The sequence below is a fragment of the Lucilia sericata genome, unplaced genomic scaffold, assembly GCF_015586225.1.
Source record: "Lucilia sericata isolate MDLA Ls3-8-SP2 unplaced genomic scaffold, ASM1558622v1 Contig000232F_arrow, whole genome shotgun sequence".
Taxonomy (NCBI): Eukaryota; Metazoa; Arthropoda; class Insecta; order Diptera; family Calliphoridae; genus Lucilia; species Lucilia sericata.
The window spans coordinates 1-110,000 of record NW_023994259.1 but is presented as its reverse complement, the minus strand read 5'-3'; the positions used below and the strand labels follow the sequence as shown (position 1 = coordinate 110,000).

General features: G+C 28.8%; 5 protein-coding genes across 11 annotated transcripts in view; 3 read left to right on the top strand and 2 right to left on the bottom strand.

Annotated features, from left to right (window-relative positions):
- LOC119602434 overlaps positions 1 to 11,929 on the top strand; it is a 174,208-nt gene extending 162,279 nt beyond the window's left edge. For 3 of the 4 annotated variants that reach the window (XM_037953949.1, XM_037953951.1, XM_037953950.1), the window contains exons 8-15: positions 3,153 to 3,243; positions 3,322 to 4,310; positions 6,715 to 6,891; positions 6,956 to 7,148; positions 7,219 to 7,483; positions 7,541 to 7,718; positions 7,822 to 7,833; positions 7,953 to 11,929. In XM_037953949.1, the coding sequence (XP_037809877.1) occupies positions 3,153 to 3,243; positions 3,322 to 4,310; positions 6,715 to 6,891; positions 6,956 to 7,148; positions 7,219 to 7,483; positions 7,541 to 7,718; positions 7,822 to 7,833; positions 7,953 to 9,132 (3,085 nt within the window). In that variant the 3' untranslated portion in view covers positions 9,133 to 11,929. The remainder of the gene's footprint in view (positions 1 to 3,152; positions 3,244 to 3,321; positions 4,311 to 6,714; positions 6,892 to 6,955; positions 7,149 to 7,218; positions 7,484 to 7,540; positions 7,719 to 7,821; positions 7,834 to 7,952) is intronic. The other variant, XM_037953952.1, reaches the window with a different exon arrangement.
- A 1,437-nt stretch (positions 11,930 to 13,366) lies between these two features.
- Positions 13,367 to 17,510, bottom strand: LOC119602435 (nuclear receptor subfamily 2 group E member 1). The gene is made up of 3 exons (XM_037953953.1): positions 17,213 to 17,510; positions 16,742 to 17,077; positions 13,367 to 13,578 (listed from the first exon to the last, which is right to left on the bottom strand). The coding sequence occupies exons 1-3, from the start codon at positions 17,508 to 17,510 to the stop codon at positions 13,367 to 13,369; spliced, it is 846 nt and encodes a 281-aa protein (XP_037809881.1).
- A 4,464-nt stretch (positions 17,511 to 21,974) lies between these two features.
- Positions 21,975 to 22,989, top strand: LOC119602436 (arrestin domain-containing protein 3-like). Its single transcript, XM_037953954.1, has 3 exons — positions 21,975 to 22,130; positions 22,195 to 22,544; positions 22,642 to 22,989. The coding sequence occupies exons 1-3, from the start codon at positions 22,019 to 22,021 to the stop codon at positions 22,987 to 22,989; spliced, it is 810 nt and encodes a 269-aa protein (XP_037809882.1). The 5' UTR covers positions 21,975 to 22,018.
- A 6,755-nt stretch (positions 22,990 to 29,744) lies between these two features.
- Positions 29,745 to 94,118, top strand: LOC119602438 (protein SHQ1 homolog). 2 transcript variants are annotated; one of them, XM_037953959.1, is made up of 6 exons: positions 29,745 to 30,051; positions 30,112 to 30,427; positions 30,487 to 30,670; positions 33,607 to 33,751; positions 33,809 to 34,486; positions 93,983 to 94,118. In XM_037953959.1, the coding sequence occupies exons 1-6, from the start codon at positions 29,858 to 29,860 to the stop codon at positions 94,101 to 94,103; spliced, it is 1,638 nt and encodes a 545-aa protein (XP_037809887.1). In that variant the 5' UTR covers positions 29,745 to 29,857; the 3' UTR covers positions 94,104 to 94,118. The 2 variants fall into 2 exon arrangements, with proteins under 2 accessions (XP_037809887.1, XP_037809888.1); XM_037953960.1 differs by lacking the exon at positions 93,983 to 94,118 and adding an exon at positions 55,429 to 55,478.
- On the bottom strand, positions 35,295 to 93,874 carry LOC119602437 (putative epidermal cell surface receptor). Of its 3 annotated transcripts, none has more exons than XM_037953955.1 (10): positions 93,774 to 93,874; positions 88,328 to 89,373; positions 57,651 to 59,248; positions 43,628 to 43,871; positions 42,618 to 43,247; positions 42,218 to 42,481; positions 39,521 to 40,498; positions 37,371 to 38,396; positions 35,662 to 35,886; positions 35,295 to 35,568 (listed from the first exon to the last, which is right to left on the bottom strand). In XM_037953955.1, exons 2-10 carry the CDS (start codon positions 89,043 to 89,045, stop codon positions 35,561 to 35,563), a joined length of 5,691 nt encoding a protein of 1,896 aa, XP_037809883.1. In that variant the 5' UTR covers positions 89,046 to 89,373; positions 93,774 to 93,874; the 3' UTR covers positions 35,295 to 35,560. The 3 variants fall into 3 exon arrangements, with proteins under 3 accessions (XP_037809883.1, XP_037809884.1, XP_037809885.1); XM_037953956.1 differs by having other exon boundaries at positions 93,803 to 93,865; XM_037953957.1 differs by lacking the exon at positions 39,521 to 40,498.
- Positions 94,119 to 110,000: the final 15,882 nt, after the last annotated feature.

Below are 110,000 nucleotides of genomic sequence, written 5' to 3'. Positions count from 1 at the left end.
ATATGTCGTACTAAAAGATTTACTATTTAAGGAATCGACTCAAAGTTCATCAACTGGTAGATGTTTAGTACTAGAATTACTCTTAATTAGATATTTAGTACTAAAAGATCCACGATTCAATGCTTAGTGGTAAATTATCAACGACAATCATAAATTTAGTATTAAATGTACCGTCAATAAAAAATAGATTAAAAGAGATGCACGAATAAATGTTTAGTACTAAAAGATCACCATTACGAAGTTTACTATTAAAAGTACACACGATCAAAAATTGATAGCCAATATTTAGTACACAAAATAGAATATTTCTATGCCTAATTAAATTTAGTACTAAAAGTATTAAAAAATTGGTACTCAAAGTACTCGCGATGTGATATTTTTGAAAAATATGTGCAAAATTAAAGTCGCAGTACTAAAAAATTCAATGCTATATTCTAAATGTTGTCGATCAAATAAAAAACTAAAGATTTTTGCCAAAAAAATACTACAAAGAACTCACGGTTTTAGTACTAATATTAGATTTAAGTACTTAAATACTCACATCTCTAAATTTTGTACTAAAAGTAATCATAGGCTAAGATTCTAGGTCTGACGTTCGTACTACTTTGTTATATAAATAATACTTAAAGATCAATAACTAGGTTGGTTGGTTAACGTTGTAGTCCACTGCGCGCGAACCTTCAAGTAGAATCGAAGAGACTCCGTTTTGACTCCACTCGGCAGATGAAGTATTTATAGTATTAGATCCAGCCTGAAGTTGTGAGAAATTTGAGGATATCATTAAGCCTAGACTCAGATATCTCACCAAGGTTAGATATGAAGTAATTGCCAAGGAAGCGGTTTCTCTTTACAGCCAGAGCAGGGCATTCACAGAGGAGATGGAAGACCGTTTCTTCCTTTTCCCTATGTTTGCAACTGCGACAGTGATCATTGAAAGGGAGCCCAAGTCGACTTGCATGTCTGAGGATATTGCTTGATAAAACTTAACGGAGTTGCTACTGAAACGGCATTGGAAATGTCAGATCCCTTTCTGGCAAGCTCATTCATTACCATAGTAGTCCCTATGCGCAGGGACCCAAACAAGAGTAATGTCAGACAGGCGACCCAAATGACAAATCCTTCTTGCATTTTCTAACTAATAGGGAACGGTAGTATAAGAGTTTAGTGAGAGAAGTGCCGCTTGACTATCGACAAAGATTCCTATGTTGCCGCGAATATTGAGGTCATGTAATACCCTACAGCCTGACATTATCGCAAATATTTCAGCCTGAAAGATACTAGAGTTGTTGGGAAGACGGTGGAATATACTTACCTAAACTTCTTCACAGAAGACACCAGAACCAACACCGCAATTCATTTTAGAAAGATTCTCTCGGTAGGTTACCTCTACACCACTCGCTCCTGGAAAGAACTCTGACTTTGAAGACTCTATCAAAGTCCGTATGTGGGGTAATATAGTCGGATGGTTGGTTCATGATTGGAGGTAATAATCTTAAAATCTTAGCGTGTCCATGTGTTCTTGATATCCAACTTCCGGATGAGTTAAGCCCTACTGCGCTGCAAGTAGATATGGCCATTATTTGCAGATCTATAGGTAGGATGTGCAATATAGTGTTCAGAATCAATAACTAGACACTTTCAAAAGTTTAGTACTAACAAGTAAGAAAGTATAGTCAGGCGTGGCCAACCATATGATACCCTACACCAGTTATGAATATTAAATGTGATTTTTTTTCATAATAAAGTATTTAACTTCAATATAATCTTGTTTCCGATACATTTAAGCAATTTATGAACGAAAAACTAATTTTCTGAAAGAGGGTTTATATGGGGGCTAGGTGCAAATATGGACCGATACCGAGAAAATTTTGTGATTAGATTTATAATTATATAATATTTACTTGTGCTGAAATTCATTACGATATTAGTGTTTATATGTGAATTTTGAACATTCAAGTCATATTCTGAAGGAGCTTTGTATGGGAGCTAGGGTCAAATGAGGCCCGATCTTTATGAAATTTGGCAAGGTCATCAAGGCTTGTATAAAACTTATTTGCGCCGATTATTTATCAAGATACAGGTATATATTGTTAAGATAATTATGAACTCAAAGGTCCTTTTCGGGGGGTTCTGTTGTATGGGGGCTAGGTAAAATAATGGACCGATTTTAACTATTTTTAATAGGCTTCGTCCTTGTAATAAATTTCATTGAAAATTACCACCTGTACCTTGAGCACAAGGTTTACATGGATATCCAGCCAGATGGACGGACGGACGGAAGAACAGACGGACATTGCTTAATCTACTCAGAAAATGATTCTAAGCCAATTGGTATACTTTAAGGTGGATATAGGTCGAATATTTTTGTGTGTTATAAACATCAGTACAAACCAAACAGTTGTAGGGTATAAAAACGATAAATTAGTACTTTGTACTAAAAAACTGAGATTTACAGTTTAAGTACTAAAAGTAAAATTTAATAATATAATTCAATTTTTATGGGAATTTTCTAAAATACAGTTTAAAATTTTGCCAATGGTGTGTGAAAAGTAATTTAATCGTGATTTTTTAAAACTAGAACCGTAATATTACAGTTTAAAGATCAATCATTGGTTAGTTCAACTGTACTTTTAATAGAAATTAAAACACAATCTTTGGGGTTCAAATATATAATTTAAAGCCCAAAAATAATCCCATTTAAAAATATCACAATATTACTTAATATAATTTATGAAAGACTTACGAAATTAATGTATTTTTTTAATTTTTATTAAAACACAATTCTGTCTTAGTTGTACGAACCATTTTCTAATTTTTTTTGTCAATTCATATTCCCTTTCTTTAATATTTATATTCCTTTATAACCCTAAATAATTTTTTATCCCACAATTTATTCAACAAATATTCCTTTTTAAATAAGACTACGTGTAATAAATATAAAAATATGTTTAGTCACCTCGACGTATGATAAATATGACAAAACAAATTAAATATTACTCATACGTCATAGTCATATCCTTTTCATTCTATACGTTTATAATAAAAACAACTTCTTTTATTGCACATTTATCCTTAAAACAAGAACAAAATAACAGAAAAGAAAAATCATGTTCGTATAATATTTATGTTGTTTCTATATTTATGTCTTACAGAAATTATTTATTACGCAAACGTTTATCTAAAGGACCTAATAAAATTGTATTATCTGCAAATGATTTTGTATTCCCGGTGGATTCACGTAGAGTAAGTGGATTATTTAACACATACTTAAACAACTCTAGCAAAAACATGATATTCATAATTCTTTTAATTCCCTTACAGGTGGATGAGGGCATTGAAGCCATGCTGTGCTGTTGGCTGCAACAATTACAAGAGTTTGGTGGTCCGGAGGTGGACAAGCCGGATTTGTTAAAGGGTTCTATAGGTTCTTTAAAAAATCTGGGCTTTATAATACCAGGTGCTGCCAATAATTCCACAACAGCCACAGTTAATGGTAAAACTAGTTCTGGTTCGGCCAGTTTGGCTAGACATAATCCCGCCTTGCTGGACATGAGAGCCAGATATAATGGTGATCTAGTGCAACTTAAGGAGGTGCCTTTAAATGGTTCCAATGAATTGAAAGCCAAAGCCATGGACTTACTGGTAATGGCTCATGGTCTGAGACATGAAAACATTAATCCCCTAATAGGCTGGCTGGCCGATCCCAGTCGCACGGCCATGGTTTTCGACTATTGCTCACGTGGTTCACTGCAAGATGTCCTCATCATGGATGAAATCAAATTAGACTGGTCATTTCGTTTAAGTCTCCTAACAGACTTAGTACGTGGCATGCGTTACTTGCATGCCTCACCACTGCGTGTTCATGGTACATTAACGTCACGTAATTGTGTTGTTGATGCACGTTGGGTACTTAAAATAACTGATTACGGCTTACCTCTATTCTATGAGGCTCAAGGTTTAACACTACCACCACGCAACTACAAAGAACTACTCTGGACAGCTCCAGAGTTGTTGCGTTCACTGAAACCTCAAAATCATCAGCACCACCATCACCATCATCATGGTGCTAGAATATTGGGTACTCAGGCCGGTGATGTCTATTCGTTTGGCATAATAATGCAAGAAGTGGTGGTGCGCGGTGAACCGTACTGTATGTTGTCGCTGTCGGCTGAGGAAATAATAGCGAAAATAAAAAAACCACCACCTTTAATAAGACCTTCGGTATCAAAGGGTGCTGCACCACCGGAGGCGATTAATATAATGCGTCAATGTTGGGCGGAACAACCAGAAATGCGACCAGATTTCAATTCGTAAGTGTTTGTAATGGTGTTGATGTTGGTGTTACATGCATGTAGAGTATGTGATTAAAATATAGTGTTTTAAAGGCAGGGTTTGGGAAAAGATTTTAAAGTTTAACATTTTTTAGAGATTTAGCTGGAAAATTGTAATTGGTAATCTTTAATTATAATAAGAAACAAGTCGTTTTAAGTCATTTTTGATTCGTTATGAATTCTCGAATTATTCATAAAAGAATTGAATGAAATTTTAATAAATTGAAATGAATTATGCAGAAATGATTTTCAATTAATTTTCAATTCAAATGGATTTGCAAAAATTTTTCTTAAAAATGAAAAATTAACTGGAATTAGAAACGAATTTGAATTCGTTCGATAAATTTATTTAGATTAGAAATGAATTGCAATTAACTTTTGCCAATTTCATCTGAGTTGACTCAAATTTCATTCAAGTAATTTTTTGTTCAAAATTAGTAGTTAGTTAGTTAGTTAGTTAGTAGTTAGTTAGTTAGTTAGTTAGTTAGTTAGTTAGTTAGTAGTTAGTTAGTTAGTTAGTTAGTTAGTTAGTTAGTTAGTTAGTTAGTTAGTTAGTTAGTTAGTTAGTTAGTTAGTTAGTTAGTTAGTTAGTTAGTTAGTTAGTTAGTTAGTAGTTAGTTAGTTAGTTAGTTAGTTAGTTAGTTAGTTAGTTAGTTAGTTAGTAGTTAGTTAGTAGTTAGTTAGTTAGTTAGTTAGTTAGTTAGTTAGTTAGTAGTTAGTTAGTTAGTTAGTTAGTTAGTAGTTAGTTAGTTAGTTAGTTAGTTAGTTAGTTAGTTAGTTAGTTAGTTAGTTAGTTAGTTAGTTAGTTAGTTAGTTAGTTAGTTAGTTAGTTAGTTAGTTAGTTAGGTAGTTAGTTAGTTAGTAGTTAGTTAGTTAGTTAGTTAGTAGTTAGTTAGTTAGTTAGTTAGTTAGTTAGTTAGTTAGTAGTTAGTTAGTTAGTTAGTTAGTTAGTTAGTTAGTTAGTTAGTTAGTTAGTTAGTTAGTAGTTAGTAGTTAGTTAGTTAGTTAGTTAGTTAGTTAGTTAGTTAGTTAGTTAGTTAGTTAGTTAGTTAGTTAGTTAGTTAGTTAGTAGTTAGTTAGTTAGTTAGTTAGTTAGTTAGTTAGTTAGTTAGTTAGTTAGTTAGTTAGTTAGTTAGTTAGTTAGTTAGTAGTTAGTTAGTTAGTTAGTTAGTTAGTTAGTTAGTTAGTTAGTTAGTTAGTTAGTTAGTAGTTAGTTAGTTAGTTAGTTAGTTAGTTAGTTAGTTAGTTAGTTAGTTAGTTAGTTAGTTAGTTAGTTAGTTAGTTAGTTAGTTAGTTAGTTAGTTAGTAGTTAGTTAGTTAGTTAGTTAGTTAGTTAGTTAGTTAGTTAGTAGTTAGTTAGTTAGTAGTTAGTTAGTTAGTTAGTAGTTAGTTAGTTAGTTAGTTAGTAGTTAGTTAGTTAGTTAGTTAGTTAGTTAGTTAGTTAGTAGTTAGTTAGTTAGTTAGTTAGTTAGTTAGTTAGTTAGTTAGTTAGTTAGTTAGTTAGTAGTTAGTTAGTTAGTTAGTTAGTTAGTTAGTTAGTAGTTAGTTAGTTAGTTAGTTAGTTAGTTAGTTAGTTAGTTAGTTAGTTAGTTAGTTAGTTAGTTAGTTAGTTAGTTAGTTAGTAGTTAGTTAGTTAGTAGTAGTTAGTTAGTTAGTTAGTTAGTTAGTTAGTTAGTTAGTTAGTTAGTAGTTAGTTAGTTAGTTAGTAGTTAGTTAGTAGTTAGTTCAATTGTAGTTATTTTTAGTTTTAAGTTATTATTTCCAAACCCTGAAATTTCAATCACTTTATATTGTATTAAAAGGCTTTTATTTTTTCCTATATAACTTTACTCGTACTTAAATTCACATACATACACATATTAAATACTTTTTTAACGTTTTTTGTTCTATCGATTTTCATATTTATTACTGTTGTTCTGTTTTCCTTTTTTGTATTTTTAAACCTCGTCGCTTACATGGATGGGTAAATGGGTAACTCTATATTTGTATTCCTGTCTGTATGTAACGGTATTTGTGTATTAAATATAACTCTGTGTTCGTGTGTATGTTTGCCCTGTTTGGAACAATGTGACTTGTCTTCACACTCAACAATAAATGATTGACGACGATGTCAATGTCGCTGCTGTTTGTTTGCTATAAATACAAATACAATGATGCGATGATGTTGTCAATAATAATGATGATGATGATGACACTGGTGATGTTGACTAAATAACTCACACTTTTTCTCCCATCATTTAAATCTGATGATGACACATTTTTTATATTAAAATAATAATAAAAAATTCTTCTATATAACGGAAAAAACAAAATATAAAAACAATACAAAAATAACAATAATTTTCTTTTACCACAACAATCATGTTGTAAAAACCTATTATAGAGTTTATGAACGTTTTAAATTGTTAAATCATGGACGTAAAGTGAATTTTGTCGATACGATGTTTCAAATGTTAGAGAAATATTCAAATAATTTGGAAGAATTGATACGTGAGAGAACCGAACAATTGGATATTGAAAGAAAAAAGACTGAGCAGCTGTTAAACAGAATGTTGCCGAGGTGAGAAGGAGTTTGAATTTAAAGTTTATTTTTTTAAATTAAAATTTGTATATTTCCACCTTAGTTCGGTAGCTGAAAAACTAAAAATGGGCTTAGCCGTTGAGCCCGAAGAATTTTCGGATGTTACAATATATTTCAGTGATATTGTTGGTTTTACAACAATAGCTGCTCATTGTACACCGGTACAGGTTGTTGATCTTTTAAATGATCTCTATACGATATTTGATGCTACCATCAATGCTTATAATGTTTACAAGGTAAGGCTGTCGTCTAGTTTCCACATTTACATATCTTTCTATGGGTGCCTCGCTCACCCTTTCTTTACAGGTTGAAACCATTGGTGATGCTTATATGGTTGTTAGTGGCATACCCGTACGTACACCCGATCATGCTGAGCAAATTGCCACCATGGCTTTAGATTTACTGCATCAAAGTGGCCGTTTTAATGTTAAACATTTACCAGGAGTGCCGCTACAATTAAGAATAGGTCTACATACCGGTCCCTGCTGTGCGGGGGTGGTTGGTTTAACTATGCCTCGGTATTGTTTATTTGGTGATACAGTAAATACCGCCTCGAGAATGGAATCGACTGGTAGAATTTGTAAACTTTATTTAGTAAATAGTTAATTTAATTTTGTCCTAAATTTAGGTTCCTCTTGGCGCATTCACATGTCTCAGGAGACACGTAATCGTTTAGAAGCTCGTGGTGGCTATATGATAGAACCCAGGGGTCTTATAGATATTAAGGGTAAAGGCATGATGAATACATTTTGGTTGTTAGGCAAGAAAGGTTTCGACAAACCTTTGCCAAATCCCCCACCGATAGGGTAAGTTTTTTATTAATGTCTTTCAGTTTTTTTTATAAAGAAATGTTTATTTTTTCCTCAAACTAATTTTTTATTAAAACATGCTTTCCTTTAATGTATACAGAGAGTCACATGGGTAGGTTTTGCTAAAAAGTAAATTTTTTTTTTTTTTAATTCTAAAAATTAACAAAAAATTCTATAAACCACCTATTAAAATGCAATTTCCTCTAAATTTCGTTGTCGTTCTCATTTCAGTTTAGATGAATCATTGATACGCAACTCGATCACACTCAAGGCTCAGGCCAACAAATCACGTAATAGTACAAATCCATCTTCCAGCCAATCCTCCTCTCTGGCCGGTGAGTCGGTTGAGGTTAAAGTTGAAATTACACCACCCACAAATGTTGATGTTTGTTCATCCTCAAATCTACCCAATTCCTATTCACTGGATTCCAATTCAACCAATACCATTAGTCCCAATATGACACTGTGTCCAGAGTTTCCCACTAAAACGCCCAGTAACTCACCACAACCTAGAAAGATAACTGATATTGCAACCGATAATCTATTAAATCCTTCAAATTTCAATCGTTTACCCACATCAGCGGCGGGATCATCATCGAGACTTTATAAGAAAATTGAGGAAATGATGGATCTTAGTTCACCCTATAATCATTATAAATGCTTGAGTCCAAGTGAAAGTAATCTGACACAATTCTATGATGGCAAATATTTGTATAGTAGTGGTGTGGGTGGTGTTGGTACAACGGCGGCTAATAGTTTTCATTCGGTAACGGGTAGATTTGAAAAACCCGGTTCTTCACGTTTACTACGACGTCAATTTAGTTTGGATCGTGACGATACACAATCGAAATCTGAACACCAACATCATCAGCATCATCAGTCTTCCTTACAATCTTCCCTACCGCTATCGTTATCGAATAAATCTTCAACACTGGAAATACCTATACTGCATGATACGGCCAGAAGTCCCAAGGGTACTCTCACCAGGGTACACAAACAAAATTCCACTTCTATAGCACAAGATCTGGAGAAAATTGAAGAGATACCCTTATCGCCAGCTTCATCACAACAACACAGTAGTTTAGATAGTAACATTAATCGTAGTCCTCCCTCCACCATAGAAGCTCAATCACCACCGGTACAAAATGTAACAAAACGTAAAAGTGGTCTCTTGACCTCAATGTCACCACCACCCACACTACTATCGGCACCTACCTCACCTGCTCCTTCCAGATCTCTGAATGGTGTGGCCTATAATTGCACCATTATGGAAAGTCCAACTACAGATGCGTCTACAGCCACCACAACAGCTTCGGTTAATTCGAATACTACGACACCAATAGAGGAGCCTAGTGGTAATTTAAAGAAACCAGAAATAATGCTTAATGTTGAGGCATTGATCAGCAGGTAGGATACGGTTTAAATTTAATTTTTATTTAAAAGAATTTTAATTTAGAAAATTTAGCAAGGTGTTTTTGTTATTTTTTGTTTGATCCTACTTTAGCAATTTTATGAAATGATACGACTTATTACTAGAAATTTGAATGGCTTTATAATTAAGAAGAAATGGTACCTTATAAGTAATGGGCTTTTTAGCATAAAAGTACAATTTATTTTTTTGTATTTTTATTTAACCATGAGATGTTATTATATTAAAATGCATATAGAAAGTTTATGTAATGAAAGTGTTTAATTAAGTAAGAAATTGTTAAAATTTAAGAAAAATTTACGTATAAAAAACAAATATGAAAGTCGGACAATGCCGATTAGAAAATACCCTACACCTTTTTAGAAATTACACCTGCAACAACTATGGACTGTAATATGAAAAAATTCTTTTATGATACCTTTTCTTCTTCGAACATTTTTAAGAAACTTATTTATTTCAAAGCGGCTTTGTTTAAGGTTGTTTCTCAAAATATTTTGGATCTCTTGATGATGAAAAAAGAATTTTAATAATACTTAGTATTAAAGGTCTATTGGCTGGAAGTACCAAGGCAAGAATCGATAATTACTTACCTGTCTACCGATCTGTGAGAGTGGTGGTTCAGAGATTTATGCCATAGTCTTACCTCCGAAGGTTATTCACAGTCCGGAATCTGATAGTACCAAGAACAAAAAAATATTGCAATCGACCTAATGGCTGATGAAATCGTACCATCAAGAGAGACTTGATCGATAATTCAGAAGATCGCTTTTAAGATATAAAAAAGTTGAAAATCAGAACCTCGTAGTATCAAACCAAAATGGACAACAGCCTCACCTTCCCCAAGCAACTAAGAAATTTCTAATTCCAAACGAATGTGAAGTCCCTTCAGATTCCTCCATTAGTCTATAAAAAGTTTCCAACGAACAAACGATGGGTGGAATCCACCCTTGATTAATTGCCATAGATCGGTACTGATCTTTTCATACAAAGAATATAATTTCTCTATAATAATCTATAATTTCTTCATCTTTTTTGTCCATCTGAAGAGCTTTCATCTTTAGATGTAATTCACTTAATGGTATTCTCTTAGTAATTTTTTAATAAATCAGAGAATCGTGGCTCTTTGACATTTAGGACCGATTTCCTTGAGAACTGTTTCCTTAATTAATAATTTTAAGGAAGTCAGCTCGAAGTTCCTCTGTCATCTTTTTTCACCTGGTGCTATAAGTTCTATATGGTTTAAATGGCTGGTTAATGCCCTTCTGTTTTCCGGAATTGGGGGCATTAGCCTAGTGGATAAGTCCACTAACTTTCTACAGGCATGAGTATTAGCACAGTTGGCTGCAGATTTCGCCTGTTGTTCTTCCAGAAAGAACTCTCTCAAAACAAATTTTGACAGGATCAAAAATTCTTTCGATTTTAACGATATTCTATCTGTTTATCCTGACAATATATGTCCTTTTCTTTGCTTTCTCTTACTCCTTCAGTATATCTTCGAGAAGAACATTCGCTCAACTTGTCACCATTGAGAGGAAAATTTCCTTTACAATCTGCTGTTATGCTTCTTGTCAGAAAGCAGAGCCAACTTCCATAACTTCCGAGTAACACTGGTTTTACAATAAAGTACCTGTTCTTCATGATACACTATCACGTAATCAACTTCAAGTTTTTTCCAAATACTTGTGAATCGACTATTGAAAGGTTAGACAAAAGACTAGTATATTAGACTAGTCCATAAACCAGTCAACAGACTATTCCACAAACTAGTCAACTAACTGGTCTACAAACTTACCAATAGACTAGTTTACAAACTTGACAATAGAGTAATTCAAAGAGCTGTCAATAGAATCGATTATGGAATAGTCACTATCACGTCGTGAACGCTAAATAAAGACTGTCAATAGAATTGTCGAAATACTTGTCAATCGACTAGTGTAAAGATTAGATAAATACTAGACTATAGTCTAGCCAAAATACTAGTCCATAAACCAGTCAACGGACTGTTCCACAAGGTAGTCAACAAACTTGTTAATAGAATAATCCAAAAACCTGACTAAGACTAATCAATATTCTAGAAAAAAGACTAGACCAAATTCTTTTGACAACCCAATAAGACCATCCCCATTATCTGCTATGTTCTTCATGATCCACTATCACATTATGAAAGTCAAGACTGTCAATAGAATTGTGCGAATTCTGGTCAAACGACTAATCCAAAGAATAGACAAAAGACTAGAGTCTAGCCTAATGACTAGTCTACAAACTAGTCAACTAACTGGTCTACAATATTGCCAATACACTAGTTCACTAACTTCTCAATAGAATAATCCGAGAATCTGTAAATAGACTACATTATAAACTAGTCAAAGTTGTCAATTTGCTAGACAAAAGTTTAGTCAAATGAATAGATCATAGTCCAATAGTTTATCAATAGACTAGTTCACCGACATGTCAATAGAAAAGTCCAATAACTGGTCAATAGACTACTACATAAATGTTCAAAGGACTGATCCACAGATTTCTCATTCGACTAGTTAATAGGCCACACCATAGACTAGTCAATAGGCAAGACCATAGACTCGATTGATTAGTCAATAAATGTTTTTAGGTTACGGGTCATAACCAAAGTTATAGGTCCATTATTGCTCTGCTCCAATAAGATCAGTCAAATGATTCTCTATTTAGGTGTAGGGTAAAACCCCATAAATAGTTAAAAAATATATATAATCTACTTCCATGTAAGTTGTTTAATTTTTATAAAAAATCTTTAACTATTGAAATAATAAATATTTATTTACATACCATATTAACTAACAGAAAACAATTATATTTTCTTTTTAATTTCTTCACAAGACAATCGTTATTTATGTAAAAATTCCTTAAAAAAAATCTTTAAAAAAAACTAATAGAAAAACAATATTTCTAATGTAGTAAATGTTAATTGTTAAGTACCATGTAACTAACTAAATAACTATCTACTAGTAACTAACTCAATAACTAACTAAATTGTTTTCCAATAATATAAATATATATACTAATATAGTTTTAACAACTTTTCAATTAAATTAAACTTTAGTTAACAAATTTTTGTGTATTAAACTACCAGATAAACTCTAACTTAAAGTTAATATTAAAAAAAAAATATGAAATTTAAATGAAAAAAATGAAGATATTTAAAATTTTTTATAAATCTAAACCTAAAAAAATAACAAAACCTTTTTTATATGTGAAAACCAAAAATCTACAAAAAAAAGAAAAAAACTGTTAATGAATTTTTCTAGTCCTAGTAAGAAACCAAAAATAAAAACTATAAAATGTGTTAAACGAAACTTTAAAATATTTAAAACAAAGAAGAATCCAAACTTTTTCCAATACCAAAGAATGATTTAGCGTTACCAAAAAAATCGTATTTAAAAAGAATATTTCAAATAATGTTAAAATTTAACTTTAAATTTTAAGTGTAAAATGTATTACCAAAACTAATATTAATAATGAAAAACTAAAAATAAAAGATATAGTAGAAAAATTAAAAAAAAATTAATTGGATGACTTTTACTTGTTCAAATTTTTAAAAGATATTCGTAAGTATATAGTGAATCCAAGCAGAAAGACAGACAGAACAAGATCTTCATACGTATATACATATATACCTGAAACCGAATTATTTAGCTACCCCTCCTTATAAGCTAGTTGGTAGTGTTATAATTCTATCATTCAGAAAATCATGACTATATAGTCTTTTCCAATAAAACTGGCCTATATTCCATATCATCCTGTTCGGCAAATTAAATATTATTTTTAATCAAAGCAAACAAATTATACTTAAATTACCACAGTAGCTGGATTAATTGTTTAAATCAATTTAAATTTAAATGTGATTTATTTTAAATCTAAAAACAATTTATTTTATATTGTATATTTAATTATTTTTATTATTTTTTGCCATTATTTATATACACTTAATATACGACAAAATCTAATAATTACTAATATTCCGCAAAAAAAAGTCAACAACAAAATATAATCCATATTAACTAAATGTTAAAAAAATCGCCTTAATTTATGAGATAACAAATTATATTAATTATTTAAAAAAACACACACACACACATACGCATCACTTTTGTTTATATAGTATTTATAAAATGCTGTTTATAAAATATTTGTTTTCGTGGAGAAAAAAATTGACATGTTGTAATAACATTAATTGAATTAATTAAAGAGTTTTTAATATGTCCTTGACTATATTACGAAATAAGCCAGTTAATGTGCATTCATAACGTCTCAAGGATAATTGTCGCAAAGCCAAAAGTAATGAACCGAAACGCAGCCAATGGGATTGTTGGGCTGTATAGCGAGCCAGTGCCAATAGAGCATTATTTGTATATGACTCCAATAATGAGGCATATTCGGAATTTATTGCATATTCTGGAAATAAATAAAATTGCAATAATGTATTATTTCTTAAAAAAAAGAAACTAGACCATAGGCTATACCATAGACTAGACTATAGACTTGACTAGACTATAGACTAGACCATAGACTAGACTATAAACTAGACTATAGACTAGACTATAGACTAGAATATAGACTAGACTATAGACTAGACTATAGACTAGACTGTAGACTAGACTATAGACTAGACTATAGACTAGACTATAGACTAGACTATAGACTAGACTATATATTAGACTATAGACTAGACTATAGACTAGACTATAGACTAGACTATAGACTAGACTATAGAAAAGACTATAGACTAGACTATAGACTAGACTATAGACTAGACTAGAGACAAGACTATAGACTAGACTATAGACTAGACTATAGACTAGACTATAGACTAGACTATAAACTAGACTATAGACTAGATTATAGACTAGACTATAGACTAGACTATAGACCAGACTATAGACTAGACTATAGACTAGACTATAGACCAGACTATAGACTAGACTATAGACTAGACTATAGACTAGACTATAGACTAGACTATAGACTAGACTATAGACTAGACTATAGACTAGTCTATAGACTAGACTATAGACTAGACTATAGACTAGACTATAGACTAGACTAGACTATAGACTAGACTATAGACTAGACTATAGACTAGACTAGACTATAGACTAGACTCTAGACTAGACTATAGACTAGACTATAGACTAGACTATACTCTAGACTATAGACTAGACTATAGACAAGACTATAGACTAGACTATAGACTAGACTATAGACTAGACCATAGACTAGACTATAGACTAGACTATAGACTAGACTATAGACTAGACTATAGACTAGACTAGACTAGACTAGACTAGACTATAGACTAGACTATAGACTAGACTATAGACTAGACTATAGACTAGACTATAGACTAGACTATAGACTAGACTATAGACTAGACTATAGACTAGACTATAGACTAGACTATAGACTAGACTATAGACTAGACTAGACTAGACTATAGACTAGACTATAGACTAGACTATAGACTAGACTATAGACTAGACTATAGACTAGACTATAGACTAGACTATAGACTAGACTATAGACTAGACTATAGACTAGACTATAGACTAGACTATAGACTAGACTATAAGACTAGACTATAAACTAGACTAATAGACTAGACTAAAGACTAGACTAAAGACTAGACTAAAGACTAGACTAAAGACTAGACTAAAGACTAGACTAAAGACTAGACTAAGACTAGACTAAAGACTAGACTAAAGACTAGACTAAAGACTAGACTAAAGACTAGACTAAAGACTAGACTAAAGACTAGACTAAAGACTAGACTAAAGACTAGACTAGACTAGACTATAGACTAGACTAGACTAGACTATAGACTAGACTATAGACTAGACTATAGACTAGACTATAGACTAGACTATAGACTAGACTATAGACTAGACTATAGACTAGACTAGACTAGACTATAGACTAGACTATAGACTAGACTAGACTATAGACTAGACTATAGACTAGACTATAGACTAGACTATAGACTAGACTATAGACTAGACTATAGACTAGACTATAGACTAGACTATAGACTAGACTATAGACTAGACTATAGACTAGACTATAGACTAGACTATAGACTAGACTATAGACTAGACTATAGACTAGACTATAGACTAGACTATAGACTAGACTATAGACTAGACTATAGACTAGACTATAGACTAGACTATAGACTAGACTATAGACTAGACTATAGACTAGACTATAGACTAGACTATAGACTAGACTATAGACTACTAGACTAGACTATAGACTACTATAGACTAGACTATAGACTAGACTATAGACTAGACTATAGACTAGACTATACTAGACTATAGACTAGACTATAGACTAGACTATAGACTAGACTATAGACCTAGACTATAGACTAGACTATAGACTAGACTATAGACTAGACTATAGACTAGACTATAGACTAGACTATAGACTAGACTATAGACTAGACTATAGACTAGACTATAGGACTAGACTATAGACTAGGACTAAGACTAGACTATAGACTAGACTATAGACTAGACTATAGACTAGACTATAGACTAGACTATAGACTAGACTATAGACTAGACTATAGACTAGACTATAGACTAGACTATAGACTAGACTATAGACTAGACTATAGACTAGACTATAGACTAGACTAGACTAGACTATAGACTAGACTACTAGACTATAACTAGACTATAGACTAGACTATAGACTAGACTATAGACTAGACTATAGACTAGACTATAGACTAGACTATAGACTAGACTATAGACTAGACTATAGACTAGACTATAGACTAGACTATAGACTAGACTAGACTAGACTATAGACTAGACTATAGACTAGACTATAGACTAGACTATAGACTAGACTATAGACTAGACTATAGACTAGACTATAGACTAGACTATAGACTAGACTATAGACTAGACTATAGACTAGACTATAGACTAGATATAGACTAGACTATAGTAGACTATAAACTAGACTATAGACTAGACTATAGACTAGACTATAGACTAGACTATAGACTAGACTATAGACTAGACTATAGACTAGACTATAGACTAGACTATAGACTATAGACTATAGACTAGACTATAGACTAGACTATAGACTAGACTATAGACTAGACTATAGACTAGACTATAGACTAGACTATAGACTAGACTATAGACTAGACTATAGACTAGACTATAGACTAGACTATAGACTAGACTATGGACTTGACTATAGACTAGACTATGGACTTGACTATAGACTAGACTCTAGACTAGACTATAGACAAGACTATATACTAGACTATAGACTAGACTATAGACAAGACCATAGACAAGACTATTGACTAGACTATAGACTAGACTATAGACTAGACTATAGACTAGACTATAGACAAGAAAATAGACAAGACTATAGGAACATCACTACATTATTACTTCTCTATACAATCTGGTTACCCTAATGTACATATGTATATGATGACCAACATGGTCGATCATTACATATTACAATTAACTAAATATTAAATTGCACTTTAAAAAATAATATTTAAATTTAATAAAATCACACATACCCTTTCGACACAATATTAAAGTCTCTAAGAAATTTAATTCCATAACATCGGCCTTTAATTGTTTTGCCTCGTCAATGATGCGCTGCAAAACCACATCTCCACAGGCTTCAAATACCGCTGTTATATCGAGTGTCCAATGTGAAGCCCGCAATACAAAACATTCACTCCACACAGAATGTAAAATCGTTTCCTGTTGACAACGTGACAATGTACGGAATTGTTCGTTGCTCTTGGCCTGACGCAAACATGTTACTAAAATTTGCGCCAACATTTGAAAATTTAAAGCACTTCCGGTATGCGGTAGACCTGAGGGTAAAGATGATGACAGTGATGATGGTGATGATGATGATGTTGGCAATGTCGGCAAAAATGTCTTATTTGTTGTATTATATGTTAAATTTTGTATAGTATGTAAACGTTTTGTAGTTGATGATGTTGAAGTCGTAGATTTCAAAACAAATTTTGTTTCATTTACTCGAGATGCTGCAGCAGAAGTTGCTTGTTGCTGTCTCGGGCCTCTTTCCTCTTGCACCGCCTGCACATTCATGCCACATTTAAGACATTGTTGAAAACGACAATACGGACACCAATTACGACGGGCCTTATCTATAACACAATTACCCTTGCCCGCTATACAATTGTAAATGTTGCCCTTGCGTACACTGCGCTTAAAGAAACAGGAACAACCATCACAACAGATAACACCATAATGTTTGCCCGAACTTTGATCACCACACACTTGACAAGGACTAAATTTTATATTCCCCATTGAATTTTCCGTTAAACCATAAAATGCACTTGAAATTTTATGTGCCATCGCTAAAAGTGCTAACGTCGACTAAAGGAAATATCCTTAAGGACATTTACTTTTATAGATTTGTTGGACATAAAATATATTTGTTGCATATTATTGTTGTTGGTTCGGGTTTGTTATTTATTTCTTGTTAAAGCGTTAAATATTCGACACGTGACAGCACATGTCATGCGATGAGTTGGCACAAATGATATGCAAATCAAATCAAATCAAAATTATTTACAGTTTACGCCCTTTATTGACCAATTATCCAATGACCACAGAAAAATCACATAATATTAGATGTTTTTAAGTGTTAAACAAATAAATGGACAACAATTTGTGTAAGGAAATTATAAGGACGTATTAATATGTTAGTAATAAAGTGTTTTGTCTCTTTTTTTTTAAAGTATTTGTAAGGCACGGTTTAACACAACATTTGGTAAAGAAAATGTAACAGTGACAATTTTAGTGAAATCGGAAGCGTTTATAACTAACTAACTAACTAACTAACTAACTAACTAACTAACTAACTAACTAACTAACTAACTAACTAACTAACTAACTAACTACTAACTACTAACTAACTAACTAACTAACTAACTAACTAACTAACTAACTAACTAACTACTAACTAACTAACTAACTAACTAACTAACTAACTAACTAACTAACTAACTAACTAACTAACTAACTAACTAACTAACTAACTACTAACTAACTAACTAACTAACTAACTAACTAACTAACTAACTAACTAACTAACTAACTAACTAACTAACTAACTAACTAACTAACTACTAACTAACTACTAACTAACTAACTAACTACTAACTAACGAACTAACTAACTAACTACTAACTAACTAACTAACTAACTAACTAACTAACTAACTAACTAACTAACTAACTAACTAACTACTAACTAACTAACTAACTAACTAACTAACTAACTAACTAACTAACTAACTACTAACTAACCTAACTAACTAACTAACTAACTAACTAACTAACTAACTAACTAACTAACTAACTAACTAACTAACTAACTAACTACTAACTAACTAACTAACTAACTACTACTAACTAACTAACTAACTAACTAACTAACTAACTACTAACTAACTAACTAACTAACTAACTAACTAACTAACTAACTAACTAACTAACTAACTAACTAACTACTAACTAACTAACTACTAACTAACATAACTAACTAACTAACTAACTACTACCTAACTAACTAACTACTACTAACTAACTACTACTAACTACTAACTAACTAACTAACTAACTAACTAACTAACTAACGAACTAATACTAACTAACTAACTAACTAACTAACTAACTAACTAACTAACTAACAACTAACTAACTAACTAACTAACTAACTAACTACTAACTAACTAACTAACTACTAACTAACCTAACTAACTAACTAACTAACTAACTAACTAACTAACTAACTACTAACTAACTAACTAACTACTAACTAACTAACTAACTAACTAACTAACTAACTAACTAACTAACTAACTACTAACTAACTAACTAACTAACTACTAACTAACTACTAACTAACTAACTAACTAACTAACTAACTAACTAACTAACTAACTAACTAACTAACTAACTAACTAACTAACTAACTAACTAACTAACTAACTAACTAACTAACTAACTAACTAACCTACTAACTACTAACTAACTAACTAACTAACTAACTAACTAACTAACTAACTAACTAACTAACTAACTAACTAACTACTAACTAACTAACTAACTAACTAACTAACTAACTACTAACTAACTAACTAACTAACTAACTAACTAACTAACTAACTAACTAACTAACTAACTAACTAACTAACTAACTAACTAACTAACTAACTAACTAACTAACTAACTAACTAAACTAACTAACTAACTAACTAACTAACTAACTAACTAACTAACTAACTACTACTAACTAACTAACTAACTAACTACTAACTAACTAACTAACTAACTAACTAACTAACTAACTAACTAACTAACTAACTAACTAACGAACTAACTAACTACTAACTAACTAACTAACTAACTAACTAAACTAACTAACTAACTAACTAACTAACTAACTAACTAACTAACTACTAACTAAACTAACTAACTAACTAACTACTAACTAACTAACTAACTAACTAACTAACTAACTAACTAACTAACTACTAACTAACTACTAACTAACTAACTAACTAACTAACTAACTAACTAACTAACTAACTAACTACTAACTAACTACTAACTAACTAACTAACTAACTAACTAACTAACTAACTAACTAACTAACTAACTAACTAACTAACTACTAACTACTAACTAACTAACTAACTAACCTAACTAACTAACTACTACCTAACTAACTAACTAACTACTAACTAAACTAACTAAACTAACTAACTAACTAACTAACTACTAACTAACTAACTAACTTAACTAACTAACTAACTAACTAACTAACTAACTACTAACTAACTAACTAACTAACTAACTAACTAACTAACTAACTAACTAACTAACTACTAACTAACTAACTAACTACTAACTAACTACAACTAACTAACTAACTACTAACTAACTAACTAACAACTAACTAACTACTAACTAACTAACTAACTACTAACTAACTAACGAACTATACTAACTACTAAACTAACTAACTAACTAACTAACTAACTAACTAACTAACGACTAACTAACTAACTACTAACTAACTAACTAACTAACTAACTAACTAATAACTAACTAACTACTAACTAACTAACTAACTAACCTAACGAACTAACTAACTAACTACTACTAACTAACTAACTAACTAACTAACTACTAACTACTAACTAACTAACTAACTAACTAACTACTAACTAACTACTAACTAACTAACTACTAACTAACTAACTAACTAACTAACTAACTAACTAACTACTAACTAACTACTAACTACTAACTAACTACTAACTAACTAACTAACTAACTAACTAACTAACTAACTAACTACTAACTAACTAACTAACTAACTAACTAACTAACTAACTAACTAACTAACTAACTAACTAACTAACTAACTAACTACTAACTAACTAACTAACTAACTAACTAACTAACTAACTAACTAACTACTAACTACTAACTAACTAACTACCTAACTAACTAACTAACTACTACTAACTAACTAACGAACTAACTAACTAACTAACTAACTAACTAACTAACTACTAACTAACTAACTAACTAACTAACTAACTAACTAACTAACTAACTAACTAACTAACTAACTAACTAACTAACTACTACTAACTAACTACTAACTAACTAACTAACTAACTAACTACTAACTAACTAACTAACTAACTAACTAACTAACTAACTACTAACTAACTACTAACTAACTAACTACTAACTAACGAACTAACTAACTAACTAACTACTAACTAACTAACTACTAACTACTAACTAACTAACTAACTACTAACTAACTAACTAACTAACTACTAACTAACTAACTACTAACTAACTAACTAACTAACTAACTAACTAACTACTAACTAACTAACTAACTAACTAACTAACTAACTACTACTAACTACTAACTAACGAACTAACTAACTAACTAACTAACTAACTACTAACTAACTAACTAACTAACTAACTAACTACTAACTAACTAACTAACTAACTAACTAACTAACTAACTACTAACTAACTAACTAACTACTAACTAACTAACTAACTAACTAACTACTAACTAACTACTAACTAACTAACTACTAACTAACTACTAACACTAACTAACTAACTACTAACTAACTAACTAACTACTAACTAACTACACTACCACCTACTAACTAACTACTAACTAACTAACTAACTAACTACTAACTAACTAACTAACGAACTACTAACTAACTAACTAACTAACTACTAACTAACTAACTAACTAACTACCTAACTAACTACTAACTAACTAACTAACTAACTAACTAACTACTAACTAACTAACTACTAACTAACTACTAACTAACTAACGACTAACTATACTAACTAACTAACTAACTACTAACTACCTAACTAACTAACTACTAACTAACTAACTAACTAACTCTAACTGACTAACGACTAACTAACTCTAACTACTAACTAACAACTAACTAACTAACTACTAACTAACTAACTAACTAACTACTAAACTAACTAAATAACTAACTGACTAACTAACTAACTAACTGCACTTTATTGATGAGCTGCTCACTGAGAAATATTCAAGCCAAAATAAGTATAAAATGGGATTAATTCCTAGTATTTATTTCCTCTATGAATTTTTATAACGAATAGGATTATCCTTCTATTATTATAGTATTTGTGTCACCCAGTTTTCCTTTTCAATCAAATTTCATAAAATATTTGTTCAATTACAACTCTTTTCAACCAATTAAATAAAGCAAAATGGTTTTAACTGGAAAAATCGTATTAGACAACAATATCAAGCACATTTTCTCAGGTGATGATATAAATCTTACAATAGAGATAGAAAGTCAAGAAGATATCTTTATAGATGGTATAATTTTATTAAAAAAAAATATAAATTTTATTAAATTAACAAAAACTTACTTTCTATTAAGAAATACTTCTCAATTTTCGTGGCGAAATTAATGTCAAATGGGAGGATTTAATAAATAAACCTAAAGATGGTAAAATCATCTATATCATGCAACAGTTTCAAGGTCAACAAATCTGTGCAGATAAACATATTACTATCAAAATTTTCAACATACTTAGCAGAGGGAAATATCGGTATAATATCATGTTAAGTATACCTCCTCAAATACCGCAGAGTGTTGAGAGGAAATATGGTTGCATCAAATATTATTTAGAGTTGCGTGTTTATCACAAATTGGGAATGGATTTTGTATATAGAATGCCTCTTGTTATAAAACAAGTTTTAAATATTTGCTCTAAATCGGAGTATAAGGTATATGTGAACTTTTCTTTAATGAATTTTTAGATTACTAAAGATTGAAATAATCAGATGAACTTTCATATTAAACTTTTCTTTTATTCTTTTGTAGCAACCTTTTCGAACTGTATTCCAAAAATCCTACTGCTGGGGCTTCTGTAATTCTCAACCTCTTCAGGTCATTTTAAATCTACCCACCTGTTCCTTTGTAGCCGGCGATTCTATTAAATATTTTGTTTCAATACAAAATTGTACAAAATTCATGGACTTACAGCGCCTTTCAGTTATACTAACACAAACTCAACACTATAAGGCATTAAAGCCCAAAGAACGTATTAAACAGGTCCATACTACCCTTAATCTTATGATGCATCATTTCAATAGACAACACCATAATAGAAAGTTTGAAGGTTCTTTAAAATTGCCTCATACCCTTATACCGACATCTCAAGAATCATAACTACTCGAGACCAGTTATCGTTTACAATTTATTTTGGTATTCAAAGGTTTCTACACAGATGGTTATATCTCGTTGCCCATGATAGTGGGAAACAATAGAGAGACTTTAGAAAATATTAGCGATTTTGCAAGATTACAAATGAATCAAGCTCTGGAGTTCGACGAACTTTTTTATACGGTTTAACATATTCGTTTTAAACTTACGTTTTCTCTTAACCTTTTGTTAACTTATCTAATGTTGTATTTACAAATTAGCGGTTTACCCGGTTTATTGTTGATTGTATTTCCGTTTGTGTGCCTTTAAATGTTTATTTTGATTCCGACATAGACAAATACACACGCACACATTTTACCACAAATGCACACACTCCATTTGTTATATTCTATTTCCGTTTTGTCTATATACATATATGTATGTACGTATGTGTGTTTGTGTTAATAAACAAATATTGTTGAAGTATTTTATTGTATAAATTTATTCCAAATCGAAGGTACGAATTCTATTGTGTGTATACTTATGACCATTAATTGAGTATGTTTGTGATTTGGGGTGTCACTACCACCACCTCCCAATTGTTATGAGGTTAAAGACATTTATGGCTTGAAATGATTTTATTATTTAACTGGTGACCATTAATGGGAACTGACATTCAAAAATGATAAGTCAGAAATTTTAGTTAAACATTTATAGAAAAAAGGAAATCAATTTAAAGGCGGATTCAAAGCTACAAGTACATACATACTCCTACATAGATACATACATACATATGTAATATATGATTAATCATCATACGCTGTTTTGTAATTGATTATTATTTATAGAATTATTTCTAGAAAATTTTCATAATTTTCTTTTTTATAGAAAATTTTATCAAAAATTTATTTTTGTAGAAATTTTCCATAAATATCCTTTTTATTAAAAATTGTCCATAAATTTTCTTTTGGTAGAAAATTTTCGGATAAATATTCCGAAATTTTGCTATAAAAAATAACGAAAATTTTCTACAACAAAATATATCGAAATTTTTCTAAAAAAAAAAATATATATATATAAAATGAAAATTTATCCGAAAATTTTCTATAAAATGAAAATTTATCCGAAAATTTTCTATAAAATGAAAATTTATCCGAAAATTTTCTATAAAATGAAAATTTTCTATAAAATTAAAATTTATCCGAAAATATTCTATAATATGAAAATGTATCCGAAAATATTCTATAAAATTAAAATTTATCCGAAAATTTTCTATAAAATTAAAATTTATCCGAAAATTTTCTATAAAATGAAAATTTATCCGAAAATTTGAAAATTAATTCGAAAATTTTCTATAAAAAGAAAATTTATGGAAAATTTTTTATAAAAAGAAAATTTATGGAAAACTTTGTATAAACAAGTAAGAGTGCTATATTCGGCTGAGCCGAATCTTAAATACCCTCCACCAGCTACTTTTATGTTAATACTTTTCTAATTGATCAAATATTTGTAGAAATAAGTTTTCTCATGTCTTAAATAGAAAAATCCCATGATTTAAACAACTTAAAACTATTACAATTCCAAGATTTATTGAACATTACAAACGCCATTTTCTTTTCTGAAGGGGACCTAGTATGAGAGCTATGACCAAACATGGACCGATAGTAAAATGAGTTATGTGCCTTTAAGTGTTTTTCTGAAAGGGACCTTGTATAGCAGCTATGATAAATTATGGACCAATAGGAAAACAATTTCACAGTAATATTTATCTGTATATGAGCAATACTTCTGCCAAACTTTATATGGATATCTTAATTTAGTAATGAGTTATATGCGTTTAAGTGATTTTCGGGAGGGGACCTTGCATGGGAGCTATGACCAGTTATGGACCGATCGGAAAAAAATTGCTCAGTAATATTTCTGTGCATATAAGCAATACTTGTACCAAATTTTATATGGATATCTTAATTTAGTAATGAGTTATGCGCGTTTAAGTGATTTTCGGGAGGGGACCTTGTATGGGAGCTATGACCAATTATGGACCGATCCAAAAAAAACTTTCATAGTAATATTTCTGTATATGTGAGCAATACTTGTACAAAATTTTATATGGATATCTTAATTTAGTAATGAGTTATGCGCGTTTAAGTGATTTTCGGGAGGGGACCTTATATGGGAGCTATGACCAATTATGGACCGATCGGAAAAAACTTTCACAGTAATATTTCTGTGCATATGGGTAATACTTGTACCAAATTTTATATGGATATATTAATTTAGTAATGAGTTATGCGCGTTTAAGTGATTTTCGGGAGGGGACCTTGTATGGGAGCTATGACCAATTATGGACCGATCGGAAAAAACTTTCACAGTAATATTTCTGTACATATGAGTAATACTGGTATCAAATTTGATATGGATATCTTATTTAAGTAATGAGTTATGCGCGTTTAAGTGATTTTCGGGAGGGGACCTTGTATGGGAGCTATGACCAATTATGGACCGATCGGAAAAAAATTTCACAGTAATATTTCTATGCATATGGGCAATACTTGTACCAAATTTTATATGGATATCTTAATTCCTTATCCTTGTATGGGAGCTATGTCCAATTATGGACCGACCCAGAAAATTTTTCCTCTATATGAATTCTATTCACATAAGATTTTAATTTGTAAAATTTTGTGAAGATATCGACATTGTGACGGAAGTTATTAACAAAAAAACATTTTCCGGGAATATGTACTTTTGTATGGGAGGTATATGAAATTGTCTACCGATTCAGAAAATTTTCAGCAGGGATCAAGCTCTTGTGTAGGAACGAATGTATGGTGATTTTCATGGAATTATCTTGCATAGTTTTCGAGAAAATTACATCAGAATGTGTAAAAAATGCTTATTTTTTTCGAGGTTGTTTAAAATTTTGATTCATAACTTTGCCCGGTGTGAACCGATTTTGGCCATTTTCAATACCAAACAACTCAGGAAAATGAAGAATATTTTGGGTGAATTTGGTTAAACTCTATTGCTTCGTTTTATCGTGAGCGTGTTTTACACAGACAGACGGACAGACGGACATAGCTAAATCGACTCAGAATTTGATAAGGACCCAGAATATATATACTTTGTTGGGTCTCAGATGAATATTTCTTGGTGTTACACACGGAATAACAAAGTTATATATACCCTCTATCACCACTGATGGTGGTGGAGGGTATAAAAAAATTTATGGAAAATTTTTTATAAAAAGAAAATTTGTGAAAATTTTGTATAAAAAGAAAATTTAATGAAAATTTTTTATAAAAAGAAAATTTATTGAAAATTTTATATAAAGAAAAACAAAATTTATGGAAAATGTTTTTATAAAAAGGAAATTTATGGAAATATTTTTATAAAAATAAAATTTATGGAAAGTTTTATATAAAAAAAACAATTTTTTAAGAAAATTTTTTATAAAGGGAATATTCATAAAAATTAATTTAATGGAAAATTTTCTATAAAAAGAAAATTTTCTATAAAAAATTGATAAAATGTAAATTTATCCGAAAATTTTCTAAAAAAAAAAATTATCTAAAATAATTATAAGAAATTTGTCGAAAATTTTCTATAAAAAGAAAATTTATCCGAAATTTTTTATAAGTATAAAATTTATTCAAAAATTGTCTATCAAAAGAATATTTGTGGAAAATTTACCACAAAATTAAATTTATAAAAAATTTTCCATAAATTCCCTTTTTATAGAATATTTTCCATAAATTTTCTTTTTATAGAAAATTTTTCATAAAATTCCTTTTTGTAAACAATTTCCCATAATATTCTTTTTATAGAAAATTTTCGATACATGTTCTTTTATAGAAAATTTTCGATAAATGTTCTTTTATAGAAAATTTTCGATAAATGTTCTTTTATAGAAAATTTTCGATAAATGTTCTTTTATAGAAAATTTTCGATAAATATTCCAATCATAAATTTTCTTTTTATAAAAAATTTCGATAAATTTTCTTTTTTAGAACAATTGCCATAAATTTTTATAGAAAAGTTTTAATAGATTTACTTTTTTATAGGAAAATTTTCATAAGTTTTCTTTTATAGAAAATATTTGGTAAATTTGCTTTATATAGAAATATTTCTTTTTATTTAACATTTTTTTAATATTTGTTATAGAAAATTTTGTAATCAAATCAGTTTTCTATTTTTAGACAACTTTTGATAAAAACTATCCAGAAGTTAATTTTTTAACGTATTTAAATGTAACGTAACAACTTTGTAAACTGGATAAATTGTTCTACTACTAGTAACTAGGTGGCGCTTCAAGTTGATATATATGGAAGCTACATGGTATGACAACTTACAGGTGTTACAGCATGTTTACATTTGCGCCGTTTCGGCTTAAGCCGACTAAGACTAGCCGCCGAACAAAATATCAAAGCCGCCGCCGCCGAAAATTTTTCAGCTTAATACGGCTTGAAAATTTCGCCATATTTTGTACAATTTACAAAACACTTACGCTAAATTTATGGAATTTTACAATATAAAATTAATTTGTTTTCATTTAAGCAAGTTTTCTTTTATCTAATAATAAGCCGCTCATTGAAATTTGGCCGGTGTAGAACTTTGCTCAACGTTCGATGTATATTCTTCGCCTCAGATATTTTCGTGTTTTACGCGCCTAATTCGAGTCGCTGCTTTTACTTCAAACCAGCTTCGTTGACGTCAACGGAGCTACACCTTTTTACATTGCTGGTATGTCATACCGTAAAGGGCTAGGATATCGAACATGTGTATTTTAAATGGGAAGTGCAGTTGATGTCAATTCTGCCGACTGCGAAAAGAAATTCTGCTAGAATTTTTCGCGCCAAACTGTTTTCCGCATTTTTTATTTGCAAAAAAATCTGCAGTTGTGTGCGTGCAAAAATCTAAAATGACAGAAATGATATTCTTTAAATAAAAAAATAATTTTTACTAACAATTGAAATTGATAAGATTACTATACTACTATACCGATGGTCATTGTGCAAAGAAACACCGGTACCAAGTGATATTTTTTGGTACTTTTTCATTCTCCAATTGGTACTTTTTGAGTTTTCTATGATATTGAAATCGAAACATGAAATTAATAATTAAGGGACTTTTCGGAACTTTTTGGTTCTACAAAGGTACTTTTTGAGTTTTCTATAAAATTTAACCTAGAAACATGAAATTAAGCAAGTAGAGTCCGGAGTAAATGAGAATCTATAAAATGGGACTTATTGGTACTTTATCGTACTTCGACTGGTACTTTTTTGACTTAAAACTTACAAACATGTAATTAAGCACTTGAGAATCTATAAAAGTGGACTTTTTGGTAATTTTTCGTTCTTCAAAAGGAACTTTTTGAATTTTCTATAATATTAATCCTAGAAACATGAAAGCGTGTAGAGCCCCGATTAAGTGAGAACCTGTAAAAGGGGACTTTTTGGTTCTTCAAAAGGTACATTTTAAGTTTTTGTATAATAATGAACCTAGAAATGTGAAATTAAGCATGTAGAGCCCGGATTAAGTGAGGTCCTATAAAAGGGGAATTTTTGGTACTTTTTCGTTTTTCAAAAGGTACTTTTTGAGTTTTCTATTAAATTGAACATAGAAACATGAAATTATGCACGTAGAGCCCGGAGTAAATGAGAATCTATAAAATGGCACTTTTTGGTACTTTTCGTTCATGGAGTAAGTTAGAACATATAAAACGGGACTTTTCTTATTAATCTAATGATCAAAGTCCATTCATATATATATGTATATGACCATTTCCGAAATTTGTTTTTTTACGACAAATGATTTGCCGAATATAACTCTTACTCCTTACTTATTTTTATCATAAAGAAATTACCGCTAAAATAGGAATAGTCTGCCTTTAGAGTTGCGAGTTTTCATACACTCTAATAATGTTTTCAAAGTGAAACTTTTGGAATATTTTTCAATCTCTTTGTGATCCCTTTAAATGATGTTGTTTTGGAAGAACTTTAACATCCATGTAAACATTTGGGGTAATGAATTGGGGGACTACCAATGAGGGGAGCGGAACCTCCCATACGAATTAAATACAAAAATTCCTTTATTTGGGAAACTAATAGAACTAAATTCTTAAAATTTTGCACGAAGAACTTTAATATTCATCTGAACATTTTGGAGAAAAAAGGGCGGACTTTCATCTGTCGGGCTTGGAGCTCCCATATGAATTAAATAGAAAAACTCGTATATATGAGAAAATATTAGAGCTAGAATCTTCAAATTTTACATGAAGAACATCTAGAGAAATTGCAATAATTTGCGTGGAATCTCCCATATGTAACAAATTGCATATCTGGAAAACCATTGTAGTTAGAATAATCAAAATCGTTAACTGGGTTTCTTATTTATATTGCTTTTAGGGTAGCACAGCACACTGGGTATAGCTAGTAAATAAACAAATAAAATATATTTGTTTTTACGTTTTATATGGAGGATAGGGTTAAATATCGGCAGATCCTCGTAAAACTTGGAGAAAGGATTTGTTTTTAATATTTAAGAATTTTTTATTCATCCCTGCATAATTTCTCACACAACTTTTGAGCTTGCTCTGTTTTGTTGTTATAAACAATATATTTGCTTCCAAAATCCCACTTTCTGATCTCTCGGATTCCGTTTTTATTTAAATTCGTTGAAAATTTAAAAACTAAACGTAGTTGAGAACTTAGCCAGCTTACAATTACGATTAATCGTTTTTAAGCCACCGCCGACATATTTAGTGTCAGTCGCCGCCGCCGTTAATATTTGTCGGCGCAGGGCTCTGTCCCTCGGTCTTTGAAAAACTTTAATTATCGTGTTTTTATAAAATTTTAATAAATTAATTAAACAAAAAAATAGATCTGCCAACAAAATGTCAAATATACAACAAATTGAACATACATTTAAAGAAAACTGCTGTGAATTAACACTAAATCTTAAGAAATCTCCAGAAAGTCATGCCGGTTTTCATTGTGGTCCTGGCAGACATGTGCAAAATATCAGAAATTGTGATTTATTTATAGAAGACTATAATTTATTAATCTATTTAGATGTACAATTATACAAGTAAGTTATCCATTAATTATATTTAAATAAAATATACTAATATTCATATCTATTACACAGATTCAGAAGTACACGGCGTTTTGATATGAAAGATATAAAAAATGTTGAAATTAACTACAATACCAAAGAACAATGCATGTTTCTATCCTTACCCTGTCTGCCAGTCAATGAAGGAGATCTTCAGGATTCAACTGAAAAGTCTACAGAAGAGAAAAAATCTAAAGAAAATAAAAAATCTTTGGATTTATGGAAACTAAAAAGAATTACTGATCAGTGCTACATACGGGTGGATAATGCCAAAGAGTTGCTTAAGCCGGAAAGTAATTTTGATTATGGGTTTGCTAGTAAATTCCGCGGCACCATAAGACGGTTTGATGTAAGCTAGAGAGAATTATTTATATTTATTTGCTTATAATAGCAATGTTTTTCTTTCAGTGTGATTTGGAGGTAATTACACGCATGCCGGAACCCGATAGCGTCAGTCCATTACAACGAACAATTGATAGAGAAATTGATGAAATGAAGAATTTTTCTAGAGATCAGTACAAATTGAATTTTGTGGAATTACAAGTACCAGATGGTCTCGATAATCCCATGCAATTTAGTATCAATTTTAAAGGTCAGATTGTGTTCTTTTTTATAAAAACTTTGTACATAAATTGATCTTAAAGAAACAATTTTCTATAGAAAACTAGATCTAAAAGAGACAAAATTATCTATAGAAAATTAGTTCTAAAAGAGACAAAATTTTCTATAGAAAATTAGCTCTAAGAGAGACAAAATTTTCTATAGAAAATTAGCTCTAAAAGAGACAAAATTTTCTATGGGAAATTAGCTCTAAAGAGACAAAATTTTCTATAGAAAATTTGCTTTAGAAGATCCAAACATTCTATAGAAAATTAGCTCTAAAAGAGACACAATTTTCTATAGAAAATTAGCTCTAAAAGAGACACAATTTTCTATAGAAAATTAGCTCTAAAAGAGACACAATTTTCTATAGAAAATTAGCTCTAAAAGAGACACAATTTTCTATAGAAAATTAGCTCTAAAAGAGACAAAATTTTCAATAGAAATTTAGCTCTAAAAGAGAAAAATTTTCTTTAGAAAAAATGCTCTTTTTAAGACAAGATTTTCTAGAGAAAAGTTGTTAAGACAAGGTTTTCTAAAGAAAATTTCTCTTGTTAAGAAAAGTTTTTCTATAGAAAAATTGTTCTTGTTAAGAAAAGTTTTTCTATAGAAAAATTGTTCTTGTTAAGACAAGTTTTTCTATAGAAAAATTGCTCTTGTTAAGAAAAATTTTTCTATAGAAAAATTGATCTTGTTAAGAAAAGTTTTTCTATAAAAAAAATAGTTCTTGTTAAGTCAAGTTTTTCTATAGAAAAACTGCTATCGTTAAAAAAAGTTTTTCTATAGAAAAATTGCTCTTGTTAAGACAAGTTTTTCTATAGAAAAACTGGTCTTGTTAAGACAAGTTTTTCTATAGAAAAATTGCTCTTGTTTTTCTATAGAAAAATTGCTCTTGTTTTTCTATAGAAAAATTGCTCTTGTTAAGACAAGTTTTTCTATAGAAAAATTGCTCTTGTTAAGACAAGTTTTTCTATAGAAAAATTGCTCTTGTTAAGACAAGGTTTTCTATAGAAAAATTGCTCTTGTTAAGACAAATTTTTCTATAGAAAAATTGCTCTTGTTAAGAAAAGTTTTTCTATAGAAAAATTGTTCTTGTTAAGACAAGTTTTTCTATAGAAAAATTGCTCTTGTTAAGAAAAATTTTTCTATAGAAAAATTGATCTTGTTAAGAAAAGTTTTTCTATAAAAAAAATAGTTCTTGTTAAGTCAAGTTTTTCTATAGAAAAACTGCTATCGTTAAAAAAAGTTTTTCTATAGAAAAATTGCTCTTGTTAAGACAAGTTTTTCTATAGAAAAACTGGTCTTGTTAAGACAAGTTTTTCTATAGAAAAATTGCACTTGTTTTTCTATAGAAAAATTGCTCTTGTTTTTCTATAGAAAAATTGCTCTTGTTTTTCTATAGAAAAATTGCTCTTGTTAAGACAAGTTTTTCTATAGAAAAATTGCTCTTGTTAAGACAAGTTTTTCTATAGAAAAATTGCTCTTGTTAAGACAAGGTTTTCTATAGAAAAATTGCTCTTGTTAAGACAAGTTTTTTCTATAGAAAAATTGCTCTTGTTAAGAAAAGTTTTTCTATAAAAAAATTTTTCTTGTTAAGACAAGTTTTTCTATAGAAAAATTGCACTTGATAAGACAAGTTTTTCTATAGAAAAATTGCTCTTGTTAAGACAAGTTTTTCTATAGAAAAATTGCTCTTGTTAAGACAAGTTTTTCTATAGAAAAATTTCTCTTGTTAAGACAAGTTTTTCTATAGAAAAATTTCTCTTGTTAAGACAAGTTTTTCTATAGAAAAATTGCTCTTGTTAAGACAAGTTTTTCTATAGAAAAACTGCTCTTGTTAAGACAAGTTTTTCTATAGAAAAAACTGCTCTTGTTAAGACAAGTTTTTCTATAGAAAAACTGCTCTTGTTAAGAAAAAGTTTTTCTATAGAAAAATTTCTCTTGTTAAGAAAAATTTTTCTATAGAAAAATTGGTCTTGTTAAGAAAAGTTTTCTATAGAAAAATTGGTCTTGTTAAGACAAGTTTTTTTATAGAAAAATTGGTCTTGTTAAGACAAGTTTTTCTATAGAAAAACTGCTCTTGTTAAGACAAGTTTTTCTATAGAAAAACTGCTCTTGTTAAGACAAGTTTTTCTATAGAAAAACTGCTCTTGTTAAGACAAGTTTTTCTATAGAAAAACTGCTCTTGTTAAGACAAGTTTTTCTATAGAAAAACTGCTCTTGTTAAGACAAGTTTTTCTATAGAAAAACTGCCCTTGTTAAGACAAGTTTTTCTATAGAAAAACTGCTCTTGTTAAGACAAGTTTTTCTATAGAAAAACTGCTCTTGTTAAGACTAGTTTTTCTATAGAAAAACTGCTCTTGTTAAGACTAGTTTTTCTATAGAAAAACTGCTCTTGTTAAGACTAGTTTTTCTATAGAAAAACTGCTCTTGTTAAGACTAGTTTTTCTATAGAAAAACTGCTCTTGTTAAGACTAGTTTTTCTATAGAAAAACTGCTCTTGTTAAGACTAGTTTTTCTATAGAAAAACTGCTCTTGTTAAGACTAGTTTTTCTATAGAAAAACTGCTCTTGTTAAGACAAGTTTTTCTATAGAAAAACTGCTCTTGTTAAGACAAGTTTTTCTATAGAAAATCTGCTCTTGTTAAGACAAGTTTTTCTATAGAAAAATTGCTCTTGTTAAGACAAGTTTTTCGATAGAAAAATTGCTCTTGTCGTGACAATTTTTTCTATAGAAAACTTGCTCTTATCAAGATAAGTTAAGACAAGGTAGTTAAGACAAGTTTTTCTATAGAAAAAATGCTTTTATTCATACAAGGTTTTCTATAGAAAAATTGTTCTTATTAGATCAAGTTTTTCTATAGATTTCATACAGCTCTTCTTGATGAGTGAAGTTTTCCAATAAAAAGTTCTTACTCTTTCTTTTTAGATTCTACTTTATCACAAGATGAACAATGTTTATTGCACAATTTAACTTGTAAACCAGAACTTATGGAAATGCCAGATGAGTATGATATAATGGAAATAGATTGCGGTCTTATTAGCATTTTGTTGGGCATTTGTTATGATGTAAGGTAAGTATTAAAAAGGAAAATGACTATTTAAAGAATTTAAATTCATGTTCCTTATAGATTTACTTCCAATGAAACTAACTGTGAATCAGCATGGACTCGTAGTGTACTCTCAGCTACTCTAACATATTTCGAACCTTTTACCTCTTTAAAAGATGTAGTCATTAGTTTTATGAGACGTTCCTTGATTTATCCCTTATATCGTAACTACGAATTAAGTAAACAATGTGTTGAGGATTGTATAACAGCCTTACAAGCGAACTCTGCCTGGATTTTAAAACAATTACTTATGAACCGCGAAATATTCGAAACAAATGAACGTTCAGTTTTCAATTATTATTATATAGATGATTATATACGTTATTTAAGTAACCCAACCTTGTGCAGTGTCAATCATTTACAAATGTTGGCTCATAATTTGAAAAATGTGCTCTACGATATATTCAAAAAACATTTAGGTTTGGGTTTACAAGAACTAGAAACAGAGTTGCTGAAGGAATTAATAACTGATATACATATTGCTGCCTCCAATAGTGAGGATGATTCTGAAGATCCTGATTGTGATGATGAGGATGAAGATGATAGTGATGATGAAGATGAGACCACGGATGATGTGGGTACTGAAAGTTGTGAATCTGAATTTTGTAATTTGCCTAACAAGCAGAGTGATAGTAGCAGTAGCAGCAGTGATACTGAAGAGGATAGTGTGATAGAACAAAAAATGGATAATTTAAAGTTGTAAGTAAAATTTTAATTTTATAAATATAAATTTTACATAAATATGGATGTGAATTTGAAACATTTTCTAAAGTTATAACAATGAATTTTATTTTTTTTATAATTACAAATATGCTTATAATAGCATTTTAACAAAAATTACTGAAATATAAATGGATATAATATGCGAAATAATTAAAATTATACAATATATTGTATGGAAAATTAATTAAATTTCTTTTTAATTTATGAACAGAGGCTATTGACTTTTCAAAAAGTCATTTTCTTTTTCTTAAACTCTTACCTTTTGCTGTTTTCTATTTAAAATTTTCTTATTTTAAGTAAAACTCTTGCTTGTTTTTGAGATTTTTATTATTTTTTTTTTATTTGTAACTTAAAATAGTTTTTTTTTATTTATATAAAACTAAGCAAAAGTAAAGCTAAAAAATTATACAATGCCTTTCATGAATAATAAAAAAATAAAATAAAAAAATTAAAAAGAAATAAACAGAAAAAAAGAAAAATACTTATAAAAACATTTATAATTTAAATATTCAACTTTACAACTTAACAAGAATATTTAAATTAGAAATGTTTTCTTAATGGACAACTAAAACGAACAGTTTTTTTTATATACAAAATTATAAACAAAATAATAAAATAAAGAAAAAAATAAAAATTAAAAAAATCATACTTAAATACTACAACATCTCATTTCAACTTTAAATAATGGCTTTTCATATAATTTATAAATTTTTCCAAAAAAAAAATAATCATGCATTAAGGCCAATTTTCAAATTTTTTCTTTTAAATTAAATCTGGCACTTTAAATTGTTTTAAATATTTTTCGTTATTTGCTTTTGTTTCATGTTATTCTTTTTTTTTTTAATGGTTAAACCAATTTCTATTATCGTTTTAGTTAAGGAATTTATATTTATATATAAGTTTTGTTTTTTAAATATTTACACAAAAAAAAAAAAAATCTGTTTTGAAACCTAATTACTAATACACAACTAGGATTTGTTTTCGTTATTTGTTTAATCATTTGAGTAGAAAAAATAAGTTCACTTGGTTATTTATACACAATTAAAACCGCTACAGATCTATAAGCGGAAAAATAATAATAATAATAATTAAATAACATTTGGAAATAATAATCTCAAATATTTACTGTATATCAATTTTTGAAAACTTACTCATGGTTTCTTGTTGTATATCAACTTTATATGAGGGATTGTCATAGGCAGCATCACTTTTACGTGGTGGTGTTATGGAAGCTGTTTGATGAACACGCCTTCTTGTCAATATGAGTAATAGGACTAAGGTCGACATAATGGCTAAAGCAGCTACCACCGATACTACTACTAGGGGACCATAATAATCTCCAACAGGTTGATCAACGCCAGCGGTTAAAAGTTTTCCTATTTAGATAATAAAATTTAATTAAATTAAATTAGAAAGAATTTTTACAAAAAGTGTTAATATCTCCGAAGAAGAAGTCTAACAAAATTCTCAATTTCTTTTAGATAAACTTTTCTTAACAAGAGCAATTTTTCTTAAGAAAAGCTTATCTTAACGAAAGCAAGTTTTTTAAAGAAAAAATTTGTATTAACATAAGCAAGTTTTCTATAGAAAAACTTTTTTTAAGAAAGTTTTCAATAGAAAAATTTGAGTTAATAAGAACAAATTTTCTATAGGAAAAACATGTCTTAACAAAAGCATATTTTCTATAGAAATACTTAACAAGAGCAAATTTTCTATATAAAAACTTGTCTTAAAAAGATCAAATTTCATATAGAAATGCTTGTCTTAAGACAAGCAACAAGAGCAAGTTTTCTAGAGAAAAACTTGTCTCGACAAGATCAAGTTTTCTATAGAAAAACTTGTCTCGACAAGAGCAAGTTTTCTATAGAAAAACTTGTCTCGACTAGAACAAGTTTTCTATAGATAAACTTGTCTCGACAAGAGCAAGTTTTCTATAGAAAAACTTGTCTCGACAAGAGCAAGTTTTCTATAGAAAAACTTGTATCGACAAGAGCAAGTTTTCTATAGATAAACTCGTCTCGACAAGAGCAAGTTTTCTATGGAAAAACTTGTCTCGACAAGATCTAGTTTTCTATAGAAAAACATGTCTCGACAAGAGCAAGTTTTCTAGAGAAAAACTTGTCTTAACGAAAACAAATTTTCTGTAGAGAAACGTGACATAATAACGATTTTTGTATTTAACATTTTGTCTCTTTAAGAGCGTATTTTCTATACAAGATTGACTCTCTTTAAGAGCAAATTTTCTATAGAAAATCTTGTCTCTTCTAGAGCTAATTTTCTATAAAAAATTTTGTCTCTTTTAGAGCTAGTTTTCTATAGAAAATTTTTTCCATTTTAGATATAATTTTCTATAGAAAAGTTTGTCTCTGTTAGAGATAATTTTCTATAGAAAACTTTGTTTGTTTTTTTTAGAGCTAGTTTTCTATAGAAAATTTTTTCACTTTTAGAGCTAGTTTTCTATAGAAAGTTTTTGCCTCTTTGAGAGCTAATTGTCTGTTTGTCTTTTTTAGAGATAATTTTCTATAGAAAATTTTGTCTCTTTTAGAGCTCATTTTCTGTAGACAATTTTGTCTCTTTTAAAGCCAATTTATTAATAGAAAATTTTGTCTTTTCAAGATATAATTTTCTATACAAAAACTTGTCTCTCCTAGAGCAAAAGCTGAAGAAAATATTTTCTATACAAACTGGTCTCATAAATCAGTAAGTTTTCTGAAGAAAACCTTGTTATTGCATTTTGTACAATTTCAATTTACCAATATTTCCAAAAAAGTCTTGTATCCTTTCGTAAGCATTTAAAACTTGTAGAAATATTTTAAAATTAGTTTTTAATTTAAAAATTGTTTGTAATTCTACAACTTACCAGTTTTACCAGGTACAGCATTACCGCCAGGTTTAGTAATAAAGTTAACAACATTACTCTTCTTAATCTTGCCGTTAGTCATGTACATCTCCAACCACAAACGATATTTGGTACCCGGTTTCAAGTCCATTATCAAAGTACCAGTTGTACTATCTCTCTTTGCCACCTTGAATACACTAGAATCTTCCTTGCCCGAATCACTTTGATAAATAGCTCTATAGATATTGACATATTTATCCTCGGGATATGGTACACCATTCCAAGATACTTCAACACTTTGGGCCTTAATCTTAGTAACATTGACCATAACATCAAAGGCATAAACATCGACCTTGGGTCCTGTGCGCACTTTAATCATATGACCAGCTCTTAACTCAGCACCATGACCAGGGAAGGGTATATAGTATAAACCGATTTCATAGCCAGTATCAGGTTGCAAGTTTTCAATGGTGTAAGAGGTGAGGGAACGATGTACCAAAGGTGTGGATGAATAAATCATACCAGTCAATTCCTTATATCTCAATTGTATACCATCAACATAATCCATTTGTTCATCAGACAATTTCTTCCAAGTCAAATGTAACCAGGTAGAGTTAGTTTCACTAACATTCAATTCAGGATCTTCAACATTCTTGAAAACATCTTGGAAGTCGGGTCTATAATCGGAAATTGGTGGTGGTGGAGTAATAGTTCTTTCGGCAGGTGTCTTAACAGTATAAATAGAGCTGGTAGGTTGAGAATTCAAATCTCTTAGGATTAAAGTAATTTTGATCTTATACAATGAATTGGGTTCTAAACCAGGTAAATCAAATTCCATTTGTGAAGTTGCTATCAGATCTTCTGGTGGAGCAAATATTTGTTGATCCCATTTAGAAGTATCATTACCGGGTCCATTGCTATAACGTAATTCAACACGACCATGTAAGTTGACATAAACCTGAGGTACAGTAAATACAATGCGCACAGTACGAGGATCAATAGCTTCCAATGTATGCACCTCAATATCAGGTTGTAAATTATTGAAAGCTTTATAGTGAAACAAAGAGAGATATAAAGAAAAAATTAATTATGATTTTGAACATACACACAAGCTATTAAAAGGATCTGTTCAAGGATCTAATAAAAGGTTTTAGTTTGTAATAATTACTATATAATGTTCTCTAGTCTATGAGAGAGTTTTTTGTTTCTTTTCAAGATGAAAAAATTAAGTTTAGAGCAGTGTATATACAATTGGTTAATAATGTGTTTATGTTTTGCAAATGAGACAATAGTACCCACAACCATAGAACTATATATAGATAGAATGATAGATTTTTCGAACAAATGTTTTAAAATATGAAATAATGAAAAATGTTCAACATATATTGCGATATTTTCAAGATTATTTTAGGAAAAAAATTGATTTTTGTAAGGAATAAATTTTTATTCTTATAAACAGATACATTTTTCTATAGAAAAAGTTGTCAGTTTCTGAGCAACTTTTCTATAGAAAAAGATGTCAGTTTCTGAGCAACTTTTCTATAGAAAAAGATGTCAGTTTCTGAGCAACTTTTCTATAGAAAAACATGTCAGTTTCTGAGCAACTTTTCTATATAAAATATATCAGATTCTGAGCCACTTTTCTATAGAAAAAGTTGTCAGTTTCTGATCGACTTTTCTATAGAAAAAGTTGTCAGTTTCTGAGCAACTTTTCTGTATAGAAAGTTGTCAGTTTCTGAGCAACTTTTCTATAGAAAAAGTTGTCAGTTTCTGAGCAACTTTTCTTTAGAAAAAGTTGTCAGTTTCTGAGCAACTTTTCTATAGAAAAAGTTGTCAGTTTCTGAGCAACTTTTCTATAGAAGAAGTGGTCAGTTTCTAAGCAACTTTTCTATAGAAAAAGTTTTCAAATTCTGAGAAACTTTTCTATAGGAAAAGTTTTGAAATTCTGAGAAAAAGTTGTCAGTTTCTGAGCAAATTTTATATAGAGAAAGTTTTTTTTCGGTCAACTTGTCTATAAGCAAAGTAGTCTGTATCCAAGCAATTTTTCTAAGCAAAATTGATGAATTTCTTTTACTAAATATCATTTACTTTTTCCTAAAATAATCTTGAAAATTTAAACGCAACATTTGCTATTTGTAGACTTATGACAAATGAGGGTTTAAAGAATCAACCTGTTTTTTTGGGTTTTGATGCACTTGTTGCTGCATGTTCTGTCGATGGCGGAGCTAAACCTTTAGAAGAGGTGGTCGAGGCAAATTGATTTGTAGTTAAATGTGTAGCCACTGGACCAACGCCTGGTATAACAGGATAGCCACCATATTGCACAGCTTGACCATCAACTATGGCAATGCCATGTGGAGGAGGAGGTGGTGGTAAACCACTATGAACGACTGGAACATATTGACCCTGATGAGGTGGTACCCCGACTCCTGGTATTCCGGGTGGATGGCTACCAGCACCACTTATATTACCATGCCCATGCTGAGGTATCGCCACGTAAGGACCCTGATTGTTGGTATGTTGATTTTGATTGGCAGCATTTTGTTGCAAATGTTGGTAGATATGTTCGATGCGAACATGATGTGGCAAATTGGTTTGTGATGGTTTACCTCCGGGACCTGCTGCTCCTATAATATTGAATAAATCTGATTGACTAGTTGGTGCTGGAGGTTTGCCTTGTGGTATACCATTAGGATTTATGTCGTATTGTTCGTAAGGATTAAAAGGATCATTGTGGTAGAAAGATCCATAGGGACCCTGATTGCCCGGATGTTGTGGTGCTAGATTTTGATTGTAATTAACACTATCATAGGGTGATATACCGCCGCCTAAGTGCACGGGAACAAAACCTGGTCCTATACCAGGATGATGTATGGGTAAATCTTCTTCTTGTGGCTCATGTACATCATATTTAACATCATTTTGTTGGGGTTTAATCAATGGTTTCTTAACATGTTTGTCATGTTTATCGGGTTTTTCATGTTTTTCGGTTTTATCTGGTTTGTAATCAAAACTATAGGGAGCTTGACCACCTTTGGGCAGTTTACCATCCATGGTGGGGTAAAAAGCATTTTCAGACTTTTTGTCCATTTGTTTATTTGTAACAACATTAAGAACTTCTTTTTTATCTGTAGGCTCCGTTGTTGAAACTGCTTTTGTTTAATTACGATTTATTTTCATATTTACAAATGCATTTTTTCAAAAAGATTTTTTATTTAATGAAGCATTTTTTGATATTTTAGTTTATTTTTTTATAAAGTGGGTGAGTGCGCAATTAAAATGATTTTTATATAAAAAATAAAAGAGTTTTTTAATTATAAAACAAATATTATTAAATATGTAGTAATATAAAGAGTAAAAAGGAAATATAGTAATTTTATGAAATTCATTTAGCATTTAGATAAATGTTTAATTTTTAATTTAGTTGATTTTATGTCAGATGTCAGATGATTTTTAATCAAAATGCATTCAATGATCGAATAGAAGGAGAAAACACACATTCAGTAGAAGTGAGAATTTTTTTTAACAAAATATTAGACATTTGTGTAATATGGGTCTCATGCAAAAGGAGGAATTAACCAGTTAGTCACTTGTAGGTTATTTCAAATAGGATTCCAAAGAAGGAAAATTATTTCAGGAAATATTTTCAGATCCTGAAACACATTTCTATAGATAAAGTTGTCAAAATTCTGAGAAAATTTTCTTTAAAAGTTATTAGATTCTGAGCAAGAAAAAGTTGTCAGTTTCTAAGCAACTTTTCTGAAGGAAAAGCTATTTTTTCGGAGCGACTTTTCTATAAAAAAAGTTGTCAGATTTTGAGCAACTTTTCTATTCAAAAAGTTGTTAGAGTCTGAGCAACTTGTCTACAGAAAGAGTTGACTGAGTCTAAGCAACTTTTCTATAGCAAAAGTTGTCGGATTCTGAGCAACTTTTCAATAGAAAAATATTTCAGATTCTGAACACCTTTTATGTAGATAAATTCTGAGCAACGTTTCTATAAAAAAACATTGTCAATTTCTGAGCAACTTTTTTTATGAAAAACAGTTAAATTCTGAGCAACTTTTTTATAAAAAGGTAGTCAGTTTCCAAAAATTGTTTCTATAGAAAATGTTGTCAGTTTCTTACAACTTTTCTATATGAAACGTTGTCAGATTCTGACCAACTTTCCGTAGAAAAAGTTTTTAGTTTATGAGCAACTTTTCTATAGAAAAATTTTCAGTTTCTAAGCAACTTTTCTATTGAAAAAGTTTTCAGTTTTTGAGCTACTTTTTTATTGGAAAAGTTATTAGTTTCTGACCAACTTTTCTATAGGGAAAGTTCTTAGTTTCTGACACATTTTTTATAGAAAAAGTTGCCAGATTCTGTACAACTTTTCTGTAGAAAAAGTTAAACTTTTTTTGAGCAACATTTCTATACAAAAATTTGTCAGTTACTAGACCACATTGCTAGAAACAGTTGACAGTTTTTGAGCAACTTTTCTGTGAAAAAGTTTATAAAAAGTCAGATGTAACTTGAGCAATTTTTCTGTATGAAAACGTAACAGTTTAGTCAGTTTGTGGTATTTAAGCCTCAGGGGTATCATGAATTAATGTCGCCTTGTTTCCATAATATTATTTAATTCAAAACCTTCCTTTTCCAAATAAATATATATTTATATAGCAAAAAAAATATTTAATATTCAATATAAATTCTACAAAAAAACCACAAGCAAACTAAGCCGGTTGTTTAACCTCCTTGGACCCATATTAGTGATATTTACTTATTTGCATGTTTCACATTCAAAAAGAAACAAAGGCAAAAAAAGCTTTTCACACAAGTACATGCAACGTAAAATACAACGTTAAGTAAAACCAATGCATCATATTTACCATTATGGCCCTGGTGTTCAGCCGATATTTCTTCCTCATCCTCTTCTTCCTTCTCTTTGCTTTCGTTGTCTTGGCCATTGTAGGGTCTGCCGGTTTCGAAAGCAGTACAAGACCAATGTTTGCAACATTCATCATCGGGTATGGGTACTAGACGGGCCTGAGAGATGTGACAGCCCAAATCGGCTGGTGGTAGAGCCAAAACCGGAGGACAAGCAGGACGGCATTCTACTTTGCCATTTTCACAATAACAATGTTGTTCACAGCCTAATAAATGCACAATGAGGCAAAACAATGTGTATGAGGAATGAAAGGGGGGAAGAGAGAGTTAATAGGTGTTGTTTTTTTTTTTTTTTTTTGGTGTGGGTTATAATGATAAATGTTAAAGTTAGGACGGTCTTACCTGTTAGATTAGTGGGTATTTGAGACCAATTTTCAAATTCTTGTCCCCTATAGGTACAAGTACCATTGTCCATGCAACGCATGCTATCGGGACAACAGTTGGGAGCTTCTGGTTTGAAATTTGCCGGCTCTGGTTCCCATTTCAAACAGTGAGGATTCAAGACATCCAAACCAAATGTTGAGGGACACTGTAGTTTAGCACAATGAACACCCTCTCGTGTACATATACACAATTGTTCACAACCATCATGGAATTGTTTGCCATCGGTATACATTTGACCCTTATATTCACAAACAGCGTCCGAAACAGCGCCATCAACATCACGACCCTCTTGAAAACCATAACCATCATCACCTATAGAATTATGAGCCGTGGGAGGGGAAGGTGTTTGTTCGTGATCATCCAAAGTAACATCACACAATTCCAACTGACAACACACATCTTTGGGATCCTTAACAAATACACACTTGTCCAGACGTGTGTGATTACGTTCAGGACATCTGGGTTTACAATTCATTATGCCTCCTTCATCACAGTGACAAATCTGTTCACAGCCAATTTCCAAACGTTCACGGAATTTATAAATACCACCATTATAATGACAATCAAGACGTGTTTTATGTGTTGAAGCTGTATTTTTTTTTTCAATTTTTTTTTGTTTGTTTGAAATTTTATAATTTGGATGGCAGTTTGTGTGTTGTGTGTTTTTTTTGTTTGAATGAATATGAAATGAAATTAAAAACGAGATTAACATTTGATACAACCAAAGACATAATAACAAAAAGCAATGATTATAAGCTAAATATGATATAGAAATATGTATGACAAATATCCCCACTAAAAAATGAACTAATATATATATAACTTAAAACTAAATTTATAAGGAAGTATTAGCAAATTGTTTGCTTTTGTTTACTATGTTACTCTATATAATAACTAACAATACTTTACCTTTTTTGCGTTAAAAAAAAAACAAACAAACAAACATATTAATTTCCCTTTACACTTACCATTCATTGATTCAGCTGTTGATTGCGTAGGCAAAAATGATTCCTCGGCTGTGACACATTCCATCATGCTACAGCACTCATCATCTTCTACGGCAATTTCACGACAATTTGTCTGCTCATTTTCCAAAGACATTTGCATAGTGCCACGTTTAAATGTTTTACCCATACAACGGGGTGAACAAATCCATTCGCCACGATTACAAGTACAACGTTCATCACAGCCACGTTCCATATTTTCACCATTCTAAAATGAAATCGTTAGAAAAAGAAAAACAAAATCAATTAAATTTGTTACTTATTTTCGTGGTTTTCTTTTGAAAACATATTTTAGAAATTTAATATAATTTGCAACAAAAAGAAAAAAAAATTATTCATTCTTTCATTCATTCTAACATGCCTCTGGAGTCATGATTTTTAAGTAAATTACTTTAAAATAATTGTATAGCTAAGTTTTTAGAGCATAAATTTTCTAGTAATTCTATTCTTTGGTGTATTTATTAACTTAAATTAAAGTAAACTTTCTTAACCAGCCATAAAATATTGCAAAAAAAAAAAAAAAAAATATAAATAATGCTTACTAAATTGACTAAATTTGTTTAACACCAAATTTAGTGTCTTAATTTGAGATCATTTGAAACTCATTAGTCTGTTTTTTTTTCTTCACATTTGCGAAACTATAATTATTTGCAAAAAAAGGTTAATTACTATTAGTAGGTTTTACTAGTATTACCAGTGTGTATAATTTTGCAATAAATATTTAATAAATCATTTAATATGACTCAATAAACAAAGGTCTTAATATAGAGAAAGCCAGATTCTGATCAGTTTTTCTATAGAAAAAGTTGCCAGATTTAGAGCAGCTTTTCTATAGAAAAAGTCAGAATCTGAGGAACTTTTCTATGGAAAAAGTTTTCAGATTCTCAGCAGCTTTTCTATAGAAAAAGTTGTCAGAATCTGAGCAGCTTTTCTATAGAAAAATTTATCAGATCCAGAGCAACTTTTCTACGGAAAAATTGACATATTCTGAGCAACTTTTCTATGGAAAAAGTTGTCAGAATCTGAGCAACTTTCCTACAGATTCAGATTCAACTTTTGTACATAAAAAGTTGTCAGATTCTGAGCAATTTTTCTACAGATTCAGATTCTGAGCAGCTTTTCTATAGAAAAAGTTGTCAGATTCTGAGCAACTTTTGTCAGAATCTGAGCAGCTTTTCTATAGAAAAATTTATCAGATTCTGAGCAACTTTTCTACGGAAAAAGTTGTCAGAATCTGAGCAGCTTTTCTATAGAAAAATTTATCAGAATCTGAGCAGCTTTCTATAGAGAAATTTATCAGATTCTGAGCAACTTTTGTACATAAAAAGTTGTCAGATTCTGAGCAACTTTTCTACGGAAAAGTTGTCAGATTCTGAGCAACTTTTCTATAGAAAAATTTATCAGAATCTGAGCAGCTTTCTATAGAAAAATTTATCAGATTCTGAGCAACTTTTGTACATAAAAAGTTGTCAGATTCTGAGCAACTTTTCTACGGAAAAGTTGTCAGATTCTGAGCAACTTTTCTACGGAAAAGTTGTCAGATTCTGAGCAACTTTTCTACAGATTCAGATTCTGAGCAGCTTTTCTATAGAAAAAGTCAGATTCTGAGCAACTTTTCTACGGAAAAAGTTGTCAGAATCTGAGCAGCTTTTCTATAGAAAAATTTATCAGAATCTGAGCAGCTTTCTATAGAAAAATTTATCAGATTCTGAGCAACTTTTGTACATAAAAAGTTGTCAGATTCTGAGCAACTTTTCTACGGAAAAGTTGTCAGATTCTGAGCAACTTTTCTACAGATTCAGATTCTGAGTAACTTTTGTACTTAAAAAGTTGTCAGATTTGAGCAACTTTTCTACAGATTCAGATTCTGAGCAGCTTTCCTATAGAAAAAGTTGACAGATTCTGAGCAACTTTTGTCAGAATCTGAGCAGCTTTTCTATAAAAAAATTTGTCAGATTCTGAGCAACTTTTCTACCGAAAAATTGTCAGATTCTGAGCAACTTTTCTATGGAAAAAGTTGTCAGATTCTGAGCAACTTTTCTACAGATTCAGATGCTGAACAGCTTTTCTATAGAAAAAGTTGTCAGATTCTGAGCAAATATTGTACAGAAATAGTCGTCAGATTCTGGGCAACTTTTCTACAGAAAAAGTCGTAAGATCCTGTGCAACTTTTCTATAGAAAAAGTTGTCAGATTTTGAGCAACTTTTCTACAGAAAAAGTTGTCAGATTCTGAGCAACTTTTCTACAGAAAAAGTTTTCAGATGTTGATCAACTTTTCCATAGAAAAAGTTGTCAGATTTTGAGCATAGTAAAACTTGTCGGACTCTGAGCAAATTTTCTTTAGAAAAAGTGATCAGATGCTGAGCAACTTCTGTTTAGAAAAGTTGACAAATTCGAAGAAATTTTTTCTATAAAAAAAGTTGGCAGATTCTGAGCAATTTTTCTGCAGATAAAGTTGTCAATTTCCACCAATTTTATATAAGAAAACTTTTCAGTTTTTGAGCAACTTTTCCATAGAAAAAGTTGTTAGATTCTGAGCAACAATTTTATAGAATAAAGATTTTTAGAAAATTTTTCTATAGAAAAAGTTACCAGATTAAAAAAAATACAGATTATGAACAATGTTTCCATAAATTTGTAAATTCTTTATAAGTTTCTCTATAGAATATTTTAGATTAATTCTCTATTTATAGAAAATTTGTTTAAATTCCCCATTTTTATAAATTTGTTTCTTTGTTTTAATATTCTGTTTTCAAAACTAGATTAATATTTTTTAAGAAAGAATCTGTCGGTTTTCCAAAACTTTAAAAGGAAATTGATATGATATTCTTATCTAAAGTGCTTAATACGTTTAGCTGTCAAATAATCTATTTAAATATTTTTCCCTTTTCTTTTCTATAACACTTGACACTAGCTTTTTAAACAGCTACAATATTGTTACCAAATTTTCTATAAAACTAAACCACTCCTATATATAACAAAATATATTTTCCAAATACGTTTTGTTTAAATCTAATCTTTTAAAACATTCACGTTGTTCTAAGAATATACATTTAAATGGCTTTAAAAAGTAACTTGTTTAGTTATATTTATGCATAAACACACATCCGAGAATTGACGCCAGTATTTATATATTTATTTTATAACTGGTATTAATATAATTGTTTTTAATACATTTCCTTATATGTAAACAATTAATTAAGAAATTAAATAAAAAAATACTTTGCTCTAGCTGTTTGAACTGTTATATCAACAAGTATGCATCTTAAGTCTTTTGTTTTAATAAGAAACATTTGAGTCATGATTAGCTTTAGAAGAAATATTTAATTGTTTTTTTTCTATTTAATAAAAAAATATAATTAATAAATTACGTAAATATAATTTAAAAGAAATTAATATGATTTTATTATAAGATGTTGTTGTTTATGACGGTAATATAAATAGTATGTATGTATGTGTATAAAACCAACAAAAATTCATATTTGGTAATAAAAAAAAGTGAATGCTATTTTTTCATATTTAACTATGAATGTGAAGTATATTTTGTGAATGTTATAATTTTAGTTTTTTATTTAACTTTTTATTATTATTATTATTATTTAAAAATATTATGCACTATATTATATGTGCAGTAGCTTTGTTATTTTGTTGTTGCTATTTCATACGGTCGTCTGATTTTATTTCAAACTGTAAAATGCAAGTGTTTTTGTCTTAAACTCTAACTAAGTTTTATATACATACAAATGTATGTTTGTTTAAAATTGTGTATTATTTCTTTTAAGATTTCATTGGCCTGCTTCTATTTTATTAACGTTTGTATTTTTTTTTTCATTATTATTATTTTTCATTTGTTGTTGGTTTTATTGTTAAACATAATGCGGCTTTTTCGTTCCACTTTTATTTGTGTGTTTTTTTTTCTTGTAAGTTTTTGCAACCGGGTTTTCATCATAATAAAACAACAAATATCTACTAAAATCACTAACAAAGTTTTTTTGCTTTTAGCCAAATAGTTTTAGACTTTCAATTCAAAACCAAAAAAAAAAAAAACAACAGATCTTATAACCGGTCTACTAAATGTATGGGGTGTCATTAAAATAGTATTGTTTAACAAATATTAGTGTTGGTTTCTTGCTATTTGTTTGGGTTTGTCTATTGTTCATGATCTGCTTAAGTTAGTTACAAATAGAGAAACAAAGTTTTTAGGGAACAAATTTTGTTACGAAAAAAGTAATAATTTAAAAAGTATGTTAAATTAAGTATGAATAATTTAAAGTTTTGGAGACCTTCTTTTAAAACAATAATTGATAATTTTTTAAGATGTTTGCTTTTATTATGAGATTTTTTGTTTATCTGTCTTTAAAGCGACAGATTTAGACAATTATTAACTATTTAAAAACAATTAAGTTTTGAGGAAGTAAAAGTAAAAGGTATAAAAATAGGTAATTAAATTACTTTTATATATATTAATATGGTTAAAGGGTTAAATAAGCAGAACAATGGGCAAAGTTAATGCCGGGTGTTTGGCAGAGCAGCAGAGGGCAGCCGGAGGCAGAATAAAACGAACGAAACGAACAACGAACGAAACGAACGAACTAACGAACGAACGAACAAACGAACGAAACAACGAAACGAACTAAGAAAAACAAACGGAACGGCACGAACTAAGAACGAAACTAACGAATCGAACGAACGAACGAAACTAAAACGAACGAACGAACGAACGAAAGAACGAACTAACGAAACAAACGAACTAAAGAACGAACGAACGAACGCAACGAACGAACGAACAGAACGAACGAACGAACGAACGAACGAAACGAAACGAACGAACGAAAGACGAACGAAACGAACGCAACGAACAACTAACTAACTAACTAACTAACTAACTACTAACTAACTAACTAACTACTAACTAACTAACTAACTAACTAACTAACTAACTAACTAACTACTAACTACTAACTAACTAACTAACTAACTAACTAACTAACTAACTAACTACTACTACTAACTAACTAACTAACTAACTACTAACTAACTACTAACTACTAACTAACTAACTAACTAACTAACTAACTAACTAACTAACTACCTAACTAACTAACTAACTAACTAACTACTAACTAACTAACTAACTAACTACTAACTAACTAACTAACTAACTAACTACTAACTAACTAACTAACTAACTACTAACTAACTACTAACTAACTAACTACTAACTAACTAACTAACTAACTAACTAACTAACTAACTAACTAACTAACTAACTACTAACTAACTAACTAACTAACTAACTAACTAACTACTAACTAACTAGCTAACTAACTAACTAACTAACTAAATAACTAACTGACTAACTAACTAACTGAGTGACTGGGCTGGCCTGGCTGACTGACTAACTGACTAACTACTAACTAAAAAACTATCTATCTATCTATCTATCTATCTATCTATCTATCTATCTATCTATCTATCTATCTATCTATCTATCTATCTATCTATCTATCTATCTATCTATCTATCTATCTATCTATCTATCTATCTATCTATCTATCTATCTATCTATCTATCTATCTATCTATCTATCTATCTATCTATCTATCTATCTATCTATCTATCTATCTATCTATCTATCTATCTATCTATCTATCTATCTATCTATCTATCTATCTATCTATCTATCTATCTATCTATCTATCATCTATCTATCTATCTATCTATCTATCTATCTATCTATCTATCTATCTATCTATCTATCTCTCTATCTATCTATCTATCTATCTATCTATCTATCTATCTCTATCTATCTATATATCTATCTATCTATCTATCTATCTATCTATCTATCTATCTACCTATCTTTCTATATATATATATATATATATATATATATATATATATATATATATATATATATATATATATATATATATCTTTTTGTTCTTTTTGATATCAAATTTGGCATTGTTTGAGCACTAGAAATATTTTTATATTTTTTTGAAAAAAGGTATTTCAATAAAACTTTGAAGATCACGATTTTTGGTTCTACTAGGATGTACCTTTTAGAAAAGCTGGACCCCCTAGTATTTATTAACCTGAAGTTTGTGTCTTATGTCTTTCGTTTTCTCAGAACTTTAACCACAATTTTTTTTTGTATCTAAAAAAACTCCAATTATTTATTACAAACATTAATGACAATTCATTAACACTAGTTAGGTGTTTACATTTAAGGCCAAGGGGATAATAATTCATTACTACCATATATTACAACATTATCTTTAATTATCAAAGGTCGTCTACTTTACAATATATGTATGTATGTGCTTTAATTTCCAGGCCACATACTCTTTATGTGTAAATTTTTTTAAATTTGTTATAATTCTATTTGTTACAAATACAGTGTTTTTAATTAACTTTAATCTAATAACCACCTAAACTTTTAAACAACATGCAATAATGTAATTAAAGTTACACAAAAAAACTCTTTAACAAGTAGTTGGTCATTGAGTAAAGTTTTGATTAATTTTACTACTTTTGGCTTTAAAGCGTTTTAGCTCAGACGAAAAAAAATTTAAGGTAACATGTTGTATCTACATGTCTATACAGGTAAATGTACTCCGTACACACAATACCATAATATGTATTTTGCACCAATATCAGCAGCAGTAGTGGCATGAACAACAACAAAAAGCACGTGTGGCATGAGTTGGCTTTAAGTTTTAAAAAGAAAAATTACTTAAAGCAATTTTTAGTTTTTATTATTTTATTTTTTTTTTTTGTTTTCGTCAAGTAAATCAACGTAAGACTCATATTGAAAGTGAAAGTATTTATTACACATTTTTTGCTTATTTTTTTTTTTTTTGTGGAAAAAGTAAGCAACACATATATAAATGCAAATTTGTATTTACTTTTTTTGGTCAGCAAGATGTGTTTCACTTTTTTTGTAAGTTTCTTTTATTTGTTTTGGCTAAAGTGAAAAAAAAACAAAACGTTTAATGAACATTTTTTTCTTAAACATGCCTATTTCTTTTCATATTTGCATGTTAATTGCAATTATAATTACTGAGCAGTTAAATATTAAACATGATGAAAGTGATAGACAATTTTAAAGAAATGTTAAAACAAAGTAAATATGGGTGCTGGCTAAAAGAAAACAGATGAAAGGTGTTGTTAGTATAGGAAAGTTGGGATTTTAAAAACAAATCAGTTATTTATGTGAAGCCAGGGTGTCTTTGGTTGATAAGTCAAGGCTGTGTGAAGAGGTCGACATCTTTGCATAATAACTGCTGAAATACTCAGAGTACTATAGGAAATTGTGTCAATAATTTATTGAACTTTACAGAATTTTAAACAATAATTAATTTCTTAGAACATATGATTTTTGACGAATTTTAACTTTGTCTTTCTGTCTGTTAGAATCAGTTTTTTGGAGGTTCCAAATTTTTTCGGAATCAAAATCTTGAATTATTCTATTACACAGTGAGAAAAGGAAATATTCACGCTTGGTACCAAATTGACACCAAAGAGTTTATAATTTTTCAATAACATCCGTTGTCAAAGTATATACATACGTACGACAACACTATGTAATGTAATGACAATGCAATGCTGTCAATATTGCAACAATTCGTTGTCAAAATCTAAATTTTATACACATCCGTTGTCTAAATGTTAACAAACGTGGTAAGCTCACTATTGGCAACGGATTGTTTGTCAATAGTGAGCTTACCACGTTTGTTAACATTTAGACAACGGATGTGTATAACATTTAGATTTCTACAACGAATTTTTGCAATGTTGTCAACATTACATAGTGTTGTCGTACGTATGTATATACTTTGACAACGGAAGGTATTGAACAATTATGAATTCTTTGGTGTCAATTTGGTACCAGGCGTGTGTATTTCTTTTTCCCTCTGTGTAGTTAAAATCAAATCGCAAAGGAAATTGAACCCGTCAGAACACTGGATGAACTAAAACTTCATATTTAAAACATTTCCCAAATTGTATACATTTTTTAAGAGCTAGTCTATTGTTTATTTCAATTAGATTATTATTTTACGCAATAAAAGTTTTAACAGCTTATTATTATTCTACGATTAACTTTTGTAATAATCTAAACACTCTCTTACATATTAATTATCTAAATGTAATGCCCTTTAAAATTTATTATTCAGTTACAATAAGACCTGATGTGTTTTCTAAAAATATAACTAATATTATTTCTAAGTTTTAAATATTATTCTTGGCATAGATTTATATCAAGACATTTGCACAAACTTGAAGTCGCAAACAGAAATTCCCACAAAAGAACAAATCAAGCCTTAATAACTAATATAGCTTAAGTATAAATCTTTAGAAAATTTCATAGCAGTACTAACAGATCAAAACACTCTAATTTATATTCTTTTTGAAAACATTTCACTTTTTTTAAGCTTGAAAATGTTTTAAGACAATTATGCTACAATTTATTGTAGACTTTAGTCACGTACGTCTTAAAATATACAAACATACACAAGTTACATAATATGTAGTAGTAAATGAAATCTTTAATAAAATGTTTGTCATATAAACACAATTCATTGAAGTCAATCAATGATTTCAAAAACTAAATTGTTTGTTTATATAATTTTTGTTTGCAGTTTTTTTTTTTGCCAGACTGTTTGGGATATTTAAAAAGTTTGTAATTAAGTTATGTCCGTCTTAACTAAAATATAAAACTAAGCTATGTATAGTTTATGCTATCGACAATCTTTAGTCGAAATACATTTGACGAAAATATATTCCACTGTATAGACTTTTCTAAAATCGAAACTGTCTGAATTAGATTCGAGACTATAGCACAAGCTAATTCGAGAGTAGATAGTCGAGGCTATAGACTAAGCTATAGTCAACACCTAAAAGCTAGTTAAAATTGAGACTATAGAGTATACAAAATACGATACTGTAGATTATAGTCGAGAATGTAGACTAAGCTATGGGCAAGACTATAGATTTACCTGTAATCGAAGCTATAGAGTAAGTTAAAGTCTATAGTCGACACCATAGACTAAGCTGTAGGCGACAAAAGCCAAAGTCGAGCCTATAGACTAAGCTATAGTCGAGAGTATTCACTAAGCAATTGTAGTTGTAGTTGTTGCTGAGGATGGCAGCCCTTGGCCGAAAAATTTCGGGTCATTCCGGTACGTAGAACCGGCTGTCGGAGAATGCCGAAAATAAAGTAAGCCTATAGACTAAGCTATAGTCGAGAGTATTCACTAAGCAATTGTCGAGATTATAGACTAAGCTATTGTTGAGACTATAGATTTCTCTGTAATCAAAACTATAGACTATGTTAAAATCGAGACTATAACTATTCCAAAGTCGAGATCATAGACTAAGCAATAGTCGAGAGTATAGACTAAGCTATAGTCGGGGTTAAGTAAAAGTCGAGACTATAACCAAGACTATAACCAAGTATTATAAACAAGGTTATAGTTGAGACTATAAACTTAGATATAATGAACACTATAGACTGTAAATTATAGACTATAAAGAAGCTATTGAGATTATAGACTAAGCTATAGTCGATACTATAGACTAAGCTGTAGACGATACTATAGCGAAGCAATAGTCGGGACTATAGCTTAGTCACTAAGTTATAGTCGAGATTGTAGACTAAACTATAGTTGAGACTATAGAGAAAGTTATAGTCGAGACTATAGACTAAACTATAGTTTAGAATATAGACTAAGCTATAGTCGAGACTATAGACTATAGTCGAGATTATAGACTAAGCTATAGTCAAGACTATAGACTAAACTATAGTAGGATATAAAAGCCAAAGTCGAGACAATAGACTAAGCTATAGTCGAGAGTATACACTAAGCTATAGAATAAGCTATTGCCGAGACTATATACTTATATGTAATCGAAACTATAGACTATGTCGCAATGGTCGAGAGTAAAGACTAAGCTATAGTCGAAGTAATAGAAGTAACTAGAGACTAAGTAAAAGTCGAGACTATAACCAAGCTATAGTTAAGACTATAGTCGAGATTATAAAATAAGCTATAGTCGAGATTATAGAATAAGCTATAGCCGAGATGATAGAATAAGCTGATAGATAGAGATGATAGAATATGCAAAGCTATAGTCAGTATTATATACAAGGTTATAGTTGAGACTATAAACTTAGATACAATGAACACTATGGACTGTAAATTATATACTATAACTAAGCTATTGAGACTATATAGTCTATATAGACTAATTTATAGACTAAACTGCAGGCAATACTATAGGCGAAGCAATAGTCGAGACTATAGCTTAGTCACTAAGCTATAGTCAAGATTGTAGACTAAACTATAGCTGAGGCCATAGACAAAGTTATAGTCGTGACTATAGACTAAACTATAGTTGAGAATATAGACTAAGCTATAGTCGAGATTGTAGACTAAGCTATAGTCGAAACTATAGACTAAACTATAGTAGGCTACAAAAGCCAAAGCCAAGGCTAAGCTATAGTCGGGAGTAAACACTAAGCTGTTGTCTAGATTATAGCCTAAGCTATAGCAGAGACTATAGACTTATCTATAATCGAAACTATGTTAAAATCGAGTCTACACCTAACCTAAAGTCGAGATCATAGACTAAGCAATGGTCGAATAAGCTACAGTCGAGAATATAGAATAAGCTATCGTCGAGACTATATGCTATGTTGCAGATGAGACTATAGGCAAAGCTATAGTCAACATTGTAGTTGAGACTATAACTTAGATATAATGAACACTATAAATTGTAGACTATAACTAAGCTATAGTTGAGACTATAGACTAAGCTATATTCGAGATTATAGACTAAGCTATAGTCGACACTATAGGCTAAGATGTAGACGATACTACTGCTTAGTCACTAAACTGTAGTTGAGACTATAAACAAAGTTATAGTCGAGACTATAGACTAAACTATAGTTGAGACTATAGACTAGATTATAGTCGAGACTATGGACTAAGCTGTAGACGATACTATAGGCGAAGCAATAGTCGAGACTATAGACTAAACTATAGTTGAGACTATAGACAAAGCTATAGTCGAGACTATAGACTAAACTATAGTTAAGACTATATATTAGATTATAGACAAGACTATAATCTAGTAGGCAAGACTTTAGACAAAGCTAGCTATTTTATAGCTGGAACTTAGAACCAAGCTATTGACAAACTATAGCCTAAACTCCACTCGTAACTATAGAATAAACTATACTCGAGACCATAGACTGAATTAAATTCAAGACTAAAACTACACTTTAGTATAGCTGTAATCGTCAAATATCTCACTCTTCCTTTTGATTACTTTTCTTTGAACATTTTGATTTATTTTACTTTAATTTTTTGGCATAACACTTGTATTTTTTTAGTAATTTCCTTTTTGGTGTTATTTTTTATGGCTTTCCTGTATTAGCATTTTTCCACTATAAGGAAAACTAGTTATTGTTTCTTTTTATATACATTGATTTTTGAAATAGATTTTTGCATAAAAAATGTATAGTTTTATGGTGATTATGGCAAATTTTTGTATACATACTGGTATTTCTTTTTGGTAATATATGTCTTTCGGTTTCATGTTTTTATTTTAATTTTTATTTTATTTATATTTTATATTGCTTCCAAAAGATCAAAAAACATTTCCTAGTTGATCCAGTTTTTTGTGTATTTTTTTTTAAACATGATTTTGTTGTATTATTTTCTTTAATTTTATATTTATTTATATATATTTTTAGATAATATGTGCTGCGTTGTGTGCAAGAAAAAATATATAGAAAAAAGTGTTGAAAAAAATATGTCTGTCTGCTTTATGAATGGCGTAAAATCAAAGTGTGTTGTATTTAATGCGGACAATGACTTTAAAACTAAAGCAAATGTAATGATAATCAGGTAATTTATGTACATATATGTATGTAGTATGTATGTAGTTTTTTGGTTTTATTTTCTTTATTTTTTAATGTCTATATTTCATGTGCAGGAAAATGGTTTTTATTTTATTTAGTAGTCAAAGTTTTATTTTAGTTGTTTGAAATTTGAAAATATGTTTGAGTTAAAATTAAAGAAAATTTCTCTAAAGGCGTTTTGTCTCATGACAAGTAACATCAAAATGTTGATTTATTTTTGTCTGTGGATTATGTTTTTCTTATATTGTGAAATACTAAATATGATATGTTACATTAAACAGGAAAATAAAATCCTTGAAATGATTAGACAAGTATAGAAAAGGAAGTAACACATGTCAAATATTATTGTTCGAACTATAACAAGACTATAAACTAAGGGATAGTAGATACTTTGGACTAAACTATAGTCGATACAGTAGTAGAAAGTATTAACTGAACTGTAGACATAACCATAGTCGGCAGTATAAAGAAAACTATAGTATAGACTTTAGACTATTGTAAAGAGACTAAAGCCAGGGTATAGACTGACATGTAGGGCAAACTATACTGTATACTTTAGACTAAACTAGAGTTTAAACTATAGATCAACATGTAGTGTACTATAGTCATAACTATATTCCAGACTAAAGACCAACCTATTGCCGAGACTATTACTAAACTATTGTAGTGACTATAGACTAAACTATAGATGAAACTATAGTTGATGCTATAGACAAAAAGTAGACGATACTATAGACTGAGCTAAAACGAGACTGTAGACTAAAATTAATCTAAACTAAACTATAGTCGACATTGTAGACTACAGTCGAGAATACATACTAAAAAGCAGTAGAGGCTATAGACTGAACTATGATCAAGTCTAAAGATCAAATTGTTCCAACTATAGACAAAACTATAGAGTAACTATAGTCGAGACTATGCACTAAACTATATATAGTTGATGCTATAGACAAAAAAGTAGACGAGACGGTAGGCTGAACTAAAAACGAGAGTGTAGACTAAACTTAATCTGAACTATGGACTAAACTGAACTATAGTCGAGGTTGTAGACTACAGTCGAGACTACAATTTAAAAAGCAAACTATCAAACTATCGAATAAACTATAATCGAGACTATGCATTAAACTTAGTCGAAACTATAGAGTAACTATAGTCGAGACTATGGACTAATCTATAGTCGAGATTATGCACTAAACTATAGTTGATGTTATAGACAAATAGTAGACGAGACTATAGGCTGAACTAAAAACGAGACTGTAAACTAAACTTAATCTAAACTATAGACTAAGCTAAACTATAGTCGAGATTGTAGACAACAAATTGTCAAGTCTAAAGATTAAATCATCTCAAACTAGGCGAGACTGTGGACTAAACTATAATCAAGACTATGCACTAAACTTAGTCGACACTGTAGATCACACTATAGTCTAGACAATTGAATAAATTATAGTCGAGACTGTAGTCAATTATATAGCCTGAACTGTAGTCAAGTCTATCAACTAAACTATACTTGAGACTATAGACTATAGTCTAGCTGAGACCATAGACGAAACTTTATAGAATCTAGTATAAATTATAGTCGACACTATAGACTTAACTGGAGACTATGGTCTAAATAATAGTCAATACTATGTACCAAACTGTAGTCCTGTCTAAACTATAGCCCAGACTTTAGATAAAACTTTATTTGTTTGGAATGTTGTATGTTGCCTTCTCCTAAAGGTTATTTCTCTTTTTAGAATTGACATTATCAAGCTGCATTTATCTATTGTTTATGTTTATTTTAAACAATTTAATAAAATTAATTGATTTTCAAGATTTTACACATCTTTTCCCATTTTCTTAAAACAAAATTATTTAAATATTAAATTATTGTTTTTTAACTGATCATGTTCACTTAATAAACATTCTTTGAAAAAAAACCTCTATTATAAACTAATAACAAACGACAACTACAGGGTCAATTCAGATGTTATTTAATTACAAATCGTTAACGTTTTTATTCACCCCTCCCTCTCTCTCCCTCCTATCTTAAACACAAATGGAAAACTTACCTTATAACTTTTGCCATCTGCCATACATTCACGATGCATTGTATCACCGGCTGCTGTAATTTCAGTTATTTTCATTTGTGGCTCCTCATCAGGGTTTGTAGTGGCATTATTTTCATTCGGCTTACTGGTAGTGGTCATCTCCTCTTTGGTATTTTCATGTATAGCAAAATGTTGATTATGACCATTGTGTTCATGTAAATGTTCATGTGTTTTGGCCTCTTCTTCGTCGTCGTCCATACTGACATCGCTTAAGTCTTTGAATGGTGAAGTTTTTTGCTCATGATTGTCGTGGGCTCGTTGTGTTGTCACAAAATTATAATGATAATTTAAGTTATCTTCATCTTCGGCTGATATGGAAGAGTCAACGGAGCGACCCTCGCCATTGAAAACATAAACAGCTGGCATATCATGAGACTTTTCTGTGGTGCTAGAAGAGGTCATGTGCTGTTGTTGCTGCTCATCATGTTCGGCCATATCGTTAGTAGTATGGTTATGCTCATGTGTGGTGGTGTGATCGTGGGTGCTATGATCATGTACGGTGTGATCGTGTGTACTATGATCATGTGGGTGTTCATGATTGTGTTCAGTCATTTGATGTCCTTCAGTAATGCTAATTACTGGTCCCACAGGTGTGGCCACTGTGGTTGATGTAGTTAAAATACTTTCTTGCTCTTCGTCATCATCATCATCGTCATTCATGTTGATGGCTCTAGCCCTACCCTCTGTGGTTTCATTGTGCATAACGCCATTAAATAGTATGGCGGGTTTGGCAATTGATTCATTTTCATCAGTTTGTGTATGTTCCAAAGGTTTTGGTGTAGTTGTTGTTGTTGTTAATGTATCCATGGATTCTTCAGTACTGGATAACATTTGATAGTCCTCATGTTCGGCCAAACGATCATGATTCTCCGACAATATATGAGCATGATAGGGATCTTCATGCTCTTCCAATGTTTTCGAAATGTCTTTTTCTCTATTAAGTGATTCTTCACTTTGACTAGCTGTGATTAGGGTAGCGGGATGTCTAAAATTATTCAAGTCTTTAACATCATCTTCAACTTCGGCAGAAATTTGATTGATGTGCTCTTCAGTTTGAGGTTCAATTTCATTGAATTTCTCAGTGGTAGTAGTAGATGTCAACAGGTGTTGATGATGATCGTAATGTTCATGCTCATGATTAGGATGATCATGATGCTCATGTTCATGTTGTTCATTTATCCTTTGTATATGATCCTCTTCATTTGTATTATGATGATGTTCATCAGCATGTTGTTGCTCTTCTTGTGGTTTATGTTCATGATCATGATGTTCATTCATCATCATTTCATTCATCATCAACATGTGGTTGTTGTTGTGGTGTTGCTCATTGAGTATAGTAGGTGTTGTTGTGGGCTCTGTTGTCATAATCGGTTCAATTGTTGTCATTGGCAATGAAGTTTCTCCTTCATTTGTTGTTTCAATTAATTTATTTGTTTCCGTTGTTGTACTCGTTGTTGTGGTTGATGAATCTTCTTGCTTTGAATCCGGTAACATTGTGGTTTCCATTGCCATCATCATATGTGGTGGTGGCATTGTGGTGTCCATTGTCGATGAGGCATCTGTAATAAAAAGTAATAGAATAAAACAATTGTAGTAAATTATTGTTTTAAAAGTGATTTCATTAGATAGTGAAATTTGTTTGTATTTATTAGTGTCTTAAGTTTTTTGTTTTTCTGTCAAGGTAGTTTAGCATTTTTATTGGGATTTCCTTGGTTTGGTTTAGTTTGTAAAAGAAAAAGTTAGATTTCCTGAAAGGAAATAAGTAAAACTTTAAGGTTGTTCTTTTCAGTTACATATATCAAAAGTTAGCCTTGGACTAAATGAGCCTAAATTTTAACCCCACTCAAGCCATTGATATCATTTCAAAACTTATTCATTCATCAGAACAAAATGACATTTTTTGTTTGCTTTGTCTCTCAGAATCTTCATTTTTTTTAATACTTCTGCCAAATACCCTTGAAAAAACAAACCAAAATTATCATACCCAGAAAAAATTGTACCTTATCTGTTTAAAAATTCCAAGAATTCATATGATTCAATTTTCAAAACTAACATTTATCATTTACTCACACCAAAAAAAAAAAAAAAATAATAATAAAAAAACAAGCCTGAGAATCTTCAAAAAATTTAATGGCAGCTTGTGTAAGATTTGGTAAATGAATGTTTACCCCTTGCAAGTTATATTTTAGCTTTTGTTATACAATTTCTTGAGAATTTTTCACAAAAAATAAAGATTTTTTTAATAAGCTTAGAAATAAACGTGTAATAATACAGCGTTCAGCTATAATGATGATTTTATGAATGTACGTTTTATATATAGATTTTTTTATTCATTAAAGATCTTCAATGAAAAATAAGCGTTAAAGTGTGAAACAAAATAAAAAATACAGAAAAGGTTTCATTTTAAGTTCAATCAAATTAGACACCCTATATTCCTTTCTTTGCTAAAAAAAAAACAGAAATATCACAATGACATAATAACTTTAACTATAACACCATGATACCCTCTTAAATTAAATTCATGCTTAAATTTATTAGTAATTTTTTATTATAAACTTTACTAAGAATATACGTTTTATTATTCCTTTTTTAATTATTTTCTATGATTTTTTAATTGCCTTTCTGTAAAGAATTTAACTGTTTGTCTTTCTACTTATGACATACTTCATTTGCCAATTTTGGTTGTTTAATAATAACTGTACGTGGGCCAAATACGCCTTATAATTGTTCTTTTTTGAACAACAAAGAAATAATGACAAAATATTAAATAATTATAAAAGGTGATTGACTTGTAGAAATAATGAAAAAAACTTAAATAGCTATTGAATTACAATTGTAAAACGAGCTAAAGTACAATAAGTTATAACGAGAAAACGAAAGACTTAAGCAAGAAACTTGATTTTTTAGGAAATGTTTGTTTAATAGAAACAAAATTGAAAAAAATTATAGAATTATTTCTACAAATTCTTTTTATAAAATTTTTTTGATAATTTTCTTTTTATGGGATAAATTCTCTATTTATAGAAAATATTCGAAAATTAAATTTTTTTAAAGAAAATTTTCGTAAAATTTTCATTCAATTCTCTTTTTTATAGAAAATTTTCTTTAATTTCTCTTTTTACAGAAAATTTTCGATAAATCTTCTTTTTATAGAAAATTTTCGATAAATCTTCATTTTATAGAAAATTTTTGATAAATCTTCATTTTATAGAAAATTTTTGATAAATCTTCATTTTATAGAAAATTTTTGATAAATTCTCTTTTTTAATAGAAATTTTTTGATAAATTTTCTTTTTTTATAGAAATTTTTCGATACATTTTCTTTTCTTATAGAAAATTTTCGATAAATTTTCATTTCTTATAGAAAATTTTCGATAAATTTTCTTTTTTATAGAAAATTTTCAATAAATTTTCATTTTTTATAGAAAATTTTCAATAAATTTTCTTTTTTTATAGAACATTTTCGATAAATTTTCTTTTTTTATAGAAAATTTTTGATAAACTTTCTTTTTTATAAAAAATTTTCGATAAATTTTCTTTTTATATAGAAAATTTTCGATAAATTTTCTTTTTTATAGAACATTTTCGATAAATTTTCTTTTGATAGAAAATGTTCGATAAATTTTCTTTTTACAGAAAATTTTCGATGAATTTTCTTTTTATAGAAATTTTTCGATAAATTTTCTTATAGAAAATTTTCGATAAATTTTCATTTTTATAGAAAATTTTCGATAAATTTTCTTTTTTATAGAAAATTTTCGATAAATTTTCTTTTTTATAGAAAATTTTTGATAAATTTTCTTTTTTATAGAAAATTCTCGATTTTGTTTTTATGTAAAAAATTTTCGATAAATTTTCTTTTTATGTAAAAAATTTTTGATGAATTTTCTTTTATAGAAAATTTTCGATGAATTTTCTTTTTATAGAAAATTGTCGATGAATTTTCTTTTTATAGAAAATTGTCGATTAATTTTCTTTTTATAGAAAATTGTCAATGAATTTTCTTTTTATAGAAAATTGTCGATGAATTTTCTTTTTATAGAAAATTTTCGATGAATTTTCTTTTTATAGAAAATTTTCGATGAATTTTCTTTTTATAGAAAATTTTCGATGAATTTTCTTTTTATAGAAAATTTTCGATGAATTTTCTTTTTATAGATCATTTTCAATAAATTTTCTTTTTATAGAAAATTTTCGTTAAATTCTCTTTTTATAGAAAATTTTCGTTAAATTTTGTTTTTATACAAAATTTTCGATAACTTTTTTTTAGAAATTTTTCGTTAAATTTTCTATTTATAGAAAATTTTTGTTAAATTTTATATAGAAAATTTTCGTAAAATTTTCTTTTATAGAAAATTTTCTTTAAATCTTCTTTTTATAGAAAATTTTTGTTAAATTTTCCTTTTATAGAAAATTTTCGTTAAATTTTCTTTTTATAGAAAGTTTTCATTAAATTTTCTTTTTATATAAAATTTTCATAAAATTTTATTTATATATAAAATTTTCATTAAATTCTCTTTTTATAGAAATTTTTCATTAAATTCTCTTTGTATAGAAATTTTTCATTAAATTCTCTTTGTATAAAAATTTCTCGTTAAATTCTTTTTTAATAGAAAATTTTCGTTAAATTCTCTTTTTATAGAAAATTCTCATTAAATTCTCTTTTATTATAGAAAAATCTCATTAAATTATCTTTTTATAGAAAATTTTCGATAAGTTGCCTTTTGGTAGAAAATTTTTCGAGAAATATTAATTATTTTTTTACATATGCGTTTTTCTATTTATTTGAAATCATGTTGAAATACTATTACATAATAACTAATCAAATGCTCAAGCTTGCTGAGTGAAAACAAAAAATAAACTCAAATAAATGAATTCATTAATGATGTATAAATAAACAAAAACAAGTCAATTGTCACAAGAAAACACCTAAAGCGTTAAATAAAACCAAAGACAAAATTATTTAATTAATTTACAACCTACGAAATAAAAACAACATCATTATAACTAACCTAAAACCAAAAAAACAAAAAACACCAAAAAAAAGTTTAATGACTCACACAACAACCCACTAAATGTTTAAACAAATAACTAGCAGAAAAAGCACGTGTTGAAGTAATAAAATAAAAGAAAGAAATTGTTAAAATATCTGTAAATTTCTGTGGTTTTTTGTTATTATTATTTAATCAATGATGCATTTCCGTTAAATTAATAGTTTCCATCTTGTTGACTATTATCATTTACACACACACACTAAAATTAAAATACAGAAAAAAAACGTATAAACATCCGCTTGGTTATTTTTGTATTTTTTTCCAGTATTTTTTTTTTAACAATATTCTTCATTGTGGCTTTTCATACTGACATTAAATAATGTATTTTCTTTATTCTACAATACATTTATGATAAAACGTGCTTGGCTTAATGATGGGTTCTTAATATAAAAAGCCACCTTTTATGTGTTGTGCATACATATTTATGCAGTTTCTGTTTCTGTTTTAGTTTTTTTTTTGTTTGTTTTTTGAATATGAAAATATAAAATTTAAACTTCAAAGAATCGTTAAAATCCTTGTTTTGTTTTTCTTTTTTTGTTATCAAAACAACTTTAACTAGCATGTAGAAATATTTTACATATATTTTGTTGTTATGTCTGGTTAAAGAAAACAAAAGACTTAAGGCACAAACTTGGCGTCGATATGGTTTGTTTATGCTAGTGTGTGAAAATTAGAATACATGTGAAAGTAAATTAAACTTAATTTTGATAAAACAAAGCTGTTAAATATTAAGTGTTGTTGTTAATTAACTATATTGATTAGTTTTTATTCACTTCAATTTTCTCAATTTTTATTAACACTTAATAGACTTTTAGAACATTTTATTAAACATTTTAATTAATTGTTTAACACTAGATAAAGCTAGTGGCCGTTAAACTTGTTTTAATTTGAAACACCATTAGAGATTCTAAAAACTTTTTTGTTAAATAAGTAAACATTTTAATTAATTCTAAACCTTTTATTTTTATAAAATTTCGCCCTCCAGTTTAAAAACTTTTATAAGTTTAATTATATACGTATTTTCATATACATATGTCAATTTTCTTTATATAGGCGATATAGAGTTAATTATTAACACTTTGTTGCTAAAGGAAATGCTTTTAAAATTGACCTAGATTCTTAAAGATAAGAATACAATTTAATTCCACCCCTTAAAGAATATCTTGGCATAATAATTATATAGCTATTGCATTTGGACCACGTTGCCAACGTATGTTAAATCAAAAGTTAGTAATTTAGTTTTATTAAACAATTGCTGGCGTATATGTGTAATTTTGTCTGAGAATGTTGTTACAAAAACTTTGTAGAAGTAGGTGGTAAGAGTAAATTGTAGAATTATCATTGAGTAACACAAAAATGTATATGTTACGTCAATTCTTATGGCCATCGGTAAGCAATCAGTTGATAGATAACTTTATAAAACAATTGAGATATAGATTTCTAATTTGAATTACTTACGAATAGACGAAATAGAAAACCACTATGTTTTACAAAGGCCACGAAACATTCTTACGGATCGTGTCATATTGGTTTACAATGTGTGCTCGAAACTATTGGAGAAGTCATAAGGTAGTGGCGACTTTGAAGAATTAAAACAATGATCCCACAGATCAGCCAATAGAAACCAAGAATTAAAGTCATTACTCCATAAGACTTGATGTGATGCTCAATAAGAGCTTGCCAAATCTATCGGAGCTACTCAAGCAGCAATTTCAAAACATTTGCAATCAGCAGGATTTATCTCTCCGTACAAATTGAAGCCGATAGACCTTTACAGACGAATTTTCATTGATTAAATGCTATTTTGCTCTGATAACACGACGGTAACCCAAGGCTTAAATGACCATATGTTAAGCCCGGCTAACCAATCGAGATGATACCAAACCGAAATATCCATGGCGCCCAGATAATGCTCTCAAAACGATCAAATGTATCCACGGTTTTTCCTTGGAATGATTTGGTGGTTGCTGTGGTTTAAACTCAAATTCGAGGGAAGAGGATATAGGTTAAAGCGCTGATGCACGGTAAAGTCTATAATTTTGGATAAGTTCGGAGCTGTATATGATACAGGATGAATGTAGGGATATACGGATCTTACCCGCCCGTATATCTAGAGTGAGTGTGTCGGATGTTGTTGTTGTCTATGAGCGTGTCGAATGAATGAGAAGTGTGCTGGGTTGAATGGTGTTGTATGAAAGGTATTCTTTACTCTGTTCATACCAAATTTACCACAGTGTGTTCTCTGTTCGGTCTAACGAATACGTCTCTAGGTCTCTAGTATGAGTAGGTGTTAAGCGTATATGATACTGGATGAATGAAGGGGTATACGGATTTTACCCGCCCGTATACCTAGAGTGAGTGAATCGGAAGTTGTTATCTATGAGTGTATCGAATGGGTTGAATGGTGATGGATCTTCTACAAGTAATGGCTTATTTAATGGATTCGTGTTCCGGTCTACCGAATAAGTTTTAGGTGCTGTTGCCACCTCAACAGAGGCCATCCGTTCTGTAAGTAACGGGGCAGCAATGATCAGAGATTAGCTAGCTCGAGTACTTGAAGAAAGTGCTTGCACATGGACCGGCACGGACCATTTACGTGAAGCACTTCGACATCTTGCACCAAATGCAACTGATTCGTTTCAAGTAAGCAAGACCCAAAATATGCGGCCTGACATGAAAACACCATCATATCTATTACCTGTTAAAAACTATTAAGAAAGAAGTTTTGCTTCTCCCGCCTTATAGTCCAGACGTTGCTATTCCTACTTGTTCCTATGCAGAACGCATCAGAGCAAAATATTCTTTTGGTGTTGAATTCATATGTCAATAAGATGAGACAAAACCATAACCAAGCTTTGAATTGTAATTATCTTTGAAGAAAATTAGGAATAACCTCTCATTAAAAGTATTACTTACATATGCATGTGTCTTAAGTCTTTTGTTTTCAAAAGTGGTCTGATACAAAATACGATTTTACCAGCAAAGTATTTGCTTTTTAAAACTAACTAAACACCAGCTTTAAATACATTTAAACTTTTTCTTGAATTTATTATTTCTACACATGCTCTAGATTAACTTTTCAAAGTTATAAATTTAAAAACACATTTTTTTTGTTCAAATACACCACATGACCTTCATCTTGAAGTAAAATACAAAACAACAATTAATATAGATTAATACATATAAATATTAATATTGACATTTTTATTTATGCAAACATTTAAGACTTGAAGCTAATGCAATATTAAAGTCTAATATAAAACCTAAACATTTTCGAACGTTTGCACTTGTTTCAGGGTCAACTGGTAATAAAAATAAAAATGTAATAAAAACAAACATTTAGATGACAGTCATATGATCTTAGTAATACAAGAGCAAATTATAAATTACCAACTGAACTTTGTAATCATAAAGAGTTCAATGTTTAAATGTATGAAAAAAAGCTGTTTTATAAAATGAAAACTTAATTTTGTAATATTTAGTAAAATACTAAAAAAGGCAGCTGTTTTAAGCAATTAACGTGTAAAAAAATAACACAAACATTTAGCAGACAAATTGTTTAGAAAGAAAATAAAACACAACACAATTTCAAAGTATTTGTTATTTATTTACTTTCTTATAAAATAACAATGGCAAAAAACAACAACAACTAACGCATCTTTCTTGTTATTTTCTTTTGCTGTTTTTGTTTGTTTATTTATTTCTTTTATTTTTACCAACTCAAGGTTCATGTCAGTAACCCTTTCTTAAAATGCAATAAAAGTTTTCAACTTTAATGGCCTAAAGGAAAAAACCCAAACAAACAAACACTCATACCACTAAAACGTACTAAAACTCGTCTTATGGCCAAACTAACAATATATTTATACGTTATTTTTTTATATTCCTGTTGAGCCAAAACAAAACAGAATAGCAACATAAACAGTATGAACTGAACCTAAAGCCACCAAAGAGCATTTTACTACTTGTACATATGAATGTCTGTATAAAAAAATAACGTTGCCCAAACCAAGAGTGTGACTAAATGTTGAAATAAAAACTTTAACTAACAACAATACTGTGGTAACAGCACAACAACTACAGCAACAAAAAGAAAACAAAATTTTGCAAAACGGAACAAAAAAAACAACAACGTTCTAAAACGTTTGAGGGATTTGCATGGTTTTATAGTGTTGCTCCATGAAAAAACAAATGGTTTTTACGTTCTTCTTGCCACAAACCAAAACAACAAAATTCTACAATAGTATTGTATACTTTTTAATAGTTTATAACCCAGCGGACATTTTTTTCTCTAAAAAGAGAATTTTAATGAAAATTTTCTATAAAAAGAAAATTTCAACGAAAACATTCTATAAAAAGGAAATTTTGACGAAAATTTTCTATAAAAAGTAAATTTTAATGAAAATTTTCTATAAAAGGAAAATTATCACAAATTTTCTATAAAAAGAAAACTATCGCAAATTTTCTATAAAAAGTAAACTATCGCAAATTTTCTATAAAACAATTTTTCGTAAATTTTCTATAAAAAGAAAATTAATCGTAAATTTTCTATAAAAAGAAAATTAATCGTAAATTTTCTATAAAAAGAAAATTAATCGTAAATTTTCTATAAAAAGAAAATTAATCGTAAATTTTCTATAAAAAGAAAATTAATCGTAAATTTTCTATAAAAAGAAAATTTATCGTAAATTTTCTATAAAAAGAAAATTTATCGTAAATTTTCTATAAAAAGAAAATTTATCGTAAATTTTCTATAAAAAGAAAATTTATCGTAAATTTTCTATAAAAAGAAAATTTATCGTAAATTTTCTATAAAAAGAAAATTTATCGTAAATTTTCTATAAAAAGAAAATTTATCGTAAATTTTCTATAAAAAGAAAATTTATCGTAAATTTTCTATTAAAAGAAAATTTATTGTAAATTTTCTATTAAATGAAAGTTTATCGTAAATTTTCTATAAAAAGAAAATGTATCGTAAATTTTCTATTAAAAGAAAATTTATCGTAAATGTTCTATAAAAACAAAATTTATCGTAAATTTTCTATAAAAACAAAATTTATCGTAAATTTTCTCTAAAAGAAAAATCTATCGTAAAATTTCTATAATAAGTGAATTTATCGATCGTATTTATCGCAAAATTTCCCTCACCATAGCCTGCTGGGTTTTAAGTTGCATGAATAAAATAACGTCTAGTGTTCATGCTTTGTTAAAGCATACAAATACTACTTCACTCCATTTATTTTTCATTTCATACAAAACAAAATGCAGAAAAATAATAGTATGAAATACAGAGAGCAAAAAAAAAACGTTAAAAATTCCTAGGAAACTATTAATGTTGACTTAAGATTTTCGTTTAGAATATAGCCGTATTCGTGAATACATGTTTGAAGAACATTTACAACCTAAAAGTTTAATGTTACGCTCTAACTGATGAACAAACCAACGAAAAACGAATAATATTTATTTTTTAAGTATAACTAAACATAGGAAATACAAGACTTCTCGGATTAACCCATTAGTGCATGTAATAGAAAAAACAAACATAAAATTCAACAGGCAGAAAAATTAAGTATTCATTTACTTTAATTGCTGAGATTTTTTTAAATAGGTCAGCCTTAAAACATTGTCAATTTGGAAAAAGCTTGCAGAATTAGTTTTAGCTTTTTGTTGCAGGAAAGCAAAGTAAAGCATTTCAATTCTCACATAATTGAGTTGGAATTTTTGAATAGAAGTGTTACCAAAACTTACACAACTATTTTATGCCAATGCCTTTTTCAATACCTATTTGCCATACAATAGAAGGCGAAATGATTGAAACCACAAATTAAAATTCTTATATTGTTTAAATAATATTTTTGTAATTATTGTAAACAAGCCAAAATTAATTAAACGCTGATTCACAAAAGTATCTAAACCAAGCCACGCATGTTCAAAAAACCACGAATTTTATTGTTTATACATTTCAAAAAAAATAAAGGTGATAAATGACTGACAAGTCTGCACCTAAAAAAGTGACCTTAAATGTACAACAACATGATTTTTTTCATTATTTAATAATAAAATGTTAAAAACCAAAAACAACTTAAATTAAATTGAGGAGGTGTTTTTTTAGAGTTCACGTAGAAAATGGCATAGTTTTGTACAAGAAGTTATCTCAACGAATAGTTATAACAGGAATTCCTTATAGTTTTTTTAATATATATTTTTTTTTTTTTGAAATTTTTATAAATTTTCTATTTTGATAAATATTATTTTATATAGAAAATTTTCGAAAACTTTCTTTTTATATAAAATTTTCGATAAATTTCCTTGTTGTATAAAATTTTCGAAATTTTTTGATAAATTTTCTTGTTGTAGGAAATTTGCGACAATTTTTTTTAGAAAATTTTCAAAAAATGTTCTTTTTTGTAGATAATATTTGTTAATTTTTCAATCTTTTAACTAACTAACTAACTAACTAACTAACTAACTAACTAACTAACTACTAACTAACTAACTAACTAACTAACTAACTAACTAACTAACTAACTAACTAACTAACTAACTAACTAACTAACTAACTAACTAACTAACTAACTAACTAACTAACTAACTAACTAACTAACTAACTAACTAACTAACTAACTAACTAACTAACTAACTAACTAACTAACTAACTACTAACTAACTAACTAACTAACTAACTAACTAACTACTAACTAACTAACTAACTAACTAACTAACTAACTAACTAACTAACTACTAACTAACTAACTAACTAACTAACTAACTAACTAACTAACTAACTAACTAACTAACTAACTAACTAACTAACTAACTAACTAACTAACTAACTAACTAACTAACTACTAACTAACTAACTAACTAACTAACTAACTAACTAACTAACTAACTAACTAACTAACTAACTAACTAACTAACTAACTACTAACTAACTAACTAACTAACTAACTAACTAACTACTAACTAACTAACTAACTAACTAACTAACTACTAACTAACTAACTAACTAACTAACTAACTAACTAACTAACTAACTAACTAACTAACTAACTAACTAACTAACTAACTAACTAACTAACTAACTAACTAACTAACTAACTAACTAACTAACTAACTAACTAACTAACTAACTAACTAACTAACTAACTAACTAACTAACTAACTAACTAACTAACTAACTAACTACTAACTAACTAACTAACTAACTAACTAACTAACTAACTAACTAACTAACTAACTAACTAACTAACTAACTAACTAACTACTAACTAACTACTAACTAACTAACTAACTAACTAACTAACTAACTAACTAACTAACTAACTAACTAACTAACTAACTAACTAACTAACTAACTAACTAACTAACTAACTAACTAACTAACTAACTAACTAACTAACTAACTAACTAACTAACTAACTACTAACTAACTAACTAACTAACTACTAACTAACTACTAACTAACTAACTAACTAACTAACTAACTAACTAACTAACTACTAACTAACTAACTAACTAACTACTAACTAACTAACTAACTAACTAACTAACTAACTACTAACTAACTAACTAACTAACTAACTAACTAACTAACTAACTAACTAACTAACTAACTAACTAACTAACTAACTAACTACTAACTAACTAACTAACTAACTAACTAACTAACTAACTAACTAACTAACTAACTAACTAACTAACTAACTAACTAACTAACTAACTAACTAACTAACTAACTAACTAACTAACTAACTAACTAACTAACTAACTAACTAACTAACTAACTAACTAACTAACTAACTAACTAACTAACTAACTACTGACTAACTAACTAACTAACTAACTAACTAACTAACTAACTAACTAACTAACTAACTGACTAACTAACTAACTAACTGAATGAATGATCATTTTCGAAACAATTTTAAAAAAAATTTCGTAAGATTTCGTTAAAGTTTTCTTTTTATAGAAAATGTCGTTAAATTTTTTTTTATAGAAATTTTTCGTTAATTTTTCTTTTTATAGAAAATTTTCGTTAAAGTTTTCTTTTTATATACAATTTTGGATAAGTTTTCTTATTAAAGAAAATTTTCGTTAAATTTTATCCTTATAGAAAATTCTACTTAAATTTTCATTATATATGTTCGTTAAATTTTCTTTTTGTAGAAAATTTTCGTTAAATTTTATTTTTATAGAAAAATTTCGTAAAATTTTTGTTTTATAGAAAACTTTCGTTAAATTTTCTTTTTATACCTTATTAAATTCTAAGACGATCTAGCCATGTCCGTCCGTTTGTCCGTCTTTCTGTTAAAAACATTAGTCCAAAAGGAATGAGCTTGGGGGTTGAAATTTTTCACAAATATTCTTTATAGGTAGGGTTTGTTTGGTATTGAAAATGGGAAAATAGCATCGATCCATAATTGACCCTACCCCCTTATAAGGTCCTCATCAGAAAATGACTTAAACGTTCTTTACTGGATTCAAAATACGAGTATAGCGATGAAAACTGACATAAGTAAGTCTCTTACGAACCAAAATCTCTATAATTGACCCTACCCCTCTATAAGGTCCCCTTGAGAAAATTACTCTAACGCTCCTTACTGGCTTAAAAATAAGATTATTAAGATGAAATTCGACATAAGTAGGTTGCTTTTGACTGACTTTTATGAGAATCAGAATCTGATTGACCCTACCCCCCATATAAGCTCCCCTTGAGTGATCATGATGTTAGAGGAGCATTCGTTTTATGGCATACGGTTTGATTGTGGGTATAAGAGAGTCGGCACAGCCGAATATAAGACTCTCTCTTGTTTTTTTTTATTTTTCTTTTTTAATTATAATTAAATTCTTTAATTTCTCTTTTTATAGAAAATTTTCATTAATTTCTCATTTTATAGAAAACTTTTGACAAAATTTATTTTCATAAAAAATTTTCAACAAAATTTTTGTTTTTCGATTGCGCATTTGAATACTCTGTAAACATATTATAAGAATTTGTTTTCTTTATAAGATTTATGACTCATATTTAGTATTTTTAAGGAGTTGCAAATATTTACTCTAATAATATAAAAAAATCAAAAATAAATATTATTAAATAAAATACGTGGGCCTATAAGAAAAATTTCGTAATTGTTTTGTTTGTTGAAATATTGAAATTGACAACCTTTCATAAACAATTTCAGTTATTTTTTTGTTGTATGTGCTTTTCTGTTTATTTAGTTTCTGCTTGAGAAGAAACCTGAATTATTTGTTTGGTTTGAATATTTTGTGATTTTTTTTTTAATTGTATTTATTTGAGCCAGCTTTTGTTGCAAGGTATTGTTCGTGGGATTTACGTTCATGCCATTACTTAGTTTTTTTTTTTTTACAAAAAGTGCAGTGGTGCGTTAATAAAATTTAATTGCAAATTCATATGTATTTTGAGTTGGTCTAGACCGTATTAAGTATTAGACCAGGTTACAAGTATTACAGTAATTTTATATGAATATGTTTTACATTAGATTAAAATATTTGTGTAATTTGTTATTAGAGAAGTTTGTTCGTTTTTTTTTTTTGTTATTATTAATATTTAGTAATTAATATATGTTTATTTGTAATAATTACAACGCCTTTATCATGTAAATTAGTTAAACGAAATGTTATATATTTTATATAATTTTTGAAAAAAAATTTTTTTCAAATTATCCGAATTTAACCTAATGTCACCATAAGATATCACGTAGCAACAATTCCCCTCTAGTGTTTATAGTAAATCTTTTTCAAACCCCCTTTAAAACATTAAATTAAATTTTATTCATTTAATTGTTCTAGTTTACATTTCGAAAACGTTGTGCAAAATGTTATACCGTTTCAATTTGTTTAATTGAATATTTCTAATGACTTCAGCTACTGCTTATTAAGTTCTGTTAAGTTTCTTTAAAAGAAACAAAACTATAAACAGCCAATCAACCCTGACATTAATAAATAGAAATATTTAGAATTTTTAGTTTTAAATAAACAACAACTTGTTTTCTAATTAAAAGTTTAAAATACAAACAGCGAAGCAAAGCAAACAAGTGAAACTTCTTTAAAGTTTTTTATAAAATTAATTAAAGACATTTGAACTTTAAACACAAATTCTTTTAAATAGAGAAAGTAATAATTTCTTTCATATCTTAAATCTTAAAAAAATTTTTTGGCAAACATATTTAATTTCTAAACCATAAAGAAAATACTTTTCTTTTTCTTTATTTTTTTCTACTTACTAAATAAATATACAAAAAAATAAATTCTATTTAATGTTCATTCATTAAAAATTTCCTGCAAAATACTTGTCTTGATGTAATGACATACATATACATATATTTTCCATTTTGCTGGCTTTTCATTTCACTGATTTTGTTTGTTTTGCTTGATTTTTTCCATATACTAAGAAAGTCATTTGATTTCTTTTACCACAAGTACTATGAAAAATGTTGAGAGATGAAAGAAAAAAAAAACAGGTTAAAATATTTACAAGTGGTATTTTAGAGGGTCATATATAGTATACACAAACACACACTTATAGTTAGTTTTTTGTGGTTTTAGTTGGTAGTTGTATCATCACCATGCCACCATCGCCACCACACCGGTAGTGTCATCTTTTTGTCTGAAAAACTAACTAACAAGTTGTTTGGTTGCCCAGTTTTTTTTATATTTTTTACCTTTACTTTGAAAATTTATTCAACCATAAAAGTAGTCAGTAAACCACAACATTATAATATTGTAGAGAGGGAAATTAAAAAAAAAAATAATCATAATGAGATGAAAATAGTAGAAAATAATTTTTTTTTCAGGAAATAACATTTTATCATAATAATAATGATGATATTTATTATAAAGTTTTTTTTTTAGAAAAAGAAACTAAAAGTTTAAAATTTGATCATATTATTCGTCTTAGCTATCTTTTTATTATGAGAATAATTTCAGAGATTTGTGAGACAATTTCATCTTAAAAACATAAGATATTAAGAAATAAGTAAGATACCCTACACCACTAATTATGTTACAAATGCTGATTAATTTTTTAATAGAGCATTTAATGTAATTTTTACCTTAATTCAGAAATATTTTAACAATTTGTTAAAAAAAGGGATTTTCTAAAAGAGGGGTTATATGGGGTCAGTGGGTTAATATAAATATCCTTATAAATTTTGGTAGAGGGATTAACGTCTACATTAAAATTATTTATGCAGAATATCATCGTAATATTAGTGTTTATAAGTAAATTGTAACTATCAAGTCATTTTCTGATGGGGACTTTATATGGGGGATAGGGCCAAATGAGGCTCGATCATTACGAAATGCAGCAATATCAATAACACTTATATAAAACTAAGTTTTGTCGATTTCTGGAGTGATAAAATAACATATAACATATTTATTAGTTCAAAAGTTCTATTCGGGGAGTATGGCTGTATGGATCCTATGCGAAATGGACCGATTTGAAACATTTTCAATAGGCTTCGTTCTTGGGTCAAACAAATTCCTCGAATTATCTTGAAGATTGCGACCTGTAGCGTGCGCACAAGGTTTACATGGACAGACGGACGGACAGGCGGACGAACGGACAGACGGTCATAACTAAATCGACTCAGAAAGTGATTCTGAGCCAATTGGTATACTTTAAGGTGGGTACATGACCAATATTTTTGGGTGTTACAAACATCAGCACAAACGCATAATACCCTCCCCATTATAGTGGTGTAGGATATAAAAACGAAAGACTTAAAAGATAAACCTGAAATAGGTTTAAAATAAAACTGAACAATAAAGGATAGCAACACAGAACTAACTAACTAACTAACTAACTAACTAACTAACTAACTAACTAACTAACTAACTAACTAACTAACTAACTAACTAACTAACTAACTAACTAACTAACTAACTAACTAACTACTAACTAACTAACTACTAACTAACTAACTACTAACTACAACTAACTAACTAACTAACTAACTACTACTAACTAACTAACTAACTAACTAACTAACTAACTACTACTAACTAACTAACTAACTAACTAACTAACTAACTAACTACTACTAACTAACTACTAACTAACTAACTAACTAACTAACTAACTAACTAACTCCTAACTAACTAATACTAACTAACTAACTAACTAACTAACTAACTAACTACTACTAACTAACTAACTAACTAACTAACTACTAACTAACTAACTAATTAACTAACTAACTAACTAACTAACTAATACTAACTAACTAACTAACTACTACTAACTAACTACTACTACTAACTAACTAACTACTAACTAACTAACTCTCTAACTAACTAACTAACTACTAAACTAACTAACTAACTAACTAACTAACTAACTAACTAACTAACTACTAACTAACTAACTAACTAACTAACTACTAACTAACTAACTAACTAACTAACTAACTAACTAACTACTAACTAACTAACTAACTACTAACTAACTAACTAACTACTAACTAACTAACTAACTACTAACTAACTAACTAACGAACTAACTAACTAACTAAACTAACTAACTAACTAACTAACTAACTAACTAACTAACTAACTAACTAACTAACTAACTAAACTAACTAACTAACTAACTAACTACTAACTAACTAACTAACTAACTAACTAACTACTAACTAACATAACTAACTAACTACTAACTAACTACTAACTAACTAACTAACTAACTAACTAACTAACTAACTAACTAACTAACTACTACTAACTAACTAACTAACTAACTAACTAACTAACTACCTAACTAACTAACTAACTACTAACGAACTAACTAACTAACTAACTAACTAACTAACTACTAACTAACTAACTAACTAACTAACTAACTAACTAACTAACTAACTAACTAACTAACTAACTAACTAACTAACTAACTAACTAACTAACTAACTACTAACTACTACTAACTAACTAACTAACTAACTAACTAACTAACTACTAACTAACTAACTAACTAACTAACTAACTAACTAACTAACTAACTAACTAACTAACTAACTAACTAACTAACTAACTAACTAACTAACTAACTAACTAACTAACTACTAACTAACTAACTAACTAACTAACTAACTAACTACTAACTAACTAACTAACTAACTAACTAACTAACTAACTAACTACTAACTAACTACTAACTAACTAACTAACTAACTAACTAACTAACTAACTAACTAACTAACTAACTAACTAACTAACTACTAACTAACTAACTAACTAACTAACTAACTAACTAACTAACTAACTAACTAACTAACTAACTAACTAACTAACTAACTAACTAACTAACTAACTAACTACTAACTAACTAACTAACTAACTAACTACTAACTAACTAACTAACAACTAACTAACTAACAAACTAACTAACTAACTAACTAACTAACTAACTAACTAACTAACAAACTAACTAACTAACTAACTAACTAACTAACTAACTAGTTAACTAACTAACTAACTAACAAACTAACTAACGAACGAACGAACGAACTAACTAACTAACCCATTAAAATCGAACAATTTTTAATCTCAGAGCTTAGTCAGAAAAAACTTATTTTGCACGGATATGCGGGAAACTTTCGTCGATTAATAAAGCCTTGGTCATTATGACAACTGAGTACGTGAGGACAGAATAACGGGTTTGTACTGTGTAATCATGCAAATGGTAACCTCCAATATTCAAAGCATTCTTCTCCATAAACTTCAGCATTGAATTAACTACTTATAAAAACAGGTTTTGATTTCAGCACACAAGGTCAAATTGCTGGCTTAATAGATCCTTTTTTGAAAATTCGGATTTAATTTTCTATTTACAATCAGTTCAGTATATATGGTATTATTGAAAGAATTTTCAAGTCATTCTGTGAGGTGGGGACATAGTTAAATTTTTCCAAAACATTCTCTGATAAAAAAACAATAGTTTCAAATAGTATTCAAACTCTTTTAAAGTTAGCACAACTCTTTGAAATTTTTTAACTCTCCTCTGACTAATTCTACAAAGAAAACATTTATAATTAGCTTACTGTACTCGACGACCCCATTTCTTAACATATTTAAAACTCATCATGACTAAAGTTAAACAAAAATATATTTTTTTAAAAAATACAATAAAATAAAGCAACATTGTTGGTAAGCAAATTCTTATTTCAATTTAAATCCAATTAACATTTAAGTGTTAACAAAGTTTCGGTATTTCATATCAATTACAGTAAGAGCCTTTTACTTTTTTGAGTTAACGGGGTTTTTTTCTTCAGTTTATGAAATTTAAGACATATTTCTGCGAACCGTTAGAATATGTAATAGAAATTTATTTTGAAAAAAAAAAAACAACAAAAGACCAGTGAAATAGCATTAAAGTACTAGAAAAACATAATCATTTACAATACATGATATGGCAAATTTATTTTAAAAATAATATTATTTGCTGTGAATATAATAGTAAACAGGGAGTTGAAATTATATTGTTAATCTAATTAACAGTTTTAAGTTGCGTTATGGGATTTAAAAAGGTGAATGCGTTATTTAATTTCGAGCTAAAGAGATATTTTTTGTTCAACAACAAAAATATTATTAATTGAATTCGTTAAATTTTGTTATGTAGCAAAAAATTTCGTAATCAAAGTATTTTTGTTGAAGTGATCGTTGCACAGTGTCTCGTTAAATGTAAAAAATACTAAAAAATATATATATTTTAACATTAAATATAAAGCATATATTGCAAATCTCCTCAACTAGGGGGCGTTTAATTCAGTTGTACTTTTACATAACAAATGTATGGAAAGATTGTGTATGTATTAGTTTTACGAGTCCAACAGATGATAATTAAAACATCATCATCCCTAATCTTAACAAGGATGAAATAGAGCGAATGTTGGAAGAGTTTAAGACAGCATACTTAAGTTAGCGTCCAACAAACAATGGCTATCTGAGGCACATGGAGGAAAATTGTGAAAGATGCTCCAGAAGATCATATTGGGTCAATCACAAGACAATCTAAAGGATTCCCTCTCAACGTCTAAGCCAAAGAGAAGCTGATCACCAGAGGAACTGAACACTGAGAACTTACTTAAGAAGAAAAAGTTCTTCCAGACTTTTAATATACAGATAAAGCCAAGTCGTACCTTTTAAAAGGAGTCTCCAGTTTGAATACGACTAGTGAGGGAGACAAAGCACGTCTAACAAATCAACCTCGAAGGAAATAGAAGCCTCTACCAATACGGAAAAAGAAGCTAGAGACTTAAAAACTAAAGTAGAGAAAACACTAAAAAGATATCTGCTTTACAGTCAACGACAGCGATAACTCAATGGTCATGATTCCAGCGAGGTAAAAGATTTGGTCACAACAATAAAATAGTGTACCATGTAATTGCTTCTAAGGGCAATCAATAGAGAGCGTGAGCTTCGAATTCAGGAGGGTTGTGATGGTCATGACAATGTGCTTTCACCCTGATAATTGTAGAAGATAAGGACCCTTAGGAAGTCACTAGGAGTGATTATTTAGAGGTAACTGCTTTGCAGACTACGACGCCGATAACTCAATGATCAAGATTTTAGTAAGGTAAAAGATCTGGTCAACAATAAAATAGTAGGCCATGTAATTGTTTCTAAGGGCAAACAATAGAAAACGGGAGCTTCGAATTCAGCGGGATTGCAAGCGTCATGGCATTGGATTAACAATGTACATGCATCCCGGTAAATGTGGAGGAGGAGGACCCTTGAGAATTCGCTAGGAGTGATTAGTAAGAGGTATCTGCTTGGCAGTCTACGACGTCGGCAACTTAATGGTCAAGATTCCAGTAAGGTAAAAGATCTGGTCAACAATAAAATAGTCGACCATGTACTTGCTTCTAAGGGCAAACAATAGAGAGAATAAGCTTTGAATTCAGCATTCTGATAAATGTGGAGGAGAAGTGCTTTAAAAATTAGGAGTTATTATGAAGAGGGATTTTCTTGTGCTTTCAAAATCCACAAACTACCTAAAAGGATGGTACTGCGAATGATCGCATATTGGAAATTCTTGGTAGCTAAGCTGGACGTGCAAAAATTGAAGTTTTTAAAGGAAATTTCCCATCTAAAGCCTTTTCAAAATTGGTAAGGTACCCATTGGAATCGGTGATACCATTAACCCCTATAAGAACACGGAAGTACCAATTACTGCGACCACTACAGGCTACATGTAAGAGTGAAATCCTAGAAACTAGAAGGCGACCACTGACTCAATATAAAGAATACTGTAAACACCAGTATCCCTCCAGGCTGTCTGGTGGAGTCAAACCTGCAGAGAGAGGAGGTTATCACTAACTCACAATAAAGCATTTTCGCTGCCTAACCCTAGAGTAAATATGTATATTCTGGATTCTTATAGATGGCGATAATAGATTAAGCTTTGTTCGCCTGTCTGTTCGTCGGTCTGTATGACTTTTGAAATTAATTTTCTATAGACTCCTGATATCTTCGGAATCAAAGTCTTCAATAATTCTATCATAAATGCTTTAGGGAAATTTTTTTTTATATATAATATCTGCAAAATCGATCTATAAATAACGAAGATATGAGCAAAATATCGAAACATTAAAATATTGTTTAAAAATGTTTGTAATTATATAGCAACGCATCATTAAAACAACAACAGATAGCTCTATTATTATATTTGTTGTAGTTATTTGTGGTGTAGGGTATACCACTATGGTAGAGATGGTATTATTCGTTTGTGCTGATGTTTGTAACACCCAAAAATATTGGTCCTACATCCACCTTAAAGTATACCAATCGTCTCAGAATCATTTTCTGAGTCGATATAGCTATGTCTGTCTGTCTGTTTGTCTGTCTGTCCGTCCGCCGTCTGTATGTCCATGTAAACCTTGTGCGCACCCTACAATTCGCTATTTTTTGATGAAATTTGGCACACACTCTTCGTTTGACCGTATCACCAAAAACATAGCATATCATATGGTTGGCCATGCCCAACTATAAATTCTTATTTGTTTTTATACACAAGAAGTTTATGACTGAAAACAACAACAATATATAGCATTGTGTTTTAACGACTGAAATCAGGGATGGAAAAAATTTATGAATGAAATCGGCATTTTTTCGGGAAAATTAAAAGAAAAAATGTAATAAAAATAAATAAAAAAGTTTGTTTAAAAAAATTTATGTAAAATAGTTTCCTACATTTTTTCCTTAAGATCGCTTCAAATATAATACAAACTTCAAAATGTAATTACGTCACAGCACCGTGCGTTATGGCTAAAACTTTAACAAATCTCATTATTCAGCAAAATTTGAAATTTAAGGTTTTAGCCAAGAAATAAAATATTTCTCAATCAATTTTTTTTACTTTTCGCATCATTAATGATTAGTTAAAATCGTTTATAATTACACGTTCAAAAACTTTCTGGTGTTTTCAATTTCTGTGATTAAATGTTTGTTTTAGCACGGTTTCATTTGGATTCTAAAAATAATCCAACAAAATCCTACACTTAATTTCTCTTTCAATGCCAAGCCCAGTTTTTAAATTCCATAAAAAATTTAACAAACAAATTAAAATAAACTTAACAATATGCAAGAACTTTGTTTAACACTTAAAAAACAACAATTATTTAAAAAAGCAAATTTTTGTTAATTATTTATAAACACATGATTCTTAAAAAAATAAAATTTTTTGTGTAACACCTACTTAAAAATATAACGCAAAATAAACTTTAAATGACTGGCAAGCAAGACAAGGCCATTTGAAAAAAATAAGCAATAATTGAAAATCATATAAAAAAAGATTTAAATAATAATCATAAAAAAATTAATTTAAATCTTAAGAAATATAAAAAAAACTAGTTTTTAGCAAATTGTTATTTCCAACAACCATAATGTAATTATTGAAGTTCAAAGTTAATTTATGGTGGTAATAAAAACACACACACACACATATATATAATTTTTGTTAAAATTTTTTTTCTTCATTAACTATATAACTTGTCTGTGAAGTGAAATAGAGAGAGATTTAGAATCTAAAGCCATTAGCTGTTTATATCTAATGTGACTGTACTAGAACTTTTTAAATACTGGTTGGTTACCTAGATGTTTGCTATTGAAATGGAAAATGTTAATGGCGAAATATAGGTGTTTGTTAAAGCCATTTTAATGTTCATAATAAACTTTAGATTTGCACATTCATTGGCCTTTGATATGATGAAACTGAAAAGTTGTTTTCAATTACGAAAGTGAAAAGTATTAAAAAGTTGGTGATAGTTAGACTTGGCAGACGTCTATGAGAACTATGGTCTTTTTTAAAAAAATGTTACTGCAAACTAAGTATTCAATTTATTACATTTTATATTTAACTAGAATATTTATTTATCTATTACTTTTCTTCTGACTAAAACCATTAAGTATTTATTACTTAAAAATCTCAACCAAACATTGTTGGCTAATGTCTTTAAAGTGCGTCATTTATTTGCTTTTACTTAACATTTTTTTATTTTCATTATTTTTCTACCAATCTAATTGCTATTGATCTTTTTAAACCCATTCACTTTATATGTATTTCTACAAATATTTAACATTGTAATATGTTAATAGGCGGATTTGCAAATACTGTTGAAATAATATTAAATGAGAAAATACAAAAACACTTTTGCTAATTGTTTTTATTGTAATTTATTTGATTTAGTTAACTAAATAAATGTATTTAGTTCAAAGTTTCTCGATTGTGCAATTATGCTTAAAAGTTATAAATCGTTTTAGTTTAATTTGTTATAAATACTTAGTTGTTTTAAAGTAATTGTTTTTAAGGTTTTTAAATTGTTTAACAACTTTATTAAGGGGGTTCAAAGTTTTAGGAATTATATACAAATAACATAGTCTAGTCAAAAGGATAGCTAATATACTAACCTATAGACTAGTGCAAAGATTAGAGCACAGAAAAATCCAAAAACCAGACTAGTCCCCTGAATAGTTCATAGACTTAAAGACTAATTCATAGGCTAGTTACTAGATTAATCAATAGACTAGTTCATAGATAAGTCACTGAACTAGTCCACAAACTAGCCCATAGACTAGTATATGGACTTGTCAATAGATCTGTCAATAGACCAGCCCATAGACTAGTTCATAAACTAGTTCATAGACTAGCCCACAGACTAGTTCATAGACTTTTCCATAGAGAAGGCCAAAAACTAGTCCAATTAATGGATTATATCATAGACTAGTCCATAAACTAGTCAATAAGCTAGTTCATATACTATTCAATAGGCTAGTCTACCGACTATTCAATAAGCAAGTCTATAGACTAATCAATAGAACAGATTATATAATAGTCAATAGACTAATCCATAGACTATTCTATAGAGTAGTGTAGTCAATAGACTAACGCAAAGACTACTAACAATAGACTATTTCATGGAATAATCCGTAGGCTAGTCCATAGACTACAAACTAGACTAGTAAAATTGCAAGTCCATAGGCTAATAGACTAGTCAATAGACTAGTAAATAGACTAGTAAATAGACTCGTCAATAGACTAGTCCATAGACTAGTCAATAGACTAGTCCATAGACTACTCAATAGACCGTCAATAGATTATATCATAGACTATATACTAGGTCACATACTAGTTCATAGACTATTCCATAGGCTAGTCACTTGACTAGTCAATAGGCTAGTCAATAGACTAGTCCATAGACTACTCAATAGACCGTCAATAGATTATATCATAGACTAGTTCATAGACCTGTCGATAGACTAGTTCATAGACTAGGCCACAGACTAGTTTATAGACTATTCTATAGACAAGGCCGAAGACTAGTCAATCAATCGATTACACCATAGACTAGTCAATAGACAAGTCCATATACTAGTCAAAAGACAAGTCCATAGACTAGTCAAAATGCTAGTTCATATACTAGTCAATAGACTAGTTCATAGACTAGTCCATAGACTAATCTATAGACCAGACAATAGAATAGTCAATGGACTAATCCATAGACTAATCGAAAGAGTAGTGCAGTCAATAGACTAGCCCAAAGACAATAGACTATTCCATGGAATAATCCGTAGACTAGTCCATAGACTACAAACTAGACTAGTAAATAGACCATAGACTAGTCAATAGGCAGGTCCATAGGATAATCAATAGTCTAGTAAATAGACTAGTCAATAGACCAGTCCATAGACTAGTCAATAGACCTGTCCATATACTAGGTCACAGACTAGTTCACGGACTATTCCATAGGCAAGTCAATAGACTAGTCCATAGACTTGTCCATAGACTAGTCAATAGACCTGTCAATAGACTAGCCCATAGACTAGTTCATAGACTAGGCCACAGACTAGTTCATAGACTATTCCATAGACAAGGCCAAAAACTAGTCTAATCAAGCGATTAGACCATAAACTAGTAAATAGTCAAGTCCATATACTAGTCAATAGACCAGTCCATAGACTAGTCCATAAACTAGTCAATAGGCTAGTTCATATACTAGTCAATAGACCAGTCAATAGACCAGTTAATAGACTAGTCAATAGACTAGTTCATAGACTAATCCATAGACTAATCAATAGACCAGATAATAGAATAGTCAATAGAATTATCTATATACTAGTCGAAAGAGTAATGCAGTCAATAGACTAGCCAAAAGACTACTCACAATAGTACTCCAGAGACTACTCAATAGACTAGTCCATAGACTACTAACTAGACTAGTCTATAGACCATAGACTAATCAATAGGCAAGTCCATAGGCTAATAAATAGACTTGTCCATAGACTAGTTAATAGACTTGTCCATTGACTAGTCAATAGACTTTTCCACATACTAGTTAATAGACTTGTCCATGGACTATTCACTAGACTAATAACTAGACTAGTGTAATCATAGACTAATAAATAATGACTAGTCAATAGACTTGTCAGTTCTTAGTTTAGTCCATATATTAGTCATAGACTACTAACTAGACTAGTCATTAGACTACAGACTAGTCAAAAGAAATGTCCATAGGCTGATCAATAGATCAGACAATAGAATAATTGACTAGTTAATTGGCTAGCCAAAATAGACTTGTTCATAGACTAGTCAATATACCATTCCATAGACTATTCACTAGACTAACCCATATACTAATGACTATACTAGTGTAATCATAGACTGTTCAATAATGACTAGTCAATAGACTAGTCCAATTTAATCAATAGTGACTAGTCCATAGACTAGTAAATAAACATAGACTTTAGTATATTGACTAGTCCATAAATACATTAAATAGAGCTATCCATGGACTAGTCCAGCAATCCATGGACTAGTCCAGGCAATAGGCTAGGCAATAATTCAGGAATTTGTTCCATATTTTAATAAATACTCTCAAAGCTCAACACTCCCTCAAAATTTTCAAAATTCTTCGACTTTTTTGTATAACTAACACGTGTCTAATTCAATACAACATTTTAGGTCTATAACAATTTAATTGCCATAAATGTTAACTATTCTGCAGACTTTTTTACATTTTTATTTTATTAATAAAATAAAAGATATAAACTTGTTTTCCTACCCCTTAAAGAAACAATTTCAAATCTACTATAAAGATAGCAAAAGTCTGCATTTGTTCAATAAATATTTTTTTTAAATATTTACATAATTCGTTTACAACCCATTTTTTCAGTTTGTTTAACTTGGATTTGCATATTGTCATATACATATATGACAATCAAATAAAAAATTAATACATACATATACATATGCATTTTGCAGATACTGTAGTTTATAAATATGGAAAAAATTGTTTACTTAATTAAGTCGTTTTTTATGTGTGGGTGCAAACAAATAATGTTTAAAAAAAATTACAAAAAATATACAAAAATAAATGTAAATAATTTCTGCTTGGTGGCAGCCTTAAAAAAAATTAAAAATTGAAACAAGTAAGAAATTATAGTCGGGCGTGGCCGACCATATGATACCCTACACCAGTTATGAATATTAAATGTGATTTATTTTTCATAATAAAGCATTTATCTTCAATATTCCCTTGTTCCGATACATTTAAGCAATTTATGGATGAAAAACTAATTTTCTGACAGAGGCTTTATATGGGGGCTAGGGGCAAATATGGACCAAGCCCGATAAAATTTTGTGAATATATTTATATTGACATAATATTTTATTGTGCTGAATTTCATCGCGATATTTGTGTTTATAAGCTAATTTGGGACATTCAAGTAATTTTCTGAAGGGGACTTTGTATGGGAGCTAGGGTCAAATGAGGCCCGATCTTTATGAAATTTGGCAGGGTCATCAAGAATTCTATAAAACTTAGTTGTGCCGTATTTTATCGATATATATGTATATTTAACATAATTATGAGCTCAGAAGCCCTTTTCGGGGGGTTCTGTTCTATGGGGGCTAGGTGAAATAATGGACCGATCTTAACCATTTTCAATAGGCTTCGTCCTTAGCTAAAATAAAACGTGCGTGCCAAATTTCATCCAATTATCTTGAAAATTGCGACCTGTACCTTGCGCACAAGGTTTACATGGACAGCCAGCCAGCCAGCCAGCCAGCCAGACGGACGGACGGACGGACGGACGGACATGGCTTAATCGACTGAGAAAACGATTCTAAACCGATTGGTATACTTTAAGGTGGGTCTAGGACGAATATTTTTGTATGTTACAAACATCAGCACAAATCCAATATACCCTCCCCACTAAAGTGGTGTAGGGTATAAAAATACTTGATTGCAAACGTTTAAGAAAATGTCTAAAAATATTTTATGTTATTAAAGCGTTTTATGGTGTAAAATTAAAAAAATTTGTCTGCTCACTGGTATTTGTGTTTTTGAGATATAAAGGTTATAGTCGTAAGAAATATAAAATTATGTTGGTAATGCAAATACAGAAAATCTATTATTTTTTAAAACCTTCTTTTTTCCATTAAAAATAATTTATTTTTATTTATTTTCTATAGAAAATTATATTCTTTATTGACCTGTTTTCAATTTTTTTCTAAACCGGAAATTTTTAAAATATAATTGATGGCTTTCAAATTGTTGAGATTTAAAAAATACCGCCTTACAAACTTTAAACATTTAAATACCGGTAAAACCTATTAAATTTTCTTTAATTTATTTCTAATCAAAAGAACAAACAGATTCTTTTTTCATTCAAATAGAACAAATTACCAAAATTTTCCATTCTTTTAGAAAATTAAAAATAACATTAACAAGTGTTTTTTTCAAATTTGATTGTTTCCCTCCTCATTTTCATAATAATACTTTGTTTCTTTGTTATTGGTTACGACCCCCCCTTTTTGCCTGAATAAGGTTTAACACACAGGTATAAAATAGTTATCTTTCAAATTCTATTATTTTGTTTTGAAATCATTCAAATCTATAGAAGATTAATGTGGTAAAATAACAATTCCCATAAATACATTATGGTTTTAGTTTTTCTTAGTAGAAAAAGAATCAAAAAAAAAAAAAAAAAAAAAAAGAACTCACACACTTAGAATCTAATTGGAAATTTAAACCTTTAACTTTGTAATAGAATAAATATAAATTACACCATTTTCGATAAAATTTTAGAAGAAAAAAATTTTTTAATTTGAACTATATGAAAAAACTCGCGATTTTATCACGAGTTTGATACAACATTTCTATAAAAGAGAACATTTATCGAAAACTTTTATAAAAGAATGACATATATTGAAACAAGTGAAGAAAATTTATCTATAGAAAAAAAATTTATTGAAAATTTTCTATAGAAAGAGAATTTCATCGAAATCAAACAATTTCTATAGAAAGAGAATTTCATCGAAAGAGAATTTCATCAAACATCTTCCATAGAAAGAGAATTTCATCTATAAAAAGAAAATTTTGATCGAAAATTTTCTATAAAAAAAAATTTTGATCGAAAATTTTCTATAAAAAAATTTTTGATCGAAAATTTTTTATAAAATTAAAATTTTGATCGAAAATCTATAAAAATGAATGTGTGTTTATTTGTTTGTGGGTTTGTTTGTTTGTATATCTGGAAGGAACTATAGGCTACTTTTTATTTTAAAATTTCAAGTAGGCGAGTTGCCACGCCTACTTATTTAATAGCTATTAAAAGTCATATATCTTGGAAACTGGTACAATTAGAGTTCTCAAATTTTGCATGGACAACTTTGACATCCATAAGAATATTTTTTTGACAAAATGGGCGGAATAACTATAGTGGGCGTGGCATCTTCCATATTAAGAAAATATTAAATCAGTATATCTCGGAAAATGTAACAGTTAGAGCCCTCAAATTAGGTCGGAGCCACATAAGTCGCAATGTGATTAGTTAGGATAAAAAGTGGGCGAACTAGCAGCAGGGGCGTGGCACCTCCTTAATTAAATACACAAATTCGTTTATCTTGGAAACTATTAGAGTTAAAAGCTTCCAATTTTGCAAGAAGAACTTTAGCATCCATGGAAATATTTTAGGTAATAAATTGGCGGACTACCAATGGGGGGAGCGGCACCTCCCATATGAATTAAATATAACAAAATATTTTATCTAAGAAACTAATAGAACTAGATTCCAAAAATTTTGCAAAAAGGACTTTCATATTTATCTGAACATTTTGGGGGAAAAAAAGCGCACTTTCATCAGGAGGTGGCTTGGAACCCCTATATGAATTATATAGAAAAATTTTTATATCTGAGATACTGTAGAAGCTAGAATCTTCAAATTTTACATGAAGAACTTTGACATTCATGGGAACATTTAGAGAAAAAATTTCAATGGGGGGATTGGCCCCTCACATATTAATTAAATTCGGAAAAATTGGCGAACTTGCAATAATTTGAGTGGCAAAGCACACTGGGTATAGCTAGTTTTCTATAAAAAGAGAATTTTGATCGAAAATATTATATAAAAGAAAATTTTAATCGAAAATTGTCCATAAAAAGAAAATGTTGACCGAAAATTTTCTAAAAAAAGAAAATTTTTACCGAAAATTTTCTATAAAAAAAATTTTGACCGAAATTTTCTATAATAAAATATAGAAATTTTGACCGAAAATTTTCTATAAAAAGAAAATGTTGACCGAAAATTTTCTATAAAAAGAAAATGTTGACCGAAAATTTTCTATAAAAAGAAAATGTTGACAGAAAATTTTCTATAAAAAGAAAATGTTGACCGAAAATTTTCTATAAAAAGAAAATGTTGACCGAAAATTTTCTATAAAAAGAAAGTGTTGACTGAAAATTTTCTATAAAAAGAAAATTTTGACCGAAAATTTTCTATAAAAAGAAAATTTTGACCGAAAATTTTCTATAAAATGAAATTTTTTATTAAAATTTTTTATAAAAATAAAATTCTGATTGTAAATTTTCTATAATAAGAATTTTAAGATATAACTGCCCTTAACTTCCCTTGGAAATGGTGTTTAAAAGCTAACAACACTCTCAAGGCAGTCAGACCTTAAATCCCAAATTCAAAAATTACTACAAAAACATTAAAGCAAAGAAAACAAATTATTGTATTGTCTAGTTAAAAAAAAAATAGAAATAACAATAAGAAACTTACCAGTATTTGAGTGTAATGAATTTGAAGCGGTTGTTGAGCTAGAAGCTGAAGAAGATGAGGCTGAAGATGATGATGATAATTCATCTAGAGAAGTAGAAGATGGATTTGTTAAAGGCGAAGTTGTTGTTGTTGTTAATATTGGGGCCGCATCTACAGCAGCGGCAGAGTCTGTTGTGGAAGACATAAAAGTCATTGAACTATCGTTATTCATTTCAGTTGGTATTGTTGTTATTGAAGCCTGAGCTGAAACTGAAGCTGGTGTTGTTGTTGTTGTTGCTATTTCTAAAGTTTTAGCCTCAACATCCATTTCTATAACATCATCTAGACGATTGATGTTGGCCTCTGTATTAGTGTTGGAATTGACAGACGACGAAGCATCAACATTATCAGCGTTGGTGTTATTGTTTTGCAATGTTGGCATCATTGTAACGGCTGCAACTTCATTTATTGTTTGCAAAGCTGGTGTTGTTGTTATTGCTACAAATTCTGTTGTTACTGCCGCTGCTGTAGCTGATGATTGTGAGCCATCAGTAACATCATTTGTTACATTATTGTTATTATTATTTGCATCATCGTTGTTGGCTGGTGCTGCTTGAGTTTGAATGCCACCACATAAAAGTGTAGCACAAATTAAGGCAACCATAAAACATGATGTTGATGAAGATGATGCTGTGGTTAACGCTGTCGGAGATTTTCTACGTTTACTTGTTGTTAACATTTTCGTGAATTATATTTATGTTGTTGTTGCTGTTGTTGACCGTAGTATATTCTCTTAACAATTTTCTTCTTTTATATAATTTTTGTTTTCTTGTTAAATCTAATTTTCACTAGACTTTAATTTATTGATGATTTTTATTTCTTTTTTTATATATTATATTATTTCGTTTCGTAACTAGGAAGTTTACACTTTTGTTTTGTTTCTTTTTTATTACTTTTACAAGTATAATTTTAAATAAAAACCAAGTAATTTAAATTTTTTATATATATATAACACATTAAGTTTGTGTTAACTACCAAATTTTAGTTTTGTTTAAGGGCTCATGTTGCTAAAAAAAATAAGAAAAAATTATTATACAAAATTTATTACCATAATTTTCATAAAAATAATTAATTTTTTTTCAATGATTTCAAATCAATCATCTGCTTTAGTTTAAAACTAAAACCTTGGCCTAGTTTTTTTGTCGCAAAGTCATAAACTTTTAAATTAAATTTCATTACGTTTTAATTAATTTAATTATCATAGTTTAATCATTGTGTGAGTATATGGTAAATAAATTGTTATCACTTGTTTTTTTTTTTTTTCAAAAAAGTCATTTCCGTTTGATATTTATCTCAACTTAGCTGACAATGTCAATTAACAAATTACGGTTTTTTATTGATCAATTAGAAATATAATAGACCATGAATATTTGAAATTAAACAATCATTTTAAAATGTTAAAATTGTGATTTTATTGCAGATTTCAAATGGCAAACATTTTGTTCAAATTCTGTAACTATTCTGAAAACAAACAATATATTGTTATTATAGCTTTTTTTTTATAATAAAACACTTTTTTAAAAGAGAAAATTTAAGATTTAAAGAAATTTTTCTATAAAGAGAAAATTTATTGAAAAGTTCCTATAAGAGGGCCTTGTGAAACCTTGTTGTTAATAAAATCTATTTTAAGATCGGTAATATGATTATGACATTTCGCTCTAGGTAAAACAATCGACGGACTGAATTTGTTATTTTCGTTAGAAGTTATAATTTCCCAGAATTTCGAATGGATGATATAGTTTTGGAGTTTTCAAATATATATTAATCTTAGGTTATAAGCTCTCCTGAAAACGTATTATTGCAAGAATCCCATCTGAAAGAGATAGAGACTTAAACCTTACATTATGCGCTTGCTAAGGTCGAAATGTATTTTCAATTGCATTCACTCCCATTATGTCGAAAGGATTGTTCAATTAGGGAAAATTAAATAGGCATTGAAACAGAATACTCATATTCCTCTGGCTGTGGTAACGAACGTGATCGATTTAAAATTGGAACTCAAACATTTGAAATGCTCTGGCCTGGAAAATATTTGAAATGTTCTGACTATGTCTTTAACGAAAAAGGACCATACAAATTAAATGGACAAATCTTGGTCTCGGTTTTTAAATTCGTTAAGACTTGTCAGACGAGTGTCAGTCCGTATGGTATATCCATGAAACAGTTATTGCAGAAGGGAACGATAAGGGCGACAGGTTTCTTGCTTAAGTCTTTTGTTTTTTTTTATGTAATAGTCCCGTTTTACAAGAATCATTTATTGAACATTTTCTTTAAAACGATCTCTAACGGAAATTTTCTATAAAACGATCTCTAATGAAAATTTTCCATAAAACGATCATTTATCGAAATTTTTCTATAAAACGATCACAAATCGAAAATTTTTTATAAAACTATAGTTTATCGAAAATATTCTATAAAACGACAATTTATCGAAAATTTCTATAAAACTATCGTTTATCGCAAATTTTCTTTAAAACGGTCATTTATAAAAAGTTTTCTATAAAATGATCGTTTATCGAAAATGTTCTATAAAACGATCGTTTATCGAAAATTTGCTATAAAACTATCATTTATAAATAATTTTCTATAAAACGATCATTTATAGAAAATTTCTATAAAACTATCGTTTATCGCAAATTTTCTATAAAACGGTCATTTCTAAAAAGTTTTCTATAAAATGATCGTTTATAGAAAATGTTCTATAAAACGATCATTTATCGAAAATTTTCTATAAAACGATCATTTATCGAAAATTTTTTATAAAACGATAATTTATAAAAAGTTTTCTATATTAAAATGATCATTTATAAAAAGCTTTCTATAAAATGATCGTTTATCGAAAATTTACTATAAAATTACATTTATCGAAAATGTTCTAAAAATGATGAAAATATATATAACGATCATTTCTCGAAAATTTTCAATAAAACGAACGTTTATCACAAATTTTCTATAAAACGATCATTTATAAAAAGTTTTCTATAAAATGATCGTTTATCGAAAATGTTCTATAAAACGATCATTTATTGAAAATGTTCTATAAAATTATCATTTATTGTAAATTTTCTATAAAACGATCATTTATCGGAAATTTTCTATAAAATGATCATTTATAGAAAATTTTCTATAAAACCACCATTTTTCAAAAAATTTTTATAAAACGATCATATATCAAAAATCTTCTATAAAACGATCATTTATCGAAAATTTTTTATAAAACTATAATTTATCGAAAATTTTCTATAAAACGACAATTTATTGAAAAGTTCTATAAAACGATCGTTTATCGCACGTTTTCTATAAAACGAACATTTATAAACAACTTTCTATAAAATGATCGTTTATCGAAAATTTTCTATAAAACGATAATTTATCGAAAATGTTTTTATAAAACGATCATTTATCCAAAATGTTCTATAAAACGATCATTTATTGAAAATTTTCTATAAAACGATCATTAATTTAAAATTTTCTATAAAAAGATCATTTATCGAAAATTTTCTATAAATCAATCATTTATCGAAATTTTTCTATAAATCGATCATTTATCGAAAATGTTCTATTAAACGATCATTTATCGAAAATGTTATATAAAACGATCATTTATCGAAAATGTTCTATAAAACGATCATTTATCCAAAATGTTCTATAAAACGATTATTTATTGAAAATTTTCTATAAATCGATCATTTATCGAAAATTTTCTATAAATCGATCATTTATCGAAAATTTTCTATAAAACGATCATTTATCGAAAATTTTCTATAAAACGATCATTTATCGAAAATTTTCTATAAAAAGAAAATTTATCGCTAATTTTCTATAAAAAGAAAATTTATCGGAAATGTTATATAAAAAGAAGATTTATCTCAAAATCTATTCATATTTTACTTTAAAAATGGAATCTAGACAGAACTTTTTGATATTTTTCTCTTAAGAGAGAAATTTTTAAAAATAATTTCATTTTAATCTCAGAGATTTTTTGGTTTTATTAAAAAACTGACAACTTATTGTTGAATTTTTATTGAATTTTTATAAAAATATGCAAAAATTAATCCATTTATTTTAAATTTGTTTAAGATTCATTGTTTTTCGCATGAATTTATTAATTTAAAATAATAAATTGTTTGTTTGAAATTTTCTTATTAGAATCAAACAGGTTTCTTGCTTAAGTCTTTTGTTTTCACTAACGTATGTTTTTCTTTATTATTTTTTTTTTCGACAAATCTTTTTATTTGATAATTTCTATTGTTTGTTTTTCAATTTGTAAATAAATACAAAAAAACAAGTTTGTGTCTTAGATCTTTTGTTTTAGGCATAGAAATAATGATTTCACTAACTGTGGTTTTAGTTAGAAGATCTTTAAGTGTACACATTTTTTTAGGAAATTTTGCGATATGTTTTTTCTAAACGCCCACGTTTTATTACAATTTCAAACATTTTGTTGTAATTTCATATTTAAAATTTCTTTACTTTAAGGTTCATTAATTCATTAATTCTTAGAAATATTTTTTTTAAATATACATATTGTTTAAGTTTGCCAAGCAAAACAAGTTTATTGCTTAAGTCTTTCGTTTTCACTTAAGTTATTTTTTTTCGTATTGTTTTTTCTTTACACCACCATGATAATCAACAAATTCCTCTAGACATAGTTTGACACAACGAAAATATTGTATTTTATATAAAATAAAAACAATTAATTAATGCTAAAATATTAAAAATTCTCTTCTATAAAAGTCACCAGAAGAACCGGTTTCGTTTTTAAAGAAAAAAACCGAAAAGTTTTTAGTTTCATAAGAAAATACTTAAAGGAACTAAACATGGCATCAAATGGTAACTTTTTTGTTGTTGTTGTTATATTTTGTCGTTGGTGTAGTTTGTGTGTTTTTTGTTGGTTGGTTTATTTTGGCTGTATGTGTTGTTGTTTTTTTTTTTTTTGCTGTCTTTTTTTTTTGTAAAGTTATGTGAACCTACAAACAGCTGCAAAATGTACAACCAAATTTTATTTTCATTTTGGTTTTATTTTATTTAATAAATGTACTAAATTAGTAAAGCAAGTTTTTTTTTTTTTGTTATTGTGTATTTTTGGGTGATTTTGAAATGTAAGTTGTTAAGTAATCATTGACATGTATTTATTTTTTAAAATAAATGAAAGTGAATTTTATTTATTTTCTTAAGCAAACTTTAATTTTTATTCAATTTTGCACTTTAGTTTTATTTAACATTTTCTTTATATTTTTTATATACTTTATAAGTTTTAAATTATTTCACTTTATTGTTTCACAATTTTTATAGGTTTTTGTTCACCTTATTTGCATTTTAGTTATTATTTCTTTATGTTTTTTTTTATAAAATAATTTCTTATATAAAATATCTTTAAAATTTATTTCAATATATTTTTTATTACCACTTAATTTTTTGAAATTCTTTTGTTACCCGTTTTAACGCCCGTTATCGTACAAGCTTTATAATCGACTGAAGTTGTTTGTATAGACTGTTAAGCGTTGGCCAGTAATCAACCAATCTAACTGAGATTTCTCTATTGGCAAATTAAGAAAATACACCTCAATATTATTAAATTCACCACTTACCTTCTTTTTGTGTTTTTCTTTTCAGCTTCTTTATTTGGACTGTTTCCACTTTGGCCACGTTTCAACTTGAGCAGAGTTTTTGTATTGTTAAAAGAGAAAGAGTAAAAAAAAAAACACCACTAATACTTACTAACACTTTACCTTAAGTTAAACCAACTCCTAGTAATGGTGTGCAGTGTGCTCAGAAAGTATTTGTACAATCTGTTTGGAGATTTGAAGGAATAAAATGTAAGTTTTTCTTTTGTATATTTGATTTTGTTACTTCATCTAGAGTCGATGAAAATATTGGTTTTAGATCCCAAAAATGTAACCATTCATCAGTCCATATACATACCTGTTCCTCCATATGTCTGTTGCAACTACTTTAAAGTCCGAAAGGAAGGAGCTAACATACTGAAACTTTTTATTTTTTATTAATTAGATTTGTTTCCACTTATCGTCCTGAAGATTTCGTATAACCGAGTATAACTCTCATTCTTGTTATATAATGAACTTTTGCTAAATTGTCCATAGACTAGACAATACATTAGCTAATGGGCAATGGTCCAGACCTTACACATTTCATGGGCTCTTTATGTAGTTGTTAATAGACTAGTCCATAGGTTCATCTATAGAGTTATCAATGGCCTAGTCCATGGAATAGCCAATAGTCTTGACCATAGAATTGTCAACATAGAATTAGTCTATAGACTAGTCCCTAAACTTGTCATGAGCTTTTTATGAAGTAGTTAATAGTTATACACTAGTCAATAGACTAGTCTAATCTATAGAATTGTCAATGGACTATTCCATACAATAGTCAATAGTCTAGTCCATATGCTAATCCATAGACTTGTCAATAGAGAATTAGACTAAAGATTTTAAACTAATCCATAGGATTGTCAATAGACTAGTCCATAGTTTTAGTGGCCAATTATCTAGTCCATAAACTATTCAACAGTCTAATCACATAAACTAGTCAATAGACTAATCCATAGACTAGTCAATAGACTAGTCCATAGACTAGTCAATAGACTAGTCAATAGACTAGTCCATAGACTAGTCAATAGACTAGTCCATAGGCTAGTCAATAGACTAGTCCATAGACTAGTCAATAGACTAGTCCATAGACTAGTCAATAGACTAGTCCATAGACTAGTCCATAGACTGGTCCATAGACTAGTACATAGACTTGACCATTGACTTGCCCATACACTAGTCAATAAACTAGTCAATAGACTAGTCTATAGACTAGTCAATAAAACTCTTAAAATTTATTCTGAATTATTTTGAAAATAAAAAAAATCTCCCTTTTTTCAACAAACTCTCTTCACACACTGTATTTTTCTACGATCAATGGTTATGAACATGCATGCACTTTTCATTAGATATCAAAATAAAACACAACAACAAGAAGAAAAAAATCACGCAATAGTTCAATATTCAAAAACATGACTAAACCCAACAACTATAACAACAAGAATAATATAAAGCAACAGGTTTAAAACTGTAATAGACAATTGAAGCAGTAGAGGGGTAACAAATATGACATAAATTGAAAAACTAGCAAAAGAGAGAGTGAAAAAGTGGTGAATTATAAATTTTCTCTCAAAACAATCGAATAATGAGCTGTAATAAAGGTGTATAGAGTACGTTAGAGTTTTTTTTTAATTCAAAATCTAATTGGAAAAAATATAGATTTTTTATAGGTTTATAGTTGTTGGTGTTTTTTTTTTTTTTTTTTTTTTCATTAAACAATTAATAGCTTTTATATTTTTTTATTAACACTTTAACAAAGTATTTTATTTACTCTATATTTTTGTGGTTTAAAAAAATACTTTTATTTTTTTCAGTTTTATTGTCAGATACTTTTATGAATTTGGATTTGTAATGCTATTTAAAAAGAAACAATGCAGTTTAGCTGGCGGCTAAACTGCCTTGACAAAAGAACCAACCCAAAAATTGTTGAAATATTATATTTATATATTCTATTGAATCCTTTTTTACTCTAAATACTTGAACTTAAATAAACTCTTTTAATTTTAAACAATAAATGCTTTGAGCTGAAAAAAAAAATTATATAAATAGTGAATTAGCATTTTATCTTAGTAGATTTCTAACGAGAAATTTGAAAGTTTGAAAATCTTGAATCAAATGATAATCTGATATATTTAAGTGACATAGTGACATATACTAATGAGTCAAATTTCTGGCAACGTAGGGACTCCACGCCTAAAGAACCGCTCATCTTTTGACGCTAAGAATTAAGTCAGTTTCGGATATTCTGCCCTAAAATGGAGCTTATCCTTGTGAAATTCTGAACCTATTTAGCTATGTTCATCTGCCTGCCTACCTATCCCCCCGGGGTAAAGTTATGATGAAGGAACCCATCTTGGCGTTAATGCAATTCCCAATGAAAAGATTTTGATGATGGTGATGAATGTATCCTCGGCCTTTCCTTGAAATTATTTGACATGGGGTCGAAACAGAGCACCAAATAATCTGGTACAACGGGTGGCCAGTTTCCCTGGCTGGTTGAGGTTGAGGTTCCTTCGGGATCCATGCAGTGTCTGTGGTTTAATACCAAATACCATATATGTCTGGATTCTCTTTCCTGTTGTTGTCATTCCATTGATCGTTCAATATGATCTGAGAATGGAACTGATTTAAATTGGAGAAATTTCGGAAAGATTGAGTATAAGTTAAGGCAGTTATTCACGTTAATCACTTAGACATCTTGTCTGTCTGCCTCCCACGGGGGCATATCATCTTGGTGAAATCTCCATCTTGGTGTTATTGCAATTTCCAGGGAAAAAAGGTGCTACCAATACCTCTAGTCTGCCGGTTCTATAAATGATGATTTGACATGGAGTCGAACCACAGAGCCAGATAATCTGGCACTACGGGACGCCATTTGCTCGCAAGACATTGTCTGTCATTCCGTAGATCGTTCTTTATGGTCTGAGAATGGAACTGGTGAAAGTTGGTGAAAGATCGGGAAAGACTCCTTTGCCGGACTAGTATTGATTGAGTATTCCTTTTACTTTTACCGAGAAGTTCTCGATGCCATCTCAACAGGATGCATGTTACGCGACTAATGAGGCACACCACTCAACTTGTCGGAACAATTATTGGGTTCGTTTGACTTTGGAAATGGCTACATCCTTTGTCACATTATCTCGACATACAAAGGATCCGAATCTATTGGCTGGGTATTTCGGACTACCAAATACTTCTCTAGGTGATGTTGCCGAATCAACAGAGCCTTGTTGTGCGACTGAGGAACGAGAAATCTGCCTGAGCTCATAACAACGTATATTCTTGTTGGTCCATCTCGATATCACACTGGGATATTGGATTCATCAGATGCGTTTGTTGGTGTTTCAGAGACCCCTTATTTTCTGATTCGTACGGCACTTGTTCGCCTGTTGGGATAGCTTTGTGCTACTTGTCATTCCGCAACATGATAACTTGACAAGAAAAAATATAGCTCGTGAACTCCAGCAAAGTGCTTGTACATGGACCGGCAGAACTATGCCACTTGAATGTTCATCATTGAAGCCACTAAAGGTCTCGTGGTAGACCGTTCTCAAGTCTACAAAATGGATGAAAAAAATATGACCGTCAACGCAGGTAGGTATACACGTAAAGCACTCAGACATTTCCTATACAGAGGTATATATAGCCGGAAATGGATTTATCGTTAATAACCCCCTCAAAAATATTGGTAAATTTTGTAAATGGTAAATCATATTACCTATATCTGCATCGGTCCATAATTGGTCATACCTCCCATATAAGGGATTATTAAGGGTTAGAATGATAAAATTTGCATTTTAAGTCATTATTTTAACAGGATGATGACATTGGACATATGTACTTACGACGCTCGCTTACAAGTAGGGAGTTATATAAGTACTTACTACGAAAATAAGGTGTTAAATAAGTAGTTTGTTTTTGGGAAAAATAGCCCAAGATTACATTCGAAGACAAAATATCTATACTAATTTTAATTAAAACTATTTAGTGTATATTTGAACATATAATCTCTTAAGCGTAAAATCTGTATTATTGTTTAAATTATATACTTTTTTGAAGTTCATTAACTGTTAAAATCTTTAAACACTCATAATATTTAGATGGATGGTTGAGGATGTATATGTAATAAATAGTTAATTTAATTATCATTACATGTGGTGTAAAACCAATTTTCAAACCTGATTTGACATTGAGGCAAAGTTTTTTTTTAACAATAAACTATAAAAACCAACAACAGTCAAAATACACAAAAAGATAACAAAGATGAATTGATTGACAATCACTTTGGCAAGACAGTAAAAGAAATAACGCATATGAACGCAAAGTTTAAAAGCCCGCTTAATGTAACCAACTTTTACACAATTAAATATTGTTTAATATTGGTGGCTAAAATGAGTGAACTATGCATGTGAGTAGATGAATGGAGTTAGTGTCTTTCTTCATCTTTAAACCAGTTGCATATGAAAGTAAAAGTGATATAATGAAAATAAAAAAATATATGTACGGCAAAACAAAAACACAAATGTTAAGAAAGAAATCATTTAATAATTATATAAAGAAAATATATAATTTTGTTTAAATAACAACTACAAAGAAACAAACCTTACAACCAATAACAATGTTGTAGAGATTTTTTAATAAAAAGTTATTAAACAATTAAAAAACAATTAATTGGAAAAACATCAATATTAATTTGTACATATTTTTTAAATTATAGCGGTTTCTTTTTTGTGTTATAAAATAAAATATATTTGAAAAATATTTAAACATATTGGTCAATTAACCTTTAAATATTTTCAATATACATTTAACGTATCCAATGTGTAATAATAATTTCTTAAGAAATCTTTATTTATTTTTATAATGATGTCATAATTTTTTAAGAAATTTTTTTAAATTACTGATCTTAATCAAACTAAAAGAAATACTTTAAATATTTTCTTCAATTTGTATACATATTTCATATTTCCTTTTAATTTTTATTTTATTTGACATTTATTGAAATCATTTAGCTTTTAAGTTAAAATTTATGACAAGAATTGAACATTTTACTTAACAAAAAACAAAAGACTTAAACAACAAACCTTTTTTTTTCATAACTTTTGTCTTTGTTTTGCATACAAACTAACTGTTTGTTGTCTAAGTCTTTTGCCTTTGCCATACAAAACAAAATTTCTTGTCTAAGTTTTTATTTTCTTATACTTTTGCTTTATATTGTGGTTTTCCGTTCTTATTTCCGTTTCTTTTCAACAATATGCCATTTTGTTGCTATTTAAACATTTTTAAATTGCACTGCAAAGTATTTTAAGTTTATTTTTTTTATTAATTTTAAAAACAAAGACCTGAACAATAATAATGAAACAAAACAATCCAGTTTATTTTACATTTGAATTTAAAAATAAGAACGTTACTATATTTAAGAAAACAAAATTATAACAGAATTTTAAAGTCATTAACAATTTGATTTATGTTTATTTCTTGTACTCTAACATTTAAAACATGTTTTTAGATTGAAACAACCAGTTTTTGTTTTGTTTTCTAAACAACAAGACATTGCGATTATTCCCAAAAACCATGACAAATTCTTTAAATATTCAAAGCGATTTTTTGGCTTAGAATTAAGATTAATCAGCAGATTAAGAAAACTTGTATTTAGTTTTTTTTATAGTTATTAAAATCTATTAATGGTGTAATGTAACTAAAAAAGAAAGTCTTTTCAGTTGATATTTTAATAAAGAGAGAAAACTTTATAAAAGTAATTATAAGTTAGATAGATAGATAGATAGATAGATAGATAGATAGATAGATAGATAGATAGATAGATAGATAGATAGATAGATGATAGATAGATAGATAGATAGATAGATAGATAGATAGATAGATAGATAGATAGATAGATAGATAGATAGATAGATAGATAGATAGATAGATAGATAGATAGATAGATAGATAGATAGATAGATAGATAGATAGATAGATAGATAGATAGATAGATAGATAGATAGATAGATAGATAGATAGATAGATAGATAGATAGATAGATAGATAGATAGATAGATAGATAGATAGATAGATAGATAGATAGATAGATAGAATAGATAGATAGATAGATAGATAGATAGATAGATAGATAGATAGATAGATAGATAGATAGATAGATAGATAGATAGATAGATAGATAGATAGATAGATAGATAGATAGATAGATAGATAGATAGATAGATAGATAGATAGATAGATAGATAGATAGATAGATAGATAGATAGATAGATAGATAGATAGATAGATAGATAGATAGATAGATAGATAGATAGATAGATAGATAGATAGATAGATAGATAGATAGATAGATAGATAGATAGATAGATAGATAGATAGATAGATAGATAGATAGATAGATAGATAGATAGATAGATAGATAGATAGATAGATAGATAGATAGATAGATAGATAGATAGATAGATAGATAGATAGATAGATAGATAGATAGATAGATAGATAGATAGATAGATAGATAGATAGATAGATAGATAGATAGATAGATAGATAGATAGATAGATAGATAGATAGATAGATAGATAGATAGATAGATAGATAGATAGATAGATAGATAGATAGATAGATAGATAGATAGATCGATAGATAGATAGATAGATAGATAGATAGATAGATAGATAGATAGATAGATAGATAGATAGATAGATAGATAGATAGATAGAAGATAGATAGATAGATAGATAGATAGATAGATAGATAGATAGATAGATAGATAGATAGATAGATAGATAGATAGATAGATAGATAGATAGATAGATAGATAGATAGATAGATAGATAGATAGATAGATAGATAGATAGATAGATAGATAGATAGATAGATAGATAGATAGATAGATAGATAGATAGATAGATAGATAGATAGATAGATAGATAGATAGATAGATAGATAGATAGATAGATAGATAGATAGATAGATAGATAGATAGATCGATAGATAGATAGATAGATAGATAGTAGATAGATAGATAGATAGATAGATAGATAGATAGATAGATAGATAGATAGATAGATAGATAGATAGATAGATAGATAGATAGATAGATAATAGATAGATAGATAGATAGATAGATAGATAGATAGATAGATAGATAGATAGATAGATAGATAGATAGATAGATAGATAGATAGATAGATAGATAGATAGATAGATAGATAGATAGATAGATAGATAGATAGATAGATAGATAGATAGATAGATAGATAGATAGATAGAGTTCCAGAGTTGCATTGTCCTCTCTTCTATAATTTCAGACATGCAATGTTGATTTTCGATATCGTACTTAATATTCAAGATAACTTCTCTAAGTCATTACACATGTTTTCTCATCTTATTACATTTATCGTAAACTATTTTTTTTTAATTTCTTAAATTTTTTCTAAACAATTGCTTTTCATTGTTCTTTATTGCAATTTAAGCCATCATAAATACCACAAAAATATTTATACAACTTTTATTTGACTGAAATTCAGTTGTAGGTTGTAATGTTTAAGTATGGGTTTGCCTTTTAAAGAAGTTTAACACATTGTATTTGTTTAGTTATGCATGTAATGCAAGAGTTAATGTTTGTTAAATTCATTTTGAAGACAGGTTCTTCAAAGTCAATTGTGTTAAGTTTTTTTTTAGACTTCTAACATAGATATGGTATAAGAAATAACACATCTAATGTGTGAAGTTTTGACAAGTATTTAAATCATTTTTATGAGAAATTTTTTACCTAAAAGAAATGGAAGCTTAATAATGATCATGTTAGCTGTTAATAGAGATATTTTTTGTAAGAAAAACTTTCTTGGTTCTATGTTTAATAGATTTTATGAACTTTTTTATCATTCGAAGGCCAATCACAATGTAGTTTAGAAATGTTTTTTATAAAGCTTGAATATTTTAAAAAATTTACTATGAATGTACAGAAGAAAAAGTAAATAAATTGTCAATCACTGTTTATAGATGTACATAGAGAAATATTTAACACTTTTTACTTGACATGTATGAAAGTGAAATTTATTACTTCAAAAAAAAAATCCCTTCATTTTCATTATTTATTTTATGCATTGTAACAAATTATTAGTTAGTTTGTTTGTTTAACTACAAAAACAACAACTACAGTTGCAATAAAATGCAGTAAATAAATACAACAAATTGTAAAGAAAAGAAAATTGTTAAAAAATTACAAACACTTAATATTTGTTAAACAAAATTAACAAAAAATTACAACAGAAAAACAAAATGTCATTGACAGCCTTAGTGAGAAAATATGTATAAAAAGAAGAAGATAGTAAATAAAACTATTAAACAAAATGTTTAATAGTTGCAAAACTTTAAATATAAATAATAATAAATAACTATTTAAACACAAACAAGTCAAAACAAATATAAATATTTAAAAATAAATTAAGTTTTTTTCTACGAAATTTTAATAAATAAAAGACAAATTTTATTGTTAATAATTTTTTTATAATTAAAAGAAAGTTGTTATAAAGTTTAGAAAAAAGTTGAAAGCAAAAAATCACAAAAAAAAGAAAACAGGTATGTGTCTTAAATCTTTTGTTTAGCAAAACATTGTTTTAAAAAGCACGGGGCTAATCAATGAAATGGTGTCATTATAACAATAACAATTTTTATAGAATTCTTTTACACATATATTAAATAGTACAATAAACATTTACTCAACTTTAGCTTAAATTTATAGATTTATATGGTTTTATAATGAAAAACAAGTCCACACAAGTTTATTAACAATATTTTTATTTTCTATACCGGCTTTTAAATAGCAAAAACTTATACTCATTCTAAATCGAAATGGTTTGAAGTAGAAAAAAAAGTGGTCTACCTTCAAATCCAGTTCACATTCTTGTTTGTTATATATGTTTCTTTATTCTCTACCGTCTAGATAGATTTAGCGATATATACATAGATTTTCAAATACTCTAAGCACACTTTTTATTAGAACAAATATTGTAAATTTCTTGAAATTGTTTCTTTATTTTTTATGATTTTTTTTCCTTTGTTGTTTTTTTTTAAGTTTTAATAAAAAATTGTTTTGTTTCTTTTACCTTTGTTTTTCTTAAAAATTTTTTAATTTTATAATATGTGTAAATTTGCCCACAGTTATGTGCTAGACATGTCTTATATGAGTGTGAGTTTTTTTTCTTAAAAATCAGATATTTTTGCAGACAAAAAATAAAATTTTTTTTATGTTACTGTAAGTCTACATTTTTGAAAATTTTTTTAGATTTATTTCGACAGCTGTTTAAGTAATTTTTAAAGGAATTTATCCAAAAGTATTCAACTAGAAATGATTTTCTTGATTAAAACCAAAAAAAGAATAAAACATTTAAAGAATGACTCAAAGCAAATTAAAAAGATATATTTTTATGTAGAGAACTATTTTTAGTTATCTATCTGATCGCTTCAAATTAATTTAAAAAAGAAAAAAAATAAAACAATGTATTTTGTAAAATGTTTTGATTGTTTAAAAGACTGACTTAAGGAAAAAACATAAATATGTATTTAGCTTTAAGGCAAAACTTTACTTTTTTGTGTTTAAAACCATTTTTCTTCCTAAATTAATAACCCCTATTACTACTTACCGTGTTTGGAGGATAAAAAAAATCCCACTTTGTATTATTTCATACTATTTACGAACTTTTCGTATTCTGAATGGACAAGGTTTTGGCAAAAAGTTATACTCGGTTTATTACAAAATTCATTTTTAATAACAAAGGCCAATGAAATGAAGCTTTGTAAAAAAAGTTAGTTATTAGTTAGTTAGTTAGTTAGTGTTAGTTCAGTCAGTAGTTAGTTAGTTAGTTAGTTATGTTAGTTAGTTAGTTAGTTAGTTAGTTAGTAGTTAGTTATTAGTTAGTTAGTTAGTTAGTTAGTTAGTTAGTTAGTAGTAGTTAGTTAGTTAGTTAGTTCGTTAGTGTTTAGTTAGTTAGTTAGTTAGTTAGTAGTTAGTTAGTTAGTTAGTTAGTTAGTTAGTTAGTTAAGTTAGTTAGTTAGTAGTTAGTTAGTTAGTTAGTTAGTAGTTAGTTAGTTAGTTAGTTAGTTAGTTAGTTAGTTAGTTGTAGTTAGTTAGTTAGTTAAGTATGTTAGTTAGTAGTTAGTTAGGTTAGTTAGTTAGTTAGTAGTAGTAGTTAGTTAGTTAGTTAGTTAGTTAGTTAGTTAGTAGTTAGTTAGTTAGTTAGTTAGTTAGGTAGTAGTTAGTTAGTAGTTAGTTAGTTAGTTAGTTAGTAGTAGTTAGTATTAGTTAGTTAGTCTTAGTAGTTAGTTAGTTAGTTAGTTAGTTAGTTAGTTAGTTAGTTGTTAGTTAGTTAGTTAGTAGTTAGTTAGTTAGTTAGATTAGTTAGTTAGTTAGTTAGTTAGTTAGTTTAGTTAGTTAGTTAGTTAGTAGTAGTTAGTTAGTTAGTTAGTTAGTTAGTAGTTAGTTAGTTAGTTAGTTAGTTAGTTAGTTAGTTAGTAGTAGTAGTTAGTTAGTTAGTTAGTTAGTTAGTTAGTTGTTAGTTAGTTAGTAGTTAGTTAGTTAGTTAGTTAGTTAGTTAGTTAGTTAGTTTAGTTAGTTAGTTAGTTAGTAGTTAGTAGTTAGTTAGTTAGTAGTTAGTTAGTAGTAGTTAGTTAGTTAGTTAGTAGTTAGTTAGTTAGTAGTTAGTTAGTTAGTAGTAGTTAGTTAGTTAGTAGTTAGTTAGTTAGTTAGTTAGTTAGTTAGTTAGTTAGTAGTTAGTTAGTTAGTTGTAGTTAGTTAGTTAGTAGTAGTTAGTTAGTTAGTTAGTTAGTTAGTAGTTAGTTAGTAGTTAGTTTAGTTAGTTAGTTAGTTAGTTAGTAGTTAGTTAGTAGTTAGTTAGTTAGTTAGTTAGTAGTTAGTTAGTTAGTTAGTTAGTTAGTTAGTTAGTTAGTTAGTTAGTTAGTTAGTTAGTTAGTAGTTAGTTAGTTAGTTAGTTAGTTAGTTAGTTAGTTAGTTAGTAGTAGTTAGTTAGTTAGTTAGTTAGTTAGTTAGTTAGTTAGTTAGTTAGTTAGTTAGTTAGTTAGTTAGTTAGTTAGTTAGTTAGTTAGTTAGTTAGTTAGTTAGTTAGTTAGTAGTAGTTAGTTAGTTAGTTAGTTAGTTAGTTAGTAGTTAGTTAGTTAGTTAGTAGTTAGTTAGTTAGTAGTTAGTTAGTTAGTTAGTTAGTTAGTTAGTTAGTTAGTGTAGTTAGTTAGTTAGTTAGTTAGTTAGTTAGTTAGTTAGTTAGTTAGTTAGTTAGTTAGTTAGTTAGTTAGTTAGTAGTTAGTTAGTTAGTTAGTAGTTAGTTAGTTAGTAGTTAGTAGTTAGTTAGTTAGTTAGTAGTTAGTTAGTTAGTTAGTTAGTTAGTTAGTTAGTTAGTTAGTAGTTAGTTAGTTAGTTAGTTAGTTAGTTAGTTAGTTAGTTAGTAGTTAGTTAGTTAGTTAGTTAGTTAGTAGTTAGTTAGTAGTTAGTTAGTTAGTTAGTTAGTTAGTTAGTTAGTTAGTTAGTTAGTTAGTTAGTTAGTTAGTTAGTTAGTTAGTTAGTTAGTAGTTAGTTGTTAGTTAGTTAGTTAGTTAGTTAGTTAGTTAGTTAGTTAGTTAGTTAGTTAGTTAGTTAGTAGTTAGTTAGTTAGTAGTTAGTTAGTAGTTAGTTAGTAGTTAGTTAGTTAGTTAGTTAGTTAGTTAGTTAGTAGTTAGTTAGTTAGTTAGTAGTTAGTTAGTTAGTTAGTAGTTAGTAGTTAGTTAGTTAGTTAGTTAGTTAGTTAGTTAGTTAGTTAGTTAGTAGTTAGTTAGTTAGTTAGTTAGTTAGTTAGTTAGTTAGTTAGTTAGTAGTTAGTTAGTTAGTTAGTTAGTTAGTTAGTTAGTTAGTTAGTGTTAGTTAGTTAGTAGTTAGTTAGTTAGTTAGTTAGTTAGTTAGTAGTTAGTTAGTTAGTTAGTTAGTTAGTTAGTTCGTTAGTTAGTTAGTTAGTAGGTAGTTAGTTAGTTAGTTAGTTAGTTAGTTCGTTCGTTAGTTAGTTAGTTAGTTAGGTTCGTTAGTTAGTTAGTTAGTTAGTTAGTTAGTTAGCTAGTTAGTTCGTTAGTTGGAAAGGTGGATGTATATGCACAAATGCCACTACCGGACCAAAGTGGTCAATTTTTGAAAGCACCATCTCCCATTTCAGAGCCTGGGGCGCTGCCAGTTTACGTTTTTCCTAACGTTCGAAAATTGTCCACAGTCACTTTTCTAACATAAAGTTGGAGTCTAAAGACAGGAAAAGTCAATATTCATAACTTTTGTAAAATGAAAGAATAGAATATTTGTGACGCAAGTACACAGTCATGGGGACTAAAATATCAATTTGTGGAAAATCGGTGGCTGATCGGCATTTTCGGGATCAACACACCAAATACTACTAAGATTTGTGAAAATTATTAAAAAAATTTTTTCATCGTTGTCCTGTGTAATTAATTATTTCTATCTGTGCATAGGTAAAGAGCTTGCACAATCATTGGGTGGTAAAGTTGTGTGAATTTCTCCAAATATCTGATTGAATAGTGTAAACTGTCCATGATGTGCGGTCTATGTTAATATAAAATTTTAAAAAATAACGTATTTTTTCACTATTCGTCATAAATTTAATCGTATTGCTTTTAGATACCATTTTTGTCTTTCAATTTATTATTATTTTTGGCACACATGCCTTAAGCAATATAGAGAAGTAAATTTTGTATAATATAATTTACAGTAGTGTAGCAAACTGTAGCACATACCCAAACTTTTTTTTAAATGTTTGGATATGAAACATTTCGCCCAGTCACACTATATGTAGGGGCAGGCGACAGAATATTGTGTGCTATTGATCTGGTTTAAATGACTGTTGTTGCTCTTTTTACCATCATCATTGTTAATGCAACTGAAAATATAAATTCATTCAGTTGTGTCTACGACAAATAAAAAAAGACTCATCATTTCATTGTTTTGTATGATGTTTAATCGCAACAGAGACACACGAACATGACGACTTCAAATGGCCTTGAAATTAAGTTTTTTTTATTTGAAGTTGTTTTTTATGTATATTTGTTTCTGAAAAGTCTTATTCAAGATTTATGTTTGTCTTTTATCAGCATTATGAGTGCAACTAAAACTTTGTTTCCTACAGTTTTGTATATTTTTTTATGTTTTGCTATTTTTTTAACATTATCTATTTTTTCAATTTATTAGATTTGTTTAAGCAAATAAACCATAAAAAATTAAATATTTTAAAAACATTTCATCGTGTATTTATTCGAATTAAAAACTAAGACAGTTTTTTGTAACAATTTTTTTTTTATTTAAAATCTTTTAAAGTTTTAAATGAACTTGACATAGTAACTTTGAGAAGATGTTGAGCATTTTTTGAGAGGTACCAAATGGGAGTGTGAATAATATAGACCTTTTCTTTATATGAATAAAATATGTGGGAACTGTTTTTCAAAACCGGAAATTTTTATAACGGATTTAACATTCTGTTAAATTAAATTAATTAAACCTTTTTAGATGAGAACTTTTTTTTAAACCTGGCATCCAAAATTTGAACAACCAATTCTTTTCATTCCATTTCTATCATAAATCATTTTGAATCATACTCATCGTTTATGTCATCATTTAAATTTTTTTGTTAAATAATTTAACACTTTTTCTGTTGAAATCATAATCCAGAAAACAAGCATTTTATAAAACTTAAGGTCATGTTTTTTCTTAAAAAACTAATAATTTTGAATAACAAAATTTGGAAATACATAAGTATATCGTATAGAACAATAGGTAAATATTAAAATGTGTGAAAAAAGAAACAAAAGAAACTTAATTAAAATAAGAATGATTCAATTTATAAAAAACAATAATTTTATAATAATTTCTTAGTTAAACAAAATTTACATAATGTAAGTTATATTAAATTTTCTATTAAATGAAAATTTATGCAAAATTTTTTATAAAAAAAAAAATTATACAAATTTTATATAAATATTTTTCACAATTTTCCATGAAAGTCAAATTTTATCGAAAACTTTGAATAGAGAAATTTTACAAAAATGTTCTATAAAAAATCTTATCGAAAAATTGTTATTAAAAATTTCTTAAAATAATATATATCCAAAAATTTCTATAAAAATAAAATTGAACTAGAACTGAACTAGAACTGAACCTAGAACTGAACTAAGACTGACTAGAACTGAAACTAGAACTGAACCTAGAACTGAACTAGAATGACTGAACTAGAACTGAAACTAGAACTGAACTAGAACTGAACTAGAACTGAACTAGACTGAACTAGAACTGAACTAGAACTGAACTAGAACTGAACTAGAACTGAACTAGAACTGAACTAGAACTGAACTAGAACTGAACTAGAACTGAACTAGAACTGAACTAGACTGAACTAGAATGAACTAGAACTGAACTAGAACTGAACTAGAACTGAACCTAGAACTGAACTAGAACTGAACTAGAACTGAACTAGAACTGAACTAAGAACTGAACTAGAACTGAACTAGAACTGAACTAGAACTGAACTAGAACTGAACTAGAACTGAACTAGAACTGAACTAGAACTGAACTAGAACTGAACTAGAACTGAACTAGAACTGAACTAGAACTGAACTAGAACTGAACTAGAACTGAACTAGAACTGAACTAGAACTGAACTAGAAACTGAACTAGAACTGAACTAGAACTGAACTAGAACTGAACTAGAACTGAACTAGAACTGAACTAGAACTGAACTAGAACTGAACTAGAACTGAACTAGAACTGAACTAGAACTGAACTAGAACTGAACTAGAACTGAACTAGAACTGAACTAGAACTGAACTAGAACTGAACTAGAACTGAACTAGAACTGAACTAGAACTGAACTAGAACTGAACTAGAACTGAACTAGAACTGAACTAGAACTGAACTAGAACTGAACTAGAACTGAACTAGAACTGAACTAGAACTGAACTAGAACTGAACTAGAACTGAACTAGAACTGAACTAGAACTGAACTAGAACTGAACTAGAACTGAACTAGAACTGAACTAGAACTGAACTAGAACTGAACTACTGAACTAGAACTGAACTAGAACTGAACTAGAACTGAACTAGAACTGAACTAGAACTGAACTAGAACTGAACTAGAACTGAACTAGAACTGAACTACTAACTGAACTAGAACTGAACTAGAACTGAACTAGAACTGAACTAGAACTGAGCTAGAACTGAACTAGAACTGAGCTAGAACTGAGCTAGAACTGAACTAGAACTGAACTAGAACTGAACTAGAACTGAACTAGAACTGAACTAGAACTGAACTAGAACTGAACTAGAACTGAACTAGAACTGAAATAGAACTGAACTAGAACTGAACTAGAACTGAACTAGAACTGAACTAGAACTGAACTAGAACTGAACTAGAACTGAACTAGAACTGAACTAGAACTGAACTAGAACTGAACTAGAACTGAACTAGAACTGAACTAGAACTGAACTAGAACTGAACTAGAACTGAACTAGAACTGAACTAGAACTGAACTAGAACTGAACTAGAACTGAACTAGAACTGAACTAGAACTGAACTAGAACTGAACTAGAACTGAACTAGAACTGAACTAGAACTGAACTAGAACTGAACTAGAACTGAACTAGAACTGAACTAGAACTGAACTAGAACTGAACTAGAACTGAACTAGAACTGAACTAGAACTGAACTAGAACTGAACTAGAACTGAACTAGAACTGAACTATTAGAACTTAAATCCATTATTTTTTCTATATAAAGCTCTTACAAAACCTAAATATTTCCGTAATTTTTGCGATAAGTTTAAAACGTCAGATGATTAATAACCGAAACCAAAAGAAATAAATTTTATTTCTTTAAGTTCTTAAGAAAACCAACATAGATATTTTAAAAGCTTTACGCATGCATTATATCAACAATTCCTTATTAAAACCCCAGACTATAAACATGAGTCATACATTTATTTTTATGTAA

Coding starts and splice junctions, on each gene's coding strand:
- LOC119602438 (XM_037953959.1), top strand. CDS start 29,858: ATGTCAAATATACAACAAATTGAACATACATTTAAAGAAAACTGCTGT. Junction 30,052..30,111: donor TTAGATGTACAATTATACAA/GTAAGTTATCCA, acceptor TCTATTACACAG/ATTCAGAAGTACACGGCGTT. Junction 30,671..33,606: donor ATTTAGTATCAATTTTAAAG/GTCAGATTGTGT, acceptor CTTTCTTTTTAG/ATTCTACTTTATCACAAGAT.
- LOC119602436 (XM_037953954.1), top strand. CDS start 22,019: ATGGTTTTAACTGGAAAAATCGTATTAGACAACAATATCAAGCACATT. Junction 22,131..22,194: donor AGAAGATATCTTTATAGATG/GTATAATTTTAT, acceptor CTTTCTATTAAG/AAATACTTCTCAATTTTCGT. Junction 22,545..22,641: donor GCTCTAAATCGGAGTATAAG/GTATATGTGAAC, acceptor ATTCTTTTGTAG/CAACCTTTTCGAACTGTATT.
- LOC119602437 (XM_037953955.1), bottom strand. CDS start 89,045: ATGTTAACAACAAGTAAACGTAGAAAATCTCCGACAGCGTTAACCACA. Junction 43,872..57,650: donor CAGATGGCAAAAGTTATAAG/GTAAGTTTTCCA, acceptor ATTTCATTTTAG/AATGGTGAAAATATGGAACG. Junction 42,482..42,617: donor AATACCCACTAATCTAACAG/GTAAGACCGTCC, acceptor TGCATTTATTAG/GCTGTGAACAACATTGTTAT.
- LOC119602435 (XM_037953953.1), bottom strand. CDS start 17,510: ATGGGGAATATAAAATTTAGTCCTTGTCAAGTGTGTGGTGATCAAAGT. Junction 17,078..17,212: donor TGCTGCAGCATCTCGAGTAA/ATGAAACAAAAT, acceptor CATCATCATCAC/CATCATCACTGTCATCATCT. Junction 13,579..16,741: donor TTTAATATTGTGTCGAAAGG/GTATGTGTGATT, acceptor ATTTATTTCCAG/AATATGCAATAAATTCCGAA.